The sequence below is a fragment of the Aythya ferina genome (genome assembly GCF_964211825.1).
Source record: "Aythya ferina genome assembly, chromosome: 1".
Lineage (NCBI taxonomy): Eukaryota > Metazoa > Chordata > Aves > Anseriformes > Anatidae > Aythya > Aythya ferina.
This window is the reverse complement of record NC_140296.1, coordinates 203889895-204033604: the sequence shown is the minus strand read 5'-3', so window position 1 is coordinate 204033604 and position 143710 is coordinate 203889895. Positions and strand designations below refer to the sequence as shown.

The window sequence follows — 143710 nt, the reverse complement described above, 5'->3', positions numbered from 1 at the left end:
GGCGAGCAGGTGGGAAGTCCTCATCTCCTCCTGGCGCCGCCGCGGGAGCTGCAGGAGATTTCTCTTGCCATTAAAAAGCCTCAGCCTCATTAATATTGGCACGAAGCAGGAGCTGTTAATGCAGTTTTTCTTGCACCGGCCAGAACGGAGCTGAGTTTAGCTGAATTTGGCTTCTCAGACAGTTTTGTGTTGTTTTTCAGACCTGAGGGCTAAATATGTTCGGACTGGCACAAAACAAGCTTTCGGCTCCAGGACGGTGCCCTCGAAGGAAGGTGGAGGGACCTGTTTCTGTAGCGCTCTCGAGTGATCCTATTACATATTTCTCGGAAATTATTTGATTAAATCCTCCCAAACAGCATTTCCTGCCATAGCTGCTGCTCCGAAGTTTTGAAATAAGCTACTTAGAGGTGGTTTCGTGTTGCTCCCTGGGTGTTGGCACCAGGAATTTCTTCCTCAGGGGTCAAAATAGTCACCCTTAGCTGCTGGGTGTTTTGGCTTGGGCGCTGCGGCTTGGCCAGGATTATGCTGCTGGTCACAGCAGTGCTTATCTGGTATCTGCTGTGATCACCTGAATTGCTCAACCGACAAAGTGCATCATTTCCACCCCCGAAAATAGGAAGAAGTTGGGTTTGTAAATGAAACTGCAAGTTTTTTGGTGTCTTACAACAGTAACTCGGATGGGGCTCATTGCTTGCCTCCCGCCTGCGTGCGTTTGATGTTTCAGTGGGATGTGAAATGGGTGGGTGAGCAGGGAGCTGGGATTTGGGAGGACAGTTTGGGATGTCCTGAAGAAGAAGGTGACAACATCGTGCTAGGGGTAGAGGAGAATCGTGATGGAGTTTCTAAAAGCAGCTACTTGGGGTACAACTGCTTCCCTACAAATACTCATGTCCAGGTTTGTATCTGATTCTGGAGAGATTCCCCCCTGTTTCTCCCGCTGTACATCAGAATAAAATCAGCCTCAGACAAGGCATGGCCAATCCATCCAAGAGATGCAGCGAATACAGCATCGGGTAAATAACGTCTTTAAATCCAGCCAGTTTGCAAGGGGCTCAGAGTTACCCATTCTGGCATGCTCCCAGGCCATTTGATTTTGTTTATTCCTTATTTATTAGATCTTCTAGCCCACTTGGGGGCACGATAGCAGAATTGCATCAGGAAGAGAAAACCGATACGCTTCATTCTCAGAGAGAGGATTAAAAAGAGCCACAGCAAAAACCTGTCCTGGGGGCAAAAGGCAGGAGCAGGTCCTGCCCTTTGTCCAGCTCAAAACATACCACACACCTCCGGATTTTAAGATCTTGTTGCCAAAACAGCCCTTTTCATTCCCAAAAGCTGCCTTGGCTCCCCACTACTCGGGGTTCATGTTTGTCCAAGACAGGCTGTCAAAGACGTGCATTTTTTAAATCTATCTAATCCATCGAATACTAATCCAGCCATGGGCAGGAGCAGGAAATTGGGGCCATGCCAATGCGAGGAAAAAAAGTTGTTAGCCCAAGTGTTACAAAATCAGTGCTGAAGCAGAGCGTATCTTCATGTACTGCTGCTGGAGGAACTTTGACCAGGTTTTTGCATCCCGTTTCCAAACCTCTCCTCGCAAAGGCAGTGCCATGCCTTTGATTCCCCGGTGGCGAAGCAGATACAGTAATGATACCCCGTGGGTCTGTTTAGGCAGCTTAATTAAAGACTTGTTTGTAAAGCACTTGAAGATCCCTGGATGAAAGGAGCTGGAACCATGCAATGCACTGATTTAATTCCAGAGAGTTGCTCGAAAGGCTTATGAGGAGGAGGCTGGTGATCACTCATGTCGGCGGTGACGGGAGACCGGCCGCAAATATCTGCTCTCAGCATTTGTGGGGAGGATTGGGCTGTGCTTTGGTTATTATTCGCCCTATAAATTCTGTGTCTTCTCTCCCCATCTGCACCCTCCAGAAGACATAAGCACAGAAGACATAAGCACTGGCACAGTGCAAGCGAGCTGTGGGCTGTTTTGGGGTGCAGGTTTTTGGGACTAAGCCCTAGTCAGTGAGGATTTCCCAGGCTGTGCAGCAGTCCCGTGTTATTTTGAGTGTTATATCGCTATGCAACAGCAGAGATTTGCTCTCAGGGGTTAGGTGCAGGGCCACATCCATCCCATTTGTTTGCACCTTGAATTTTGCCCCTTCCCCGCAATGCTGAATCACTACGTTACCCCTTTGCCCTATCCCTGAGGACCCACCATGGCACTCAAAAGCCCATCTGCCTTCAGCATCTCCACCTCCAGATGGTCCAAGCAGCAGGACCAAGCACAGTGCAAACAACCCACCCACGGCTGCCCAGAAATTCCCAGCTGAGCATCCCCTGCGCCTTCGCTCCTGAACATCACAGGAGGGCTTGAACTCTGCAGGAATCCAGGTGGCCCAGTTTGGTCCATTCCCCGTGTGCAGGCATGTGAAATCTCACAAGCTCTGCGAAGCGTTTTCACATGTTTCTACCAACTTCCTCCTCAAAAGCCTGTTTACGTGCGCTGCTGGCTGCATAGCTTCTCCTGTAAGCGGCCAAGCTCCACGTAAGGATGTTGTTCCTGAATTCTTGCAATGCCTGCCCTTCCCTTCAGAGAGCTCCTGAGCAAAGTTTGCCTTTTTTTTATTTATTTATTCTAGAGGACGCACAGTCATTTGGCATTTGTTAGTCACAGAACCACAGAATGGTTTGAGTTGGAAAGGTTCCTAAAGCCCATCCAGGTCCAGCCCCCTGGACCAGGTTGCTCAAGGTCCCAGCAGTTGTTCTCCAGCAATCTGTGCTCAGCTTTCCACACCCCCAAGGGCTTCACCCTATAATCCCCAAATTGCAAAGAGCATCGCCTCTGGGTTTGGGATTGCCAAGGAAAGCCACTGAGTCTTTTCCCCTGTGGTAGGTTGGATGTAAGCTGGGGTGTAAGAAGGGGCAAGGTGCACCTTCCTGCCCAATGTACCTAGATGGCTCATGCTCAATAAAATATAAATATCCATAAAATTGAGCTGTTGGGGTTGAAACCACGGGGCGTTTGGGATGTGGTTAGCTGAGCCTGGTTCTTTTTGGGGGTCCCACTGCATGGTGGGCTTTGGGGATGTACCTCCAGTCTCACACAGAAGCCCTTCCATGTGCTGTTGGTGCTTGACCAAAAAATCACTCTTTTCTCCAAACTGACTGGTGTGATGGTGTCCCACATCCCAAGGATCTTTCTCGTGCTGCTTCCTTCATTATTTGGGAGGAGGGAGGCAGCTCATCTTAGCTTCATCAGTTAATGGCTCCAATTGTTTATTTTCCTGTTCTAGCACTGGGCTAAAGCCTCGTGGTGGTTTTCTGGAGGTCCCTGAGGAAGATGTAGCCCCAGTTAGAGCTGGGAGGAGGCAGAAGGGCAGTGCTCTTCCCGTATCCCGTAAAGGGACCACTTTTGAGGTCCCTAAGCTCTGGCTAGCGTAAATCTGAAACCGTGTTACTTTAGAGTCAAACAGCCCTTTCTGAGTGGAAAAAGCTGGAAAGAAAAAGATAAACTTCCCCATCATTGTACAAAAATCATATGTGATCTGCTAATATGCTGCATAAGGACTGGCTGTGCTGTCTTTTTTTTCTGTTTTTTCTTATTTTTTAGAGAGACCCCACTGTGAGTGTTCAGGGACAGGGAGATGCCCTCCCTGGGGTCTCCAGGGCCACTGCAGTACAAATGGCACTGACAAAGTCCTGGTGAGCAGGGGGCTGAAAGGTAACAGCAGCTTTCCATGGCCAGAAGCTACCCCCTGGCAGCATAAGGGGAAGGTGGAGAAGTCTCACGGCACATTTCAAGGGTTTTTATCGTGGCATCTGGTAAATCTGGAGTTCAGCCCAATGATGAAGAGGAGATGTTGACTTTGCTCTGTCAACACTCCTTTACATTGTGACCGTGCTGATGTGCTAATATTTTTCTTCTCTCTGAACTTCCCGGTGGGCAGGATCGGTGGCCTCACCTCTTACCAGAGCCAAGGTGAAGGGATGGGCTCCTTCAAAGGTGACTTAGACCACTTCAGTTTAGCTTCCTGCTTTGAATTGTAAATAGTGCTGGGACCAGTGAGTGCTTTGGGCAGTCCTAGGAAATACCAATAGTAACATTACTGCCTGCTGGGAGTGCAGAGCTCTGGGGTGGGATGTTTGGGATGACCCACATAGGTGTCTGCATGCACAGGTTCTCTTGAATAAAGTCGTTGCATGCCTCAGAGTCAGCCTTGGCTCCTGAATTTTGCTGAGAACCATTGGGAACCAGCAAACACCAGGATGCCTCATCAACCCGAACAAGAAATTTCCCTCTGGCTTTCAAGAGAGAAAATTAAGTTGCTCCAGACCCTGAAGGCACCAAAATCCTCCATTGACCGCTCGCTTATTGAGTCTTGTCACTTAAGTTTTCTGATCACTACGTCTGGCTGCTTTTTTGCAAATCTTTCTGCCTTTGCAGCACGTGCTGCTCCACGTGCTGCAGGCACCTTTCCCGTCCCGTAAATAACGTACGTGTCACGGCTTTCCTGGCCACAAGCCAGGACTGCTCAGTGTTGTGTGCTCTGCTGGTGACAGCTCGGTGACAAAGCATCGCAAGGAGGCAGGGAGAATGCAAACGACTTATTGAAATTAACTCTGTGCAATGCCTCGACGCCCAGCGTAGAGCAGAAGGGCTAATGAATGGGAAAGAGCCCCCAGCGCTGCTGAAGCACCTGATTTTGGATGTGCATATGCAATAAAGAAGTTGCAGGAAGGCAGCCTCTAAACACGCAGCACTCCCTGGGTTGTGATTTGCATCGTTCGTGTGCAAGACACCGCAGCCTGATGAAGCACTGGGGCCACCACCACCCCCAGAGGCACTGCTCAAGTGCACTGGGCCGTGGAGAGGGAATGGGCCCAAATTGCTCTTTTTCTCCATCTGAAGGACCCAGATGAGTTCCAAGTAGGCTCAGATACATAACCAAGGTCTTTAGGGTTGGAGCTGAGTTGTCCTTGAACCCAGATTCTGTTAATGGAAAGAGAGGCATCTTCTGAAGGCAATTCAGGTGTCTCTTGGGATGGTTTGGACACTAGAGATGCTTGTGTCCACACACAGTCCTCTTCAGGGTCTGATGTTACACGAAAAGTGTCCAGGATCCGTCCCTGGAAACCTTTACGTTGCATAACAGTATTTGCTTTAAAATGGCCAGAAAGTTAGGTTTCGTGATTTGGAAGAACTTCTTGGTGGTGTGTTAGGTGTACAACATAAAGGTTGCAACATGGAAGGGGAGATAGGAAGAGCAGTCTTTGGGTTTAAAAGAAGTCTGTGTTTGTGGCCGGGTGCAGGACAGATGCCTCAGAAACGGGCAGACAGGAGCTGTGTTAAAATATTCTCCAAAATTGAAAAGGTAAAGTTTTATTTCTGAGTTGTTCCCATTTTAGAGGTCGCAGACATATTAGCATCTTCAATAAAAGCTGGATTAATCCAGCAGATTTTTCTCTGTATTGCAAAGTCTATGTGCAGGAGTCTTCAGTTTTACAGCACATGGCTCATGAGACTGGTGAAAGAGAGGAGGAAGGTCATTTTGCAGTGTTAGAATAAAGCCATAGTTATTAAAAAATAAAGGCTGAATTTTTCTCTCTCAGCCTTAATTGATTTTAGTAAATTTAACTGGAGGAGAAGGTAGAAATTGGCTTAGAGTTCTTAAGCTGCAGTACTTAAAGATACATTAAATCTCCATGCTGGCTATTGTAAGAAAGGAGGAGACACGCTTGTCAGGCATTTATTCTAAGTGGCTTCTGCTCGACACAGGCAAAGAGAAAATGCCAGATTCCTGACTTCGACAAAGGGGATTTGAAAGGGTTTGCAGAAGGGTTTAGAGAAACTGTTTGAGAAAGCCCTTCTTAGAAGCATAATAGCAAAAATGTTGTTTTTATTTTTCCCCCCGGACTCTAAAGGCAGGAGGATGAGATAAGACATTCCACCACGTACACAAATGAGGAAAAAAAAAAAAGTTAAAGTTTCAGTGATACTGCGGCAGCCTGCAGAAAATGGATAGCTTTCAGGGTGGCTATTACACGTTGCTTATCAAGGCACTGTATTCCTCGACTGTGAGAAAAAGCAGAGTAGTTAAAGCGATGCACTGTGTTCTCCAGCAGAGATGCAATTAGAAGTGGCTATACTGGTGTAACTTTTCCCTGGATAATTGCAAATAGTTGCGGCGGTACCAGCAGCTGAAATGGATCCATGAGTGGCTCCGCCACGATGTGCCTCCTAGAGCTCTGCAATGCTCCACAGGAGGATGTCAGCATGTCTGCTGTGGTCCTCAGCTGTTCTGTACCTTTCTTATGGAGGAACCGTATACATTTGAAGGGTGTGATTAAAAATGTTCAATCGATTGTTTTAGAATTTAAGAAAAAAAATATTTGAATGGGTTCTGTTAAAAGAAGTCACCCTCCCAGCTGAACTGCAGAAAGCTCTTCATTTTGTAATGGAGGGTTCACATGAGGTTAAAGGTCTGTGATCAGTATAAAACATACATTATTTTTCTGCTTATTTCATTCCATCTGAGGTTTAGCATTATTGCTGATCATATGCAAGTATACTTAGAGCTTCAGAAGAGTGTTATTAAATATATATATTCTAAATAAGCAATTAAAATTGCTCATGTTGGACATTTCTAATTTATTAAGCAACACAAGAGTTACTTAAAGCGTGGTTAAGGGAAGCAAGTTTCTAGCAAGTACTAGATAAGCTAATACCGAGCTTCTTCCAATGAGATGGCAATCGCACGATTTCAAACCCAGCCTTTTCTTTCACGCATTTTTTTAGCCATCTTCTCACTCTCTAGCTGCTGGTGACCTGATTTGGTTTCAGAGCCTGCTTCTGTTTTTTTTTTGTTTGTTTGTTTGTTTGTTTTTCCCCCACAGGTTTCTATTGGCAAGGTGAAGAAAGTAATAGCTCTCAGTAAATGCAGGAAATAATCACTCTTTTTTTTTTTTAAATAACATCGGGTTTGTTTTCAGATGGATCAATTCCCTGATCTGGCTTGACACACTGCTGCAAAGTGTTAGTGCTCTCACAGGGGCAAATTCCTCCATCAGAGGGAACATGGATTGATGCCAAATTAAAGCAATGCCATAAGCACACCAAAATCACCAGTGGCAATTAAAAGCTAGATTGCAGCAACACAATGTGCTGCAAATACGATGTGCCCACACCAGCCATGGGGCTTCTGATAAAGCCTGACTTGGCCAAAAGACAACCAGGGCAAAACATGAGCAAAACAGGACATGGCTGTGGATACAGCAAGCAAAAATCACACTCTTGCCCCATTTTTCAGACATGCAGGATTTAATCTCAGCACACCTTGGCGGTTCTCAAGATCATTGGTGCCACTCTCACCCGTGCCTTGGGATAATTCACATGCCAAAAACTCAGTGAGAGATGCTGACCTCTGGTTTAGGTGATAAATTTTCCTGTCTCTAACAGTCATATAGAATATTTTGGGAAAATAAGTTTTGAGCTTCTTACAACACCCTAGTATAGAAAATTACTTTGTTTCCTTAAGATTTTCCTGGGCAGATTAGAAAAACCTCTCCACAATCTCTGCAATTTTGTAGGCTTCTAAGATAGTTCCTCCAGGTAGCAATGAATCCCCATTAACGGCATGCAACAGGAGAACGTCCCTTTTCTCATTAAAGCCTCACACAGGGTTCAAAACCTCATTTTATGGCAGGGTGCTTTGATTTAAATCGATGTGGCTTAAATTATGAATTTTAATCATGATTTAAAATAGGGAAGCATAAAGTCTTAATTTGAATGATTTGATTTTAACCATGCTTTTCATTTCCAATTCATAGCTCTATCCCTTAAGCAAGGTTGATTCCCCTTGGTTGCTCACTGTAAAACATGGAGATTTACAGCCCACTCTTACCTTTCAGCTGTATTTTCCATCCAGGTGGACACACTATTAACATATTTATTTAAGCAAGTATATAGCCTGCCACAGCTCTATTTTGATTTCTAATGTATTCATCTTTGAAGTCTTCCTAGGTAATGATGAATAACACTAATTTTGGGCTTGTTGCAGGCAATCACTCTTTACTCGGGGATGAAATTTCTGTTAAACTGACAGATGCAAAGCAGCATTTAAATTCCTTTAAATACATCAAGCATCCGAGGTCCTGAATACCTAGCATATAAACTTTTCAACGTGCTTTTGAGGTTAAAACCAAGCAGTTTATTGAGCAAATCTCAAGCGTCAATCTTAGATGGAGTTAGTGACTGAAATGAATTGTTTCGTGTCCCTGGAGGGTTTTGAATAAACAGGAGTCATTCTCTTAAATCTCACTTTTACTGTTTAAAATGGGAGAGGAAGCAATTTTATTTTTCAGCTGCCAGTTCCCAATTGCTTTCACAGCTTAGAATTAACCATTGATGGCATGGCTGAGTATGTCTTTCCAGGATATGCAGAGGGATTTTAAATGGCTAGCCAGGGTTTATATGCGCAACATTTGACCACCTAACTGAAGGCAGAAGAACCCCATGCTTGGTGTCTGGATACCCTGGATTTCTGCCTATGGTGAGGGCAAACAGAAACTGAAGGAAAGAAAACCAAGATTTTAGGAGACTTTCTTTAATTTGCTGCCCACTTTGTGACCCAGATCCAAATCCCATCCCATTTAGTGCCGAAAATCCAAATTCCTCAAGTGCCGTGGATATCTCATTTGGGTTTAGACCTAGTACAATATATTTAATCTCCTCGTAGCTGCTAGAAGACAAGTTTGGCCTTTCAGAAATTAAGAAGAGACCTGACTTTGCAAGACTGTGGCCCATGGCAGTGCAGATTCTCCTTCCCCATGGGACAACGCCAGCTTGGAGCAACCTTCCTTGTGTCCAGGAGAGCAATGTAGCCTGGCAGATCCTAGTGGACCTCCATCCTTCCATGCTGCATGCCCATCTTGGGAATCTGGGGAGCAACAAACTCAATTGCCCCCCTTCTTTCTAAAGTAAAACACTGGTAATAGACAATTCTGCAAAACCTGCTGGAGCCTGGATGCCCTCAGCCAGACCATTTAGATACATACCCCTGATGACACTGCATTAGAGAGCACTTTCTCCAGCAGGCCTGACAACTAAAACATTACTGTTTGAGGCAACGATCACACAAAAAGAACAACTTGACGAGCAACACATCCTTGTTGCAGCATCCTCAACCCCTCACTATAGGAGGCTCCTCTCAAAGGATGTTTTCATTAGGCCTGCAGTTGCTGAGCATGGCCATTGCTGCCAAGATGGCTGTGGTTGCTCCTTCTGCTCTCACTGCTCCACATGTACGTGTGGCAGCTTTGGGATATCTCCGCCATGGTGTGGAGGCATCTGTCTCTGCTAAGACACATCAGTTAAGGCTGCTGAAGTTGTCTGATGGACCCAGCTCAAGGTGGAGGATGCACTAACACCATTCAGGCCCTGCCCCAGATCCTGCAGGCCTCGCTCTGTGTTTCCTCAGGCCCATAGGCTGGCTTATAATTCACCATCTCACCCTAAAACCCTTTTTCTGTGAGGTTTTCCAACAAGGAGAAGGCTGACAGCTGCCAGGGTGGTGTTAATAACTCCTGAGGGCCAATATTTCTACCACTGGGGGCTTCGTGACCAAGGACAAAGCATATCACCCATCAGAATCCATGTTCCCTATGTCAGGGTTCCCCCAAACCATAGCTTCAACTGGTGAGGGTAATTTAGGACAGCCAAACTGGGGGAAAAAACTGTTCTTTTGGCTAAGCAAGTGGCACAACGAGAGGAAGGGTGGCCTCGTGGGAAGGGGTCAATGAAAAGTGGGCACCTGAGGTTGGGTTTGTAGCAAGATGTGCTGCCTTACAGGCGGTATATGGTTTGTAGGGTCCAGTAATGTTCTTTATGAGGAGTTGGGGAGAGAAGTGCAGAGATATGATAAAGGGAAGAGCTGTTTTTCTGTTAACTACAACAAAAATCCAGCTCTTTTGTATTAATATGAAGCATGGCCACAGGTAGCTAACAGCTGTGCAGGGTAAAGTTTTGGGGGTGGTTAAAGATTTTTGGTGGCACAGCAGCCCCTGGGGGAGCAGGCTCTCCTTCCCCTGATCCCATTAGAAACGGAGATTACGGCGTCTTGTCCACATCGCTGACAGCAGCACGGAAACTCCATCTCAGGGCCCAGCACAAACAACTTGATAGGTGTTGGGATGGGGGCAGAGTCACAGCACAGTGCTTTTAAGGGGACAAAGCAGGAAGGAACACAGAGAGATGCTTTTTGGACAAAACCCAAAGATGCTAAGCTCTGAAGTGGTGCTTGTTGAGGTCCTGCTGCATTTTGGATGAGAAAAGGAAGGCAAATTTTGATGCTGGGTGATTGCACTCTGCTTTGCCAGCTTCTCTTTCTAATTGCCTGCATTGTGACTGTGGAGATGCTTCCAGCCCTAACCTGCTAACACCTGCAGTGTACTGCCCCAGGAGGAGGGCTGCTGTGGCTCTAAGTATCTCAGCAATACTTTTAGACAGAAAAAAAAAAAAAAAAAAAAAAAAAAAACATAATAACAGTCACAATAAAAACCTGCAAAAATCCCTTGGAAAAATACAGATTTTGTAGCTCACCAAATTCACATGTAGCTTGTGAATTTGATGAGAAATTCTCACTGTACAGCCATGCCAAAGAAATCCCAGCAATTTTGGGGCTGTGTGTGTGTTTGAGCCGGAGGAATTGGGTGACAGCTCTCTGCTTTGTCTTCCAGGAGAGCGTTTTGTGGGGCTGGCAGGGCTGCTCCAATCTGCGGGGACATAAGCTGCTTTCCCAACAAGCAGCGCCGAGGGCTGCCCCCAGCCCAGCTGGCTTTTTGGGGAGGGGTTTCCCACTAATCCAGCTCAGAAGCAGTTTTAGGGGCAGAGCTTTATCTCCATCTCAGCTGGGGAAGGGGAGGGTGAGGAAAGTTCAGCCTGTGAGCTGTTTTTATAGGGACTTCAGCTCAGTCTGAACTGAGGAGAGAGCAAGGGGTAATAAGATTTTGCCTTTGCCCCAATCTGGCAGGAGCAGATGCTCACAGCCTGCCTCTGAAGTAGGTAAAGGTATTCCTGCTGCAGGAATTTATTTCATAGGGGACAGGGACAATATGAAATTCATTTAATATTTTCACAGGGACAACTGCAGCAGATAACAACCTCAGGTATCTCAGCTCTTGTTTTAAGCAGCAAGACTGCCCTTTGCTGCTAAAGGCAGTTGTCTGAGAGGTGCCCATGGGCTGATTTTCCATATTTCTCACCCAAAATGACAAGGAATGGCTTGTTATAGCAGCTTGCCACCTGGGCCTTGCTGCACTTCCTAAAGCCCAAGGGTTGCAAATTGTCCTGGCCATGTTCAAGCCATAGCCACTACCATGAAGCTACCAAGGCTGGGGAAAAGAGGTTCCCTCTCCTCAGTAGCATAAATTAGGACTGATGCATTGGTTTTGTAGCAATAAATACCAGCTTTAGGTCCAGCTGGAGCTGGTCTGGATGTGAGCCAGCTCCCTTGAAGCAAGAGTCTGTGTATGCAGTGAGGTGCCTGGCATCCTGGTGCCAAGCTCATCTCCATCACAGGTGCATTCAGCCCTCTTGTTTCCCCTTCTTGTTTCTCTCCTGTGTGGTTCTTCTCCTGTTTGTGAGAGCTGGTCCAAATTCCATGGCAGCAGACTTGGCCATTCACAAGAGGCAATGGGTACAAATTGGAACACGCTGGCACAGGGTATCCAGGGATGTTTTGGAGTCTCCCTCCTTGGAGATCTTCAAAAACCAGCTGGATGTGGGCATCCTGGGCAGCCTGTTTTGGGTGGCACTGCTTGATCAGGGGTTAGACCAGATGGTTTCCAGAAGTCCTTTCCCACCTCAGCCATTCTGTGATTTTGTGGCCTGCTGTGTCCAACATCTCCAAATGCAATGCCTGGCTTCCAGGGCCCATGTCTCATTTATTCTGTTGCTGTGCTGTGCAACAGCTTGCAGGGTGAAAGACCTGGTGCTTTTATTTCTCGCCTTTCAAGCACTTCAGCCTCTCATCCATGATGCTGTAGCCCACGTAGAAAGGTCTGGGTGATGGAGGGAACAAGCAGGGGTGCCCATGTGCTGAGTGGCCACAGCTAACAGAGGCCAGAAACACACTTGGCCCAGGGAGTGGTGTCTGGAGTACACTTTCTTGCTAGTTGTTAATTATTTAATAACAACAATTCCCAAGCATTGCTAAAAGTCACTGTTTGCTTTTGATTGATGCCTTAACTCTATCTTGCCTCTGTGGTCAGAGGCCTTATCTCTGAGCTGCCCCAGCTGGAGTCAAAGGATATTTTGCCCTGAGAGTAATAACCAGATACATCTGGAGGAGCTGGTGGTGCTTCTCTGAAGGTGGATTTAAAGTCTGGGTGGGAATTTTCAATTGTCTTTTCTGTCTTTCTGTAATCAGAGATGCTGTTTTTCTTGTATCTCATAGGGTAGAATAGTTTCTGCTGTCTCTTGCAAGCACTATGGGGTTGCTCACGTAGAAGCAGTGGAGTAAGTTGGATATTATTATCAAGCCCAGCCCCACGTCCCCCTTCTGTGCCTAGAGCTGCGGGTCCCATCCCTGATCCCCTTCCAAGGTAGGAGCTCAGCGTGGTGCTCGCAGACCTGCCAGCCTGGTTAAGGCGAAAGAGGAGGATGATTAACAGCAGGGAGGGGATGCAGCTCCTTCTTCCTTCCTGCTTCCTTTGCTCCCTTCCCTTGCCCTGCCATGGCCTGCCCTGACGTGTGACCTCCAGACTTGTGCCACTTTGCAGCCAGGAGGGAGAAGGGTTTTGGTGGCAGGGCCATGTCAGCAAAGCCCTGAGCTCTAAATCCAACACGGGTGCAGGTCCTTTCCATCCAGAGCCCCAGGAGTCAGGGTACTGCAAGCTCTCCTTTCTATTAGATAACATTTAGTGTTTTTCTCCCTGACCGGTGAGTCTCTGCATGCTCAAACCCACTACCTAGACCTACCTCTTCAGGGATTTGGGGGAGCTGAATATGGCCACTGTTGCATGCTATACTCGTGTTATACATTATGCTTCTCAGCACACAATAATGCCATTAAAACCCACCACAGCCTGCTTGCACTGCATGCAAAATGCTGGGTCCCTGACCTAGTGACATCCTACAACTTGCTGCGCTCTTCTGCTCAGCTCTAACCACGCAGGAATCCCACTCCTTGCTGGGAGGACAACATTGTTCCCCTATTGAGTCATAACAATGAGGTCACTGGGCTGGAAAGACAATGTCATTCAGCAGCCAAGAACCCAGCTGGCTGGTCCCGGTTGTGTCTCATCTCCTATGACATAGCCACGTCTGATTTGACTCATTAAAGCCGTTGCAGGTTCTGTCTTGGAAGGGGTGACCAAAATGTTCATTGTTCTTCATCAACATTAAGTCAGGACACTTGGCCAACTTATTAGCAAGAGCCTTCTTCCTTTTCCACCTTCACTGCTTGCTGTGTAAGCTCCTGGCAATGGGAAAACCTCCCCGGAGATGTGCCAACATGCTTTTCAGAGCAAGCTAGCTGCTTGGAGGAGGACCCAAGGCCCTCAAGACGTTCCACCCAGAGCCCGTTCTGCTCTAATGTGCACCAGATCAAACCACTTTGGGATGGCCAGTCTGCATTACCAGCCCTGCTTTTGTTGGACACTCAATATTTTGGTGTCCCAGCTTCCCAGTGTGGTATTGCACTTAAACCAACAGCATTGGGGTTTTTCCATGCCCTGTATGCTCTACATGGGACAATTTTCCTGGCCCACATCCCTAGTGGATGGACCAACTTCAGCCCAGGATTGGCTGTGGACAAGGAGAATTTTTCTGCCCATTTTTTATGGGTTTTCTTTCCCTTTATGCACCTTTTGGGTGGTACAGGCACGTAAGCAGAGAAATGCCCAAGCACTCTGCCAGCAAGCTGTACGTCCACCATAAAGCTCTTCTTCCCTTCACTCTGGCGTGGGAACCAGGACTGCAGCCTTCACTGCTCCACGGATGAAGATGTTTTGGGTCCTGAGACCAGTGGGCACTTGTTCTCTTGATGTTTCTAGCTCTCATTGCCATTCTGAACACGATCATCCTGTAAATAGTGAATAAATATGCCCTAAGGGATTTCTCAGGATAAACTCTGTTTAGTGCTGCCAGGTTGCTCTTTCCATTGAACCCCCCAGTTTATTTTTTTTTTCCTGCCCACAATGTGATTGTCTTAAATCAGATTTATCTTTTTTTTTTCACTGCCCAGGCCCAGCTGAGCAGGAACGTTGGGTGTATGTTTACCTCCGCTGGTGTCCCAGCCCTAAAGCACAGCAGCCGCTTCTTTTGAAGAACATACAAAGCAAGGAAGAAAAGCAATTGTTTGGGAGGAAGTTGAACTATAATGTAATAGACTCTCATGGGGATTAGTATTAGTAATTATTTGTATTGCTGTGGCACCTAACCAAGATTGGGGCCCCGGGTAGCAAGGTGCTGGGCCAGCCCCTAAATGAAGACAGCTCCTCCATCCCAAATCTATCCCCTCCTGCATGTAGAGATGGGGAGAACTGAGGAAGGGAGAGGTTAAGAAACGTCACCAGGGTTGTGTTGGAAGGCTGTGGCAGAGCAAGGATGTGAGCCACGGCATCATTCTTAGAAGAGCATCCTTCCTCTTAGAAGGAAATGGTTAGGGCTCCTCTGCTTGTGCTGCTTGCAGCTATATGTAAGGCACCACTGGGTAACAAATATGCTGTCCCGCATTAGGACAGCTCTGAAAAAGATCATCTCTCATTGTCTGCGCATTTCATCCATGATCCCTGTGTTCATGTGTATTATTTTAAGGATGGACAGAGCAGGAGCTGTTGAGTTTGAAGAACAAAACTTCCTCAGATGGAAACTGAGTCCCGATGCTCTTAATATAAAAAAAGCTAAGATGTATATTCCTTTTTTCCCTGTTAAACTGACTGCTGCTGGATAGTTAAATAATGAGGCAATTACGAATTTGCCAACAATAGATGTTGATCTGATTACACGGCTTTAAAGCCAGATCGTCACTGGAGCCATTTGGTGGGAAAGCAGCTCCGTGCCAGACAGTCTTTAAATAGTTTTGAATAGGAGGGAGGGTGAGCTGTGTCCTTCCCTTCCTAGGCTCTCCCCACCTAAAGAATAGCCCTGAGCCTCCTGCCAAGAGCTCCATGTCCAGCCAGCACCCGAAGGCTCAGCTCGCATGCACAGCTATATAAATATATGTCCATGCATGCATATATGCGTGTGTGTGTGTATATATAGAGCGCCGAATTATCCGGGAAGACCCCACCCTGAGGGAGGTGTGGGTGGGGAGCCGAAGAAAAAAGGTGGGACCCAAAATAGCAGCGAGACACAAAGGATCTCAAGGAAATGTGGAGCCCTCCTCGTGGTGCTAACAGGAAATCTCCGGGCTGCTGGCTCCGTAACCCTGGCTAGCCAAGGTCGTGGAGGGGACTGGTCACAGCAGAGGGCTACATCCAGCTGTCTTAAAAGTAAAAAAGTCCAAAAAGTTGTCTTGGAGACACGTCTGGTGGCAGTCTTAACGTCAGTGAAGGTTTGCAGATGCCCCGTGAAGTGTCTGCAGAGCAACATGTCCCCAGGCACAGCCCAAACAAGCAGCAAAAGCAGAAGGCAATGCAGTTTGTATTTAACTAGCAATCGCCCCAAATTTTACTGAGGGAGGCTGGGATGTTTGAGGAGGTCAGCAGTGCTTGTTGGAGGTGTCTCCTTGTGTCCTTGTCTACTTACCACAGCACCCTCCACCACCTTTGAACCTCAGAGGGACAAAGATGAGTCCAGTTCATCATCTCTGCGACCACCTCCGTGCTGGGAATCGTGTGATGGGGCTGGGGAACGCAATGGGATTCACGACCCCGAAAAGGTTAAAAATTAAAGCTGGCTGGCTGGAGCAGGGCAGAGCCGAGGGCGTAAATTTGGGCTGGCAGCGTGACTCACCAAAGGCGCTGGGTGCACAAAGGAGGGCGAGGCCGCGGGTCTTATCACCGCCTCGCCATCGCTTTTCCGTTGGCCCTTTTTGCCCTCAAAATGGGCGAGCATCCTCCAAGGCCTGCCCCCAAACAAGGCTCCAAGAGCCAAAAGCCTCGGTGGTGGGAGCGAGCAGAGCCAAAAGCCTCGGTGGTGGGAGCGAGCAGAGGCTGTCAGGGGAGGGCGATTCCTGCTGTAAATCTTCGGGGAGGAGGGGAGGAAAGGGAGGTGCACCGAAGGGGGGGACAGCACTGCGCAGTGCCACGGCGGTGCCAGCACAAAGTGACCTTCCAGATACCCAGCCACATTATTTTTTCCCTCCGTATTCCTGTAGATTAGGTGTTTCCCCTCTTGCTTTCCCACCCATAGGACCTCCAGCTTGTGCCAGCCTCCAGCAGAGGCTGGTGGCTTTGCTTTTGGTGACTTTTATTTGCAAAACCCTTGTGGCCTTCATCTCTCCTGGAGCAGCGCTAGACACACGGCTGATGCACGCCACCCAGCTTGAGTGACATCAGGTGGGGCAGCTGGGGGAGGTTTGGCCACCAGGGTACCAGGGTTGTGTCCTTCCTCATTTTGCTTGGTATTAACCCAAATCTGAGCCCGGCCAGCTGGAGAGGAAGGCAAGATGATGAGTTCAGTCTCCCTGTGCCACCCAAAAAGGATGCTGTGGACCTGCAAACCCACCTCTTCTGACATGGGACTGGGAATTGGTGCGTGGCACAGCTAGTAGAGGGTCCCATCCACTGCCATCTCATCGCCCTGCCTTTCTCCAGAATAAAAACTGAGCGAGCAGCAAGAGCTGCTGATGGGACACCAAATGCAGAGCTTCCCACCTGCAGGGATCAGGAAAGGCCAGCATCATCTGGGGAGCCAGATGTGCCCCGTCACCGATGTTTTGTTGGCATCAGTGCAAAATATAATATCTGGGGGCTTGTTTGTGTGGGGAGCATCGTCAGATTTCTCCCAAATTAGCACCCTTAAACTGCATGTTCTCCCCCCTCGCCCTGTCTCGCGTTGGCTTTCGGAGCTAAGGAGACTTTAATTTGATTTAACCCACTTCATTTTGGCTAAATTGAATGAGAGCTGACTTAAAGCTGAGCAAGAGTGGCCACCTGGTGGGTTGTGTGCACTTTGACTAATCCACTCTGAAATCATACCTCCTTTTAATTTTAGATTAATTTTCCTGAGTACTCACTCCTGTGCAGACAAGCCATCGGGATGAATGAAAATCAGTTTCCTTCTCACTGGCTCCTGTCCTCACTCCTTCTCCAGCTGTCTGTAGTAGCCCTCCAGGACAAACCAGGCAGGGATGATTCATCTTTTTAGGGCAAAAAGCGCAGGGAAGGACTTCTGCTCCATCCCAGCGAATAAAATCCCCCCCTTTGGGCATTCTCAGGCAGTGAGCATCAGTTCTGTGACAGAGAAAGGTCAGGTCTCCAAGAGGGGAGGCTTTGATGTGGCAGTTCAGCCCTCAAGAGATCCAAGATCCTTCCTTTTGAAGTCCATGTGGGCCAGCCTTCAGCCCTGGTGGTGATGCTGGGCGTTCTCCCAGGGGAGTCAAGTTGACATGGCCAACCTGGGAGCCCTACACAGGCTCTCAGCCCTTCCTGAGATTCCTCTCCAAATTGAGACAAATCTAGGCTTTTTATCTATTTACTTTTTTAAAAGACAGGCTTTTTAGCACAGACAATAAGCTGCAAGGGCATCTTGAAGACTGGCAACCCAAAAATTACACAAGAAGGACCCCGCAAATGGTCTCTGTACAATAAAGTCATGCAGCTTTAGGGCATTCTCGTGATTTTCAGTGTCATTTTGATTCATGGCCGCTGCTTAGGGCCGGAGGTAGCTGGGCTTTACGGAGCAGCTGCTGCTGCCCATTACTCAGTGCAAACCTTGAGTTTCTTCCAAAGTCCCTGGGTGACTTCTGCAGCGACAGAGGGCGAAATGTACCCGGCGTTGTGTCCTTCGGCGGCAGGTTGCAGGAGGAGAGCTCTCGTTTGCACGAGGGAGATTGATGCTCGCCTGATCCAGCAGGACATCGTGCCACCACAAATCTTGCCTCAAAGAAACAAGGACATCGTGGGATAACCCCACACTTGTGGCACGAAGGAGAAGGGCAGGAACGCGGCTCTGCTTGAGCTGGGAGGCTCTGGTCAGGCTGGGACACACAGATTTTTTGGCTGCTGCTCCCAGCGTTTCCGCTCCAGCAGCTCCGCTACCGTTTCCTGAGCGATGTGGGGCGTTTCTGCCTGGTCTGCAGAGAGCCCCTGCTCCGTTCCACAGCCTGGGAAGGTGCTGGGATGGAGCCGGGCCCCTTCCAAACCCCCCCCAGCCCCTAGTGGAAAGAGGATGTTTCCAGGCTCGGTGATAAAAATGCCTGAGCTGAGTGGATAGAGATGTGCTTGTCTGTGTGTCTGTTTGCCTCCTTGACAACCTTGTGTGAAGGATTTTGGAGCCTTCATTTTCCACACGGGTTTTCCTGTCGCTTTTTTCATTGTTTTTTCCTCTTTCCCTTCACTTAGATAGCTACAGACTGTCCGTGGGAAGAGGAGTGGAGACTCCAAAATCGGATGTCCCACGTTTATTCACAAGAGAGGCAGACCGGGGCTAGCCATGCAGTTGGCACTGCCTAGGACGGACGTTTTGGGGCCGTTTGGGTGGAAGATGCCACGTTTTGGGTGGATGATTTCCACGTTAGGGTGGAAGATGGCAATATCTTGGCAGCAACCAGTCCTCATGGGGAAATTCAGGAGAGGTCCAAGTGTGGCATGAAGGACAACTGGATGACAGTGATTTTGAGAAGAGGAGGGCTGAGATACTTCTGCTCACTCAAATCCACTGGCTATTTGTTAATTAACACAGCAAATGAACCCATTTCTGCCTCCCCAAATGCAGCATTTGGAGGGGCCAAGGGAGTGAGGAGAGAGGTCGGGGAAGAGGAGTGTGTCCAACAGGGAGACGTGCCTTGGGATGGTGATTTTTAATATTTGTCATGCTTCCAAATGAAACAGCAGACGAGCTGAGCTGGCTGAAATACTTGCAGAAAGAGCTGATGGGGAATTTGTTAATGAAGCATGTTTCTCATCAGAAAGTGCCAGTTCATCAGAACCTGGGTTTCAGGGACGTGTGTCTCAGTCCTGGCAAAGAAGGTGCCTCAGGACACGGGTGGGTTTCTTGGTCAAAACCAAGGAGGTTTGAAGACCATCATTTGAATAAAATAAGTGAGGTGGATCTCAAAGGAGGGATGGAGCAGCCAAAGCTCACACAAGGCTTGGTTCACATCCTGCTCCCTGAGCTGCTGGGTTACTTCCACTGGATAAAACAGGGACAACTGAAAGTTTCACCTGGTCTGGATTAAAGCAGAACAGCTTTTGGCTACCGCAGGGACATGAGTGGCTGCAAAAACCCTGCAGCTTCATAAGAGCCCCCAGGACGATGCTAAGGTGCTGTGGGGACCTGCTCCAAATCCCAGCTGAAGGGTGGTGGTGCAGCCACCAGCAGGAAGCCCTGCACGGCCTTCTCCGTGTGGACGGGTGTGATAAGAGCAAAAAAACCTTCAGGGCTTGAAGCACAACCACATTTTCCCCCTGTGTGCAGCCAGTAAGGGCTTATTGGGTAGATTTTGTGGCTGTAGGTTCGTTTCATTTGACAGCAGAGAGGATGCTGGTTGGTTTTGCTGCCTTGATTTCACCGTCACTCATGTGCAAGAGCTGAACAGCACCAAACAGCACCAGTAAAGCCTCATCACAGCAGCATCAAGGAGGTTCCCCACAGAAAGCAAGCCCTAAAGTGGCTCTAAATCAAAGCCCAGCCGTGCTCGTTTCCTTCCTGAGCAATGCTGTAGCACGAATTAGCTCCAGCCAGGTCTCATCTTTAATATTTTACAGTGCAATTCTGTCAAGGGCGTTCTGCAGCACTTTTTCTTCTGGCAGGGTTTTGGGCAGGATCAAAATCCCTGCATCGGGTAATTGGGCTGATGGGTTAGAGCCTGCTCTGGTGGACCTTTCCCCACTTTCTCACCTGGGTTGGCCTGGGTGAAGGCATTTCATAATGCTGGCAGTGAGACTGGCAGCAAAGCAGCCAGGAAATGCCAGTTTGGAAATGTATTTGGGGAAGTGGAGGATGCCTCTTTGCCAAGGGGAAGGGTGGTGGGAAGACTATCGGAGTCCTCAGGCCGAATTTCCCTTGCTGAAATCCCAGCAGGGAGCTGGGGAGGACGATGCTGTCGGATCCCATCTCACCCTGAACAAAGGACAGAGCACCTTCACCAGCACAGTTTCGATCTCAGCGAGGTGTCCGCTGGCTCTGGTAGCCCAGCTTAATTCCAGCATAAATAACTCCGCTCTGTGATATTCTGCCAATCTGATTGACCTCACGGTTCGAAAAGGAGGTGACAAATTTCCTGCCCTCTGCAGCAACTGTGCGCTGTTCCTGCCCAGACAGGGCTGCGTTTCAGGGATAAATCCCTCCTTTTGACCAGGAGCATCCTCGCTGGTGCTGGTACACCCCGTCCCCTGGCCAACACCACCCCTGCAGCTTCAGCCCCCGCTTTCCCTTTGGCAAACTCAACCCAATGCCCCTGTTGAATTAGGAAAAGCTGCAAAAAGGGGAGGCAAATAGGAACTTCCTAGGGCCTGGCTCATATCCCCTCCCCTTCCCCGGGTTGCTGGGTCTCCGTAGCTTTCTCATCCCGCCTTGGGAGGAGCAGGAGCCGACCGGCGCGAGGCTTTGAGCTGGGCTCAGCCCCGCCGGCCTGGGGTGTGTCGCCCACCATTTCCTAAGTTATTCTTTTGGGCTTCCTTTTCTCACTATTAATAGATTTTTCAGCCAATCTGAGCTGTTTCAACAAGGTGGTCAGGGCGGGGGGTGCGGAGGGGAGGCATTTCTGAAATAGGAAGCGGGAAGCTCTCGGGCAGGGAATTAATTTAACAAGAGGGGCTGCGAGGGGAGGCGGTGGCGTTGGATGGACGGGACATGTCCTTTCGCTTTGCGTTTTGCACCGCCGTGATTCTTTTTTGGTTTGTGCTCGAAGCTGTGACCTTTCCAAGCAAGCTGTTTCCCTCCAAGCATCCTCCCCAGCTTGCAGAACACGGCGCATCCGCTGCACCGTGGTCAGGACCTCTGCGTCTCTTCGTGGCATGGTTGCTGGTGACCCATCAACTTGTCGTGCAATGAGAACCATCGGCACAAATCACCACATCATTCCCTTTATATTCCGGGTGCATTTTCACATCCTAACCGAGCCCTTCAACACCAACCCCAACCAGGGCTTTGGCACATCCAGCCTCCCAAACCTTGATCCCGTGGGGCCATACAAGCCCATCCTCACAGCTAGCCGTAAGGGAAAGTTCTCACCCCTCTGGGGTTGTCCCCATCACAGAGACACCGTATCACCAGCATAGCCGTGGGATACACACACGAGGAAATGAAATCATGTTTTTGCAGCGCGCTCATTTCCTCCAGGCCATTTGGCCACTGTGCACGCGGATGCATGCGGGGAAGGCTCGAGCTTTGCTCCTGCAGAGAGGTATCAGGCAGATTGCTGTTGCCCAGCACAGAAATGAAAGGTTTTGGGTTGCTTTTATCAGTGCTACCTGCAAGAGGAGAGTGTGCACTGAGTACACTGAAACCCATGGTGTCAAAATACAGCGATAGCTGCTGTGCTATGCTCGTTTTCCTTAAAATGAAGAAGTGACGTTGGTCCAAAAAGTGAAACTAAATAATCAGCCTTGCCCTGCCAAAATGCAGCCAGGAAAGTCAAGGACAGGTAGGGTGTTGTTTTTTTCTGCCTTCTCAAAAACAAGGGTGAGGGAACCTGGCTGAAATTCAGGTGAACTTTCAGGCTTTGGGGAAGGACCTCATGCTGGTAAGGGGCATGATAGCCTACAGGACTTCTTCTCCATCCTCTTTCTCTCTCTTAGCGTGCATTAAATCCTTTTATCTCTGGGGCTCACGGCATGAAAGGGCCTTTCTTTTCCCGCAGAAGGACATACTGTATCTTTTGTGAGTAATCTTCATGCTAAAGTGGCACCGAACATAATCCTGTCCTGTCTGTCCTTTGTTGCTGTCAGCCCGTGATTGCAGGGGTTTTCTCTCTTCTGTTTCAACCAGATCCTATTCATTTCTTCTTTGGAGGACACTCATCAGGCCCCACTGGTCACCAGCCCAGGCAAACGGGGGCTCATTACCAGTTATTACCCCTGGGTCCAACAAGGAGATTTGGAAAGGGCATCTGGGCAAGAGGGAGGGGAGAACAACAGTTAGATATAGCACACGTGGTAGTAAAGCAGTCACCCCTGGACCTGCAGTGCTCTCACTGCTTTTTTTTGTATTTCTTTCTGCTTTGGGATTAAGTATTTGGTAAGCTTCCGAAAAAGAAGAGCCTGCAGTATGAATAAGCCATGCCTTCTGCTGGCGGTGGACCTGTAAGACACCAAAAATGTGATTTGTTTTTCCTCAGTCTAAATAAAATACATTTTATACCAATGCTGCCATGAGGCACAGACCCTGGGCAAACAGCTAATACTAACCCCAGAGCAATAAAACCACAAAAAAAAGCTGTGCAGCCCTGAGACCACAGCAGCATCTGGCACCTCGTGCAAGAGCAGTGAGAAAACAGTTAAATTTTATGCAGCTGCAGAGCAAAGGCAAAGTTCACTGTCAAATGGGTGCCTAAAAATCTGTGGACAGATCTGGGGATAGGTACAGGTGCCAGTCCTCCATGGAAAGAGGGGCTCACCCAGCTGTAGCCATGGAAATTATGGTGGCAGCTCAGCTGAGCTAGGGTGGAGGTTAGGAAAAGAGCATCACCTTCAGGTCAAGTTTGGGATGGGACATCTCTTACAAAGGGCTTCCCAGTGGTCCCATCCAGTCTGTACCAGCAAGCATGGGTCTGTAGGAAGGGAGCAGTGTGATGAAGTGCTTTCTGACTTGCCCTTTGCGTTGCCACTTGCCAAAGGGATGCAGGTCTCCATGAAAGGAAAGAAATTTCCACCGCTGTGGCACTCAGCATCTTCGAACATCGAGTGATAAGACACAAGGAAACGGCCTAAAGTTGTGCCAGGGGAGGTTTAGGTTGGATATTAGGAAAAAATTCTTCACTGGAAGGGTTGTGCAGCATTGGAACAGGCTGCCCAGGGAAGTGACTGAGTCACCATCCCTGGAGGTCATCAAAACATGTGTAGATGTGGTGCTTAGGGACATGGCTTATAGTGGACTTGGCAGTGCTAGATTAATGGTTGGACTGGATGATGTTAGAGCTCTTTTCCAAGATAAATGATTCTATGATTCCGTAATTCTGTGATTCTAATCTTTTAACATCTCTTGACCTTAACAGGAGAGGGACACTGAGGCTGAATGGAAAGATACAAACAGATGAAGTCTGTTTAAGCTTTGTGGACATCAACTCAGGTCTTGGTTCTTCTCCCAGTGCTTTCTCAGGATATATCTTCCTGTGTGAAGGAAGGACCGTGGGGGCAAGCCTGGAAGATCACACAGTTTTTCTCTGTCAGCAGAAAGATGCCTTGCTTTAGGCTTTTTCCCCCATTTTCTGCTGAAAGTGGTAAAAGCACAGCTGCAGCTCCCTGGCTTGGGACCGAGAAGTGATGGGGCAGCTTCACATGGTTCATGGGGTCCCAGCTGGCCACCAAGACTGTCCCAGAGCCAAGGCATGGACCTGCCCCTTTCTCTTTTGGACCGAGTTGAATTGAATTGCCCTTTCTACTTTTTCTTCAACACGTTTGCTTCCTGCCTCTATGGGACAGGGACAGGTTAAGAAAAGGAAGTGACAGCAGTGGGAGATTTCCTCCACCTTCCTTCCGACCCTTTCTTTATTGACATCTCTTCAATACTCTTTCTACCACTAGGGTGTGGGTAGTTTTCCCCTTGACATCAGAACCCCTGTCTGGCTTTTACGTCCCTATTTATGGGGTAGATCCATTTTGTGGCTAACTGGATGCCATCTCTCTAGCTTGCTGCAGCTGTCACCAAGAATTCAAGCCAGGAAAGTTAAGCTAAGAAGGTATCTGGAAGAAAACTCCCTCCTGTCTTTTGCGCCTAGGTCTCCTCTTCTGGGTGCCCACATCTTACACCTGCGTTTTGCTTTCTCTCCTTTTCTTCTCCTGCAGCCAGTGGTCGGTCCAATAATACCTATGACTTCTAGGTATTATAATATTATAAATTATAATTATAAATTATAATAATAAATTATAATTATAAATTATAATTATAATTAAATTATAAATGATCTTTTCCTGTATGTGTAGGGCAGGTGTTTCCTTGCAAGCCCCTAAAATAATTCATGCTGTTATAGTTTGCTCAGCTAACATCTCAGTGGTGTTTGCAGAATGGCTGCTCCTGGTGGCTGATGGGGAAACAGGAATAGGAATGGCATTGTCTACACATCTTTTCTCCTGCCGTTTCCCTGTTCAGATGAGCCCAAACCTGCCACAGCTCCCCAGCCCAGATCCCATTCCCCAGGTGCTGTCTGTGCCTCCAGCCTCCAGGCCTTGACTTGGCAGGGTTGATCCAGGCTAGATTTTCCCAGTGGTACAAATCTCAGAAACTTGAGCTTCCATCAGATCTCTGAAGCACAACCAGTGCTAATAAACAGGCTCTGCAAAAGAAAAAAAACCATAATTGCCAGTAAGCTAGCATAGAGGAATTAACATCTCAAGAGCAGTGCCTGGAAATTGCTAAAAATCCATCCTGGGAAGTTTCACTCCTACTTTGGGCAGTTGGAAACAATATACAAGGGGGGCACAGGGCAAAAATATAGCCCTGTTTTGAGCTGTCATCAAATGTAAGAAACATAGTCCCCCAAAATCGGGTTGGTTTCCTGACTCCGTGCAGCTGCACTGGTGCAGGGCAGTCTGCAGTTTCTGGAGGGTGAAAAATTAGCTGAAATTTTTCCTGGGGTGAATTTGAACAAGTGCCCGGAGCTGGGAGTTACTGTGTGCAATGGGGAAGGTTATCTCCGCGGCGACTGATAGAGCTCCTGCTGTGATTACAAACAGAAAAAAAGGACCCAAATTTTGCATCCAGTCTCGTGGTGTGTATAGCATGTTTGAGTGTTGCAGCACGTTGCTGCTGTTGGAGAGCTCTTTTGCCATGTAACCTGTCCTTCGGCGGTGCCCCTCACTTCAGAAAAGGATTAATAATTTGAGAATTTAAATTATTCTTCAGAAATCAACTGCAGATCTCATTCTGTGTGATAACCGAGCAAAGGGCAATGCTCTTTGCAATGAGACTGAGCTTCATTCCCACTGAGGTAACACCAGCTCTCACAGCTTTCCCAAAAAAGAACGAAGCCACAACACGAGTAGCATTTCTATATCATGCTTTGGGATGTACAAATGTGGGATAGAGACCGCAGGAAAACACGTGGGAATTTCAGGGTTCAGGCTGTGCTTTTGTCATGGTGTTCAGGATTTGCATGGTACGTGTAGATGGAGCCCTTCCTTTCCTGGTTTGCTTTTCCTTTTTCTACCCAAATGAAGCATTTGATTATTTTTTTTAACATTTCCATATGAAACTGAACACTAACTTTTAACTTCTTTTGTGAACTTCTTGGGTTTTTTGGAACAGCAAAAATAAGCTTAACAAGCAAATGATTGTAATTTGGTGATAAAATTTGCAATGGACAACTGAATCGAAAAGCCTTGAAATTAAAATGATGTGGCTCCAAGTAAATGTTTTTTTGCATTTAATTGCAAGCTCAGTCCAGTGTTGACCCATTCTTTCGGAGCAAATAGAATAAATATTCTTTCCATAGTTCACCTAGGTGGGGATTTCTGCCTGTACGAAGTTTGGCTCTGTGAGTAGATGCGTGTGCCTATTTTGTGTTGCTTTTCATAGTAACCATCTGAGTTTAGGAGAAAAATAATTTGAAATGTGAACAATGAAAGAAGCAAATGCTAAGCTTGCAAAAATAATAAAACTTCCAAAGTGGTTGGAAGGCTTCACCTCATTTATCTGCAGCTCCTCGCCACTACAGAGACCTCTGAGACCCTTGGGGTCAGCCAAACAGCACCCGTTGTGTCCCTTAGCTGCTCTCCTAGAATCATTAAGGTTGGAAAAGCCCTCCAAGATCATCTGCCCAACCATCCCCCTACCACCAATGTCACCCACTAAACCATGTCCCTAAGCACCACGTCCAACCTTTCCTTAAAGGAAAGGTTTTTCCTTAAAAACGTCTCCTAGAAGGGCTGGATATTTTTTGTTGCTGGGTGTTTTTTTGTTCAGGAACAACCTGTGTGAGAGGTGATGCACCTTGCCTAAAGGCAGACCTGACTTCTGGGTGCCAGCAGGTCATGCCCTCCTGCTCTGCTGGCTAAATTGATGCCATAACGCAGCACCCTGTGAGAGTTTAGAGAGCGTGAGACAAGCCCCGAGTGGATGACTCATGGTTTCTGTTCAGCTTTTTTTTTTTTTTCTGCAAATACCTGTTTTGGGTGGAAACCGAAGGAAGTTCCCCTAGCCCAAAGTTTATCTTGGCTTTTCTGCTTTTCCCTAGATGTCAGCTCTGACGATGTTGCTGAGACAACCACAGTGATCCCAGGAGGAGATAAGCAGATCACCACCGCCACAACCACCAGCAACGTTCAAGGGACCCTCTCCACGACCAAGCCGAGCACCCAATCTCCCAGCCCCGGGGTGTTGCCCTCCACAGCTCCAGGGACAGCCTCCACAAGCAAAACGGGAAGCCCAACACCCTCTACCGCTACGATGTCACCCACCACTCCTCCAAAGCCCACCACTACAAGCCATCTGACGAGCTCACCCACCACCCAGCAAACAGCAGCCACAACTGCAGCCAAAGACACCACAGACAAGCAGGGTGGCTCTTTGCTTACCACTACCGTGTTGCTCAGTACTCTTCAGCTCAGCACTTTGACCAGCTCCACGACCACCCCTGTGGCATCCACCAGCACCACCCAGCAGAACACCGCCACTACAGCCACCTCGGGAGCCAAGCCCACGGGAAACCCTGTTCCCACCCAGACGACCAGCCCCCCAACCACCTCGAGGGGCTCAGTGGCTACTGTCACAACTTCTCCATGCAGAGTGGGTGATGTGAGCTGCACCTCGGGCCCATTGACCAGCACTGTTGGGAGCACTTCAGACCCACAAGCCAACCTTCCACCCAGCACCAAGAACCACAATGTCTCTTCTCCCCCATCTGTCACCAACCAGTCTGACTCTTCTCCTGCTTCTCCAGTCCACGGGCCGGCCTCTTCTACCCCTTCTGCTGCACCCGTGTCCTCTGCCCCTGGTAAAACATCTCCGTCTTCACCAACTGGCACCACAGGCAAGATCTCAGATGTTGCCACCACAACGACTCCTCGCGCAGGTAACAGAAGACTAGAAGCTTGATTTCTTGGGGAAGGAAGCCTTTATGTGGTCTTTTCCTTTGGCTATCCTATACACCTCCTGTCACAGTGGGGTGCCATCGCCTCGTCTCATTTCAGGACTTTCCAGCATAGTTTTTTCCATGACACCTAGACATTTAGGTCCCTGTTGTTAGTGAGGTCGAGTCACTGTAATTCAAGGCACGGATCATCTGAAAGTGCCTACATCTGCTTTCAGGTGGACCAAACCCCAAGCATCGCTGACTGCGGTGCCTTGATCTTCAGCAACTGCAAAAAGGAGGCAGCAGCGATGAGTTCAGAGGCAGGGCATTGACAAAACTGATCGATGGCACCCCAAATGCTGAACGAAGAGGGTCCCTAACAGGGCTAACAGCTTAGTGAAGGCTGTCTGGGCAGGCACAGAAAATAAGCTTTAGATGATGACTAAGGAGATTTTGTGGCTCAACTCTGAGTCTACAGCCCCAAAAGACTCTCAGCAGTTAGGTAGCATGGCTGCAGGGTTTTGTCTGCTGACTTCTGCCTGAGTAGCATTAGCAGTGCCCACGTGGTGTTTTGGACCTTGCTGAACACCACTGATATGCTTGCTCTAGACCTCTGGAGCTTTGTTAAGTCATGTTAGTTCACTGCCGAGGCACAGCTCCACCTCCCCTGTGGCATTTTGTTGAAACCTTTCATTATCCTTCTCTGGGGAATATCTAGTCAACCCAGTTTCCCGTTATCTGCAATGCAAAAACCACTCAAAAACCCAACTCCTTCCCTCTCAGCCTCCCAGATCCTTTTTACCAGCATCACTAAATGGGCCAAGGTCTTACTGCAACACCAGCTGCACTGGCTTTCTCCAAGCCGTGTTTCAAGCTAGCAGTTAAGGATAGGTGACGTGAGTCTTGAATTGTCAAGAAAGAAGAAGGTTCCATGAACCTTCATAAAGGATTCTGGATAAAGGATAAAGGTTTCTTTCCCCTCATGCTTCACAGGACTATTCTCCAGTAAAGGATGGACTAGGAAATGATTTTGATTCAAATTTGGCTTGAAACAGTGAACATGAAGGGGTTGAGAAATCTTTGCATTCAATAAATAGGTGAGAGAATGAAACAGAAATAAATTTTTTGAAATTAATTCTCCCCTGGAGTCTCCACAAGGTGTCCAAAAGAAAATATCCCTCATCTTTGCTAGGAAAGAGGCAGGAATCCGAAAAGTAAACAGGCTGTAAACAGGATGCAGTTTTCTACTTCTCTTTGTCACCATTTCAGGATCAATTAGGAACCTGGGGATGCAAATCCTTGAAAGGCTCTGTGGAGGCAGGAGGCTACTGTGCTCCTTGCATTACTCCCATTGCACAAGAAACATTGGTCGGGGGTGGCATGCTGACCTCCATTAACTGGAGATCCTGGGTAGCCAGCTCAATCTACCTCTGTTGTAGACTTCTAGATGTTGTACAAGAAAGAAACCCAGATAAGGTGAAATGAGGGCCATCCCATTTGCCCAGCAATACCTCTTTTATCAGTGATTTCCCAGCTATCAATACATGGCCATCAAAGAGTCTGGTGGCTTTCAGCAGTAGAAAATATCATCAACAATGCGATTTTTGTTTTAAAACAGGAGCAACCCAAAGCTTTCCCATGAGTTGCTAGGAGTAGTGAGGAGCTTCAAGTCAGGGCAAGAGTCGGAAACTCATTTTCAGCCTCTCACAAATGGAGCTATGTCAGCTGTATCCTCTCTGCTGTATATCAGTGTCTGTCTTCTTGGGTTTTTTTTGGTGTATGTTGGGGACCCAGACCGCACAAGCCAAGGACGTGTGCCAGACAAAACCAGAGCTACTGAGCAGAGCCCCACCAGTGCCCAGACATCAGCACCAGCCCAGGGGCACCAGACGATCAGCAGCAGTCCTGACCAACAGCACCCTAATATTTCCTTCAAAAATGAGGTAATGACACCCATGGGAAGGTGGGCACTTCGTGGTGGTGTCCAGAACACGGCTAAAAAGGGGGCTCGCTTTTCCTGAACCAGCTCTGTTGAGTAGGGAGCACAATCCCAAACTCAACTTTTATCCCCAAGTCACATTAATTTGTAGCTGGCATCCCATGTAGGTGTAAAACCTGCAGCCCTTCTCACTGTGTGTGCCTGTGTCAGAGAGATCTGCCTCTGGAAAACACGAGGCAGCAAAATAAGAGTGGATAAACTCTCTCACACATCACTTTCCAGAGATGGATGGAGGTGAAGGTGACCATACTTCGGGTGCTGACCAAAGAAAATAAGTGAAATTTGGGAAAAAAGGGGAAATGAAATGAACATGGTGAGAGGGCAAAGACTGCAATTCAGTGTAAACCTTGCAGAAAATGGCTTGGGAGGGTCTAAAAATGTAAGCCAGGATAATGAATGAACCCTGGTGCTAATCAGGAGGGAAGAGGATGTTTCTAGATGTTCTTTTGTGGGGTAGAACTTCATCACAGCCCACTGGCATGGATCTTCCTGCTGCCTGAGCCAATTCCCAATTTGTCCCATACTGCAAATCCTAAGCCAGGTGTGGGAAGTGAATTAGCAAGCATCCCCCAGGCAACCATACGAGTTACCCAGGAGAACTTTTATCACACAGTGGAGGGCTGCTGGGCCTGTCCTGCCCCCAAAAAGCAGATCAGGGCTTTGGTTGGGTTGGCTCATGGTTTGGGGCAGATTGTTGTATCAGTGGTCAATGGTCATTCAACCTATGCCAACAGTTTGACAGTTGCATTTCTTGCGTCTTTCCAGATCGTTTGTAAAGACCAGATCCAAGACACGTGGCCCATCATAAATCTGAAAGAAGCTAAAACCTGTGTAAGTAGCATCCTTTGGGATTTTTCTGTAGGATTAGCTGCTGGGCTGCTGTTAGTGATCAGCTGGCAAGCCGTGGCACTCTGAGCATGTGAGCCTACAAGAGATCACAGTAATTCGCTCAAAATAAGAGGGAAACACTTTTGGAATGTAAAATGGTAAATGCAAATCCAGACTCATCAGTATCACCCAGTGGGGGACATGGCAGGAACAGGAGAAACCCATGAGGACTTCATGTGGAGGGACCCACTCAGCCAGCCTAGGTCTCAGAACAGAGGCAATGGAAAGTTTTAGAGGGTGAAACCATCTTTCTTTAAAGCTAATGGGGAAGCATTGCCTTTGACTTCAGAGAGGCCTGAAGTTCACCCCAAAACTCAAAAAATAAATAAAAAAAAAATGTGAGGTCAACATCCAGCTACAGCGTGACAAAGAAGCACAGTAGGTGGGAGTCTGTTGTGTTTGATTTTTTTTTTGTGCTCCTTGATGCTAAATCAGCTCATAAATCCCTAAAGTAAGAGCAAAAACCTTTATTGCATTTGTTTCAAACCCTCTGTAGGATGAGTGAGTGGTAAGATGTATTTCCAAGGTAAGGGAAAGTCAAAAACCAACCCAAGAGTGTAGACCAAGACCCCTTTTCCTGGTGGGTACCCAAATTCTTGGTGTTTTTTTCTGAGGGATACCCACCTTCAGAAACATTAGTATGGAAACTATGGGTTTCCTGCAATAGGGAAGATGGAATTTATTAATAATTTATAAATAGGTTGAGTTTTTAGCTTTATGGCCAGGAGCAAGAGCCAATACCACACGGCTGGTGAGATCTTAAACGCTGGTGAGATCCTGACTGCTGTGCATTTGGGGTGTTTTAATGGTTTGGGGGTTATAATGGTCTGGGTTTTGGACCTCAGCACTGCCAGGGCAATGTAAGCACTGGGAAATTGTCACCCCAGGGCTGTTCTCATAGCTGATGCTTCACAGCATCAAGTAGCTGCTCAGGTTCATGAACCTCAGCAGGCCCCAGAGGGACTAGCGCTGACTTCACCGTATGGTGGCAAGATGCAAAGAGCAGTTTTATGAACCATAGTCCTAAAAACACTTGAGATACATACTGAGAGCAGCACAGTGGCTCCTACTGACCACAGCAGCTTTGAAATTCCCTGTGGCTTTTTGGTGGCCCTGCCTGGCAGCCCTGGAGAAGGTTTGTATCATCTCCCTCTAGCACCCGCTGAGCTCCTGGAAGATGGAAAGCCCCTGTGCTGCCATCTGATGGCCATCACCTTCCTGCTTCTGACACCAGAGGAAGCAATGATTTTTTTGGCCATGTTGCCCTGAATGATGAGGATGAGGATGCTCATGGCCTGGATGCTACAGCAGGAGAGCCCTTCCTGAAAGCATCCCCTTACCAGCCCCACGCAGTGCCCAAACCCACTGCCATGTCTGCCCTGGGAAAACATCTCACCAAATTTTTTATGGAATATATAAAAAATATGACATCAGATTGACCAAATCTAATTTTGGAGCCTAAAGCATCAAGGTGGCCGATGGTGTTTAAGGCTTTATTCCTCCTCCTGGGTGCAGTCTCACTGCGTGGAGCTGCTCCCCATCCCATGGCTTAGCTCGAGCTGTGCCACAGGGCTTTGTGGAAATGGGGCTGTAAGGCTGTGAAACGATGGTGCACGGGGATGCATCAGCAAGCTACAGGGTGAGCAGACATCACGGCTTGGCATCATCTGTGGTCCTCTCCAGGTATTCACTCCCTGGAGCTGGTGAGCCAGCACATCTCTCCCACTCTTTTCCTTGGATTCCCTTAGGCATGATAGTGATCAGCAGCCTCATTAGTGCTAAATGCCAATTGCATCCCGAAATGGCCACAGAAAGGGTGCATCCTCCCGTAGCATCAGTCCCCTCTTGCTTTCAGAACACCTCCCAGCCATTAACTTCCCGTTCGGTAAATTCCCAAAATCACATTAAATGTTATGCCTCCCTAGCTGAGCAACTAGCAGAGAAGTGGCACTATCTGGCTTCCCTGCTTTGTAGGTCCCATAAACAAGTCTCTAGCCAAAGCTTGACAGCAAAGTGAAAAAAAAAAAAAAAAAAAACTTTGCATTTTGCAGACCGTGGGAAAACAGGAAAGTGTGCGCTATAAGGAGAAGTGTTCCAGAAAGGGCTCGGATCCTGGGCCATGAAACGAGCCAGGATTGGGGCTGCATTGTGCTGAAAGCTCAGCCCCAGCTGGGTGAAGCATGGTGACGGTGATGCAGGGGTTGGGGGACGTGCCCATGTCCCACCTGGCAGAGGAGGGGGCAATGCGGGCATCCTCCCTGCTGCTGCGTTCTCCTGGAGCATCCTGTGCAGTGTGGGGACCCTGGCAAAAAAGGTTGGGGCTGAGCCTGAGAGCCATGGGTTCTGCACCTCAGTTTCTTAGCTTCAGTGAAGTCAAAAATTCAAAAGAAAATAGTTTATAAACTCTTAAAAAGAAAAAAAAATCTAGTTAGACGTCAGGTACCATGCAGGTGAGTGAAGGTCCTTTACAGGCTGCTCGGTTCCAACACCCTTCATTTTGGGGTGATGCTTTTAACTAGTGCTGAGGTCTTTGGTCCAGGTTGCCCCTTCTCCTTCCTTTGATTACAGCAGCATCTTAATGAGTTTCTTAATGAGGTTCGTTAGCTCGATGCTTTGCGTTATATAGGGTGACTTTCCTAAGGTCTAGCTCCTGTATCCTCAGCTGGGTTTTTGGTTGCTGCTTGGGGTGCTCCACCCCAAAACCCATTTGGTGCCATGGGAGGTGAGGATGCCAGGGGTGACCAAAGTCCCTGTGAGTTCCATCAGGGCCACAACGACCCCACGGCCACCTCCCAGGGCTCCTCCACCACATCCCCAGCTGGGACATGGGTATTCCCAGCTCGGAGGATACCAGGGGGGCACCACCACCTGCTCCAGCCAGCAAAACGCACGGCGAGACCCCCGTACCCCAACCTCTCTGACCTCTCCGGGCTCAGGACGGTCCCCAAGGGGCCACGGGACCCCGTGCCGAGCAGGGTCGTGCCCCCCACTCGCCCCACCCGGCTGTTTGTTGACTCAAGTGCCGTTACCTCACCCGGGGATGTTGGTTTTAGGTCCCCGCCAGTGTGGGAACCGGATCCGCGCCGCTCGGCAGCGCCTCTCAACTCCGGCCAAGGAATGCGAGCGGCTCCGGCGGGGAGAGGGCGCGAGGCCGGGGCACCACCGGGGCATCCCCCTGGTCCCCTTGCTGGGAAAGGGCAAATCCCTCCTGATCAGCACGTTATGGGGTGTAGGCATCGCTGGACAGCCAGCAGCAAAGCGGTTCGGGGCTCATCATCCTTAAAATGCAAGGGTTTATGCTCTCCGCCCACAAAAAAAAAAGAGTTTTAAAGGTTTTTGCTTCTTCATGGGGTGCCAGGAGGAGGAACAGTGCTGGGAACTGTAAGGGAAACCCCAGAGAAGGCTTTGCAGGGAGGCAGCAGAGAGGCTTTTAAGGCTGCTGCCAAACAGAAAGTGCTGTGCGTGCTCAGGGACCAAGAGCTGCAGGACGTGCAAAGCGTAGGAGCACAGCCCAGTGTCCGAGCAGGCTAAAAGCAGCACCCCGAGCCAGCCAAGGCCTCTCTGCCCTCCCCTGCTGCCTCATCCTGCTGCCTGCAGCTTTTTTTCCTGATGCTGCTGGGGATGCAGCCAGGACAGCTCGAAGGGAGAAGCTTTTTCCCCTTGTAAATGGAAAGGGAAAAATTCCCAGTGCCGAGCTCGCCCTCACGCTGCACCCAGGACCAGCCTTCCGCCCCACCACGTGCATCCTGGCTCTGCCGCCGCTTCCAGGGCTGCCTCCCAAATATTTTGATAATATGGGGTGAGATTCAGGGCTTTCCTTGACCAAGGGGACACTGGTGGCCGTCAGCACAAGCAGGACCTGGAGGGTTGCAGAGGGAGGAAGGTTGGAGGTGCTGGAACAGGCGGGAGCTGGGCTCTTCCCAGCCAGGGCAGCTCATTTCCAAAGGGTGTGCGTGGAAGATTTTTGCCTGCAGGATCTGTGCATGCAGGATCTGTGCACGTAGGACCTGGGCATGCAGCTCCCATGCACACAAGACTTGCACGTGCAGGATTTGTGCACACAGGTCTGTGCATGCAGCATCTCGGTGCAGGAGCCATGCGTGCAGCTCTCGTGGATGCAAGATTGTACCCACAGGATCCGTGCATGCACAGGAGCTCTGCGTGCAGCATCCCTGCAAACCAGACCTTGTGCATGCAGGAGCTGCCCGTGCAGGATTTGTGCATGCTGCTGTGCAGGATCTGAGCACACAACATCTCTGCATGCAGGCTGCAGAGCCATCAGATGTATTTTAGTGATCTCCCAGCTGCTGGAGAGCATCAGGCAGATGCAGAGGGTCTCAGGAGCACCCCAGAGGGGCCGAGGGCCCCATGCACCCCTTTGCAGTCATCCCTCCAGTCCCACCCAGCCTCACCCCTCCAGCGATGCTCCTGTTTATACAGAAGCCAACCCCTTTTTTAACTGTCTCCAGAACCCCAGGGAATGCCCAGGGGGTAGGAATGCAGCTGGTGGGAGGGATGCAGATGCCCCTGGGGCACCACAGCCCTGTCCTGTTCCCGCTGTGGCCTCAGTTCCCCACCCCGCTTCCCTCAGGGACCTGCTATTCCTGGAACACCAAAAGCTGCAGCTCGCAGATAAGACCAGCGCAGGGCCCCGGTGAGGAACGGCAGCCAAGAGCTCGGCTTTTCCTAAAGAAATGACTTTTGAACTTTTCCTGTTCCCTGGGAGGGCCAGCAGCAGCCGGACATGGAGGAGGAGGAGGAGGGATGGCTCCAGCTGCAACATCTGAAATCGCGGTCCCACGTTGTGCCAGGGGAGGCTTAGATTGGATTTCTTCACGGAGAGGGTGCTCAAGCAGCAGGATGGGCAGGAAATATTTAGGAGATGAGCAGAGGTGGCACCAAGGGATGTGGTTTAGCGATGGGACGTGGTGGGTCGGGGTGGTGGCTGGTGATCTCGAAGGTCCTCTCCATCCCCAGCCGTGCCATGACCCCGCCACTCTGGGGAAGGGGCTTGATGCTGCGGGTCTCTGGGTGCATGGGCGGCGGTGCCAAGCCCCTCTTTGTCCCCACAGACCGACTGGATGGCTGCCAGCAGAAATGAGTCCTTCTTCGAGCTCTTCTGCTCCATAGGGCGGCAGGCGTTCGACGTCCACAGGGACAAGTGCACTGTGACGCTGGCCTCCTCCACGCCCCAGCGCTGGGCCGTGCACGCGGTGGTGCACCGTGAGTGTGGCCCAAAACCCTGCTGTGGGGAGGGTTTGGGGGGGGGACACGGGTGTGGGGAGGCTCAGGGGGGTCTACCAGAGCCCGGTCAGGGTCTGCTTTCCTTGGGTTGCCCTTTCTCATGGGCTTGGGAGAGGCACAACAGATGAGTTTTGGTCATCAGTGCAGCCTTGAGCCCACCAGATCCCTCTCCTTGTCCACGGTAAATCAAAGTGGGGACCAGTCTCCAGCAGAAAAACACCTCCCACATCCTCAAAACCCAGTGCCCAGCTCCAATCCTTCCCCAAAAGACCACGGAGGGGATCTTCTTGGCCATGTCTGAGCCCTTGGGGTAAATCCAGCTCTGCCCATGGGTGTTTGCACAGGGGACAGTGGGGACAAGCCACCAGCCCTCCCCATGTGGGCTTTGACCCATCCCCAAAATGACACCCGAGGGAGGGAAGCCTGGACCTTTCCCCCATAGCTCCCTTGATGAGACTTCCAGGAGCGATTTGGGTCTTTTTGGCTGGCTTTAGAGGGACCCTCAAGGTCCCTCCATGGGGCTCCTCCCCTGAGCAGGAGGTGGTGGCACAACCCATCCCCTCTCCATCCCCGTGCTCACTGCAGCTTCTGCCTTCCCCCAGGCCTTTTACACCCCGAAGACGTCTTCGAGGAGCTGAAGGAGAAGAGGAACGAGCTCGAGAAGGTAAGCAGCTCCCCAGGCACGGTGTGGGGACGTCCCCGAAGGAGGCTGGCACGGGGTGGCCACCCCACTTGGGATCCTGACCCCGTCCTTCCCTCCACAGCTGGGTATCGTCAACGTCACCTACCTCAACCAGGAGATGGAGGAGGAGGTGAAGGACCAGTTCAGCACGCCCCTCATCATCACCATCATCACCCTGGCCTGCTCCCTGCTGCTGGTGGCGGCCATCTACGGCTGCTGCCACCAGCGCTTCTCCCAAAAGAAGAACCAGGTGAGGTGGGAGGAGGGATGGGACGGGCACCCCGAGACAAATCCCTGCCCCAGGGGCACCTCGGGGAGGCGAGGAGCACCCAAGCTGCTCCTCTGCTGGTGGAGACCTCCCTGCTGGTGCCGCTCGAGGGGCTGCCATCCAAAATCTCAATGCAAGGTGCCCAGATGCCACAGGTGCTTTTGGGATGGGGACCAAGGGCAACCACCAGGGCAGCTGAGCAGCGTCCTCAGGTCCAGGCATAATTTTGATGAGGCTTTCTCAACCCAAATCCGTCCCCTCCAAACCCATCCCCTCCTCCTCTTCACCTTCCCACCCCAAAAAGTAAAAAAAGATCGATCACGAAAAATAAATATGGCACCAAAGGAGAAGGGAAGCATGGGGACAGGTTTTTTTTCCAACTGCTTGCTTAGGAAGTCAAAAGCATTTCTCCTTTTTTTTTTGCATTTGTTTTTTTTTGGACGCTTTTTCCATTTTTATTTTTTTTAAATTTCGCTCCTGCTGCTTTTCAAAAATGACTTGAAAGTTTTGTTGTGTTGTGTTTTTTTTTTTTTCCCTTTTATTTTTCTCCCTTCCCTCCCCCCCTTTTCAAACCCTGCTGTTGTTTCACCTTGGAAATAAGCAGCACATCCACCCTGACCTCCCCGGGTTTGATGATGGACGTGCCATCCTGATCTTTAATGTGAGTTAAATTCAACGCAGGGGTGGGTGCTGCATCTGTAACCCCCCCAGCTCCCCAGCTTTCGCCCCCCCGTGATGGTTGGCAGCTTTTAACAAGACTAAAGCCTACTAAAGCCCAGCTTGGAAGCCCCCTGCCCCTCGCTGTGGGTGCCAACACCACGGTGGGGAGAGAGCACTGCCTGAGCATCCCTCAACCTGGGGGGTTTTTACCAGCATCCCTCAACCTGGGAGGGTTTTACCAGCATCCCTGGACCTAGGGGGGGTTTACCAGCATCCCCCCCAAACCTTGAGGGCTCAGGGTCCCCCCCCTGCTTCCAAGCATCCCCTCCAGCTCCGCCGCCCGCTCCTGCAGTGCCTGCTCGCGCCGAGCCCTCTGGTTTCGCTTCTCCACCCTTTTCCCTTCCCAGTGTTTGTTAGGAGCAATGCAGCAGCTGTATGGCCAGGAGGACACACACAGAAAACCCTAAAAAAATAAGAGAGGGAACGCAGGAGTCTGTAAACACAGCCCCTGTAAATCCCCAGGGGTTGGGATGGGGCTGAAGGAGCCACCCGTGGTGAATTGAGATTGGGATGAGGTGGGGATGCTGCTGGCAGTGGAGATGAAAGGAAAGCACCCACAGGGCTGGGATTAGTGTGGATCCGAGCACCAGGTGATTCAGTGCCTGATTCATCCCTGAATCAGCCCTTTCTGAGGAGGGGGAGATGATGCCCCAGCCAAAATTGTGCATAGGCACAGGGAAGGAGAGGGGGCTTCTCCACCAGGAGCTCTCCAGGACAGGGCACGGGAGTGATGCTGATACAGGGAGAGATGGACTGGTGGCATCTGCAAGCTGGGAGATGTCAGGGGGGTGAAAGGAGAATAAAAATAAAGGGACAAAGCAGGCAGAAAGGGGAGCTGGGGAGGCAGGAGCAGGGATGCAGGGTTGGGGTGAGCTGAGGATGCTCAGCCTTCGGTGCTGGCCTCCTCCCAAGGTTGTGTGACGTGGGGACACAGCCACATCACCCCAGCTGCCCTCGGGGAGGTTTTCTGCAGGTCTCTGGCTGCTCTCGCCCCCCCTTCCACCACCGGCAGCCTCTGCCTCCAGCCCTGTGCTCCCCCCTCGCTGCGCCAGCGCTGCCTGCAGCCCCCAGCCCCTGCTGCCCCATGGAGCCTCCCTCCACGAGCAGCAGCCTCGTCGGGCTGGGAGGCTGCAAATACTGCCAGGGGAGGACCTGAAGGGGCATGTAGGGCACGGACGAGCTCTTCCTCACCTTTTTTTTTTATTATTTTTATTTTTTCTGGGTTTTCTCTTCCTCGCAGCAGCGCCTGACGGAGGAGCTGCAGACGATGGAGAACGGCTACCACGACAACCCCACGCTGGAGGTGATGGAGACCTGCTCGGAGATGCAGGAGAAGAAGGTGAACCTCAACGGGGAGCTGGGCGACAGCTGGATCGTCCCTCTCGACACCATCATGAAGGAAGACCTGGAGGAAGAGGAGGACACGCATCTATAGGATACGGAACTTGATCCCGCAAGAAACAACCCCCCAGAAACCCCCAACTCCCCTTAAAAAAAAAAATAACCACAACCCCCCCATACACACGCACAATTCCAAAACAAGGCAAAATTCCCAGAAAATCCCTCGTGAGCTCATCACAGCCACCAGGTGGGGTGCAGGATGGCAGGGGGAGGGATGCGAGCAAAGAGCTCCATGGTTACCACAGCACCCGCATCGGGACGAGCGGCTCCGTCACCCATGGGTGCTCCTCGGGACCAACCCCACGGGACGGCTTTGCTGCCCTGCTCTCCTCCAAGCAGGGATGCCCGAGGTTTTTTTTCCCAGCAGGGATGCTGCGTTCCCTCCCATCCATCCAAAAGCAGCCTCCAGCTACTGAGTGACCCCAAAAATAAAAAGAAACACCACGAGGATGGGAACCGGAGCGCAGCCCCCGACAGCAAACCTGGAAACCAGAGCTCCAAAATTCCTCCAGCCCATGGTGTTTAATCATCACCCTGCCCTCCCCTACACCCTTCCCTTGCAGAACGCCCAGGTATGGAGCAGGAGGAGCCAAACCAGCCCCTTTGCTCCCTTTCCAGCCAGTTCCCATCCCTGCCGAGCTGATGGATGAAAACGCGCCACGGCCGCGCTTTGGGGCACAAGCAAATGCCCGGGGATGCCAAATCCCACCCTGCCTTCAGCTGCCCCACAACGGGCTCCAGGGCTGGGGCAATTTCTTGTTTCAGACCAGGAGAGGTGACGGGAAGGATGCAGCAGATTTTGCTTTAATGTTAAAGGGAGAGGAAAAGGAATCACTCCTTGATTTCATCCTTCCGAGGAAGAGTTTAACGAGACCTGGAGCGGTGCCCGATCGCCAGCCCAGGCACACAGTTATGAGTTGTGTTGGTTTTATTTTGCTGAAAAGGAGCCCAGCCCAGCTCTGCGGCTGGATTTACCTCTGGAAGCATCTGCTCACCTGCCAGGAACGCTGCAGCAGCACCACACATCCTCTGCCAGGGCTGGTGGCAACGTGCACGGCGATTTTTGGGGGGTCACGGTGTCCTGCGTGAGCTGCAGAAGAGAGAAAAGAGCAGCAGAAGCGTGAGCCAGGTGGCTCGGGGGCAGCTTTCCACCCCCCCAGCCCTTGGTGTTTCCTCCCCACGAGGCTGATCAGTTCAATCCACATCCTCAAGCTTCTCCTTTCTTCTTGAGCAAGCGGCCGAAGGAGCAGCGATGCGCAGAGCAGCCTCCAGCTCAGCTCACCAAGCCTCATCCCACAGCCCTCAGTCTCCTCTCAAGGGCTCCTTTCGAAATAAATCTTTAGAGGGGGGCAAAAATCTGAGCAGAAAGTGGCTGGACTGAGGCATTCCTGGTTTTCCCAGCTCCTCGCTGGGTCTGGAGGGATGGGGAGGTTGCAGAGCTCAGGATGGAGCACAGCACCCATGCAGGGTCCTCCTGCCTTGCTCCCATCACGGCCTGGAGGTTTCCTTCGGGTTAACACCACGGGGACCCCTTCCCGTGGCTGTCCCCGAAGCTGGGTAAAGCAGAAGGGATGGCAGATGCCTCGTGTCCTCTGGGCCAGCTCTTCTCCCTTCGCTCCTGCACTGACGGACAGTTGGAAGCGTTCGAGCCTGTTTTTGTATCTGTTTTTGTCTGTAAATAACTCCTGCTGCCCATTAGCGATGTACTCAGCGCACTTCACTTATCACCTGTGCACCGCACTACGGGGAAGTGATTTTGGAGGGGGGGGAAAAAAAAAATCAGAGAAAAAAAAAAAAAAAAGAGGAAAAAAAAAAAAAAAGCTAAAGGCCAATCTGGGAGGGGACCAAAAACTCGCCACGAAGCAGGAAAACGCCTCCCTGCAGGAGCTGGACAGCCCAGGGCCGGTGCCTCCGCACGGGTGGCAGCGAGCTCGGCTCCTTAACATCCCAACAAGCCTTAACGAACCCTTAATGAAGCTCGCAGCTGCTTCCCGGATCGAGTGCCCAAAATCAACGACCTCGTGGCTCGGTCCTCGGCGGCCAGCAGAAGCCCAGGATCCCCTTCCCGGGGCAGAGATGCCAAAGTGCTTTAAGGAGTCAGGTCCAAAGACTTTCCAAGAGAACCCTACAAAGGCTTGAGGTCAAGCAACCTTAAAATCTTTCAGAGCAGAGACCGGTGGAGATATCGACTGCTCGGCAAGTGCTTATAGTGATTTATATTTGAATAGGAATTGTACATTTATTTATTTTTCCAGACACCATATTTTTAAACCACTAATATTTTATAGTAGATCTTCCTTCCCCTATTTAAAGAACTATTTCCTTGGAAAAAGAAAGAAAAAAAAAAAAGAAGAAAAAAAAAACAGTAAGTTTTTATGTTGGTAACATTCTTTTTTTTGCAAAAACAAATAAAATAAATCAGGTAGGAAATGCAGCGACGAGCATCTTTGGCCTTAATACTTCCCTTCGTAGACCGTAGCCATAACTGTTAGACCAAAAAAAAAAAAAAAAGAAGAAAAAAAAAATAATAATCTCCCCAGGCATTTCCTCCCTCCCTGCCCCTCTCCCCTCTTCCCCTGGCTTCTCTCCTCTTCCCCTACCACAGCTTTAAGGTGGGAGCCGCCGTGCGAAGCGATGGGGACTCGTTGCCTCCTGGCGAGCCTTTGGGATGCTCTCGCAAGGAGACGTCTCCACTCGCAGACCCTCCGGGAGGGTGGATATAGGTTTAGGATCAGTTTTCTCCCGCTCACGGCGCCGTGGCCCCGCCGAGGAGGACGCAGCCACCGAGCCCCGCACGCCTCCCGCGGCTCTCGCCGTTGCCTCCGGCGGGGACAGGAGTCTGACGTACACTGGAATTTAACCGAGGATTTAACTGGATCGCGGAGATTCTTCTGGCATTTTCCTACAAATATATATATTTTGAGAGCATCATGTATTTCTGTCAATAAAGGTTCGTATGGAACAGGCTGGTTTCTTGGCTGGGGGAACGGCGGGTGCTGGGTGGGGGGCTGGTGCAGGGTTTGGGCTCCAGGACCAGCAGGGCTGCTACAGTTTTGAGCTCGTTTGGAGACCCAGCGCAGGTTTTGGACGGTCCCACCAGCAGGAAGATGTTAAAACATTGGGATGAGCAGGAGGAAAATCAGCCCAGGCCTTCAGGGATGCCCAGCTTGCATTTCTGCTGTGCCAAAAAAAAAAAAAAAAAAAAAAGCAGGATAGTGATGAAGACCTGCCCTTAATTAAGGGGAAGAAACCCAAAAGGGAGGGATGCTCAGCTGGTGGGGGTGAGGCAGCCCCATCGCAGCCTGTTGGAGTCCCCAGTGCCTTTAAAAGACCCCAGAAGGCCAGCCAAATCTATGCTAAGCACCGCAGTGCCAGCATGTGCATGGTGTGCAACTATCTGAGGTCGAGATGCCCAGGTAGCCAAAGCAGCTACAGCATTCATGGGTACCTCTGAGCAAGGAGGAAAGGGGGAGACGCCCAATTAGTGCCCCTAATTCTGCATTTTGCCCACCTCACAGCTGGGTCAGGCTGCGAAAGCAAAGCTGGTGACCCCGTGCCAAGCATCCTCCAAAGGAGGGACAGCCCGCAGCGTTTCCATTTGCCTCCAGGTGCCCAAAATAAAACACTTTGGTTTTGTTCTAGGTTGGATGGAGCAAGTTTCCAATTATGCAAGGGGGAGAGGAAAAAAAAAAAAAAAAAAAAGAATTTAAGTATTAAAAGCCAGTGTTTTGCATCAGCCTCTGTTCCAGCTGCCCGTTCATCCCCGGTTTCACAGCTCCGGCACTGCTCGTACGAGGTGCTCGCGGCTCCTTTTCCACCCTTGGAAGCAAGCGCTGTTAGAACAGATCTAAGATAAACACCCCTGCTAGCATATACATTTTTATTAAGAAAAATGAACAAAATACATTCTCTCCGTATGTACATTACATACAACGTAACTACAGTAGGTGTTCCTCGCAGTGCTCGTCCACTCGGGTACAGCATGAGGCTCGCACGTCAACCCAGCAAGGACCAAAGGTGACTTAATTACGCCAAGGAAGCAAATGAACAGCCCAGGCTGGACAGAAATAACCCATTTAGCTGGAAGGGGCAGGATGGGGAATCACCATAGCCCAGGAATTAAGTTTGCACCCACCAGGTGCATTTGTTTAACCGAGCTCTTTGCTCTGGCTGAAGGTATCCCCAGCATCCCATCACTTCTCGCTGGAAAATACAGCTTTGGTGGTTAGGAACAGCTCCTACTTGCTAGGTTTTTTTGTTTTCCAGCACCACAGCTTCAGAAGTGAAGGTGCTTGGCCTGTCAAAACATCAACGGGAAGGAGAGAGAGGGAGGAAGGCTAAGGAGGAGGAGGAAGCGAGGAAATTCAGCATCCCCTGCTGGTGTCCCTTTCCACTTACCAGGGCAGACAAGAGGGGAAATTAAGTCAAGCCACTGCCTTGCAGCTGAGGAAGCAGAGATTGATAAAAAGACACTTGCCTCTTAAGAGCTGAGATTGGTGTTGTGTTGTTTTGTTTTCTAGGCTTCAAAAAAAGTCACTTTTCAGCCTCAAAGTAGGTTCTTCAGTGAACAGACCCGGTCACACGCTGCAGCACTTTTCTACGCCATGAAATATGAATTGATTCAATCCCTTGGGCAGCTTGTCACAAAGTCAGGTTATTTAAAGTTTATTTTCTCATCACTGGGGAGAAAAACCTGCCCACTGGTATTTGGGAAGTTGAGATGACTGCAACCACTGGGGTCACCGTTTTGGTCTGGCCTTCCCACTATCACATTAATTAAAAATGTAGCTGAAATTCCCTTAATCACCCCACAAGAAAGCTGAGAGCATTTTTAGGTTCTAACAAGCTTTTAAGGCCAGGAGATGTGGTCTGATAGTTGATCGTGCTGCACAGCCCCGATATATTTAGGAGTTTGAGCCCAGTTGGCTTCTCCTTCAAATTGCTGCAGAGGGACTTGGGGGGGACAGGGGATGGGGACGGGACCTTAGGAAAGTTTATTCAACGCTTTTCTCTCTCTGATGCTGGTGGGGCTAAAGCCCAGGGTGAAGCTCCAGGACTACAAGATGTGGTACAAGACCAGGATCTATTTGAAAGGGAACCAGAGGATCCAAGTCACGTGAAAAAAAACTTGCACAAAATATCAGAGCTGCCCAAGAACCTTCAATTTCTTCCACAAAAGAGAAATCATGCCCTAAACATGCGCTCTCACGAGCTACTACTGCATTATCCAAGTCCACTTCCCCCTCTATCCTGCTACACAGGGAAATAAAAGACTCCCCAGCTACCTGCTGCTTGTCTACAGCGGTAAAAGATTCAGGATTATGCAAGTGGGAGGTAGAAACCCTACAACAAGGACTGGGGTGAAGCTGGGAGGGCTGGTATCATCGCCTTCTCTTTGCTAAGATGCTAAGACAAGAGGGCAGGCTCACCACAGCCCTGCACACCGGCATGGCAAAGGGGACAAAAAATTAGGAGCATGCTGGAGCTCAGCACCCTGTGTTCCCCCTGTGGAGGAGGATCCTTGAACCCTTCAGGAGATGCTGCATCCACTTTAACCACGGACCTTAGGGGAATCTGGAGGCACAAACTGTTTGGGTTGCAGTGAATAATCACGTGGGGGGAAAAAGAGTGAATAGGGGAACACCCAGAGGGGACCACGCTGGACAGCAAACGCATGAGTGAGATTTTCCTTTAAATCAGCAGCAAAACCCAAAAGCTAACCGGGTAGAGCCAGTCTTAGAGCAAACAGCTGGAGGCCAAGACAACACAACCCTTCGCCTCCACCAAGTATAAATTCAGATTTCAAGGTGCTGGAGTGAAATGCTGACAGCTGCTGCAAGTCCATGGCTATATTGGGAAGGAAAGCGCTGAATTTGGGTCACAGCAAGCATTCGGAGCCCATCACACCAACAAATTGAGTGCAGGTATGTGAAAGCAAAAGAGGACAGCAGCAATATGCTGCCTTCATGAACCGATGCTGCCCTGCAGACCTCCAGTCCCAAGCCATACAGCTGGCATTACATACAGCCCCATGACCACTATTCCCCTTGTCAGAGGTTTCCGTATATAACCAAGGCATTCATAAATAACCCCAAAACTCCATCCAGCTCTCGGAGCTCTGCCAGAACACCAAGAGATGCCCGCCTCCTGGCATCAACCGTGACATTTTCTGGTGCAACCCTTTCAAATGGCAACAAACAAGTCGTTAACTGGCTCCAAAGCCACTCTGAAACTGGGTTTAGATGCTTTACCTACAGATAAAAGCACGTGGAGTCAGTTTATCTAAGCACTGAGCCACGTACTATCGTACCAGTCCCAGTACAGTACGCTACTCATTCCACTCTGACATCTCACTACAATAAAAGTTTTCAGTAAATCAGGGGTTTTGCCCAGAAGTCACGACCACAACTTGAGTTTCTAGCATGTTTTCCACGTCACAATACGATCAGGGCTACCATCCCCAGAGGCATTTAAATACACTAACGAGCTTCCAAAAGTACATTGATATTTTAACAATATTTACACTTATGTACTACTAAATTTTCCTAAGAGCAAGTCACATCGCTGTTGTTCTTAAACTCTCACAAAAATAAGACATCTCCAAGCTGTCACGTACACTTACTAGGATGGCCAAGCTCAGTTTTTGTCATTGCTAATTTTTCCTTATCACAGCAGCAAGAATTTATTTCAAAGTGGGCCCACCTCTGTTTGCGACAGCTCCAGCTACAAAACAGCACGAGCACTGCCAGAGACGTACAGGAATTAGTTTTACCGTTAGGGCATCTCTTGACAACAGGCAAATATTCTTCAACCCCAAGACAATCCTCACGAATAAGCTAAAATTCAAAGCATACACCGGGACTCAAGGTTTCACGACGTCTTCCCACTTCTAAATACAAAGGTACTGAATGGAAACGTATCTGGGAACGTAGATATAACATTTTTTGCCATTTTTCTTAAAAGCATCACAGCATTACATCAACAGAATTACTGCACGAAGGGAGATGTACGAGCATCCAAGCCCAAGGTTGCTCAGAGCTAATCCACACTAAAAGTTTAACTCAAGGAGCTCTATGAAGTCAGTCCTTCTCCATCCTGAAAGGCACAGTGTTACAGGCACCTGCCACCTCCCTGCCTTCAAAACAAGTGGCATTAATGCTTTTCTTAGAGGAAGAGCCAACAGAGACAAGATGATTCGAGTGTTTTCCAGAACCCACCTCTGAATTTACCACCCGTTGCCTGCAGCGTTCCCTGGTGTGAGCTTCCACAGCAGGGCGAGATGGGCGCAGAGCGCTGCGACAAAGAAAACTCCCTTCTAAAAATGTGCAGGCATCAGGAAAACGATTCAGAAAGCAGCTGTTCCACAAAGCCCTGCGGAAAACACTCGTGCAGAGTAATTACCCTGCCGTGGAAGGAGCCTGTTCTGGAAGAAGCAGCTAACGGAGACCCTGGCACTTGTGGCTGCTTATTAAGGAGAAACAGAGATAAAGCTATCACCACCCCTTGCCACTAGCCCCACACCTCCGAAATTCCCTGCACGGCTGCAGGTAAGGTGGGTGTGAGGCATTTACTAACAGACTCCCCCGTCATTAATTTTTCAGGCTGGATTGTTCTAATTAGTGAGCAAAAAAAGAAAAAGAAATCAGCAATCTAATTTAGGCTCCTCACTGCAACCTTATTTCAGTACACACTCGATGCAGGTAAGCTGCAGTAAGTTCTTTAGGCAAGTTCCCCTGTTTCAGTCTAGTTGCTACAGCACAAGGCACCAATACCCTCAAGAGAAAAACCTTTTAAATTGGGACTTCACAGCTCGGTTGGCCAAACCCTGCCCTTATTTTGAAAAGGGCAGAAAGTCCAAGCTCGGTCCTTGAGCTAGCACGTGCCTGTGTGCGCCCAGGGCAATCCTGGGCAAACAGAATCAGACCCCGATGATTATTTACATGGCTGGGTATCACTGCCTAAATACGCCTCCGGGATGCTGCCTGGAGAAAGGGCAAGCTGGACTTGTCCAGGACAAAATTTCTCCTTCCTCATAATGCTCAGAAAAAAAAAAAAAAAAGGAAGAATAATTACGTTACAAACATTGCATTTAAAACAGCCAGAAAACTACAACTCATGTTATGATAGAAGTGCTCACTCCTGCAAGTCACTGTGGAAGAACCCTGAAGGACTTCTGCCTTGGGACGACCATGAGGAGCTGTATAAATATTAAGAAACTCATTTTTTTTCCTAATTAAAGTGGCCAAAACCAAACCCGACGGGCTTTATTTCTCAAGGACAACATCACTTCGCAGGTACAGAAGTGAAGAATAAAGAATTCTTCCCGTAAAGTGTTTTAAGTGTTTTCCAAAGAGCTGATCCACAAAATAATAAGTTAATATATAATTTAAACTACTGAAATGCAAAGATTATGCAGTGTTAGATCTATAGACAACGTCACCTCTTTATATAAGCTAAAGGCAAGCAGTGTGCTTGTCTTTATGCTAAGCAGCAGCCCCTGCTACAGTGCACTGTGCTGGGAAACATTTTCAGGCGTCTCTTTTCAGATCGAGGAGATTTCTGTTCTGTTTTTACTTCAGCATTTCCCTAATGGTCACATCTAACACTTTCCTGAATCGCCACCAAGATCTGAGTGTATTTCAAGTCGAACTCTCTGTTCCTGCTCATTAATAACTGGCTTATTTTGAAAGGAAATTTACACTTCCCTGCTCAGAATTTTTTTAATTGGTTTTAAAATCAGGTAGCGTAGCACATAGCAATGCAACGAAATAATTCAATTTAAGGACAGGGAACCAGGAAATACCCTTGGCAAAGCCACAAGCAGCCTTCGCTTGGGATTAACTTCCCCGGCCACAGGGTGCCTCTGCTGCTCCACGAATACTCTGAAGCCGAGCAAATCGTTCCTGTTGGTTAATGACCAGCTGCAATCCATAAACTGTGCTCATGTGAGATGAAATCGATCGGCTCGGGATAAAGGTAGGTCAATATTTGATCATCCTGAAGTGCTCTCGTTTGCTAGGATTGCCTGTCCTACAAAAAGCAAGGCTCGCCTAGCTGAGACTACGCTGCAGCACGGTGACTGAGCCAGGCTCTGCATGCACCCTGATAAAGTGAGTTTTGATCGAGTTTCTCCAACACCAACCAGCTCAGCAGCCACTCTGTTCACACAGCCTTTAGCATTTCTCAACTCCCACCACCTACTTGCCACAGCTTCTCAGCCCAGCTATTTTTTATAGGCTCGGAGGTGCGTGAATATAAGTACGGGCTGCAGCTTTTTGGCTGGTTGTGTCAGGTGGGCTCGGTTCAACCTCGGTGGAAAACTCAATTTGGAAAACTCCCCCAGGGTTAGCACCACTGGTTACTACATTCATATCCCAAACTGTAACTAGTTGATAACAAAACATCTGCAAACCTAGCATGCTGGAAAACCTTGCAGTGACCTAAAACTTTCCATGTCACTGGAAAAAAAAAATCCCGTGTTTCAAATAAACCATTTAATCAGATTTCACTTTATGCGCTACGTATAGAGCGGATTCTTCCACAGACATCTGATTTGCCATCCACCGAAGTATACAATTTCTAAACATCCTCAAGTTACAGGTTACTTAAAAGCATTGCATCTGGATAGCCCTCCCTGCAGACAAAGCCAAGCCCAACCTCTATTTGCGTTGTTCCTTTCTGGGCGATTAATCACTGGTATGGGGGGTTTACAATTTATTTCTAATGCGCCAGACCTACGGAAGTCACACAAAGAACATGATAAAGAGGCAGTACAATGCAATCAAAGCAAGCAGACACTCGAGCTCTGAAAAAGACACTTCACTAACTCTTTATTTCAAGAGTCCAAATCGTCTTTGCACACACAAGACTTCCATCAAGTTCAACAGGAGCCGTGTAGCCATAGTGAGGGCAGCAGTGACACCCTACCGGCATGAACATTTCTGGACATCAAGCTTTGCAGTCACACAAATATTTACATCAGCCAGTTTGTACTGAATGCTTACTGACACTGAATGCAAGAAGTTGCTAATGCTGGGTACGCGCATCCTTCGTTCCACTTCACAGTGCAGCACCGAGCCCTTACCTTATTCATAAAGAAGGCTTTCAGCGAGGAGGAATATATTTTCTATACATATGCATCAGCTGGCTTTTGAAGAGGTTTATGCTAGAAAGGCCTCCCTCGTGCTCAGACTGAGGTCTAAAATGCGTTTAAACGTGAGTAAGCTGCACTACACAGAGAGGAGACAAGCTGTTTGGAGCAGACCTCTTCACATTTACACATTGACAAACGCACACAGAAGCGTAAAGGTGGATGTAAACGAAGACAACCTGCTTCAGAAATCCTACACCCAACCCGGGGTCAGGTTGCAGAGGTTGGGTGTGCGCGTGGAAGACCCAGTTCTGCAGAGCTCTGCAAGGACCTGCACGGTTTCTCAGCAGGAGAGCACGGCAGCAAGAACAGAGCGATCCCTGAAACGGAGCCTGTGCAGACAAACCCCAGCACTCCCATTTTCTGACAGTTCCTCCAGAGTTTCTCCCCCTTGTCTGTCAGGTCTAAGTGGAAGGCTCCAGAGAGTGGAAGCTAGGCGTTCAGGTATTTAGGTTTGAAATGGTTATCAAATGCGATTTGACATTGCTGCCAGCCAGGATCTCATACAAGGAGACAGACAATTTGTAACACATGCTCCCTTCACATGACACGCTGCGATTACAAGACTGGAGACACATACATTACTATTACCTCAACACACGCCAGTGTCCTGCTGCCAAGTTATTCAGCTGCTGAGAATGAAGTTGTAGGACAAAACAATACATCATGGCTAGCTACATGAGCGAAGAACCACCACCCCCTCTCCCACGAAACCCAAAATAAAACCCATCATCTTTAATTCCAGACAGCCCATGAATCTCAATTTTTCCCGACAGGCAAAAAACAATCACCGCGTGACGGGGTTTTATTTTCTTCTCTTTCCCCCCCTCTTTTCTCCTTACATTTGCTAACTCAAAAATTCAAAGTCAGAAAAAATATATGTATTTAGTCAGAAGTACGTCAGTTACATTTTTATTAACCTACTCCAAGGGAAAAGCTTCAGGGATTCACCATACAAGTATAAAACCCCTCTCAAACACCTAGGGGTTACTATATTACTTCATCCCAGCAGTCAATCAATGCAGTAAAAAAATTAAAATACTGAAAATGGATGCTTTTCCCCCTCTTCCACGTGTCCAGTGATTGCTCCGTTACAGCGTGATGAGGTCTACCAGGTTGCCTTTCGGAGGGGTCATGTTGTCTGGAAAGAAGTTGACTAGTGTATCAAACAGCTGAGTTCTCTGCGCGTAAGTGTGATCGACGTCTGAAAATCCTGGGGGAGGAAGAGAAGGGAAAGCTCGTCAGCACTGACTGCTTTAAATGGTTTAGCTGCAGAATACATCAGTTTCTGATTCTGGATGGCTGTTGGCTATCTGCTGCTTCTGCTTTAACCCCTTTGCCCACGAACATGTTGCTGTAGCCAGTGCTGAGTGTTAATTAACAGCTTGATTCCCCATTGCAGCCCAGCTCACATCTGTAGTGTCGTACCAACAAGGCTGCCAGCTCCCCATCCCACCTACTACAGGCCTGCACACACAGAGCTCGTGTCACCCCAAGCCAACACCGAAATTAAAACTCCATAAAAAGCAATAAGCAAACGGCTGTCAAGCCCGTGGACGTCCCTAAAGAAATTGGGGAAGTGACAGTCCTCAGGGGACCGTTCTGATGTCCCAGAAAACAAGATCTCAGCAGCTATTTTTGTTTGGTGCCTTGTTTCTTCTGTCCTCAGGCTCTCCTCATTATCTCACGGCTGTCTTAGCCAGAACTGGTACTTGTGCTGCTTGCAGTTTTTTTCTCGAGACAAGCTCTGCTGATGGTAGGAGTCCCAAGTTAAGAGCTGTTATTTAATCCCTGGACTGCACTGAGGTCCCAGCCTGAGTCTTGGCACAGGGTCTTCGCCAACTCGATTTGTGAAGTGCCTCCTCCCGACAGGGGAGGGTTTAGTCTACCGCAGCAGCATTGTTTATCCAAATCCCCATACTTAAACCATCAACAGCAAGAACAATAGAGCGGGCATGCAACGATTTCCTCTGCTTTGTATTTACTTAAATCACTGGTATCTCAAAAAGAATGCTTTTTAATTCACTCTTCAGTTAATCAAAGCCAACCAAGTTAATCAAATCAAGGAGGGCTTGGTTGTTTTATTTCAGCAGCACTACTTGATGTATGATGTCCTCCTATCTGTAAAGCCAATCTCTTAATACAGCATTGTACTGTAAAACACAGCAGTGTTACTGCAGGATAAACTAATTAATCTTTTAGAGCACTTAGACCTTGAGAGGGGAGGGCAAGCATTCCTGAATCAAGTGCTGTCTTTCTTCAAAAACCCGTATTTTAAGAAATAGCATGAACTGGGTAACATCCTCCAAAGCAAACAAGCTCACCAGAGCTTCCTCATCCAGCAGGGCAGACAGAGCAGTGGCCTTTTCCTTCCCTCAGTTCCTTAGATTGGGAATTACACATTTGTCAAAAAAGTGAAGTCATCCATGCTCCCAAGAAGAGCTCGGTAACAGGATGGCAACACAATCACAGGAATGTGAATTATGCCAATGGTCTTCCTATAGCTCGCCCAGGATTAACAGCTGAACCCTGGAGAAGAGTTAACTGGATAGAATAGCAAAACAAATTATGGCTTTGGCTCAGGCCTCCTGTTTTCAGACCTACACGCCACTGCTGTCTTCAGTCTTGACATCCTGCCCAAAGAACTCGTTTTGCAAAGAACAGAGCGAACCAAACTACTCCAGGAATTGCAGCTATCCCAGCAAACAGAGCCGTAGCCATGCTGTGAGATTCCAAAGTGACATGATGGGAGTTACTTTATTCTGACCAAGGCTTCTGTTTATTTGGGTAACAGTAAAGCTTCAGATGTAATAAGAGACACAAAATACTCCCCAGAGGCATGGATTTAAAACCACTGGTGACAGATGTTTTAAATATGGGCTTGAGGCATTGGACACTGGTCATTATACTCCCTATCAAATGCCTGTAATGTGGCACTTTGTGTATTCAAACCTAAAAGGGCTCACAATACTCCTAAGAATTTTAAGCTTTTGATATATATATATTAAAAAAAAAAGACCAGAAATGAACAGTAATGATCTTTGCAAGAGGGAACATACTTAGTATGATTTTTCTGCTGCACAATACTCACCAAGAGTGGTGAAATCCGAGCCAGACTTAAATAATGCTGAGGCGAGAAGCTGAAACTGCAGAAGAGGAGGTGGGAGAAGAAACAAGTGTTATTAACTGCGTGGGGAAAAAAAAAAAAAAAAAAAAAAAAACACACCAAAAGATTCATAGTGGCACAGGTGGCTTTACAGTTGCTGGGTTTTCTTTGCACAACCCTCAGAATTACTGCGATATGCATACAAATAACAGCAGTGCTTTCATATGAGCAACACCGTTTGTCACCTTGGCAGCATAAGATGGATATTTTTTTCAAGAGATATTTTTTCCAAGAGGTCTTGGTTAGACCAACATCAGTACAATGATCAGTACTTGACCAGGAGAGCGTGAACATTTAATTTTATATGTGTTTTTAACTTTTTTTTGCCTCTTTGGTAGATATCAGAGCACAAAAGTCAGGTAAACCCTCTTTCAAGCAACATTCGTAGAGATGAGTGTGGTACAGCCTCTGCAAGGGAAGATTAGATGGCACAAAAACAGGTTAACTGCTCAAGTGCAGCATCAACTTCTTGAACACAGGGAAAGCTCTTAAATGGTGATAACCTTTCAGAATTGCCAGAGCAGCTCCCATCACAAGCTTGTTCGAAGCAAGGTCTTTTTAAGTTAAAAAAAAGAAGAAAAAGTCCCTTGCTTGGGAACATCAGAATCAAGAGTGAAAGTGGTTGAAGTAGTACATTCACAGCTTTATTCTCCCCTAATGCCTCCCCGATAGACAGTCAGCACTAGCTTCCCTCTGCCCCCAGCTGCTGTTTGCAGTTCCTGGTGTCACAGCAAAGCCGTTTTGTCATGTTTCTTCCAAGAATTAGCCAACCCCTTAAAGGTTTGCAATCTTTCGTCTCCTGCCTGTGTGTCTTTACAGCATACAGCCCAAGCAAAGGAGGTTAAAAACAGTGGAGAAGCAAATATGTTGAGGGAAAGGGCGGGGAGAACAGCCAGGAATTACATATCCATCAGTGTAACTTCAATTTAAAGAAGAAATGGAACAGAGTATGGAGAAGGTGACAAGTAGCAGCCAAAGCAGATTTGGCAACTACAGGTTGCATCACTTCAATCTAGTTTATTCTGGAGCAGGGCAGCAGGCCCTAGGGATGGGACTCGGACATTTTCCATCTTGACTTCCATAGCACTTTGTATGTTTTTATATGTTATTTATGGTAAATTAGTGAGGATTTGCAAAGATTAAGCGAGCAGGGAGTGGCAAATAGGTCAAATAACTTCACTGGGGGTTGCCATCAATCCTCTGACACCGAAACAGTGCCATGAATGGGAAAGGGACAGCTCTCTAATGAGGACCCCAGGGCTTGCAAGGGTTACCTGGCTTGACAGGACACCTTTGCTCAGTCTGCAGAGCTCTCACTGTGCCCAGACAGGCTGCCAGCAGGGTAGCAGGCAGCCTTCAGCCTGTTCTTCCATTTCATCCAGGTTACAATGATGGATCAAAATGCAATTCACTAGGGCCAAGCACAAACCAACAAAACCAGGAATAATCAGACAAAGCAGGACACGTTCTGTTGGATCACCCTATTGCAAAAGTGACAAATGCAGTAGGAAATGCATGAGAAGGAGTAGGTCTTCAAGTAAATCAAGTGCTCCTTCTGTTATCAAGGCTCCTAATTCTCATCCACAATAAGGCAACCACTTTCGGATGCCCTTTATCAATTAGCAGCGCGCAGGGAAAGCACTAGAAAAATCAAGTGGTTTGAAAATCAAACTCTATTAATCAGGTTAAAAGGAGTCAGGGTTGCACAGCCTCCACAGAAGAATGTCCAAGAATGAAACAACAACAAGTCACAAACGTGAAAGGCCCCTACAAAAAGGTAAATCTACAACTAAGTGCAAGAAGACACAAAAATCAGTAAGATCAACTTCAGTATGACATCAAGAAAAAGAACAGCCTAAAGTAAGGCCTTCTTACTGGTGTGCTGGAATAAATTTGCAGGTTTTTGTGGAGACTATTATCGCAGAAAGCAATCAATAGAGGCATTTAAGAGCAAGTTAGGAAGATACAGAATTGACAGACTGCAGAATAGGGGGAAGAGGTTGATTAAATACCTTCTTCAGTGAGGTCTGATTACATGAAATCAAAAGGGACTGCAACGCTACACGAGTATTTGCTGCTAGAGTGACTTGGCTCCACGTCAGTACCGTATGTAAACAGAAGCCCAGCCTAAACAGCTCCAAAATTCCTATAAAACCAGTGGCTGAACCCGTGCTCTTTCTGACTGCGAGTGCCATGTCCTGGCCACCTTCCCCTGAGCACACAACTGCCTTCGGGGCCTGCTGCCAGCTGCCTGGTGATATGCTAAGCCAGCTCGGCAGGGACAGGGCAGATGCCACGTGCTTCGAGGGGCTCCTTCCTCCCCCAGCAACCGCAACCATCCTGCTGGAAACAGAAGTGAAAACAGAAGTGAGCCCTGCTTGGGGCCAGGCCTCAGGATGCCCAGCTCTAAGAGACCAAACAGCCGGATCCAGGTAGGAACTCGCTGAACTGAGACCGAAAATCAAACCCTCTGCCAAGTATTCCTGTCTCTTCACGCCATGCGTGACGAATTTCCACTGCTACGAGTTCCTCTCCAGCTTTTTGGGGAAGGAGTATCTTGTCTCCTTCCCCTAATGCCGCTGCACTTCAGTTAACCTTGAGTGTTGTGTTTTCATTGCCTTTAAAAGGATGTTTTATGCATCATCTCACGCTTTCAAAGCACTTTCTGATAGAAGAGTCAAGCACACAAGTTATGAACATCAATTACGGACAGCACTGATGCTTAAGCTGGCTCACTCTGCATTTGCATTACAATGTCAGCTAGCCCTGTGATGTTTTCCCAAAGGGCCCTTTCTTTTTTCTTCCCCCATGCATAGCATGGCTGTGGCTTACTCAAGACCAGGTCTCCTGCGCACTCTTATAGCGCGTATCTGATGCAGTTGTTTGTTTTCTTTTCCCCATGCAGCTCAAACTGTGCTCTAAAGCAATTAATTTCTTCACCAGTTTTTCTACCGTCTTACCTGCTATCCTGTCAGACAGCACTTTAAGTTCTGATTCTTTTGGGGTCTGCTATATGAAACTACCAGCATTTGATTTTTCAAAACATTTGGTATCAAACACCTTCCCCTGAAATCAGTTAGAGCCAGAAGAGCAAAGCCCTCAGCAACCCACCCATCAGATGCCTCCCACTGGGTACCGGAATGAAAGACCCGATTAGTGACCATCTAGGAAAAGCCATTTGCTTAACGTCACAAAGCATCTCTCTAGAGAATTCAATTAGAATTAGAACTCAATTATCCAGCAGAAGCATCCAACTGCTTTCGTCACAACTCCACCTATTTTCTTCTGACATCCTCTTTGCTCACTGGCTGCAGCTACTCCAAATTAAGCCTCCACTCACAAGACAAGTTTCCTTCGTTACTCAATTAACTTCTCTATCCGAGATCCAACGCATCTTCTGAGCTGGGATTAGGGTTCCTTGGAGATAAACAGATCTGGTTAACTAGCGGAAGGTGCATCAACCACGTTAAAGACAAATTAAGACAACACCAGTAATATTAATTCCAGCATTTTCTGACTTCCAGCCTTCGTGTTTCCATTGTTATCGCTCTTTTAGTACTGCACATACATAACCTTGGTTTCTACCTGAAGCAAAAAACAAAAAACAATTCCACTGTGTGGTAACCCATGCAGGTTTTAGCCTATTTGCTCAGCTGTTTGCACCAACAGACCCATTAACACCAAGTAACTCCCGGCTGGGATACCTGGCGGGTTGCATGAATCAGACCTAATTCCTCCTCCCCGTGCTCTGAGCGCTCAGATCACAGCAGAAAGCAATTTTGCTCCGCTTTGACCCATTTTGTTGGGACGGTGCCTCGCAGTGCAGGCACAAAGAAGAAGCAAGAGGCTCAAATTCTTTGAGGATGGAGCTGTCACAAGCTGAAGTCTGGGAGGGCTGAACACTTTTTTCAAAGGCTCCTTGGCTCCAAAACCTCTGTTCCTGCAGCACTCAGGCCCTGAGGCTTTACAAAGAATCACAGCAGGACACGAAGAACAGAAGCGTGCTTTTCTTAGCTCCTTCCTAGAACTATTTTTCCTATTTGGGCTTAAATTTTCCCAGAAATTTCAGTTTAACGCAGACCCAAACAATACTTTTGGGCTCCGCTGGCTTTATCTGGCAAGTTTATTAAAGAAAAGGTCTCAAGAATGGAAAGTATGAAGCAGCCTCGAACAGGGGCCTCCAGCCCAGACTACGAGCTAGTCAGGCCTCAAATTGGCCTCCAGGTCCTTGCTCCTTCTCCTCCTGTTCTCCAAGAAAAACAGAAAGCAGCTTTTACTTGCACTTTGTAGGCAATCACAGGGTCCAGCTGAAATCTTCTCTCCACCAAACGCAGAATTCTCTACGCAAATCTCGATCTCGTTGTACAAAATCATCTCACTCCCCTTTAATTGGGCAGCACTGGTCATTTTTTTTCCAGCACTACTGGTCATTTTTTCCAGCACCTTCATTTCTTCTGCAGACCGCTAAGCAGCAGCAGTGTTCTGGGTGTGATCGCTCCAGCATTCGAGGAACATGTTGTTCTTAGCCTCATATGTGATTGACTGATGTTTTCCTGCTTTACTAGCACATGTTTGTAAGTTAAAAACTTGGGAATTCACTATAAATTCCCATTTTGATCTTCCTTATGTCTTTAAAAGCTTCTTCTTCTGAATATCTAAACCATCACTGAAGGTACATCTATTTGTATATGAACTAGAAGAACACACCCATGCTGGCAGATTTATTTTTTTTTAATCAAGAACTACCAATGCCAGCTTTTTGTACAACTTTCATCTTTCCATGAACTATAATGCAGACAAACTTCCATGTGCCCTGGGGATCTACACTCCTTACATAAAGCATCAGAGCTATTAATCCACAGCCAGTAAATGACAAAGATCTGGAAGCACTGAAGAGATTTAAGTGATTTCAAGCAGAAATACAGTTAAAGAGAACTGGATCTGCATTCATGGGCAACAGCCGAGCTGGAGCTGGCATCCAGCCTGTGGCCACTAAAGCAAGCACCCATGAGACACCTATTGCTCACAGGCATCTATGACTTCCTTTTATAAAAATTAAAAAGGAAGCAAAACTGCCATCCCGTTAACATTGCTAAAATTCACAACAAAGAAAGGAAAATCTGGGGGTATGTTCCTCCTGTCAATCATTCATGCTACTTTAAACAAAATTGGTTACTAACGCCAAAGTTAGCTTCAAGAACAGTCTGTTTATTTTCTTTGGCATCCAACTCAAAACAGCTGAAGAGACTTGCCTAACAAAGTTAGAAGAAATTACTTGTATTATAAAACAAGCAAGCCTTACCCTGCAGTGAAATTCTGCTTGTAATATCATACCCCACAGACCAGTCTCTAAGAGAACTGTAACACAAAGTCAAGGATGAACTCATAGTTTTGTCCTTTCCAGATTTAACAGCAGGCCTGGAGAGAGGGAGAAGAACACGCAGAAAGGAAGGTGATTTCTTTTAAAAACTTGCCACGCTGAGAAGCCACACGGTGTTTGATGGTTGCACAGAGCAGGACAATTAGATATTAATCTGGTATTAATTACGACCATCTCAGCTACAAATAAAGACAGAGCATGTAGGTGTCTGCGCCGAGATGCACAATCAAATTGCTGCTTGAAATCTGATATGGAATCCAAAAAGCCTGCGTCAGTCCTCTGGAAAGCACACGAGCTATTTGAAGATGTAATGCCAGAGCAAAAAGCCAACCCGATGTGATAACCGGAAGGTAAATTGACGTCAACTGGAAATACACCCAGTCGCTACCAGTGCGGCGGCTGGCCCCGTGCCACTGACCAGGCAGATCTGTTCCAAGGCAAAAAGCTCCAGAAGTCCAAGCTTTTTCGACCAGCAACTTTTTTGCAAAATAAACAAACAAGAAAGACTCCCAGAAATTGTTAAATGATTTTAGGAGACTGCTGGAACCGAGCTCTAAATTCTGCCGAACAGCAAGTGTAGATCTGGCAGACCCACGGGACAGACAGAAGCTATTGAATTTTCCTTGGGTCGGGCATTAGGATTGCAGAGGAAGGGGTCACCATATTCACCCAGCTGGTTTGAGCTACCTCGGCTCGTATGTTAGATCATTAATGTGCAGAACACCAGTAAGTCCTGTGAAAAGGAGTAATTAGTTTTCAACTTTTTATTCTGTTTAAACCCTGCATGATAAAGCTACTTTTACCCCAAATCTCGACTCCACGCAGTCAGGAAATTCATTCTGACAAGGTGGACAAATTCAGTACTACAGACTGAACTGGGAACATCAAACACGAAGAATGAAGGGACTCCCTATTCCTTACGTACACAAGGTACAGCCTTAATGGCAGTTCCTTTGGGCTGCTGGGTACAGTACTCAAGGCAGAGGAGCTTGTTGGTCATACCACAAACATTTTCTGTTCCAGCAACAGAAAGGCACAAGCAGCCAAGAGATGTAGGATATCTTTGGGAGTAGCTGGCCAACGATACCCATGGCCTTCACAGGCACGAGGAGGCTACCAGAACACATGCCACAGAGAGAAACGGAAAGCACTGAACACAGAACATCATCTTATGTCCCAGGTGGCAGAGGAGAAGATAAGAGAGCACCAGAATCATTGTCGTGTGTTATAGGTTATTACAGGTCCAAATTGGAAGAAGTGCTATGACACTGGGAAGATTGGGCAGAATTAGGCTGAGCCTCCTCGAAGTGTGCTGCATGGGAAAAATCTCTTTTTCCAGCTGAAGAAAATGAGGAATAATTATGTCTTTCCTATGCTAGAAATAGCTAGAAAAGGTGTGAAAGTACTTGAGATATGGGACAGGCTCAGCGAGAAAGCACCGAACAGAAAACTTGCAGGCACAGCAATTGCACGTTTTATTGGACCAGAAATTCATGAAGCCTAACCAGAATTTACAACAGTCAAACGTGATCAGTAATGTTTGTAAATTTTTTTTCCTTAATTTCAGTAACTTTACAATTTTATGCTGTGCTTATGCAAGAAGGCTATTCCCCTTAAAATAACCCTTAAAATTCCCCTTAAAATAGCTTTTTGTGCCTGTATAAAGATCGTTTCTCTTGATCTGCACTCTCTTCCTCCTCATCTACCCAACCACAGCGCCGAATGCTTGTGTATTCTAGCTGGCTGCCCCAAGTTCCACGTGGAAATTAATGGCAGAGTCAAGTCAACCACCTTATCTGACACTTTACACTACTTCTTTAATTCCTGCTGTAAAGTGACACGTACTGCGGTACTGGAATCAAAACAGGAAGTGGGAGCAAATTCCTGGAACAAATCAAAGAACATGCCTACAGGATAATATTCAAAACAGAGGAAATAAGAGTTTTAAGGTTTAGCGAGCAGCTTGCATTACAACCTACTTCCAGAAATGGATATAATCGAGAAAAAAAGTTCCTTGCCTCCCCCAGAACTATTTGATATTGACAAGCCAAAATGCAGCGTGAATAGCAGTTTCTATTCACTTTCTACCACACAACCAACCACAGACTCCTGACATTTCAGCAAGTTTATGTTTCAATTAAAGCTCCCAAAATACACACCAGCACGCTGGAATTAAAACAAAGGTCTAGTCTTCGCTATTAAGAGCGCAAAACCTATTTTATCTGGATGTGTAGCTGCAAAATGCCTGTTTCTAAAGCAGTGCGATCCTTAGCATGGAGGAAATGATAGAGCAAAGTATCGTGCGCTGTTTGAGCTTTTCACACTGAATAAAAACAAAATGTAACAGGCTTAAAATCTGTGCTAGAACGTGAGAACACAGTTTACATTTCTTTATGAGACAAGGATCGTTCCTTGTTACCTCTTTTGTCTCCTCAGGGTCTGAGTGATCCACAGTTACGTACAAATCATTCTGTAGGTACTTCAGTGCACTGAGAGGATCAGTCTGAGCTTTCTCTTCAAACCTGCAACGAAGAGACACAAAACTTGAGCACAACTATTTCCTTTAGGGCTAAACACAGCTATTCCTACACGGAGCAAAACCCACCCTACAAAACGTTCAGCCAAATATTTCCAAACAAAACAGTATTAAGGGCAGCTCAGCCTCATATTTGCTAGAATGCGTGCTGTCGAGCCAGCCTGAAACACAGAGGAGTGGTTTTAGGGGCTTTAAGAGAGTTACTAAGTATTGTACTCTTACTTAAAACACCCAAAAGCGTGTGTATTAAGAAGGTGCTGTATATAAGCATAAAATATTTAGCATAGTTAATTTTCCCATGAGTAGAAGTATGCATAGCACCTCACATGAGGAGCACGGATCAGACAGACAAGCCTCGAGCACTGCAGCCCCAGGGATATTTACATTCCTGACCGCACAGGAACCTGGCTACAAGGAAAAGGATGGAGAACGCTCCCCGCTTCTGCCAGGCAACAAAATAGAGAAGAATGGGGGTGAAAAATAAGTACTGTACTTTGATATTCCACCTTTCAAATGAGCACACACATGTAAATATTGGGTATGCATCATCAGTATTATTTTCTCACTTTCTTTGAATAAGGGGAAACATTAACTGCTGTGAACTCCCAAAGAAACACGCGCAGCCATCTACACTCAGAAAAGGACTCTGGGCTCAGCATCCTCAGCAAGCAGAGCTGCTTCCCTAGAGCACTGAGCTGGGTGAATAATCCTAAAAAGGATGAGAGTTAAAATTATCTATTTTTCCTCCTATCACCTATCTGCTGAGTACAGGATTAAACTCCGTGTTGTCATCTTCGGAGAATCACCAATGTGCCTTTCCTTGAAAATAACTTTGACAATTTTGAATTCCAGCAACAAGGACCTTAAAAATCACGTTCTTGGTGGCTTAACTGCCGTATATCAATTGTCTGACAAGAATGCAATATATTCATAATATACTTTAACTACCTTTACCAGATTGACAAGGTATTTCAAGTAAAAATGGGCCACATTGAATAGATTAAAGCTACCCAACTGATAATACAGTGTACATCTGTAGCTGACACCCCAAAATCATCTCAAAATTCAAGTCGCTTTGTCCACAGAATGCAAAGACTATGTGTGTTACCTGATGCATATAACATTTGGGTAATTAAACACTACTTCCTCCAAACATTGATATAGATTTTTTTAGATGATATTGTCACAATGCAGAGAGCTCCAGCAATGCAGCCGTCATACCAGCTCTAAATTGGCATGTTTGGCTCCCTCACATACCCCAAGAAATGGGAAAATGGTGCATTAAACCTCAACTTCTGCCAGACAATATGTAACAATATTTACTCTGAGCGCAATTTATGCAAGTGAAAACAAGTAATTCAGAGCTGTCTCTGGAGGCAGTACAGCTGCATTTGCATACTACCACGGGAGTTAATAAATCTCACAGATTACTGGCAAGACTTGGATTTGTTTTTGTAGGTATTCTTATCTAATGCATCGCTAACTTGGAAAAAGCCTCATCCAGCCGCAGCAACTGAGAGTTGAGTATAGCAATTTGCTTGCTGCCTCAGAAGATACCATTAGTAAAAACTGACCTTCAACTCTTGGCAGGACCTGATAACGAAGTACTCTCACCAAGAATGCAGAAAAGAAGAATTTATTGGTTTCAAATCGTTTGCTGAATCCTGAAAGGTCCTAACTGCTAGAGTTTCTTGCTTAAGGTAACCGCAAGAGCTTGATTTTAAAAGCTGTTGCCCCTTAGCAAATATAAGGCACCTCTGAGACATCCAGAGTGCAAGCACCACAGTGCAGCTGAATTCTGCATAAGTGAGATCTTTCAAGAGGTTCTGAAAGAGAAACACTGATGACCTCACCGTGGAGGAGTCTCAGATGTGCAAAGGAATTCAGCCCCCAGACTTCATTAGCATCCCTGGGAGCTGTTACTATCTCCTAGCACACTGCTTCGGAAGCACTTCCTTTTTTTGGGAGGTGACAGTACCAAAGCACATGTTGATGAGCAGCAGAGTGAAAATGGAATCTAAAAATTCTCCATTACTCCCCACACAATAGGCAGACTTGGTTTTTCAGTTTTAGAACAACATAGTAAAACCAGAGTGAAGTCAATGATTCCAATTTTGTTGTTTAGCCCTGCTCTACTGCTTTTAATGTTGAACTGTTCTGGTTTTTAATTTTTTTTCTTAACTGAAAATAATCAGCAAAGTTGCAGATCACCATTTAATCGGTGAAGTGATATTCACCAAAACAATTTACAAGGTATTTAAGTTTTAGAAACTTGAAGGAAAAAAAATTAAAAGGACTTCTGAAAAGAAAAATGTGAAACATTTTTTTTCTATACCTGTGCTTTCTTATGAGGTATTTGCAGTGTCTTAGCAGGTATTCCTTTGAAGGTCGACAGAGCTTCAGAGACCAGAAGTCATCTAATCTCATCTTTGGAGAGCAGGACTTGCCGGGATTCCCTCCAAACAAGTAATGAACCTACGCAAACGAGAGGCAGATGAAGAAACTGGCTGTTTATGTACATCCATTAAACAACGACTGTGTCAACATATTTGGAGAGGTTTATTCTGGAAGAACTCTCCCTTTTAGATAAGCTGCTCCATCTTATTATGAACCTCATTAGGTTTACTTTATCCCTTAGGAAATAAAATTCTCTGAAGTGCTTATATTTTAAGATAATAAAACATCCACAAACAAGGCAATCTCTTTCTTTAGGAAAAAATTATAAGCATAAATACTCAAGTACATAACATGAGTCGAAAAGGATCTGATTCAAATCTTGTTGCCCTGTTCCAAATCCCTGATGCAAACACCACAAACTGGTGGGTGACCAACTTCTTTTCCAATCTGGTCCTCAAAGAAGCCAAACTACCATCATCATGAGACCGTAAAAATTAAGGCACCTGCATTAAGGCCTTTCACCACTTAGGGTGAAATGGATTGTATACATATAATTGTGAGGTGACTCCAGCAATCAAGACTCTCTCTTTGAAGAAGAAAATATTAAGCTTGTTAGGTAGACTGAGAAAAAGGGATTTTGTAGACTAATGCACTGAGTCCAGTCAGAGCACTGTCAGTGAAGGTACAATACTGAAGCACCAAGTCCAGGCAAGCAGCATTTTCCTTGAGTCAAAGAAGACCACGATGTTCCCCAAAAACAAGATCCACTGGCGAAGTGAGTGGGAAGTCTTAAAGATGCTCAAAGTAAAGTGACAAATCCAGTCCTGCAAACCATAATCTTGGGAGATGACAATAGGCCTGCATCCCCCTCAAGTCCTGTAAGCTCCAGACAACCTTAATCTGTCTTGCAGACAAATATTTTCTTCTTCTCTGGAAGGACAGATTTATTTCACCTTAATACAGCAGCCTAGCTGCAAGATGTCTGATATAATTACTACCTGAGTAACACAAGGGAAAGATCTACCTGAATAAAGAGTAAAACAAAAAAAAAAGGAAAACTATAATGCTAAGAAGAGCTGAGAAAAAGGAAAACCTCAAATCTCATTTGGAGTCAGTCCCAACCATTGCTGTGACTGATCATCTAGCAATCCAGAGACACCAATCATGGAAAGACTGACTACAACTGTATGCAGAGTTCATTAGTTTGAAGGTAGCTCAAATGAAGTAGTCTTTAACAGCCCATCCGATAGCTTCAGATGCAACATCTTTGAAATGCAAAGCTATATTTGCAGAACGAGGCAAATCTCAAGGAATGTGGAAGCGTTAAAAAAAAAAAAAAGTTTCTACACTTTTTTTTCTTCATTTCGTATTTCAGGCTCTGAACTGTTGATATTAAACAGACACAAAGGGTCTTCAAATTCTGAGGTTCAAGAAGCTTAACAAGCTACCTTTCTACACAGCTTTAAAAATAATCACTCAAAACAATGTATTCTACATCCCACTGATGTAGGCTCTCCTTATTTATATCAGAGGAGTTTAGAAAGGTCATTTGAACAGAGGTTTCTAAAAATAAGACTCTTCAAAACAAGCACATCAAACAGCTCTTCAGATAAAGCTGGGCAACTGCCACGATTTAGAAACCTTCACAATAATTTACAGAATTCTGCTCTCCATCTCATGGTACTTTACACTTCAAGGATGGAATAGTATTTACAGCCTATCATTAATGCATGCAATGAAGACAAACAACGCAAGGTCTCCATACAGAAGTTGCACCTCTTCTTCCTCAAACTTCCCCCCTTCACCTCCAAACTTTCCCGTATTTAATTAACATCCTACAGAATGATAACTACATTTGTCTTTTTCAGTTTAGGCTGTTTCAAACTGAGTTAAACAAATTATGATGTTTAATCACATAATATCCCTGAAATTTGAAGTAAATTTGTCACTAATTTAAATTCATAGATAACTGAATTACAGAAACATAATCCTTGGGTTTAGGTTTTATCGGTTAACTTGCACAATGCCCTAAGTTTGCTCATCAGTCATGCATACACTATAAACAATTTAAAGCATAATTAAGCAGGTATTTGTCCATTAAAATCAGATAGTTCTAAAGAATGATCCTTGCTTCTGACATGCAGGGGAAGGTAATGCACTTGCTGCAGCAGATTCTTAACAGAATGAAAACAGTGTTCAAACACGCTTTCTCATAGAAATTTAGAGTATTTGGAAGGATGAATGCAACAGTTTTTGTTTAATTTAAAGAAAACTCCAGTTGCTAGCAAGTTTTTAAATCCAGCCCTGGAAGACAATGCACAAAGCTTCAGGTGTTTTCAAGTACGAGAACAGTCAGTAGCTGGCTGCTGGACAACATCTGCAGGTTTAGTAAAATTCACTGCCTACATTTTGATTGCGTGTAGGAGATATCACAGTTACTTTGCATTCATGGAGAAAGTATCTTAACTGGTTATATCAAAACACAATAATGAGTTAACCGAAATTTACCCATCAGATTAATCCAAACACGAACATGAGACGAAAAACTGTATTAAAATGTACCACCTGTGAAGAATCAACCATGCTGGATGAGCAACAAAACTGAAATCATTGTGTATGTATCTAAACCCACATACCTTGTGCAACTCATCGTATACCAGTTGATGGGCAAACCTTGGGCAAGGCTCCTCCTCCTGAAGGCTTTTACCTGGATTCTCTTTTGCTGCTTGGTCATTTTTATAGACACAAGACCTGTAATATACAACAATAAGTAATGATTAATAAGTAATGATTAGTACCTCGGTAGTATCTTCAGATGTTGCATTACTTGGGAGCAGAATGGTCACTATGAAATATTTTTCATTATGGAGAATAGCATCTTGGACACATTACAGATACGGGAAACCTAGGCCACAAACTTTAACAAAACTATGATTTCAATCACTGATTTCCATGCAAGCTTAAGGTTTTTTTTTTCCAACTGAAGACCCATTTTTAAAAAAAAAGGCACATGTGCCTTCAGAGTGACTGGCCTCATGTTAGAAGAGAACTTAAATACAACAATGCTGCCAGCTCCAGAAAGGGGCAGTGGCGACCAACTACCATACAGCAAATAGATGGAGGTGTTTTCTCAGAATACCAAATCTAGCAGCCACCTGATTTAATACTGAATCCAGACAGGAAAGAGCTGATAGCTCTAGCATGAACTTTTCTCCATCCCCATTCATAAAGAGTAGAACAGTTTCCTTCACTTCTAATAAACAGTACCACATACGCTGGAATTAACAACTTCCATTTTGACTGAATTTGTTGCACTGACAATGAACCCTGGCCTTGAGCATTTCCTACAGGAAAAACTTAATATAAGGACTTCTCCTCCATCCTCCGGTAAAGGAAGAACTCACACAGCTTCCCCATTTCATGCATCTTTTTTTCTAAAGACTCTGGGAGAGGTGCCTGAAAGGAATTCAGTTGTCTTTAAGATTACCAACCGCTGCATGGTTATAAGTAGTTACTGAGTTACTTGGGAGGAATGATTGTGTAGGATTGCTTTCTAAAGAAATCTGCGTGGAGGTTAGAAATAGTACTCCTTTCATCGACTTACCAGCTGTTCCTGACAATGTCATAAATCCAGAAAGAATTCCTTACATTCTCTTCCCGCTTCTCCTTGTCTTTACTGAGCCCTGACAAGACATGGATTTCATTCAGTTCCGGATCAATGGTAGCCCTTTGAGTGAAACCTGTCATTGGAACTGACAAAAAAAAAAGAAGTTACACACTAAAAATGCAGGAGGACACAAGAAGGGATCCGAGCACCAGACAAAAGCATTTCCCTCCCTCTGAACTTCAGCAGATTTTCCAATATCCAAGGTACAAGCACGAGATTTCATTTAACTAACTTCTGGGGTAAAGAGCATCTCAAGTCCAACCTCACTACTTAGTTTCCCTATTTTCCTTTTATGTACTTCCACCTCTTCATCTTTCATATAAAACCAATACCAATGGACTGAGTGAAGCCAAGCCAGTATTTTTTCTCTCCTTCAGGGTTCTTATTAATTGCCACAACTTAAAACTGTTACAGCACATTTCTAAAGAGGAGCTGTAGAAGTCACCAAGCAAACCATTTACTTCTCACACGTGCCCTCCAAAACCACGTGAGAGGAAGAAACATCCAGAGGCTGATTCCTTCCTTCCCCCATAAGGACAAGTCCTGGGCAACTTCTCTGATTCCCTTCCTATTTGTGATGCCTGGAGGCATAGAAAAAAACATCCAGAGCTGCTGTTTCCTAGGGCAAGATTTCGGGAAACTGCTGTGTCCAAAATTAGAATAAAACTGCATTGCAACAGAGCTAGGCAATCCCTGCAAGATATGAATGGAATAATTATTATTAGCTCATCTGTAAAAGGAAGCATTGATTCCCACATAAATGAAGAAGCTGGAAACTCAAAAAAAATTCAAGACGAACTCACAACTGCATAGCTCACAGCTTTGTGTTGCTTCTTTTAGGAAGAATATTTCAAGGAAGGGGTTGTTCTGTTTTGTTTCTTGTATTTTCTGAATAGTCGTGGTATAATTACCAGGCTATTCTTCTGCTCCACCTTCATGTTTGGAAGTATGGTGAAATACTGAGGATTCCAGCAGTTTTCATCATAATTCCCCGAAAAAAGGTCAGCAAATTTGTTTGGCAGTCCTTTTTGTTTGTTGTATAATTCCCATTTCCTGTTTCCCTAGGCAACCATCCTTCCAAAATGTATTTGTGAAGAGCACGTGATCTTTGTTTACAGATCCTGTTTGTCTCATTTCTCTTTCTGGGTCAGTTTACAAAGGCTGGTAAAGGGTCCTGGCCTCCGATCAAGATTTTGGCATGAAAAATTCTCAGAACTCTTGTATTTTGCAAATTCTTCCCTGCAATTAACTGTGAACGACACACACGGCCTAGCAAACAAGCCCTGTGCTAATAAAGCCATTTAATATCGCTGTTTAAGAATACACAAACCGGTGTTTTTGTAAGCCTCTTCTGTAATAGGTTTTGGTCTCATGCTTCTCTGTTTTCATTCGGTGCGCCAGGAAAGTAATAAATGTCAATGTAAAAATTCTGGGCAGCATTTGGTTTTCTCCAGCGTAAGCCCTTACCGAAATCTTTAGTAAAGCCAAAAAATAAACATTTCTTAAAATGCTTAATTCTTATGTAAACGCAAGTAGAAACTGAAATATATTGGGGTATTTCGTTTTCAGAGCCCTGTTCGCAAACTCCTTGCTCATTGCTTTTATGGAAAAGCCTTCAGAACCCTCATCAGCCTCCCTATTTTGACCTTCAATTTTGCCATGAAGTTTAAAGGAAAATTCATCCAGTTTACAAGCAAATTGGTACAGAGCAGAGGAAAATAAAGCAGGGAACAATGCTGGCACGAGAACATCTACGTACCTTGTTTGAGCTGCAAAACCACAAGGAAGTTTTTTAAATCGGACTAAAGAGTACTGTGAAAGTCACCCAATAAAGAAATCGAGAGCAAGAAGACAATCAAAGACCAAAGATTATTAATTTTTGGTAAGTATCACGTAACATGTTTCTTTGCATAGTCAGGGAGTGAATCGTTGACCCAAAAGGATTAAATCCGAGGCATATTTGAGATATTTCTGGCAGGAGAGCCATCTAAATTTGATCAGCAATGCTAATGCAGATGGCAAATGTCTACGCAACCCTATCTGCTGCTTTGAACATTCGAGACCACGCCGTGTTTTTAGAAAAAAAGCATGCAAATCTTCAGAGCATTAATACCTCAGGCTCACTGAAATGAAAATTATTATAATCACAAAGAATCTGGTTAGCACATTACCATTGATACAGAAAGCATATGAAACCCGTCTACGGAAGTCTCATCCCTCCTCCTGAAATATTGTTAAATAAATGCATTTTGTACGTAGCTTTCGCTTGATTTTTCTGAAGCTGAAATTATTATTTAAATAACGAAGGAGGGAAAAGTCTCCAAAGTTCAGTGCCTCTGTTTTTTCAATCTTGGTAATAAAATATGATTCATCTGCAGTAACTGCAATCAAAACCAAATTCAAGTCGAGTAATTCCGAGCTTCCCTAAGCAGTACATTAATCTCCTCTTGAGACTGTTCCAAATGCAGGAAGTCTAGAAAAAATACATCCAAAATTATATATAATATGCATTTAGTAGGGGCCTAAGATAAGGAACAACTTGCATAAACTCTGACCTAAGTAACTGCGTAAAGCCCTACTGAAACAGTGCCTTAGCCCACACAAAGCTGGAATCCAGTCTTTTGTAGAAGCCTACCAAAAGTTTGATGCAATACAATTAAACAAAAACCCCACAAATTTGGTGAACAAGTCCCTAAATATAAATCAAAGGAAATAAGGCAAACTACTACACAGTAGGAGGGAGATGCTACGGTATTTTAAAGACAAGAGAAACATTAAAAAGACGTTTGCCAATGAATTCCGAGCCTTGATAGAGCAAAAGGGCTACAGAAAATCATGAGTGACAAACACTTCCACTAGGGGGTAAGAGAGCTTCATCGTTTGCAAGTGCAGCTGACTTGCAGTCGATGCTGGATGGAATTCAAATGATTGAGGTCAGCATATTCGAGAGGGACAAGGGCTGTAAACTTGCGAGAAGTCCCCGTGATATTTAGCTAATAAAACGTATGCCGGGATGGAAATTCCGTTTCGCATGCGAGACGTTCAATTGAACCTGTAACGGATTGCTTAGGCTGTTTGGCTTTTGTGTTTGTTTTTGGCGTTGGTTTTTGTTTATTTTAAATCTTAAGGCTCTATAAGAAGTCATACCACAGGATGAGAATCAGACCCAGTAATGCCAGGGGACTGCAGGAACTGCTGTTTGCAAGGTATTGAGTCCAAGAGCAGTACGAAGGACTGCGTGGCAGTGCCCTCACTCTTCCACTTCTCTATCTGCCAAAATAAGTCAGATTTGGAGCAAATCTCCCCAATTTCACGCTGTTCGGAGTGCCTCTCAGGCCCCGCTATCACTCAGATCAGCTGCGGGCAGACGGCTCCAAGGACATAAAACAGCAACCGAGGACTTAGCCCTGGCTGCTCTGACCACGACGCTGGCCCGTCGCAGAGCGCTATCAACTTGGCTCCAGTGACAATACATCACTGATTGAAGAGGAAAAGCTGTACCAAGGGATTGCTCAACAGAAAGCAAGCCCAAAAGCAAGTCTAAAAGATGGAGAACGTTTTTCATGTGCTGCTGCATCTTTTTCCCCCACGATCCCATTAACCGGGCCAGTATAGGAAGGCAATAGCTAAATGAAATTAAGGGGTCTGAATCCTCTTTCCAAAACTTAACATTTCCTTTTATTTTTATGTAAGAAAAATGAAGAGCTTGTGGCCTCCGTATGTGAAAATAACAAGCAGCTACGCAGGCCCTGAGTTTTGAACACAGCCAGTTACATAAACAAGTAATAATTCCAGAAAAAGCTTTGATAAGATGCTGTGTAACCGTGTACAGTATAATTTCTATTTAAATAATAATGCACGGGAAATGCTTTTCTAAAAGAGTGACACCTAATCATCCGACAGGTATGTTCCCTCTACTACAATCCCTACTTACAGGCATTTATTTGATCATAGTGATCATTTCAGCAAGCTGAATATTTTTTGGCTTGTATGTGCAAACAGCCACAGTTGTTTCGAGCGCAGCGTTGGCTGCTGCCAGCATCTAAGCAAAAAAAAAAAAAAAAAAAGAGCTTTTACAGAGAGGCAGAATTTGCAAAGCAATAAATTGGAGTTCACGCAGAGGTGGTGCTCATAATACCAGGCAGAGGTTTGGAAATTAAATCTCGTCTCTCTCATTGGAGGAGGAATTATGGCATGTTTTTCAACACGCTCCGAACACAGAGCGATGGCAAAACAGTAATATAAACCCCGTAGTCTGCAGAGCACTTCTGCAGGATTCACAAAGAATAGTTGAGGGAAGCAAGTTCATCGACAGAGCCCTTCAGTGCCACCTAAATTATGATCGCCTCCAAACACGTTGCTGCTAATCTCGCTGCAAGTGACTCGCCAGCATCCTCCTCCTTGTGATGCCTCATGATTAGAAGAGCAGGAGAAAGCTACATCACGTGGACAGCGCTGCTCACCAGCACCTGACACCTCCCTGATGGATTAATTGGAAAGGGAAAAAAAAAAAAAGCAGTAGGTCAGCAAGTTACTGCATACCTCCACTTGTAATTCACAAAGCTGAAGCAGCACCCCTCCTGGATTTTAATGGAGCAGCCCCTGATGAGTGATAGGGAGAGCGTACGGGCCAGCTGTTGACACAGCAAGATAATGATTATCCTCTTGGATTTTTCATGATGAGACTGTGCTTGGAAGTCGGCCAAGGAGCAGCCAAGGAGACCATTTGGAGCTGTTTGGTCGTCGTGTTGAAAAAGCAACAACACGGTGTTCAGCGCACAAGTTCTCTCCCAGGCTAGATGGGATTTTGGAGAAAACAGGTCATTTGGTAAATTTCAGTGGAGTTCTGCTGCTGTGCCTTCCCTGTAAGGTACCTTTAGGGTTTGGCGTCTGCCTGGTCTCCTCTTCACCTCCATAGACAGAGCAAAATATTTTGAGATGGGTTCAGCAAAACACCCCGTGTTAAACGAGCATATAAGGTCCCTCACACACACACCAAAAAAAAGAAGCTTTCCCTGGCAAAATTCACCATGGCCACTGGCAATGCAGACCTTAAATTGAACACAGGGCAAGACAGGTCAGGTGTCAGAAACAGAAACAAAATGGGATATTCAGACCACTTGTCTGAATTGGCTCCTAGCTGTGTTTTCTAACTTGATTAATGTTTTTCTGACACTGTCTTACTTTAAATCAGGATTTCCTAGACTGGGCAGTGTCGTCTCTGTCCGTGGTACTTATGCACGAAGCCTCAGCTCTGTTGGCTGCATGGCTTCATGTCTGGAAGGAGCATCTGCTCCAGCAGGAGAGCTGGGAACTTCCCAGGTTGATAAAACAGGGGCAGTTTGTCCACGAGAACTACTTCACCATTAAAAGGAGCTGGAAGGACACATAGGGCTTGATCTCATTTGACTGCGGAGGTCGCTCAGTGCCAAGGGATAGGAGGTGATCCTGGGTCTCCAGCAGGAAATTCTCCTTCCAACCAAGGGCTCGGACATCATCTGAGTCGGGGCCAAGCTGGATTATCACAGGAACCTTGCCCACAAGTGTTCCCATTAGCTCCGTTGGACCCGAAACGACTGCCCGCGATTAGTCACGGGTTGCATGCTGAGCGAGTCAGGCAAGCTGTCAGTGCGGCCTTCAGAAGACATCTGACACCGGTGACATCTCCAAACCACGCATATGCCTCGTAGATCTGCTCTGGCGTATACACAACGGGCTTTTTGTTGTTGTTCAGGGCTTTTCTTTTGGTTGGCTCTTTTGGTTTTCCCCATATCTAAAAGGGTATGTTCCCTGCCACACGTTTCAGTCTCTTCTCCAACCACAGGCTCTACTCTTCCACCACGCATCCTCCAACTTGTAACAGCACAGCCTTTCTGCATATCAGACTCTTTATCGCTGTTGCAGTCTTTTCCTCAGTCCCATTTTGGCCATTTGTCCAGCTGACCTGACAAATTCCTTGCTCCTAACACCTATCACAGGAGGAAGATAATCACCACCAGTGGCCTAAATCCATTTTGGTGCCCTCCTCTGGCAGCAGAGAGAAGGCACCAGGGTGTTTTTTTTTTTTTGATGCAGTGAGGAGGAGAAAGCACCAGTGCTTACTCTGCAGAGAAGGCAGACACCAGGAGCTGCAAGGATTGCCCACGCTCAAAGCAGACTGAGCCACGAGAGATTTGCATTTGGGGATGGGACCAAATGATGTTTCGAGGTCCCTTCCAATCCCTAATACTCCGTGATTCTGTGATTTTTAGTAGCAAACAGAGCTTGTCAAAATTTGTTTATGTGCAAATCTATCTTTCAGAAGCTGTACCTTGGTCAAATTTGAACCTTTTTCCAAGGAATGAAAAAAATATGGCTAAACTTGCTGTAGTTCTTGCCCTGTATTCCAGAGAAAAGGAGAATTTTGGTGAGATGTATCACCCAGTAAGTGATAAGCTCCTCTCTCAAGCACATCACCTACACTAGAGACCTGCCAGGTTCAACACTTAGAGCACAACTAAGAGCAGAAAATCACTAAATAGCATAAATACCTCATCCAGAAGGTCAGACAGCAGCAAAACCAACATACCACCATAGTTTTCTAGTGCTGTAACCACTCCATATCACCGATATGCCTTAACATTTACTACATTTTTTCATGTTCTCACTACTCTAATGGAAATTTTTAACAAACGACCAATTAAGTTTTCAAAAAGAGTAAAAATCAAAATAGCTCAACTAAGAATAGAACTGAATGCCACGCGCGAGCCAGGAACAAAATGTAATCACAGGACTTTATCGGAACATTTAGGTCAGGCATCCTCAGCTCCACTCATCGCACCGAGCGACGCGGGGCTCTGCAGCAGGCAGGCAGGGAATCACTTTGTTCAGGCAGATCAAACCTTTATATATCATCACCTAACAAGAAGATGCTAAAGACTTGCTCTTTGGGGGTGAAAATAACGCTGTCAGCATTTACTCTCTTGTGTGTAACAGGCATTTTGTTCTCTTCCTGTGAAAATGCAAATAATCTCAGCGTTTTCTTTCAAGGGCTAGGGAAACATTCAAATCCGTTTGTTTAACTTTCCGCACACAGGAGAACAGTGAACTGAAAATCTACTCGTGAATTATTTCCAATGAGTCATTTTCTTACAGAGTGTACTCTTCACCATCCTGGGGCCCGTGGGAATTTGGAGGAGAGCTAAATTTTCCATATATTTTCTCTATATTCTCATTTGCTTAACCGAACCTTGCTGTTGGTGCTTAGAAGAAGAGCTTGATGTCTTCACTAGCCATAAGGCAAGCTTAATGTATCTTTAAATCTGAAGCAAACACAGGGGCCACCTGAAAGTCACATATTTTTAAAGCTTCTGGCTACCAAGAAAAGGTCGTTTTTGTAAAGCAAAAATGGCAGAATGCTAGCAATTCCAGGTGGGGAAAAAAATAACCAATTCTTTAAATGCTCTAAGGACCACAAGCAGTGTGTGGGCGTGTGCAGAGCAGCATCAGGAAAAATGCAGGCACCTTATTAAGTAAGACTGTCAACAATACAAGCTGTTTCTTTCTTGGAAGCACTCAAGTAAATAAGTCACTCCAGAGAAAAAAATGTTTGGGTACTCTTCTCCCTCATTGGCATACCTAAATTAAATGAGCAAACAACTCATAACCATCAATAATTCACTTCAGAAGTTCAGCAAAATTACTTGTTCAAATTAAGCCTGATCAAAATGAGGAGGGAAGCCTACATTTCAAGGGAAATTGGCTTCCTGGGATTTTGGTAGCTGGAAGAACAGCAAACATGATCAGGCCTAAATATACATAATTTGAAAAACATTAATAGCTTGTCTCATAGCAGTACACAGTGCAACACAAGTTTCAGCTTCGGAGGCACAGCCTCAAAATCAGGATATCTGCAAGGGAGGAAAACGTGTGCTAACATATGCAGAGATCCTTTTTGGGAAAAGTTACTGTGCTTCTATGTCATATTTTAAAGAGAAGAGGTATAAAATCAATTCTTCATGCTTGTGTTACAAGGCCTTTTGGGTGTTTCTAGAGGGTTCTGGTGCATACAACTCTGGCATCCATTAGTTCCAGCAGTGTGAACCAAGCAGGACTGACGCTTAGCTCCAGCCTCCTACTGTTGTTTAGCCCCAGTTTAGCACAGGAACATCAGCACAACGAGCAGCAGCAGCCTCATCTTTCTCGTCAGCTGTCCAGGCAAAATAACCTCTGCCCCTCTGCTCCAGTTCTCTGTCTCCAGCCATCCTATCTGCCTTTCTGCATCTCAAACTGAGCCAATTACTTCTGTTTTACAGCATCTTTCACATAGAGATCATTTATTTTATTTTTTTTTAATTTTTGCTTCTGTTTTAGGACAGTTATTTTCCAGCTTTTTTCTTGTCTTTGCTGAAATTGCAAATAAAATACACTGTTTTTAACCATGCTGACTTTTTTTTTGTTTGTTTTCATTTGACGGGCATATGGTTTCACGCATCAATTATTTGTACTGTGCTAAAGATGGCGAATATCAAATGTCACGGAGGACAAAAGAGCTGGCATAAGTTTAACCTATATACCAGGGAGTTCACTTGGGTACACGGGGCTAGTTAAGGATGCTAACCTGATACCACAGGACACTGCAGCTGGCAGCTCACCTACTTAACAACACGTTTCTCAGATGTACCAGTAAGAGGAAATTACTACGTAGTCATAGACTTACCCATCCCTGAATCCTTCTTAGTACCATCTGATATGATGTCCACGTGGTCGCTGTCTACATCGTAACTGAAGAAATCATTCAAATAAGTCTTCGATCTCTGGCCACCAAATACATATAGGCAGCGATTTTTCTAGAAAGGAAAAAAAGTATTTCTTTACTAAGTACTTATTTTTGTTTCACAGAAACATTGATGAATCAATGAGTAACAATTCTTTTTCTTCTAAGTTGAAAATCATGCCTGAGCTACCTGAGTTCCATTGATGTTCATTTGCTAAGTATTTTTTATTTCCATCTCTGCAAAGATTTGCAGTGGAACAATTGTGCGGAACAGTTTATTGTTCTCAAACTCAGTAAAAACTTTGTAATTCTTAATTGAATTATTGATCTTTCCATGAAGCCAGTCTGAGGGAGCTGGGAGTGCTCAGCCTGGAGAAGAGAAGGCTCTGGGGAGACCTTCCAGCATCCTGCCCATGCCTGAAGGGGCTGCAGGAGAGCTGGGGAGGGACTCTGTGTCGGGGGGTGTAGGGATAGGACATGAGGGAATGGCTTTCAAGTAAAAGAGGGGAGATTTAGATTAGATATAAGAAAAAATCTTCACTGTGAGAATGGTGAGGCCCTGGCCCAGGCTGCCCAGAGGAGCTGTGGCTGCCCCATCCCTGGCAGTGCCCAAGGCCAGGCTGGATGGGGCTGGGGGCAGCCTGGGCTGGTGGGAGGTGTCCCTGCCTTAGGGTCCCTAAGGGTCTTTTCTACCCTTAACGATTGTATAATGTCAGAAATCCACTAGATGGTAATTTCTCTGTTTAAACCAGGAACAAAGAAGAACTGTAAGAGAAACCATCCAGATAACCAACACACTTAGAACATAAAAATAAACAGCAAGTCAGGTTTATTACTTCTTTCAAGCTTGCCAGGTGGAAAGTCCTTAAGAAACTGATTATTTTTCTTTCAAATGGTTGTGAAAACAGTGAAGACGATCAATTGCCATCAACCATGCTTATAAAAACCTACATTCTTACATTTACTGTGGACGTTACTTTGCAAATCCTCTGGTTCTACACATTAGTTTGTGTGGCAGTGGTTTTTGAGAGCCATTAAAAACAGAAATGAAGTTGAAAGCTGCGAAAGCATAGCTTTCAGTATGAAAATTCTGATCTCTTATTTGGAAGGGACAGAGGAAAAAACTCTGTAAGCTGTTCACACTGGTAGTTTTTAATTGGTGCTATCAGCACACATGTGAATGCCACACTGTTCGTTTCAGCTCTCTTCCTCGCCGTTCTCAAGTTGGAATTCAACATCAGCACAACTCTGCAAACTCTACTTGCTGCCACTAAGAAACCTGCATGTAAATTCAGTGCAGAAGAGCCACTGCACTGCATCTGCCTGTGTAAGCAGGCAGTCGATGCAATTCCCCTCTGCAAGGTAGCTTTCAATAAAATAACACGTGGAAAGATAACGCAGAGCATACAAGATCCTGACCATCCCTCCTTTATCACCCTGATCCTGCAACTCCCATCCTGCACTTAAACATATGGCTGATAAGCCCAAGTTGAAAAGGAATGGAAGATTTTTATTTTTATTTTAGTATACCCAATAATAATAAAGTGCCACACAACTCCCACCCCCCAAACCTCTGCTTTTCCCCCATCAGGTTCTGGATGAAGAGCCAATAATGCTGTCTGTAGCGAACTTACCAGCTGCTCAGGAGAACAAGCAGCAGCAGGGTGCCTGCACTTCTGAAAGCATAACAGGTAAGCCCTGCGCTAGCCAAGTTTACCATTCCTGTAACTACACGGGGTATTTTCTAGACCAGAAGATTCTAAGACATTTTACCCATTTCAAAAGGAAAACACTTTAGATTAAATTGAATCGGTGGCCTCTGGTTCAATTGCCACTATTAAATTAAAATCAACTACTTAGAATTCACCTTGCTTTTACTTGAAATTATATTCAGTTGAAGTCATGAAAGCTCTGCCTAAGACTTGAATTAATACCACCTGCACTTACCAAAAAAGCATCAGACTGTCAGTGAACATAAAATCAAGCGAGACAACACACCACTTGGGAGATTAAAGAGCTTCAGCCTCGCAAAAAAATCAAAACCAGATGTTCTCCTTAAGGTCAGGCATAATGAATCAAAGTATTGCGTGGATACTTACAGAATGGAACAACATACAGTGTCCTATTCGAGACTGGATATCCTCAGGTCCAGCGTTACAGGAATCCTCTCTCAAAAGCTTCCATGTCTGACACTGGCAGTCAAAAGCAAACAGCCCGCTGAACTGCGGTTCACTGGCTCTGCTGTCATCGACGCTGCCGTTGCAGGTCAGAATTCTGCCTCCAAAGGTATATATCATGTGTTTTTCAGAATCCATGCACATCTGGAAGGACAAGAGAAGTAGTTTTAAGCCAGTACATTAAGAGTTAAACACACGGGTTTAAGCATCCCTCCCTGTAAGTGCTATCTAGTTAGACAGTACTCTGCACATCTGAACCTCTAACAGAGGAAAAGAGCGAGAACATCTTCATGGTTGACAGGTATTAATCTCAGAAAACAGCTTCTTAGTTTAAAGTATGAGTCTAATTTCAATTTGACCATTTAATGAGCAGAAGAGGGCTATATGTACACTATGTCATCTAAAAAATTTGCCTCTAGTCTCCAGGATCCACAGCCAATTCTGCCCCAAAGTTATCACCTTTGACAATGACTATGCAAGAGCAAAAAAAATCAAAGTCAAAAATCAAAGTCACTGCTAATTTACTGAATACCACACAATTGATCAAAACCCAACCTGTGATTTGTTGCTTGGATTTCATCCCAAGCATATATTTACTGTTATCCTCATTGCTTTAACATAATGAGGGGCAGGACCATAACTTGGCCGAAGATCCTTGATGAGACAGCAGCAGCAAAATATTTATCCCCAAAGCCCCAATTCAGGTTATGACACACACAAGATGCACCACGGTACAAATCAAACAAAACTCCAGGTGATGTTTTTGGATGTGGTGCAACAGAGAGGGTTATAAAACACCAAGGGAAAAAAAAGAGCCAGGACTGCAGCAAGTCAGAGATGCTACTCAGAAACGCCTACATAAAACACTTCTTGGGCAGCACATTTTTTGAAGGTTAAACAAAAACGGCTATCGCAGTAGGTACTGAGGGAAGGAAAAGGAAGAGCCCTAGACTGATAAAGAATTCAGGGAGTACATTCTTTCCTAGGAGACAGCAGGGAAAAAAGAAACAATTTCAGAAGCAGGCAAATGGTACGCAAAGCAGCCTTGCCAGCTGATCATTTACTTTTGCCTTTTGCCCAACACCTGGGAGACTGATATTTGTTATTAATAGAACAGAAAGACTGATTGGCTTTTGTTCTGCATACAACACACCTTATTTTTGGTGTCAGCAAAAATGCATATTGTGCTGGCAGACAGCAGCTTCGGTTATAAAACTGCTAGTACCAATAAAAAGTTCTTGGGACACTTTAAAAATGAATACTGATGTGCTATCTCTTGGCCACGATTTATAAAAACAATTAAGAACAAAATACCTTTTTCAAGGACAAAAAAGCCATTGAGCATCAAATCAAATATTTTTTTACTCATGTTTTAACACAAGGAGAGGTGCAGCTTTTCAAAAGGTTAGCAGCTACTCCTGTAAGATTTCAGTCTCTACAAAGCAAGCACATTCTACAAAATTTAAGAGAACTTTTAAGAGAACTGCTTTTGAAAGAATCTTAATCCTGTTGGCCTCATGTCAGTATCTTGCTTCCAGTATTCTCCTGAAGGTAGCACACCCAGCTTTGCAAGTTGTTCCCCAATGTCTACTCAGGAGGCTGGATCTGCAAAGCCAGCTCAGCAAGTCTGATTAAAACCAGATGAACTGTGCTTTGAGCTTTAATAAAATATGCCTTAATAAATAAAATGAATTACTTTGCAAGGGTTTTTATGGTTCTTCTGACTCAATTTGATTGGAATACCGGTAGTCAATGGCATCAGACAACGATGCTATTAAAATTTAACTGAGTGCAGCCCACAGCTTCCCCCATATCACTGTAATGTTACCTGGTATAACAATCTTAAATTTTAGGAGTCTACAATCAAAATCATGATCCATCAACACTGAGAAGGTGGTGCATAAACAGGAACTTATGCTTAAATAGTGCCGCTGACCTGATGATCAAACACCAGCTTTGGACCTCCATCTGCTGCAGTGTCTTCACTTAGTAGCATCCATGTGTTCGTATCGATATCGTAGCGATAGAAGTCACTTTTCAGGGACTTGCTGTTCCTCACGGAGGAATCCAGGTAGCGTCCCAGCGTGTAGATCTGCCTTCGCTGAATGTCAATGCACATTTTGTGACAAGATCTGGCGCTGGGACCACTCTAATAAAGAAAAGAACCACAAAAATAAACAGTATAATACATTTAATACTGCTCCGGGTAGGTCTCTGCCCACCCACTCAGGGTGAATCAACATTAACAGCAACTGGAAATCCTCTGAGCACTCCAGAAAATGTGTATCAGGCAAATGCAGCATTAATATATAAATAGTGATATAACAGGACGTTCTGTAGCTTCTGTGCTTCAGAAAGGCAACGGCAAAATAAATAAATGTTTACAAAAAGGTTTTATGTTAAAAGTTTATTGTAAGATTCCTCGGAGATCAGACCGTTTCCTCCAGAAGCGATTCTCAGAGGTACGCGAAAGCTACTTGATCTTTTAAAATAACAGAAGTTGATGCACATGAGAGGCAAATTAAGATGTCACAGCCTATAAATAACTGCCTAGGAAGAAGATTAAGAAGTGCTCTCTTGCATGAAGCTCTGTTTTATTAATAGGCTGTTTTCTAACAGATCATAACCAGGCACTCCCCCAAGCAACCAGATCCGGTAATGGGGCTGTGAAGGTAACAAAAGCACTCCCTGTCCTTCACCAGCAGATACAGCCACTCCAGCCTCCAGCTACAAGGAAGTTTCCCACGGTAAGCAAAATAGCCGTGAATTATGATCTTCAGAGGAGCACAGGGGGACACTGTCAAATTATTATGCACTTAACCACGCAGGGGTGCTCAACTTAAATGACAGAGTAATTTACTCGGTGACATGAAGACATGAAGAGTGCCTTCGTACACTCATCTTAAAGCACATAAGTGATGTTGTTGTGCTCCAAAACCCCAGAAATCACAATGTTTATTTACAAAAGATCGGATAAAAGAAGATAAATGGTGTCACACTTATGGATAAATCGTATTTGTTATATATTTCATCTTAGATTATGTAATTTCAGCGCATGTTTAAATGAGTGCCAGAACAAGGCTGGGCAGCTAACCTTGAAAATATTCAGAAGAGTCTGGAGGAGAAGAAATAGAAACTGCATGGAAAGTGACCAGAAAGTTTCAAAGGTCAGTACTGGGAATCTGAACAGGCAGCCTGGAAACCAACGTGAAAAGTGAGAAGATTTCATGTGCCAAATCAAAGTGGTAAGATCTACATACAGAGCCCAAAGTACGAGAGACTGAAAATCAACTACTACAAATCTATTGAAAAATAAAGACTGCCCAGCTATTCAAAGATGCAACATAAATTACCATTTGTTAGAAGCTGTACGGTTAATTAGTCGTGCCATACCAAATGATCACAGTATTTGCTCCACATGCTACCAAATAGCGCCTCACTTAAAAAATCGTCCTAATTGTACATTTCATGTAAAAATCTACTGAACCTATTACTGAAATTAAAATATACTGATGGGATACACTTAACTAAGTTAAATAGAAATACAGGAAACGTTACATTTTTGTAATCAAATAGCTTTAACGTTGATGTTAGGGAATTCAATTTCTTGATTAAAGGATATTTACAGGAAACTGTTGTTTGAGTTAACTGTAAACAATCTGAAGAGGTGAACTAAATTGTTCATATTTGGTAAATATGAAAAATTATGTCAGTAACAATTACAGCTTTGAGGATTAGTTACTTCATGGTAATTAAGATAATTTTCTTTTCTGAAAAAAAGTCTAATAGAAGTGAAGCATTAGCATGAAATCCTGAAATGCAGCAAAAGTTCATTCATTGCCGTTGTTCACGTGGAAGAAGCTGCCAGAAGACTGCAACGTGCTTCACCTTGTTCCTAGAAAATACAGATTAGCATCTTCCACAGAACCCTGTTCAGAACACATGGGATGGTTTCTTTCCTTGCAGGAGCAGCACTGACATGTGTATTCACAAAGGTTCTCTCTGATTCCCAAGAGAGGAACCCCTGCAGACAAAGTCCATCCATCTCCTGTTATGCAACCGGGACACTTAAGGATACCCCACTGTCCCTCTGCCAAGGAGCACGTTATTGCCTTGGCACAGCCAGCACGTAGATGAAATATTAAGACCTGCCCGTCTGATATTGGGCCTTTCCAACTTTCGTCTCTGTCGTGTCACTGCATTTTTTTAATTGAAGCTGCTGATTTAGGATCTTTCCACACTCCTGCAACGCTGTATGGTCTCTGTGGGCTAAAGTAAATCCTACCAAATTTGCTCAATCATGTCTTAGGCGCTTTGAGGAATAAGTCTCAAAATTGTTCATTTCCAAACCTGTCTTGCCTTGAAGAAGAGTTTCAACTGAAATTTGTCTGAGCACAGGCATAAGGCTTAGACACATAGCCCCTGCAGCACCAGCTGCAAGATACTGGAAACCACAGCCCAGGTACTGCATTGGGGAAGTAGAGAAAAAAAGTTCAAATCCTAAGACTATGTTCAAATGAGAAGAGAATTCAGGAAAACTGTGTTATTCATAAGGGTAAGAGTTATGTATCGGTCACGTCTCTTATAATAATAACAACTAAAAAAAACCTGTAAGTCTGACCGTTTGATCTATACAGAATACAGGCAGAAAACCTTCACCTCAAGTTAATTACTTTGAGCTTCAACTTGCAGAACCTCCCATAGCATGGACTGTCCCTTGTTGGATAGAAAGCTTCCTCCAATTCATCATCTGTTCTCAAAGAAAACTCAAGTTATTCTTCTATACTACTTACAAGGTCACATGGAACCTGCCAACAGCTTCCAACTGAGCCTGCAGGATTACCAATAATAAGTAAATGAGTAAATAATGAGTAAATAACTCCCTTAAGCAATGCAGTTCACATGAAGGCTTCTTGATTTGCCTACAGAAGCCACTGTAGTACGAACATACTCCAATGGGAGACACAAAGTCCATTTACAAAGACAGAGATGGGCAGCCACTGAGAAATGAATAAAAACTTCAAGGCACATGTGGTTAAATGAATCAAGAGCCCGTGGGCGGTTGCAAATGTTCATCCAAAGCGTACTTGACGCAGCTACAATAGGGAGCCTGTTGCTCGAACAAAGAACACACTGCTACAACTTGTCATGGAGAAAGTGACCCACCAAATTCAAACGGGAACGAGTTTGTTGATGCCAGAAGTGTTCAAGGAATTTGACCCCTTATTAAGTAAGAAGTGAGAAAAATGGACTGTAATAGCCACGACTCTCTTTATTTATGGTTGAAGAGATCAAGTACGGTTAGAGAGCAGAACAACCTTTTTCCACTCCTACCAGGATGCAAACTGGTCTGTGATCCACCAGTTAATACCCCCCCAAGGTGAGTGCGTTGTGCTAGGCATCTCTACATCCTTGCTAAAATCTGGGGCCTTATTATCAAAAATAAACTGGCAACATATGAAGTGTTTATTGTGGGACCTGTTACTCCACAAGACATACTAGCTACCATTCCCGAACATCTGGGGTGCTAAAGACAGTTTCACCTGCACGCTGATAAACAACAAGAGAAGATTAAACAAGCTCAAGTCATCTTGAGCAGAGCAGAAGGGAAATAATTTCGACTAGTTTGTGTTTACCTGGTTATCCCAAGCAACAACAGGTCAACGCAAGACTTTTTATTAAGTAATTTGTCTTTAAACGTAGTTTCACTGAACTCTATTCAGAAGTTGCTAGCACACAGGATCTACATCTTTTGCAAACAAAGCTTCAGGAACTGATGGGCTGATTTAGCAGAGGTCTTACTTTCCCAGCAGAGCACATCCAGTTACAACAGGCTCTAGTAAGTCACATCCAGGAACAGCGCCGAAACGCAATCTGAACAAATACTGCCTTTAGGAACTCTTCCCAGTTCTCATCATGAAGCTCCTGGCATGCACACTGCAGAAACCACACGTGAAAGAAGCTTGTGACTAGGCTAAGTCCTTATTCAGAGGGCAAACAATGAGTTACGCCGCTTCGGCCGGTCCCTCCATTTCTGCCAAGGCTGTGGGGGCAATAATAAAGCATTAGCATATCACATTTCCAACCTACGGGACACCGAGCAACACCAAGCTCGGGCACTTTGGTCTCTGTGCGGCTCAATAAGCGCCCGCTCGGAGCTAGGACTAACCTGAACAAAGTGGCTCGCTGCCACCCAGCACCAGCACAATTAGCGCAGCATAATGACAGCGAGGACAAATTAAACGCTAGGCACCATTCTGAAGGGGTGCCAAGCTCCTGTTCCCTACTCTAATGCTCCTCCTCTAGCAGGCTGGGCTCAACTGCAACTCCTCCAGCCTCTAAAATAAGAGATAAACCACCTGGAGGAGGATTTGGGTAGGGAAGGGAACAGTATGTCTAGCTAGGAGGCCCTAAGACAGCCTGGCAATCCTTTAAGTGCCCAGGTTACAACCGAGGCCAAATAGGATTTTTGGGTTTCGTCAGCCCTCCGCGAAATTCAATTGTGCAACGCCAAGCGCATACACAGTATACTTTATGAAAAGCCTTCTCAACATGCTAAGCCACTTTATAAAATCTAATTAGAGCTTTCTTCATTTAACTTGCAAATGCTGAAAGCAATTATCCCACTTAAGGACTAACTTACAAAACGTTTTCAAAAAGCAACACAACGGCACGGAGAAACAACACTGCCTCCTTAGAATAATTGATTTGTTCCTATGCAGGAGAGAAAGGCTTGGGACTCCTCAGGGTAGGGCCTGCTCAAATAACTATTTATGCCAGAACCACCATGCATCATCTTAGCAACAGCATCCTGGCATGCTCTGCTAAGGCACAACCATGATAGCTTTTATTTGTCTGTTTCGTGTTTTAAATAAATGTCCTACAAACCCGCCTGAACGTGAAGAGGACTGCGGGAAGCCACCTCCACTGCCCACCCCCCGAACAAAAAAAACTCGGGGAGTTTGGCTTCTCTCGGTTATCATAACCTTTTGCAAATAAAGGGTTTTCGGTTGCAAGGAAATCTGTTTTATTCAGACCGATCCAGATGAAAAACCTCAGGAGCGAGCCTGGACCCCGTTCAAGAGTCAGGGAAATAAAAACAAAGAACAGCTGACTAATTCTCCCTTCTTGGTGCTTTAGAAGACTGAATGGAATGTGAACATTGCCTCCAGTATAAAGTTCAAAAATAAGCGTCATGAGGTAAATGCTCTTGTCCTAAAGCAAACTGGGACGAGGACATATAAAGACACAAACAACCTACTTTGTTTCCCGTTCTGAGAGCAGGCTGTCATGCAACAAATAGTCCCTCCTGCCTACACACAACTGCAGAGATTAATTGGGCTCATTTTCCAGCTTCAGCGTGCATCTCGGCAGATGCAGAGGATAAGCCATTTCCTCCTCCCCCTGCACCACCCCGAAAAAAGGAGCAAGTTCTCCACGATGGTGAAAATAAAAGGAATTGCATGTTAGCCCTGGCATTCAACCAAGTCTATACGCTTCTTCAGATGCTTCTTAGTGCTTTAACGATGCCGGCGTTCAGGTGACACGTACTCCCCAAATGTTTAATCGAAGCAGTAGCTCAAAAGGATTTGCTTTACTTCAGATGAGCGCTGAATTCAGCGAGAGAAACAGCTACAGCCATACAAAAGAAATGCAAAACAAAAAGAAACCCTCACCCTTTAGTCGCTCACAGAAGGCATTTTAAGTCCCTCATAACTTCAGATGCCAGAAACCTATCAAAAGAATAAATCCAGTGCTTTTTATGGAAACACAGGGCATCTGCGTTGCCCATCAGCCCAAAACACGAGATAAAAGTGAGTGGAGGCTGACGCATTGCTCTGAACGCCCGTACCATGACCGAGCACATGCCACCAGTGCCAAGGCACGCAGCAGAGCCCGGCACATGAGCACCCCACGGGTGGGTGCTGTCTGCGATGGTTCCTATAGGGTGCGAGAGCCTCCCACGAACAGCACACCCCAGCCACCCATCCCCACCCCATACGGTAGCAGAAATCAGTGCTGGGTCTCATTTCACGTCCATGGCTTGACAGCTCCACCACTAGACTCCAAATCCAACCTTCAAACTTTGCTTCAAACGAAGAAAGGGATTCAACTGGGATCTCAAATGTTTAGGAGCACAAGAGAGCTCCAAAAAAAAAAAAAAAAAAATCCTGGACGTTCAACATGCACTCCATTCATTCAATTATTCTGTGAGTTTGCCTTAAGCAAAAACTTTAAGGAGCAATGAAGCTAACAGCTACGCTAGGTTGGCAGCCACTCGTCTTCACTTTAACCTTAAGCTACTCTTGCCCCTATTTATAGGGGATAAGGGATATTCCAATTTGATTTTATAGTTGCTGTGCCAGCCATAAAGAAGATTCTTTGAGAGTACACGAGTTACATATGTTCTGCCAATAAATATTTTGGGAAATCTATTAAGTGGATCAGAACCTGGCTAAGAAGCACAACACTTAAAAACTCTGACCAGTGTTGGGAAGACAAGGATCTACATCACGCTTCACACAAAGTGAAGTTTGTTATGACAAATATTAGGCTTGGATATCAGGAAGATTCTGACAAGTATTTGCAAATAGCTGGCTATTAATAAATGGAGTCTCAGTTAAGACAAGGAAGCTCTCCGTCAGTCAGACAGTTGACATAGTATTTGAGCTATGGCTAATCTGCTTACGAGCACCCTCCTATAGCAATGCAACTAAATAGATTTAGTTGCAAAGTCCTTTCTGGGCATCTGACTCAGACATGATGGAGCAGATTAAAGTCAGAGGCAGCTTTTAGCACACCGTTTTGATTCATCTGTTCCGCTCACTTTAAACGGGGGAAAAAAAATTAAACAGGATTAAGCTTTTTTTTCCCGAAGCATGTACACATTTGGGATAGTCAGTGCTGAGACTACACAGCCTCAAGCTAAACGTTCCCTAAAGAGACTTTCTTCGCTTAAAGCGCAATTAAACGCTCCTGTGTGCTATTTTTGAAAGGCGGTTCAATGAGCTTATAAATCAAATGATTAAGCTCAGAGATGCGCGGCGTGACCCTTAAAACAGGGGTGAGTGGGATTTGGTGACCCGTGGGCAGGCCAACCCCTCCTGCCCTGCGGAAGAATTGACTCAGGCTGCCTGCTCCATCCCGCGGGGATCAGCGCAGGTTCATTACAGCACGGATGAGCACAGAGGCTCAGTGCAGCACAGGAACGTGGCTATGAAAATGAGCAGAACCTCATGTTCTCCTCCCATGAAATTACCTGTTAAAAATTAGTCTCCTGGCAGGCCTGCTTAAAGAAATAACCAAGGGCAGGGTGTTTGCAGAAAGCGAACGAACTGGCATGCGACCTATCGTCTTCCGATGAACCCCGATTAATCCAACTCCGAAGAAATAAAACATGCCCTATAAATTGGCTCATGGATTATCCGAAGCACGGATATCCTGTTTTGACAGCTGTGTGGCATGGGTTTAGCTATTGTGCAGAACACCTTTGGCAACCTGTAGCTGCGACACTGCCCATGCAGGGAGCCACGGTCCTGGGTCAGTGTGAGCAGCGTGCTCTCACCTGGCTCGCTCACATGCCCAGCTATCATCAAGGACTTCCAGCACTGCATAACTTCACGTTACAGCAGACCACATCGTCTTATGACCAAGAGAATTTCTAGGAAAGTTAAAAAGCAAAAAAAGAAACAAATTCAAGCACGCAAAGAACAAGCAATAATAATTCATTCATTTCTATGAAGCAGGTTGCAAGAACACGTATGAAAGTCTTGCTTAAGCTCCAGTTTACAGTCAAAAATGTCATCCAGCCTACATGATTCAGCTCCCAAGTGCTAACAGGTGAAGGAAGCAATACCTTTCTACAAAACAACCTTGCAATGGAAGGACATTACTGTGCTACTCCTAACAAAAGCCACAATTTACCTGCAAACCAAGCGCTACTCACAGTGGTGAAATGTGAGTAGTAAAAACTGCAGTTTATTAAATTTTAACAAGCAAACTGTAGGTTTGTTACACATTATCTGCTCAGCTTTGCTTTCAGTAACACTGCTGAAATAAAACAGACGACCTACCAGAGAAGCAGAGCTTTCACCAGCTCCGAGAGCCGGGCCCTCAGGACAACATCCCTCGTGTGCTGAATTTCACTAACCATTAACAATTGCAGGATGTTGAATGAGGTCATGTTCAAACGCATCCTAAGTTCACGCTGTCCTCTCATTACCCGTAACAAAGGTTCGCAAAAAGAAAGTCCAGCCAAGGGAGGGATTCTTCTATGGATGCAAATTATTCAGCTGAGCTGCAGACCCACAGGCAGGGAGGCTGAAGATCCTTTAACTAGTCATTTACCGACTGTTTAACCAAAAACGTGAGACATGTTAACAGTTTCCCCCTGTTCACAAGGACATAGCAGGGCTAGAAATAAGAGTTTTGTTCTTTTATTATAATTATCTTTGAAAAGCTGGCGATAGATCAATATGAACTTGTCAGCCTAAGCAGTTTATGACAGCCACAGGCTCTCAAGACTTTTCTGAGAAAGTGAAGACAGTCTTAAGGAGAGGACAAAAGAGTAGTTCGTACCTAGATGTGTTAAAACATCACTAAAGTGGCTGTATCATTTTCCCCTCGAGCTAACTCATGGCTGAGAGATTGCCATCCAAGGGTACAGGTACTAAGTAGAGTTTAACAGCGAACAGATGAAGTCTGTATAACAACATGTAAAGAAAAATACATATAAATAGTCTGCTTTATGTTAAAAAACAGCACTGTGGAGATGGCCGTGCCTTCTTTCAAAGTAAGTGACAGCTGAGGAAAGATGCAGCTTGGGAAATTTTTGTTCATATCACCTTTCAGCTCCTCTCAGAACACAATTTGGTTTTCCAGCTGCAGGAATGCATCAGTTACCACTGAGGGCAGCACACCGCTAGTCTCTGCTCTGTCACGGCTTCAGGAACAAGGTGTCTTCAATTTCTTCTACTAAACATACTGAACGCTTTCAAGTCCAAAAGCTCAACATATCCATGTGCTATCCATCCTTTCAGCCAGTATTTGCTGTACATACAGTCCAGAAAGTTTAAGTCCTAATCAGCTTTGGAACCTGGTGGCAGAACCATAAAAACCAACCAGATTTTCAAATACATAATTATCCAGATGATTTAGCTAAGGATGCATCTGTGATGCTACTTGAGAACGTTTCCCGTGTTACCACACTGGGATAAAAACTGATATTTCTTTAGAGATTCCCGTGTTTGTACAGCTTGAGGAGTGTTAATGTAACAGAAGCCTTTCCCAGGCTGCTAGCTGAAATAAGAGTACTCCCAAGGCAAAGTTGACTGGTGTATGAAGTTACTTTCACCTTGTTGGCAAGAGATCACGCTTACCTCCCACCTTTCTCTATTTAAAATCATTGTTTAAATCATTTTTTCCCCATGCAGTCAATGGGGAACACGGGGTTCAAGCTGGCTTTTGTCTTACAGCTGCATATTTTAGTGTCATTAAAACCCAAAAGGATGTAAATCAACATTTCTTAAGATCAATATCCTTCGCTTTACTAAGTCCTTACCTGAAAGTTCTGTAATACTTAAAGCAGTTTGAAAACGTGTAATCTTCCCCCAGATACATTCCCTAGCACATCTCTGCATTGTGCCTCATCGGTAATTCACAAGGGACTGGATGATGCAACACCTTCCTAACACAGCCATAAAAGTGAAATTCCAGATAAGGGAATCAGCCCAGTAAGCCCATTGTAGTAGTCACCGTGGTGGGCTTTGTTTTGTTTTGAACCACAGCACAAATGCCACAGATCAGCTATTCAGGAGACGTTACTCCAAGGTTTAGAAGTAGTTCTTCGCTTTGCAAGCCACAAACTTTGCAACTGAAGGCTTCACGATGCTTTGGAAGTCCACGTATAATCTGAAGACTGGCACAGGCAAGCCCCAAGACTGCCAAAATTTCGCAGCCTTCAGAACCCCGTGCATAATGCATTTATTTAAGTACTCCCTTCTCTACAAGGCTGGCTTCAAAATCCGAAAGGGACCTCCACACATGAAACATCTGGTGTTAGGAATAACTCAAGTTTGGCCGGTTTTCTGCACTTTTTGCATGCTGGAAGCAAGAACTACAGGCACTTAGCAATGGAACTGAATACCTTAAGGCTCTGAGCTGTTTTAAAATAAGGATTATCTTTTCTTTTTATAAAAATGCCAGTTAAAAGACAAATAAACAAGAGCTAAGAGGACAGAGCTCTTAGTCACACATGCTAGCATAAACAAAAAGTCACCTTTAAAAGTGGAAAACATTTAAAAATTCTGAAAATAAGAAACTCTTGAATAGGGTCTTTTTGTTTTAAGCTACCTATGTGGAAAGCAGTGGAGAAGCCAGTCAGACGTATCTAAAAGTTTCTCTGACGTTTAGGAGAATAAATACAGGCTAGAACATTTTTATATCATTATCTTTCTATGCAGGGGGGAAGAAATAAAACAGGAATATTTAGGATCAGCCTAGAACATGTTTCATTGGGTTCACTTCGGCATCTGCCTTCTTTGTCCCTAATTTTGTAGGCATTTACACTATTTAGGAAGTTGGCTCAGAGGTATACCCGCAGGATCCAAGTTTCTATTGCAGGCTTTTTGGGACAGCTGCTTTCTCCCTATGTGCTCCTGCGGTACCAGGCATCTCGTACAACCGAGCATCTGTACAACTGGAACTACTCGGATATGGCAGATTCAGTGCATTAGATCTCAAGCCCGTAAACATTAGAGTATTCAAAACAGAAAATCCTCAAGTTGCTCAAAGCATCTTCCAAACTACATCACCATCTGCAAGAAGGAGTCAATATTTGAGACTAATTCAAGTTCTACACTTCAAAACAGCAGAGAGTAAAGCTTTACATGGATGAGCTGATGTATTTGAGCATCACGCCACTCCACAAAAAAAAATAAATCAGGTGTCAGAAACATTTCCAAATGCATCAAATGCTTGTGTGGTAATATGACATCGGAAACTTTGGGTAAATGCAACTACGTCAACAAACGTAAAGCAGTGCATCCATACACCATAAAAAATTTAACTGGAAATACAATAGCAGATGAAATTTGCCCTGGCTCTCACTACCCTAAGATCTTTCTACCTTTGTCAGCTTTTATTGTCAGTATCCTGGAAAAGCATTTGATGTCAGCAGCAAATTGTCACCTTAGCATATGCCGATTTTCTGGATCACTTTGAACCTCCTGAACAGCAGGCACTTGTTGACCTACGCTTTCCTTCATTGTGAGAAATGATTTCTTCTCTTAACCAATTAACCCCTGAAAAGACCTTGTCTGCTACCTAAGAGTCTTAGACAAGAAACACTTAAAAGTTTGGGAAATACAGTGTCACCTAAACCATCTATGCAATTTCCACGTCCTTCACAGAGCTTGTGTGCGAGCCTAAGAAAGCCAAAATGCGGATGAGTCAACATATCATGCACAACAAGCTACTACTCTGCACAACAAAAATGTTTGAAGGAAGATCCTTCATCTCTTCTGTTATCTAGGAAGTACTGAAACAAGGCACAAGAATAACAGTGACATACAAAATGCCTACTATCGTGCTTCTAGATTCTCATTTATCAAATCTCCAAAGCCATAAATATGTCTCAGCATTTTGATCCTGTAAGTCCACGCAACTAGTAATTTACTCCAAATTAAGTTTTTCCTACAGTCACCTATCCACTTCAACTGTGCTCCTGTACTGACTTTCACTGAATTACCCTTTCCAAAAGCAAGCTACTGCTTGGAAATTAGAAATATTAGACACCAAAACATGCACATTAAGTTTCTCTATTAATTGACACTGGCCTAGGACCAAAATGCCCAAAGAATGACAACGTTTGTTTTCTCAAAGCTATTTATTCCCAAATCCTGAAAAGGTCTACTAATCTGCAACCACTAACAAACCCTGGAGACAACAGTATTTGTCAGAACATTCCACTCAGTTCAGAGTACAAACTCTTAGAGGCTCTTAGGCTTCATGTATTTTGGCCATGCCTCGTGCCAACTGATTTGTAGAGCTGTTGCATGCCCAAGCACTCCGAGGAGGAAACAGAAGTTGTAGGGCCTGCTAAAAGGTCACGGTGTACCTCCCTTGGAAGGATGCAGTCATAGAGGAGGACTTGACAAGGGCTGCAGAAGCCTTGCTGGCTCCATACACTGGAGGGATGGTGGGGAAGGTCAAATTCAGGTCCGTTTGTCCATCGGCAGCTGCGATGTGCATACTGGTGGTTCAACCCAACACCACGCTCGAGTCCTTAACACTTATTTAAAAATAAAAAAGAACGTGGGTGATCAGTTCTTCCAGTAGTGCTGTGAGCATTTTTCCAATAGAACGGCTATGGAAAATCAGCATTGGTAGTTGAACTGTTAAAAATCACAAATGCAATTTAAGGTGACAAAGAAACATTTCTCCAACTCGCTAGCAAATTCCGAAAAACAGCAACAACACGGTTTACTAAAAGGTCACCACAAGCTTCGTAACGCAATGCCAAGGGGAAGACGATGATAATCTGGCATCGCAACAGAAGCTATCAGTCCCTTTAGCCCAGAATGTTGCTCTGTGTTACCCTTAAGACGACGCTGGATAAGATGCAACTTCTACCGTATTATGCTCTTGTCCAAGCTTAATTATTCAGTGGCTAATTTCACCAGTGTCACTGATTAATTAGAACAAAAAAAAAAAAAAAAAGCAAGAAGTAGAACAAACACAATATAACACAAAAACAAGACGAAGTTCTACTGGAATCTACTTCGAATATTTTCAGAAATTCCATGTCAACAGACATTTCCTTTTAGCAAATTGTTTGTGAACAGTTGATGTTCCTATTAGAGAAACATCTGGAGTCTTTGTTTTTGAATTTACTTCTCCATTTGAGATTGACCTTTTCATTTCTAAATCAAGTTTTATCCAGATCTAATTAAAACAAAAAATACTGCTGGACTGCTCTAAGTGCTAGCAGCAGCCATTTCACAGTACCTCAGTAAGTCGCCAAAATCCTGGACTATGCCTCAGTAGTCTGCCTTCTGACATCTACCAAAGACTATATCCACACCTAAAACCTTTCTGGAACTCCGTTTCTAAATCTACACGCTTTCTTCCCACTTTCCTCTAGGAAGTCCATCAATTTTTCAAAGTTACCCATGCATTTAATTCAATCTTCGTGTTTTTTTTTTTAATTCTCCTACCTTGCTTCCTCTCAGTCCAAGACCCTTCCATCTTCCACTTGAGTTTCTGGACCTGCCATCGCACTTTTTAATTTTTTTTCCTTCCAAAATCTGTGTCTCCTCCATAGCCGTCCTTTTTTGTATTCCTTCGTTCCCATCCCAACATTACCCTGCTAGAGTCAGGCATGAGGAACTTGGAGAAAACATACGCTGTTTCTGGCACTGCTTGATGCCTTGCATCCCAGCCAGGCCTCCCAAGCTCTACAGAAGCTCAACCGGATAAGAAAGGATCCCAGCAAAAAAAAAGAAAATGAATCCCTTAAAGAAAAGCCAGAACTACCCACCCTGGTGCAGGCAGGGAGAAAGCACGGCCATCCTTTTACACAGGAAGGCCCTATTACGTTGCACCCTAAGACAAACGTACACGCTAGGTAGGTACACAAAGCAAGAAGGAAAGAAAAAGAAGAGACAGTTAAAATTGGTTTTGTTCATTTTTAATATTGCTAGTTCTTTACTTTCTGGAGTGAAGGAAGGTCTAGCTTTATCTTAATCTCTTTTGTCAACATGTGGTAAAATCCCAATTTCCTCGTAATTATGTCGCACACAGCCTTTGTTATCCTAGGGATGTTACCCATTAGGTGACAACTTCTCGTCAAGTGAAACCCACAGCTCCAGATGTAAACAGAGGCAACACAAGCCCAGCCTACACAGCTGGACCCTGAAAGACCAAATCCAACTTGAGTATCTTATCACTAAACAAGCGAGGAGCCACGAGAATGACAAAGCTGTGAGCAGTGATGAAAAGAGTAAAAAAAAATTTACGCACAAGGATATGAAACATAAGGACAATTTTACCTTTATGTAGCAATATGAAGATAGATACTAGAATATCACATTCAGTTTTGTTATAGCCCATTTTTTAAAGGATGTTGAAAACAGTATGTGCATGACAAACAGGTTTAAAGGCTAGGGAAGTGCCTTACTGCGAGATTTTCAGCTCATGCTATTTGTCCTACTTGATTACAACCTCTAAACACCTTTGCCAGGAAAAAAAATGGCAATATTCAAGTGTTATTTAATCTAGCACAGAAGCTCATAAAATAAGCTAGTGACGAGAACGTGGAAAAATTCAAATGGGAAGACATGTTTATGCCTTTTTCAAATAGTTGGGGAAATCAACTCCTGAATTTATCTGTCAAAAAGCAGTGGAATCTCAAACTTCTCAGACCTTCAGGAGGAGTCTGCAGGAATTTCCTTAAGTTATGCTCTGACAAACAAGTAACGAACTTGGAACACAATAACCACAGGAAATTTTAACATTTCACAGTATATAGTAATGTGAATTACATGAGCCAAAGGTTCTGGACTTTTTTTGTTACCTTCTATAACCCAAGCTACATTAATTTCAGAGGTTTCATACATCAAATAGCAAGCGAAAGAGGCCAAGGAAAACTGCTTGAATGCCACAAAAACTCTTAGGATTGTGTGGCCTCTGGCAGTTACCCTCTGTTCTCTTCATTTCTAACTCTTAGCTGTCTATTTCTACTCTCATTTTTGACAGAAGCTAAAAAATAATTTGTTTCTGAAGCTCAGCACCAGCATCAGGTCTGAAATGTTTATTCAGCAGTCTGGTTGTTCAGTCCTATCAAATTATTAAACTCATGTTTTAATCACTGAGCTGATTTTGGTTGATCAGTCTGCTCTTGAGAAATAATGATTACCGGAGGGGAAAGGCTTAACACTTCAAATTCACATCCATTTCACATTTTCCCAGGGTGAGCATTTCAAAAGTCTTCAAAATTTTATGGTCTGAATTTTGTGGTTCTTTCAGCACACTATATATCAATACGAGCACCTAGAAGCATGACATTTTTCTGTACAATAACACATATATTATCATCAGAATGGATGTAGAACTTGCCTCTTTCTCGGTATCTCTGGATATACAAGTCCACTGGTTTTCCTTCACGCTATACGCCCAAAAGTCAGCCAGGTCTTGAGTTCCATCCCAGCCACCAAACAAATAAACAGTTTCTAATTAAAAGAAAAAAAAAAAGAACACGTTAATTTTTTCTTTATTTTAAATAGAGAATGCCTCTAAACAGGTTAATACCTAAAAAACAATTTAGACAAATAGACTGTAGGTCTTAATGACCATCGGAAAAGAAAGCGAAACCAATTCTTACAAAGTACTGTTCCTCTTTGACTGGAACCAGTCACCAGGACAGAAAGAAGTGTTGATTTTCAGTATTTGAAGTTTTCAGGACTTTTCAGGATTGATATACTACCAACTCTTGAAGAATCATTTTCTATTTCTACTTTTACTTACAAGGCAATCAAATCCACAGCTTTCTGATTAAAAAATCAAGACAGGCAAATTAACAGCATTTAACATTTTGGATGCCATGCGTTATTAGTCCTTGTCAGTGAAATCGCAGTTTGGTCCCTGATTGATGCAAAACCTACAGCCCAAGACAACTTCTGAGAGAGCAGCCACAAAGCTTTCCTGTTTAGTCAATCCCTTATAAAGGAAAATTTACTTCGACTATAAAATCCTCTTCAAGGGGAATAGCTTGCATAATGTAATTTACCTGATGCCACAAAAGCCTGCCAGTAGAACAGTAACAGACGTAATTCAGCAGTACAGGCCTATCCCTAGAGCATGTTACCTTAAACTCATAACCACTCCAAGCATGCCAAGTTCAAAGGCTTCCCTGACTTGCTGATCAAACTAGATGAAGCCCCGAACATGGGAAGCATCTAAGGAAGAAGTCTCTGTTCTGACATCGAGAGATGACTAAGCCACTTCCATTATTGAAACTTCACTATCTGGTCTCGAATATTGAAAATACTGCGTCTTCTGACTGCATTAAAACCCAACATACAACCAAGTCCAAGAAGAACAAGCCACTGGAGACTTGCAGAGCTTTGAAAAACTCCTTTAAAAATCCACAAGCCAGTTCTATTATGAAGGTAACGGCCAATTTTTAATCCAACCCCAATTAAAGAGCAGAGCTACAAGTGCGATTATAAAACGGGAATGGTCCCTGACCCTCACCTACCATCAGGATAGTGGTCATCACCATGGAAAGGTTACCCTGGTTCATTAACTTTAATTACCCTTCCTCCTGGACTCAGGGCTCCCAGTGTTCCCTGCAAAGAGCAGGTCCCTTTGTGCGCATAAATTCTCACAGCTCACAAAACCCACATTACCACAACAGCTTCATTGATAGCCGAGGAAAATAAAAGATTTGGCACCAGCTAAGTATCCTACTGGGGCCTTGCCAAAACGTCATGCCTGCCTGCAAGGCTTTGTCGTCTCAGATGAAATTTAATAGCAAACCTGAATGAATTTCATGAAAACTCAGATTTTAAGTTACCTAAACCAAGCTGGCTGAACTAAGTGGCATGTAAGCACCGAAAAAGGAGAAGAATCATATATTTATAGGGTGAACCATGAGCATCACCAGAGTCCAAGAGCAACACATGAGGGTACATGGACTGCGTACCAAATTTATTTTTAATCTTGATATCAAAACACAGTCTAGATGAACAAAGGCTCCACCACTACCTAGATCCAGAATGACTATCATTGTGAATCTTATTACAGAGTTGCATACAGTTTTATGGCAAGTTTCTGTATTTTTACAGGAACATTTCTTAATATATTAATTCATCTGCTGCTGGTAATGCCAGGTAAATAGCTTCTCCAGAGTTCTTCTGAAGTTCATAACTCTTCTCCCAAAGTATAAGGAAAAATTCGTGGTTTCTTCTTTTCCCTCCAAAACCAGATTTGAACTTTGCTCTGTTCCACTACCAGCATCATACCTCCCACTGTTTTTCAACAGATTTTGTGGAAAGGGTAATCTGTTCGCTCTTCAAGCAAATCACCCAGCAGGATGGACCCAGAGTACACGTCCAGTATTCCCATGCATTTCCACAACATCTCAACAACATTATCAGCACATGCTCAAAGAGGAGGACGGGCAGAGAGAGGGAACAGAGCACAAACTCAGAGGCAGCTGGAGTGTGAAGCTTGAGGGGAAACATCAGTCTCCCATCGATGTAATTATTTCTACTTCGGTAGCACTAGGGAACTCGAGATGCAAGCACGGCATCCCTCTCTTCAAAGAAGAGATTCTTCCTTGTACCCAAGTGCTATGTAACACAGAAATATTGATATTGCTTTATTAAAGCAAGCCTCTCTTCTGCTTTAAGGACAGACTGGAAGAATTTTCAGATCTACCTGCAAGGCAACAAGAAAAACATGAAAGCAGTTATGTCTACCCAAAGCTGTTACCAGTTCTCCTCCAGCATCGTAGCCTTATCTCCTGCACATTCCTTGTTGAGCAAAAAATCCAACACTTTGAATTAAATACGTTGGAAGAAAATTTCTCAACTGCTTGTTCAGCCAGAAATGTTTCTGGAGTGTCTGAATTCTTCTCTTTCCTTACTCCCCAAAAGACTGGAAGGGTACTGGAGCAACCCTCAAAGTATCAGAGAAAAAAATTAACCTATTTCCTGATGGCCTCCCTGCAAGTTCCATTTTTCAGAAGAGTAGATTAAGAAGCCTTCCTCCAATCCCTGTTAAATCCCCCAGACCACATGGTATTTCCATGTGCGTGCCAAACAGTCCTCTGCAGGTTCAAAATTACTTCATATGCGAAGACCTCTGGAAGCCATCTAGTCCAAGAGTCCTCTCCCCAACCCCTTGGAGTAGAGCAGGATGCACAGACACATTCAGCTATGCTCCAAGGATGGATATTTCAGAATATCTGGAGCCCTGCTCCAATTACTGACCATCTTCATTATGGTATTTTTTTGGTACTATCTAACTGGAATTTCTCTTGCTGCGATTTGTGTCCATTGCCCCTCATCCAATCCCTGCACACCCCCAAAATGAACGTCCATCTTCTTCACCCTCTTCCAGCACCTGTTTGAAGACAAAACATAAATTCTCCCCTAAGCCTTTTCTTCCACAAGCAGAACTAAATCAGCTCCCTGAGCATCTCCTTATACATCAGGTGCTCCAGCTCCAGCCATCATTTCACTGGACTGAGTTTCAGGAGGTCACCTTTATTGTACCACAGCACTACATAGGCAGCCAGACAAGTACCACGTAGAGGGACATCAATGTGTCCCAGCCTCCTGGCCCTGCTTCTGCTAAGCCTCCCACAGAAGCTCTCTCCTCCAGCCCCTGATTATAGTCCCATCCTCCAGTTTATTATCAGCTCCCTCCGTGGTTTGCTATCACCCCAAACTTGCCAAGGGTGCACTTGAGAATCAGCGTTCTCAGCGTTCCTAGATCTGGAGGACTTGTCCCGGGAAAGCTGGGTGCAAGGCACCTGAAAAGCCTTCCACTAAAGGATGGCACCTCCTGTAGTGAGCACAGCTTTAGTTATCTGCAAGCTGCACACGTAAGGGAACACTCAGAACAAGTGCACAGCCAGACAGGCACTGGGACGGGTTGCCAGGGAGGTGGTGGAGTCACCATCCCTGGGGGTGTTCAAGGAAAGGTTGGACGTGGTGCTTGGGGACATGGTTTAGTGGGTGACATTGGTGGTAGGGGGATGGTTGGACCAGATCTTGGAGGGCTTTTCCAACCTTTGTCACTCAGTTTCTGAATCACTGTTCAGTGCAGATGCTGGCTGGATGCATTTTTTTTCAGGCTCAGGCTGGTCTGGGTAGGCACACAACGCAGACAAAGTCTTCCCAAATGCAAAAGCCCCATGAAGTTGAGTAACCTCCAGGATGCAGCAGCTGTTTGTGTTTCAGAGCTTAGAAGCCATCTGTGTTTTGTTTCGGAGATCTCTTCATCTTGTACACAAGCCCTGTCTTTAAATAAAATATCTTATGGATAGCAGTGTTTTCCTCAGGCAAAACAGCATCTTTTTCTCGTGTCTGCTGCTCTCACTTTGGCTTTTTTTATCTCTCTGTGCTTCTTTTGGGCCAGTCTCACCATCTCCACGTAGACCACGGGCATACCGTGCCCACCGTTTTCAATCTCCCACTGTTTCCAGCCTACAGATTTCTTTTCACTTATCTAACATAATGAAGCGAGCAGAATTCCTCACAAAAGGGAAAGGGGAAATAATGTACATCTGAAATCACAAATTAGTTTCACTTCAGAGACCGAACAGAGGTAGCACAAACACTGATAAAGATCGCTTCGCTAATATTTTGCTTCAGAAAATGTTTCAGTTGCCATAGCTAGGAGAAATGCAGACAAAAGTCATACTGGTTGCTTAGCTATTACTTCTAACGGGCTAGTCAGAAAACATACGGAGGCTTTATCTAAATGAAATAAAGATGAACCTTGAAAAATAATTAGAATATATCACGGAAGAGTCTCTTTTAAATAGAATAACTTTCATACTAGTTTGTTTTCTTTTCAAATCCTAAAAACATCGTTCTGTTACCCAAACAAATTATGTGGCCTTAGGGACTACACTATCATTCATATAAAATTATACTTACTCTACAAGAGAGGAGGAAAAAAACCACTTTACTATGGAATTATAAACCAGACATCTGAAATCCAGTATGGATATTCCTCTGAAATACAGATGGTATTCCTTAAAGCCTGAATGGGGCAGTCTGCTTACCCATTCCCACCTTCTTCCAGGGTAAGGCTTGGCATTTCATAACACGTCATATCTGAACTGCAGAAAGGCCTGAGGGGGCATAATCAGCGTTGTGATAATCAAGGTTCAATGCTAGACAGACACCTAGACCTTTCTCCAAAACTGCATTTGGGCAATCATTCTATCAGCACTTAATGCATCCGTAAAGCACTGTGCTATACCAGCCTGCCCTTTAGTGCTTGGGTATTTCACCAGGACCTACATAAATTGGAGGTTTTCATGACAGACATCCAGCTCACTTAACGCAGAACGCACTTGTACAGCTTTAGGGTTGTTTTCACTTTGGGTGTTTTGGGGATGCTTTTTTGTTTAGTGCTGTGACTACCCTAACACATCTCCTTCCTCGTAAAAGAGTGCAGGAAACTCCCCGGCCTCCTATAGAGAGCTACACGAGGCATGCGCCTTGCAGGCAAAGCAGAAGCATAAATCTTCTAAATCTTCTGTTTTCATTTACAGCCCAGAGCCTTAATGTACACACCAGCGGTTTCCAACTGTAAGTAGGAATGCCTCTTTGTAAACGTTTCTCTATAGGCATACCAAGAACAGCTTCCTAATTCCGCCACCCAGGGTCATTCCAGTCTGAGCGCTAATGCAAACAAAAGCCTGGAAAAAATTGTGAGAATTAATGATTACCACATTTTTGACGTGGGACAACAACAAGCTGCCTTCTCAGTTCCGCATCCGAAAATGCCTGTGCCCTCGTTTCCATATGCTACGGAGGTTTTTCAAAGCACAAAGAGCACTGTGCTTATTCCAAGACAGCTGCAGCAAGTATTAAGTGCGTGAACATCAGACAGAAACCAGCTACACCACCACAAGTCACTGTTTGCCAGCAGAGATGCCTTAACTGCTCTTTTAGTTACTTTCAGCCTCCCCTAACGGGAAGATAAGACATGCTTAAAAGGCAGTTAAGGCGAAATTAAACTATATTCTGCCTGAAACTTAGAGCATAAACAAGAGATGTGGTGACTCAACTGGCTATCAGTAACCTGAGATGTAACTCAACTACTTACCAACCCATATCCCTATCCTGACACTAACACATGCATCTGGCAGGCTCGGTTCTATACAAAACCTAGTAAAAATAAACGTTTGTCATTGTAATCAGTAACAACTGGCTCATATTTCTTTGAGGTTAATCAAAAAGCAGAACCTTCTGCAGTTATATCCAGAGCTACAGCAGGGCTTGACATCGGAGATTAAAGTTTGCTTCCAGAATCTGTTCTGTGTGATATGAAACATCAGAGCCTCCTTATGAGTCTGATTTTGTTGCGTTTGCTTACAGAGGATTAAAGTTGAGGAAAAGAGTAATTTCTGAAAAGGACTTCCCCGATCTAATGAGGAATACAAAGTGAACTACTACTTCACCTCCTCCGAGAATACAGCTCAACAAGCGTGTGGGTAAGGAAGGGATGATTTCTTTGAGCGTGCTGCTGCTCCTTTTTCCATTAAAACTAGATTTACTCGAGACTGGCCAGGGAGACCAGCTCCAGTCTGCAAAACACATCCTGACATAGCTGGCCAAATCCCATGGTCTCGTTTAACGCTACCTATGTTCAAAAGGAAAACTCAAGCAGTCAGCAGCAGCTGGGTTTAAGGATTCAAACAGCACCAAGAATTCCCCTTGGTCTGTCCGTAAGCTGCATTACACTGCAAACCTTTTAATTTCAATAACATACGAGCTTTTACAAGCCTCAGTGGGCCTGGAAGCAAAACTAAGGGCAACATCCCAAATATCCCACTGCAAAACTTCCTGAAGGAAGGTATCCTGCCCCCACTGGAGAGAGCTGCAGCAGGAGAGGATTGATGTCAGAGGGAGATCCAGTTCTGAAGCGTTGGGACTCCTTCTGCGCGTACTCTCCAGCCAGTTTCAAGTCAAAAAAAATAATTAATTATCAATGTATTTTTACTGCCTTATTTGAGCAGAGTAAAAAACTAAGTCTAAGGCAGAGATGATATGCTTGTTAAGACTTAAACAAACCAATTTGAAATGAAGACACAGTATCACAGCTGTATTGCTTTCAGCAGGTCTAAAGGACTGCCCCTTGCCAAGTTCACATGCCTCCTCTTACTTCAGCACGCCCGTCAAACACTGCTACTTATTCATCAGGACCACTAGGGAGCGTTCACAGCTTCTTTTGCAGGCAAACACCAGCAGTCCTCCAGCAGCATTTTATTCTAATGAATCTCTTCCACCGAAAAAGTTTGATTTCATCTACAAAATAACTCGGGTGCTTTCTCTAGCCTGGTAACTACATTCTGAGTAAAAGCCAAAGACTGCAGCTACTGCTGCATTTTTGCTTGTTCACTATGACTTAGCAAATTACTCTTGAAGGTGCTGTTCTGTCACATGCTTCAATCCCTTTCCATATGACCACAACAGATACGGCCACAGCAGTGCTTGTGCCAGCTCCCCCAGTGACACGTTTTTATTCTGACGACCCTGATCTTGTTTCTCCTTACCTAAGGAAAGTTGCTTTACTCATGCAAATCCTTTGCTTAGAAAAGATGCAAGCAGGGCTGCATAACTGAAAGATTACTTTAGTACGGTATAATGTACCAAAAATCTGATTAAATAAAAGCAAGACAAAGCTATGGAAAATTATGGGATACAATATCCAGCAGAATTGTTACCAATACCCCCCTTTCTTCTCTTTGTGGGCTCTTTGAAACAGAAGCTGAACCATTCTTTAAACTGCTATAGAAAGCATTTCCATAAAAAGCCTCAAATAATTTATATTTAAATGGTTTCTTGCACAAAAATAGCGGAAGGTAGAAGCCACCCTAACCAAAACAGAATGAATGTTTCAACACATCAGTTCTATTGCTTGAGTGCTATTCCAAAGCACGCAATATGTAATAGATAAGGGAAACAATCATCCCTAATTTCTTTTCTCTTGTCTAAGCATCTGCTCAAAAAGAAGAGGAAGAACAACAAGAATTAAAACCAATTGTTCTTGGTTTCTTAGCGAAACAGGCCTAAAGGAGAACGAGCAGGAAGAAGTGGGTGGGAAAAGCAGCTGGAGTAGAAATGAAAGCACAGTATTTAATATAACTACTAAAAAGTGCAATTTTACCTCAGAAATTTAAATTAAGACATTCCCTGAAGAACACTTTTGCACATTTACATGAAGAATATCTCATTAAGTAATTAAGTTAGTTAAGAAACCCAGCAACTACTCACCGGTCTGAACATCTATAACCATCTGATGGCCTCCTCTCATCCCTGGTCGGCTGTCTTCCCCATCACCTTGTAAAAAAAAAAAAAAAAAAAAAAAAAAAAAAAAGAGGAAGGAGAGGGTGTTGGTCCATAATAAGACTCTACATTAAAAATATACAGCTTAATATATAATAACTTAAGTACTATAAAAAAGCCGAGCAACTTAACAACATGCCATTTAAACACTAACAAAGCTTTCTCCAGGTAGCATTCTTCCATGCAATATAAAAATACTCAGTTTGGCTTGTATCAGAGAGAGCTAAATTGAATACAGTGCCACACTGCAATTCTGCGAGCCTTGCATCAGAGCTCGGGAGCTCCTGAAGCATGCAGGTCCCCACAAATGAGGTCTGAGCTCTCTCTGAAGCTCTCCAGTGCCAGGGACACGGAATCTTTTGCTCCCCTTTCTTCTCTCACCCAGAGCTGCCTGAAGGCAGATGAGTGAGAACAAATACTCAAATGACACGGCCCCGTACCCAAGGGATGGAAGCAAAGAGCTAATGGTATGGATACAGACAAGTTGTTAGCTTTGCACCAATTATTTATTCTCACATAAGGGAATTCCAACTGTCCAATTAAAGCAGCTTCCCAAGCACTTCAGATTTCTTAAACATTCAGGACAGGCATCACCCGTGGGAAGCAACATTAGAAAGACAACCCGCGTTCTGCTGCAAGAGAAATCTACTTGTAGTCATAGATAACCCTTCCCAAGAGGTTTGGGTACGGGCCTCCACGTTTGGTGATTGTCACTTTGAATACGAGGGTTGATATATGACAGTGATTTTTGTATTTTGTAGTCAAGGCTGCTGTTACGAGACGCTTTTTCAAGGCAGAGAACACCGGAGATAAACCTAAATTGCAGAATTTACTGAATGACAGGCAAAGATTTCATAAGATGTCTCAAGTTTAAAGTACTCCATGTTAAGATAAAGCATTTATTTACCACTCTTAGCTGTACGTTGCCCTTTAAGATGACTCCATGCATTAAATCCAGTCTCACAGCTAACTGTTCTTATGCTTAACCTACATTCTTAGTTTCGTTTTTGAACTGATTAGCTATGCTTAAAGTTACAGCTAGTGTTCCTGTTGCATTGCTTGCTCAGCCTGAGACCAGGCTGCTTTTCACCGACTTCACAGATGGCAAAACTTTCCCCTGAACAGCTGTCAGACAGGAGGCTTTCTTGCTCTGTATCCAAAAAGGAACACGATAGAACTAGCAGTATGAGCCTTATATCTTAAGAAATATCCTTACCTTTGGTGCTTTTGGGGATAATCTGCCCCCAGCGAGGTTTGTATTCCTGTTGACTGATGTACTGATTGAATAAACCATCTGCAAAACAAAATTTCCGCTGTATAAAACATTCATGCTTCCAGTATAGCAAAAATTCACTTTTAAAGCAGGTTATTTCAGCCACACTCAATCCAGTATGCTTCTCCAAAGTCTTCATTTTAAATAAATTCTCTACAGACATCATTTAGTTTGTTAAACTCGATAATGAACTAAATGTGTAAGCACTATAATAAAAAGAATACATATTACTAGATCGATCAAGAATTACCCTGTTTGCCTGTCAGGTGACGCCAATTATCCATAAATCTCCAGTGTGGTGTATTTAATTCAGATTAGAATCCCACCCCCTCACTTAAGGGAAAGAGAAGTTGCCAGTGCATGTAAAATTCAACCTTTCTAGTACGCGTCAAGTTGAAACTAGGTGAGGCACTATCTCTGGAGCTTCATCCAAGAAGAAAAGGGAAGAAAAGCAGGTTGTTTAAATGCTACAACATGAGACAACCAAGCAGCAGATGAAAAACAAAATATTAGTTTACATTCTTTTCAGAGATTTAAGCAATTAAACCAAAGCACCATTAGGTCACTGGCCAGATATGCCAACTGCAGCATTTCTGTAAGAAGCATTAATTGCAGCACTCTATCCACATTCCCCATGTGCCTTCCTCTCCCTCTGTATACCTACCACACATTTTTTTCCCAGCATCCAGAGGTCAGTTCTTAATTCTGATCTGTGTATGTCATCGGTCTACTATACAAACGTTTAATTTTTTTTGAAGAGGGGATTCACAACACCCACGTTCTCCAGGACTGCCCTTCAGTTTGGAAAGAGCTGAGCAGGAGCTTGGGGAACCTGTTGCTAGCAGCCTTCAGATGACTCCAAGAAGACAAACTTCCTAACTTTCTGCATGCATAACAAACCCTTAGCCTCCTAAGGGCCAGTCCCTCAATCACAGCTTTCCTTGAGCCCTCATTTGCCTATATTCCACCATATCAAGACACGAGCTCTTTATAAATGCACTACAAACACTTGTCATACAGTAATCAAATAAAAAAGTGAGTTCAGACAGCCAGTTTTACACCAGTATGCTATGGTAACTAACACAGACCAATTCAGAACTCCAATGTCAGATTTGCACAGCTCTGTAGTAAAAAAGCACATTGCACGTCGGCTGCTCACTCAGATATAGGATGAGTTCAAAAGCCCTAAATCATGTAATGATTCAATGATTTAAATCACGTAATGATGTAATAATATTCACAATTCAGCAGGATGGGACCCAGCAAACTAGTTCAGGAATCAGTTGTATGTTCCACAAAAAAAAGAATCACAGAATCACTGAATTCTGTGATTCTGTGAAGAAATGGAAAACGTAGGAAGGAAAAATGAAATTATTTAGTTGTATATGATATTTCTCAGTTCTTCCAATCCCAGTAATTGCGGCTTTGAGGTAAGAATGTAACAGATCACGAATGCCTCCATTTATTTACACAAAATCCCTTGGTAAGCACACAGATAAAGAAAGAAAATTCCTTAGTGCCTTTGTACCTATTTATTTACCAAAAGGTAAGAATCTTTTCCAAGCATGACACAACATTCAGAGAATGTTTTAAAGCATTTCCTGCTATCCTGTAGTTTGTCATGATGGTTATTCATGATGGTTATAGGTGTTTGGGTCCCTGCCCATGGCGCGGTTGTGGAATTGGATGATTTTTAAGGTCCCTTCTATTCTGTGATTCTGTGACTGAAATCCAGGTTTTAATTAAACCCAGGCCTGCAAGGATTTCCTGGGAGAAGATGAATACTCTATTTAAAGACCATCTAATAGCAAAGTAAAGGCACTCAGGAGCTCCTGAAAGGTATTGAATTCGGTCTCAAAATACAAAAGTGCTTTCAACTTTCATCAACTCAGCTCTGCAAGTTGTTCAGATCCAATACGCTGTGAAAGCAGGGCAGACTTACTTTCACCTGCCTTGCAGCCAAAAACAGCAGCTCTCCCCTAGCATTAGGTAATTGAGGAAAGCCAAAAGTTTGCTCAGCACATGTAGGAGGGCTTGTTTTGGTTTTAAGACTAGGGCTCTTACTCCGACTTCTTCAGGACTTGCAGAGCTGGGACAGGACTCGAGAGGCTTTAAACTTGAGGTTTCGTGAGTTCTGATTCACGAGAGCCAACTTCCAACAGAACAAATGTATGCACTGTAAGAAACCCCACACTGACTCAGATTTTTCTAGCCACAAACCTAGATAGAAATTCAGCCTTTTGGTTATCATTAGCGTTGGGTCTTCAAGACGGAACGCAAAGCTGTATTCATCCCCACGGCAGCCAATGGATAATTGGACATAAATAGCTCAAGAGGATGAATTACACCACATAGGATCCGAAAGGGTGATTTAACCTCCCTCCCATGCTCAACACCCACAGGCTGCACTTGTCAAGATATGACACTTCTCCCCTACTGTGCCTTCAGCCTCTTTTAATAATGCTTCTTGTCTTCCATGGGACGTTGGTTTGGAAGCACTCCAGCTTGCTTCCCAGAAATGTTTCTTTCTGCTGGGAGCCGTTCCACGTTCATTCCACTTGCACCGCAAACCAGAGGCGGCTTGTTTTGGAAGCTGAATCACCACCTGTCCGACACCACAGGGGGAAAAAAAAGGAGGATTTCGAGGTGGATTCTGTGTCTGATGCCAAACCTATTCGAGTGCACTCCTTCTGCTTCTTGCCAGGATAGTACTGCTGACCGAAAAGTCTCCAAAGCTTCTGCAAGGCACTGAAGATCAGAACTAAGCCCGCTCACGTCTGTCAGCTGTTTCCAATGAATCGGCAGTTTAAAATAAATTTCAACTCCACTGTAGAAAATGTGGTAAGCTCCAGTCTTTAAAGGAAGTCGCTTCCTTAGCCTCTGAGGTCTCTCATTTCAATGTCCATGTTTACTCTGTAAAATTGCAGCCAGACAACTTTTATTTTGTACTATTTTCAAACACTTCGCAGCGAGTTGTGACGCATTTTGCTTGTGACAACATCAAGTTCACAGTAGTTAAGGCCTAGTAAATTCCACCTCCCTGATAAGTGAAGGTTTTATTTTGTCAGCCAATTACACGTTACCTAGAAAGGATTAAAGCAAACACTGCAGACAAAAATATTTGACTTGGTGAAGCTGATCTGGAACAGGTAGAAGCTGTATTAGGTTTCACTTCAGACAACACATGCCTCCAGAGGGGGTTACTGAATTCTGTTCACTTTATGGCTAATGGTGTGAAAAACTTCAGAGTAACATTTAGCCCATGACTTCTGGTTTGGTGTTTTCTGTTTGTTTTGTTGATGCTTCCAAACAAAATCTGAAGCAGAAAACAAAGAGGATGCCAGGTAAGAGTCCAGCCTCTAGGTAACTTTCACAAGACATGGGCACAACAAGGAAATACATGAATTTTTCAAGCCTCAAAAGCTGTCACATCACCTTGTGTTTACCTCTTAGAGAAAATGAAGCAGGATCCAGGTTCATTCTCCTAAAAGATACACTTCTTCTAAGCAAACCCTACCATCTACCTACACAGGCTTCAGATTCCTAGCAAGCTTCTCCCTTCCATATAACCCATTACTATAAAAGCAGCAATCAGTGTCTATACTTTCTCAGACGTGAATCCAGAAGTATTTGAAGGTAAAAATTAAAGTGTCAATGTCAATAACTTCCAGGAGAATACAGCTGTTCCCATATATCCCAAGCCTGGGGAGACATTTGAGCCTGCAGGTTTCACCTCACATCTCCTGGTTCGTCGCTCTATCTGTTGAGAAGTCAGCCCCGTACACATCTCATGCGGACATGAGAACTGCCAGAAAGAACACCTCGGTCCCTGGAATACTAATAGGCAGCAAACCTACCCGATCTTCAATCCATTTCAGGCAGCTTTCTGTGTTTACAGTAGTTGCAAACAGTCCACCAAGTGATTTGCACGCCGCATGCTCTCTGTAGGAATATTAAGCAGATTTTTTTTCCCTTCAATAATATAGGCTGCTTGAAAGCTATAGGAATGAATCCAAATTTTAAGCATTTGAACCAAGTCTGTGAACCAGCTGAGGTTTAGGGAACCTTTTTATTTTTGAGAGGAAGTCAGGCAGCTGCCAGAGTTTCCATTTGCCCATTTTCTAAGTGTAATGCACAAGTCAAAAGAATCTGCGGGAAAAGTGTGGCTGCCTGCCACTGAGCTCTCAAAAGAAATCATCTGGTGACGTGAGGTGGAAGACAGCGTTCATCATTAGCAATGCAAAAGAACAAGAGTTTAGCTCTGCTAGCGCTAATTCTTGACCACCTACACTTTTTCTACATGACTAAGCCTATGGAAATAGCCTGCAAGAGATGCATCACTTCTCACTTCTTAAATACCTACCGCAGCAAATATCGGCCTCTACAATCGGGATTTTAGGCTGCGCGGAGCAAGCAGCATCTCCGTCAACCTCAGGGCACTGCTGTTTGTTCCTTTAAGGCTACGAGCTCTCAGAACAGTGGGAGGTCAGGAGTTCACATATTCACATCCAGCCCGTCACAGAACAGTTTGCTCTTCGAACCATTTCAGGGATAATTTAAGGATCTGTGTGCCTCAATTAACCCTACACTTGAACTCCACTGCACTTGCCCTACACAGGACTGAAGTTAACCTGCTTTTATTTGAGAGAACACCGCGCCGGAGAGGAGTTCAGCCACGAGAACACCCCGCATCCTCCAGATTCAGCTGCAAGCTCCGGAGATTTCACAACGAAGCTGATAAAAAAATGCAAAACACTGGGTGCAGACAAGCTTCTTTCAAACTGAGCTTCAGAGACGTGCAGGATGGAGCAAGGACAGGTAACCACGGAGGGCCACAGGGAGCAGATGGCAGTGATGCTGTAGGAGAAAGAGCTGGAGACTGAAAACACCTATTCCATCCTACCAAGGAGAAGAAGGACCCAGCTGTTAGGTACCAAATACATCCAGTTACTTGATTTACAGTCATCTGGTACAACTCAGGACAAACTTAGCTGCAGTTTCAGGTTCTTTTTGTGGCAAACAGAGGGGTTTTCCTGCCCTCTCCCCCATCCTAGCTGGATCAGCTCCCTGACCTGGTTCGCCACGTGGCAGCATGAGCACCAGCGCCAGGGGACACACTGTCCTGAGCAGGGGCTGGATTGACCCAGTTAGGCAAAGTTCTGTCAGCTTACAGCATGAACGGGATGCAGCCTCGGTGTCTCGGGATAGATAGCACTTCTCTCCAAAGGGTGCTTGCTGGGAGGTGATAGAGCTTTAAACGGGTACAAAAGCTGAAGACAGCAAAAAGAATCGCAAAAGGATAGGGGAAGGAAGGTTAATGTATTCAAAGTCAAGCAAAATCATTAAGGATAAACAACAGAGCAATGGGAGATGCACAAGCTGACATTTAACTTCAGGTAGCCCAGTGCTAGATTAAAAGAAAGCAATATAAATATGCCAATGCATATTATTCTGTCACTCAGAAGCGGTGAGGAAACTTAACCGTGCTACTTGAAGACTCTCCTGCTAAGTTACCCATAGCCTGTTACCAAAAATACTTGCTTCTGTACTTGCTGGGACAAAAAAAGGACTGAAAAAACAAACTACAGCATTTCTCTAGGTTGCTTAAGAGATGCAGAGCTCTCCAACCTCCAAGAAGGGACATGATTACAAGAACCAGGATTATTCACATCAAATCTGACAAGGAGAAAGCGTCCACCTGCCAGCCAGCGCAACACAAGACAGATTTTTCTACCAGGCACGTCTACTGCCAGTACTTCCACACCTGGAAAAGCTGAGCACTGCAGACAGCAACCCCGCTCTCAACGAACCAGGGAGACACAGAAGCACCACCTCGATGCAAGCCCTAGGGAAAAACTGCTGGAGGGAATAAATGCAGCATGCTCGGGAGTGAAAGAAATGAACATGTGACAGACAGCAGAGAAAATAAAGCCACAAACATTCAATTCATTAGCGCCCGTGGAAAAAAAAAAAAAAAGTCAATTTTTGAGGGACCTTATTCAGCACATTCTGGACCTCTAGTGAAATTCCATTCAAGAAACAGTTTCTACTACAGCCTGCGATGAAGTGGAAAGAGGATGGCCTCTAGGCACTGATGAGATTAAGCCGCCAAGGCAGCAGACCGATGCGTTGGCAAAACCATCCCCGTTAGCATATAGCACCCCTCGGGCTCTCAGCAGATCCTGACTCAATTCGGTGGGCTCATCAGCTGCCCCTGACGCTCGTGTGCTTAACACAGCAGCAGCCAGTCACAGCTCCCTGCTGCTTTCTCCTCCTGTAACCCTAGCATGCCCTTAGACTCAGGAGAAAACTGCCGGTTGCAAAATGCCCCTGCATTGCAGGAAGCTGTTTATGCTCCCTTCCCAGCCAACAACACTGTGTAGTCTCAGGAGGGCAAGCAGCACTCCGAAGGACAAGGATGAACGTAGTCTCAATGCTTGCAGCTGCTCAGCGAGCTCAGCACAGGGCAGAGCTGAGCTGTTTTGCTTCTACGGTTGAGAAACCTGGAGCCAAAACTCACAGAAAGCCACTTACTGCAGTTTTTGACAACCTGTTGCAATAAACTCCTTAACACCATGCTCTGCTGAATGGCTTCCTCATGAAAACATTGTGGTTTTCATGGAATACAGACCTTAAAGCTATCATTTCTATCACATCCCAAGAACCACTCGCAACTTCAGTGGTACAAAACGCACGGAGGTGGCCAGGCAGGCAGACTGCCATCTATCCAAGAGAGATTCCAAAATGATTGATTAGCCCAGAATTAAAAAACAAAACTCTGGTGCCAGACACCCATTAAATTGGTGCACTAAGTCTGTAAGTCCGTAGGCACAAGGAGCTCTCATGCCAGCACAGATTTCCCAGGAATAGCAATCGCACGTCATCAAAACGCTCGACACCCGCAGGCATGAGGACCTCTGTTTATCCAGCTGCAATCCAAATGCTGCACTGGCCTTTGGAGACACCTCACCGCAGTAGCTCAATTCGTGCATCCCATGCCATCAACAGAAAGTAAATCTCACCCATCTTAGGGGTTGAAAGCTGTTTGCACGCAGTGCTTTTCTAAGATGAAAAGTTCCAAGTAAAAAATTAATAGTAGTTAGAATGAAACCGGTAAGCAAAGCCAGCCTCTGCTTCCAAGCACTATGACTTCGCCTAAGTTCTCCTCCAGGGAGCATTGCTCCCAAAGAAAGCGTTCACAATCTCAAGTTCTGCTGAAATACCAAGCAGGTGGAAAGCCCTGACTGGAGATCACGATGCAGATCCTTGCTGAACACCTTCCTGATAGCTGTGCCCACCTTCAGCTTTCCAAATACTTACATGCAGGACCTATCTTCACCCATTAAGTGCACCACGTTGTCATTTTAGGGGAAAAGAGAGATTCAAAAGTAGCAGAGATAAATGATTTCATAATTTTAAGCCTACATCATGCACGTACAAGTCCAGAAATGGATAGGACACCACACGCTAAATATGAATAGAACATGGACTAGACGATCCCACTGCTGTGTACGTTAACATGTAAAGCAGTAACATTTCAATGCCTTTTTTTTTTTTTTAATTAATATACGCGACTGCCTCCGCTTTCCCTTACCATTCACAGCTTTTTCTATCAGCTCCTCACAAGCGTCGAAGTCTCCCTTCAACACCAGCTTGTCATGCAGGTCTGTCAACATGGGGTGCTCCAGCGCAATCTTGGTTTTCTTCTGCAGCGACTCGAAAGCTTCGGTGTAGTTGTGCTGACGGAAATGCTTTAGGCAAAGGCGAATGGCTTCCTGTTCACGGTACTACTGGAACACAAGAAAACCTATGAGACATGTAGATTTGCCTTTGACTGGCCCTGCTGGGGACTACCTGTGAACCTGTCTGGAGGCAGAACAGGCTCTTAAATGCTGCACGTAAACCGTGCGTGAGCTTACAGAGGAACGCTGTATGAAAGGCATTAGAAGCTGTGCAGACATTTCCTTTCCAGCAGCACAGAAATTATACAGCCTCATGCCACCCAGGTTAACAGGCACACAAGAGGAGGCTGCCCAGCGTCCTGGATCTCTGAAGCAACCATTATCTCCCCCCCCATCCACCCGGTCCTGCTGTTTGAGGCCTCCATGAGGCAGAGCAGGAAAAAGCCTTCGCTATCAGCGTTACATAATTTGATTGTATGACTCTTATGTAACAAAATAATTTAGAAGAGTAAGTAGGTCACAGCTTTTCTAGAAGCAGACGAGAAAAAAAAAAAAAAACACACATTGGAATAGAAATACCGGCGGTGACCGCTGCTCCTGCCATGGAGCAGCAGAACGTATGGCTGACCACAAAGCTCGCAAGGGTTTTGAATCCACGACAGCAAGAATTTACAGTCAGGCCAAAATTTTACCTTCAGAACAGTTCCAAGTGCCTTAAAGCAGAGCCCCTGCTTTCATGCTACGGATCAGTCAAAGCTGTCCGTGTCCCACTCGATTGGGGCAATGAGGATGGCTAGAAAAAACCCTCACTAGATCTCAAAAATCAAGGTACAGAAGGAGGAGAAAATAGTAAATTCTGTTTAAGAACTACAGCTTGTGCAGTTAACCTACCAAATCCTCCACTGCATATTCAAAGCTGCCAACAATATGCACAAGCAACAGATTTTTATGTTAAGCAGCTCAGACCTTCAGAACCACTTTTTTTTTTTTATGTAGACCCTTCAAACCCAAGTTCCAAGGCACTAAAGAAAAACTTTCAATTTCCATCTTTAAGACACATCATGGAGTGCAGTCAAAAACAAATCCAAGTTAAGAACCTCTAAGACTGATCAAACTACAGATAAAAAGATTTTATTCTTCAGTGGAAGCCACTGCTGAAAGTTCAGTTTACATTTAAATGAGCAGAATCCTTCGGAAACCCTGAAACTAATACCAACATTCAAAACACATTAGTGCTCCTGAAGTAATGGCTCTATAGCAAGAATCTCAAACTGAAACAGCTAACGAGAGCACGGCCACGAGCTGTATTTTTAGTTCTTAATCCATCAGTATTTCACAGCTGCAAATAGCCAGAACCATGCATTTTTAGAAAGTCGGTTCCCAGCCCACACGAGAAAGGCCAAGGACATGTACCAATAAAAAACGTGGGATACGCTGGCAAAGGAATAGTAAAGCTAAAACATGGCTTTACAGCACGAATTAAAAAAAAAAAAAAATGGGTTTCTTGATTTTTTTTTTCCTCCTTTCTAAGAGATACCTAAGACACTGACTTTAAGCAAATGTTCACTTGAATGAGTCAAGGCCAAAAGCACCTTGGATTCTTTGTTGGGCCAAGGGAGCAGAAGGATAGCTGCACATCAGTAATAACCACCTTAGCACGTTCAGCTCCTCTAGTTCAGCCATCAGACAAATTTGAGACTGTGTGTATTTCCGCTGAGCCTCTCGTGATTGATGGATTTGGCTCCCGAAACATCAAATGACTGTTGGATGCAGGCTGGCCACTCGATGTAATGTAGAAGTTTGCATGTGATTGGCATCACAGTAGTACTACAGAAGCTAAATGTAAAAATATTGTACGCAAATGGTGTCTAAAAAGTATATAAAAGGCTCCTTTTTTACATGCTGTCATGCAGCTTTAAAGAGATGACAAACCAAAGAATGGCTTTGATCTGAATTTGTAAATAATTCCTTTGGTTAAAATCTTAATGAGAGCATGAGACTAAGACATTCACGCTGTCAAACACACAGGTAGAATTAAAAATATTTCAATGCTCATTATCAAAACCAAAAATGATAGTCATCACTGAACTGCCAAAGCCTGCTTGCTCTTCAGTAAAACCAGAGTAGGAAGGCTTTCAGGAGGCTGTCGGCTGAGCCAGGCTGTAAGGAGGCAGGAGCAGGGAGCCAACTGAGGAGCGTGCCTGCTGCTTCCCTGTCCTCATCTCCTGCACCTAATTCCTATTCCTGGAGGGAGTGGAATATGTTGCTGGTTGAAGCACACACCACAAAACGGATGGGCAGCTTCACGTAGAGCTTTCTTGTCCAAGGCCTCAGACAATAGAGGATAATTATTCGATTTGCAAAGTTTTCAGGCTTCCAGGAACACACGAGGTAATACCCACACTACCTCAAAGGAATGGAAGGAAGAGCTCAATCCTGGCTTTTCCCTACCTAAGGGTCAGCACGTACCCTCCGACACGGCTCTGGCAACAGTGGCCTGAGGACCGTGAGAGAAGAAAACATCAGTGACACACGCTGATCACCCAAAGCTTGGCAACTCATCCAGACAGTCATGACTAAGTCCCTGCCTCGCTGCTTTAGGGCTCGGAGCTTTAGAAGAACAATGCTGGCACCCCTTGAAGAAGCTGTCACTGCAGACACGCTGACCGTGAAATGTGTTGATTCCATGGGGTGAGAGAACAAAACAGATGTTGACATCATCATCAAAGAAAAGAAAAAAAAAAGAAAACCCATAGCTTCCTACTTGCAGCAGCTAGTCAAAAATGACGGAGACGCCCCCATCGGGAAGCAGCAGCACAGAAAACCATCAGCAGCTTCTGTCAGCTGGGCTTTTTGGAACTGGACATGAGTAAGGAGCAGGGTAATGACCACGATGTCACATTACGATTAAAGCTGCTATTGACAGCTTCTATTGTGACTGTTAGTGCTGCTTTTAAATCCTCCACGAAGTCACTTGTGATGTTGGTGCAAACGTTTATGAGCCAGATAGCGGGGTAAAGAACCTTGGGGCCATGCTAACGGCTCTGATAGAGTCAGCAGCATCACATCTACCACCAGTCTTTACCCCCTTTTTGACTTTTTCGTTCTGGAAGCAGAGAGATGCTGCTCCACCACTCAGTCATATTTAAAAGGGAAGGATGTCTTCTCTGTAACGCACCACATGACTTGCATGAATTGTTCCAGAAGATCTAGGCATTAAAAAAACAGCACCAAACTGATTTCTCATTGTGAGAGTGCGCTTCCCGCCCACAGAACAGGCGTCTGCTGTGCTCAATTAAAGACAGCTTTTACAAATAATGTTTAGAGCCCTTTAAACTTGCTATCCATCAAAGTGACAAATGGCATAAATCATCTCATCTCAGTCCAGCGGCGTCAGCTCCCCTCCGTTTCAGGATTTTCAAGAAAAAGCCAATGAGAGGTAAACATCAGATGTGCAAAGATCTGCAATAGGTTAAGACTCTGAAGTGGGATCTCTACAAACAACCTCACCCCTGTTGCATAAAAGCTGCATATATAAACCAGAAGCCTCTAGACTTGCATACGCAGCTCTGCAGAAGGACTAGCATGGTAAAAGAATGATTATTTAAAAGGCAACAAGAGGGAGAAATGGGATCTTTAATATTTATTTCCCTTCCACGACAAATTATTTTAATAACATCGTCCCCTTTTGACTCCATGTTCCTTCGTGTTTTCCTTGCAACGTCTACCTAGCAGGTTTTTGTTTGTTTCTTTTGCAAAACCTACAGGCGCAAGGCTCAGAGTCCAAGCCAGCCATGAGGTTTGAGTTTTAACTACGCGTGTTTGTTGTTTCAATTGCAGATATTCAAGGAATGAAAAGGTCACATAATTCCAGCACGAGAAGTTTCACCAGATTCCGAGACGACAAATCCTCACGCAAACAGGCACCTAAAATGCAGGGCCTACCTTGCTGTACCAGTTGAGGCACGGCTGGACCACATCTGGATCATCAATGCCATTAAGTTCAACATACCAGATACTAAAATTGAAGCTAGGTCCCCAGGATAAGAGTGGAACTGGAGGAGAAAGGAAAAGGAGAAAAAGGAGGCATCAACATCAAACAAGCATTGCATTCGTCTTATCAGGCTATACACAGTGCTATTTCAACAGAATGCTTTTGAAGGTTAAATAAGATTCAGTACTTATGATTTTACATAAGTTTAGGTTTAGGAAAGCTTAGGAAAAAAATCACCACGCATCACAGTAAAGCTGTCATTTAAAGCAACCTGTACTAAGCAACATTAACGCAGCAGATCATGGCAAAGCAGCAGCTCGCTTTAAGCAAAAGAGCAAAAATCCTATCATTTAAAACAGCTCGGAGAGGCAACAAGCTTTGACATGGATGGGAATCATGAGCATACCAGAGACAGTATTTGCTCCTCGCAGTACATTTATTTTCACATTTGTCAGCAACAATTATTTTCCCTAATGGTGAAGACAAGAAGCTTTGGGTATTTTAAATTTTACAAAATTAGGAACGTCTGCAAGTTGTGGAGGAGGGAAGGAGGGAAAACTGTCAGTCTCCAATTTAAAAACTGTATCTAATTTTTATTATTTTTTTAAAATCTCAAACATGAGCAGCTTTTTGGCTAATCCTGTTTCATCTGGCTATCGGAACAAACATTTAAAACACTAAGTGACCTGTGAAACACACCGCAGCCTCTCACTTAAGGCCTCTCTGTGGTAACATCCACTGTCTTGCATCGATCTATCGATTAGCCTGCAGATTAAGAGTTTGTTCTGCTTCTCAGAGCACTGCCAGCCCCCGCACTGCTTTTACGTGAGCGCTCGCTCCTGAAAACTGCAGTGAAATCAAGTGGCTTCTCTCAAACACTTCTGTTTCCTCTCTATTTGACCGTAACTGATAAACAGGAAAAGATAGCACTGGAGATGAATGAGTAGTAACCAGCAGCAGCGTGGAGTCCACTGCTTCCTCCCTTCCACAGAAGCTGTTCTTCCCACGGAGAAGCTGCTTGTTACCCCTCAAACCGCCACGAAATGCCATTGAGACTGCTGACTTGTTCAACTAGGGGCTTTCTGACCCACCCCCGGAAAAAATCGAAGCCAAGATTTGTCTTAAAGTTGTTCCTGTTAAAGGTTCAGAAGTATTTATGCTTCCCCAAGCTACACCCCTTATTTGCCACAATGCATGTGGGCACAAAGCATATGCTCAAACGCACAATACCCTAAAATTTTAAAGGGTGTTTCTACAAAACTCTTGCTAAAGACTTGTGACAACTTCTAGGAACAGTCATCAGGAGAACAGATTTTCAGAAAAGATCCAAACAGACTCTGCATATGCAGTTCTTAACAGGTTTTAAAATCAGTACGTAGGTACTTCGTATGTTAACATCTCTCAAATCACCCCAAATAATTCCTTTCTACTTGATCCTTCAACCTTTCGGGTGAGATGCTCTCAGAGCAGCCCCTAGTAGGTTCATCTCAGTGGAGACAGACAAGAGAATTGGTAAAGAAAACCAAGCCTGTCTTCCATGGGACAAAGCTAAGCAAGGTATTTTATCTCAATGCCATAAAACCTTACTACTTTTAACTCCAAGTGCATCAGCTTAAAGTTGTTACCAGCGAGATATGGGAACTGATGCAATAACTGATGCGTGTTCTGTATGAAAAAATGCTACCCTCCTTGCACAGAGACACAAAAAGGCATCAGCAGCAACCACACGAGTCTTTTCTCATGTTCCTTTGTAGGACAGCGAACTGCCAAACCCTAGAGCTCATGGACAACCAGGGCATCCCACCTATTAGGATGACAGACCAAGAAAATACCACGAGTACAGGCAACCCCTTTAATTTGTCCTCAAACCGGAATGCACAGCCCAAACTGAAGTTAAATCTGGTGCTCATTCAGCCATAAGGAATCCCAATCTGTTCACCAGCTCCTTGCACTCAAACACTGAACCAAACCACAGACCACCTCAAATGGGCTGAGGCCATCGATTTCCTGACGGTGAACCTGAGGCCAATCTCGTGGTGTTGACTTTACTGGGTGGGAAAAAAAAAAATCAAAAAAAAAAAAATCAAGCATTACCCCTTTACCACCTCTTTCCGGGAAAAAAAAATAAAATAAAATAAAGCAGAGGTGTCCACCTCGATTTCCTTCCAGCAGAGCCTCTGGTATAAATTCAGAGAACTTATGCCAACTTCTACCAGCTTGAGTAATCAACAATTCATCAGAAACAGGGATTTTTACATCACGATTTCTGTGGTACAGAGGTAAAAGTAGCCTAAAGATGCTGGAGGAAGCCCTCCTAAGTGCAACTCCATTTCTCTGCTCATGTCTCCCAGTGGCTGCTTTTTTATTTGTCCCCCTCAAAAAAAAAAAAATATAGTGGAAACTCTACCCTACAATACAGTTGTAGGGGCCAAACCTTATTCTTCACATTCTTTGCCATATTGCTTTTTTCCCTCCACAGACACACACCCTTAAGGGAGAAAGATGCTCCCATTAAAATTGTTGAATCTGAAACCTACCGCTCCAGTATTTCTCCAGTTTTTAACCAAAAAGCGACCTCAGCTTGGTTTATTTTGCTATATCTGTCCTGAAATGCAAACGACTGTTCAGCCCACCGTGCTACCACACGGTGAGAGGTGCCCAGCAGAGAGGAAAAATAATAATAAAAAAAAAAAATCAATAGCCCTTTAACAGAAACAAAAGGTATTTAGGTCACTTAAACAGTTTTTTTTTTTTTATTTTATTTTTTTTTTTACCCGCACAAGACTGATTTTAGGGGATATTTCTCAATAATTGTAAGCTATGCCTGGGCAAGGATTACAACCCCGTATAATACAGAAAACAACAGAGGCACTGAACAGTCCATTTCAAATACACCTCTCAAGATAATTTCTGTATCCCTCATCTACCAGCAGCAGTCACACAAACAGGGCATGTTTGGAAAAATGCAGGTATGGATGTAGTCAATCCAACTAATACTGGAAACATCCATAAAGGAGCACTGCTCTTTTTTAATACAAAAAAGCTCAAAAGCCTCAAAGCAGAGTTAGTAATTCCCTAACTGAAACCAGGACACCATGCTAGTAACAAACTGGCATGGGAACTGCACTCAGAATCTCTTCGAGCTCCTTCATGGCAATCAGTCTTCACAACACCTTCTGCTTTCAATGGCACGATATAAAAATCTCTGCTTGGAGGGACCACACAAGCAAACAGCCAGAAACGAAGCTCACAGCATTATAAAATTGTTCTTCACTGTTTTGTCCAGATAAACATCTTTTCCCCTCCCAAGCTCTTTAACGAGGTGCTACATGAAACACAAAATTACTTGTCAAGTAGGTCAGGAGCCTGTACAACTGGGCATTTCAGTGCTGAGGAACTGAGGTTGAACTAATTAAACTGCAAGAAGTGCAAGCCTCATCTTGACAAAAGTTGTGAGAAGCAACTTACTTCTGCTTCCTACCAGCCAAACGTCACGTGGGCAATGGAAGTTTTAGGAAGTTTTTCTCCCACTTTCCATAGATCTACCCATCATATTCCTCCTGTTTCCCCCCCAAAAACTATATTATCCTCCCTGTTGCGCTGTTAAAAGCAGCGTACAGATCTGTTTATCTGCAGAATTATAAAGAAAATGCCTTTTGCAAGCGGCTGCCGAACTAAACAATGCCTCCTCCAAACACGCAAGCTTCGCTGATAACAGTAACTCGTGTGGTGTCAGCCTCTCCGAGTCCAAAAGGGCAGATTTTGGCCTCATGTTTACTGGCAGCATTACAAGGAACACAGCACGGTATTTCAAATTTTGAGTTACTTTGGCTAGCAGCTTGGAAATTTTAACAAACTGAAAACATCTTCACGCTGCGAATCTGAAAAATAACAATTTCATAACATCATTTTACAGTTGTTTCACAGTAGAAAAACACTCGCAACTTTATAAACAAAACGATGCTAGGAACCAACTAGAAATTAACAGGGTTTGGTCAAAAAAGCATTTCAATTTTTCTCCTAGCACAGGAATTTCCTTTGCAGAAAATAGCTTAAAGAAATGAGAGGCCGTAGATAGAGCTAAAATGGAAAACTCAAAACATAACTGGTGAAAAAAGGACAAATATATATGTATTTGTCACACAAGAATACTTAATTTTACGTTCCTTACGTAAGAAACCCATCCCAACAAAACGAGCCATGTAACTTAATACCCACTCACGTCATGTCAGAGAAAAAATGCTGGTAGTAGAAGTAATCAACATTTCACTTTCCTAACAAGTTCCAACTTCATGCTACGCTTCGTAACATCTGAACGTATCTGCAACATACTCTGCAGGAACATAACTTAAAACATCCAGAGCAGTAGCTAGGAATCTTTCCATTCAACCCCTTAGCCCTACAGTAACCATTTGCTGCTTGTTAGCCCTTAAAAAAAAAAAATATCATGCCCCCAGAAAGCTAGCACAGAAAGCTTCAGAATACATTCAAAATCGATTTAACTTCCATGACCTCAGCCTTAAACCATTCATTTGCTCCACTTCAGGATTCCTCAAGCTAAGTGCTACAGATGCTTCCAAAAGTAGCAAAAAAAACAACCAACAACTCACTTCTCCACTTGCCTAAACATGGGAAACACCATGGTTTATGACATACAATTACTTGATTCCTAAACAAACTTTCACGCACAGCCCCTACACAGCCACTGTCATCCACATCTTGGCAAAGGAATTACCCAAGTCTTCAAAACACTCCTAAATTCCTCTAAGTCAACGAGATCTCATTTCATTTTTCAGCAACTATCTCCTTGCTCTTAAAAAAACAAAAAGAATTAAAGAGCATAAAAACAGTAGTTCTTTTACTGTCTCAGCAGGTAGGAAGGGGAAGATAAATCTACTCAGCCATGTAGAGATGAAAGGCTCTAAACTATTGGATTAAAACCAACCAGCATCAATAATGGCAAGTGTAAGACACTTTTTCTCTCTAGCCCATGCAAAGCAAGAAAAGAGCAGCCACCCCAGCTCCCATCACAAGTCATAGTAATTACTAATTAGTACCCTTTCTAGCATGCCCCACCAGAGAAATTACACTGGTGGACATCACGGAGCATAATTCTTCTCTGCTCCTGGACAGCATCTTTAGCCACAAGTGAGACTTCGTGATTAGAGCAGCAAGAAGGCAAAAGGAAAGGCTTCTGCTATTGCTTTATGTTGCAAGCGTGTTTGGAGGAAAAAAAAGAGGAAACTTCTTCAAACTCCAAGGTTACCAATGCTGGAACTTTTACTAGTATTTAACTTAATTATTATCTTTTTTAAAGTTCGATATAGCAAGTTATAGTAGGACAGCAAGCAGCTTCTCCAGTAATTAGTTGGCTCAACAACTGCGTTTCTGAAAAGTACAGTATTTTGCTTTCGGTCCCTAGGAATTCTATTATTTCTTAGTAACAGGACTTCACTGTGTTCCAGTCTAACCAACCTAAGAGATCATGAAATGGAACAGCTATTTTGGATACTTTGCCTGAGTACAATGAAGTCACAAGTGCCAAGACTGGCACAAGTATCAGAAAAGATTATTTTCTACTCAGAATGCCGAAAAAATGCATTTACCTATCTTAATGAATCGACAGGGGAACATCTGTTCATCAATTTTATGCTTCAAGGTGAATGTTTCTTTGTTATAATCATTCTTTAAGCCACTGTGGGAAAAAATAAATAAGGTTACTAAATCTTACCTTGTATTTTAGGACTAGCTAATAAATGCAATCTAGGTCATGCCTGAAATGCGACGCTTGTTTCATATTGCTATAAATCATCAGTACCCATGCTGGACCAATGCCTGGACTGCTATCCACCATCTTATCTCCCTGGGAGGCAGCACTGGCTAGTGGTTTCAGGGGGAACTGACATCAGACCAATGCTGCTGGTCTGTGCTAGCGTCCCTGCGACTTCAGCAAGCGATCTGAATCACGTTTTCCTGGGTAGGTTGGAGGCAGACTAATCACACTGCCAAAGCGTTTTGTGATCCATTTATGAGCAATACTTTATAAAATACCAAATACTTGCTATAACTTATCAAAACTCCTAAGTCCATTTCTACTGAAGATGCAGCTACAGGTCCCAAAACAAGGATTTTTGTTGAATTTGTGACATTAGGTATCGGTAGTTACTGTGCTACTAAAATCTCTTCCCCCAAAATTTGAGCAGCAGTAAAGTGAAGCTGCTAGATTGGTCTACCTAAAGAGAGGGAAGGGACAGGGAAGGTTGTGACTAGTCTCTGTATGGCTTTGAAGGATACCTACAATGAGATCATCCCATGTTTCCCCCTGGCTGTTCTAATTGAGTAAAGATCACGTACCCCAGTACATTCCCCAGAGGTGGAGCTTCCTTCTGTAGGCCTCCAAAACTAGTTCTTGCTCCTCATTGCTCTTGTACTCCTAGATAGTTAAGCATCACTTCCCTTTCTAAAACAGAAAACCCCTTAAAAGGCCCGTGAAAATTTCTGTTAGCAACTACTCGGAAGCTCACGATCAGCCTCGAATATCCGAAAAGCTCCTTCATTTAAAAAAAAAAAAAAAAAAAAGGAATACAAAGGTTTTCTATTTTCTTATCCTATTTATTTACCCATTTGAAGCGAGGCAGAGCAGCTGACCAGCCAGAGCTTTACAGCTGCAAGGAGGTTCTCAACATAGGCAGGTTACTTGTGCTTTTAAAAGCTTCTTGAAGTTACCCACACCTGGGGAATCATTTCTACTGCGCCTCAGGCACAAGGAAGAAAGAAATCGCAAACACAGCAGTGTTGAACCTTGCTCTCAGCTCTTTCAGACCTCCAGGAGTTCACTCTCCACAAATCCTCTGTGGTTAGGGCAGGATAAGGAAGGCTTCCTGGAGCGAGCACAGAGATTTGTTGCTCACTGACCTGACCACAAACACAGGGGCAGCTAATTGTAGGATCACAACAACAGCTCTGTTACACTGCCTGCTCGGGAGTGAAGGGGAAGAGCTTTTTGGTCCAGCCTTTCTGCTTCCCACAGCTGACGAAATCACGTCTTACCTCGATAAGAGATCTGTCATGTTTTCCTCATTCATCCCACCAAAGACTTTAAACTTCTTTAAGTTGCAGACATGCGTTTTCTCGTACTTGCCAAACGTGATGCTCTGGACTATGGCAGGTCTTTCAAGTTTCAGAATCAAATACTGTGGAAGAGAGAACAGTGAATTTCAATATTAAAGCCAAGGCTGCACAACACACCAAGGGAGAAGCAACACAGCCTTCAAATATTCAGTTATAAAGCCAAAAAAAATGAAAATTAAGACGATTCCTCCTCCCCCCCCCCAATTATCATATTTTCTCCCTAGTTCTTGGAACTAACCAAAGACTTTTTAGGAATATTAGTTTTTTAAAAACCTATCCAGGAAAAAGACTGGGTTGAAGGGCCTATTCCTAGCATTGCTATTCAAGGCTTACATACATTCCTTCAAGTTGGACGCAAGACTTCCTGAAATCTGGCAAATAGGATCGAGCTAAGGAGGACGATGATTCAAACGCCCACTCCAGCCTGAAAGAAAACCTAAACTGAATGCACAATTAGATAAATACAGCATGTTCCACATGCTAAGAGAACATCAAATTACTTTTCCTCTCTAGAAGAGACTATTTAACCACTGAACACAGACTACGTTTGATTTGTGGCTAACGCAGGGGCCAACTGCTTAATAACCATCCCAAATAAAACCCAACCACTTCGCTGACAATAAAGGGCTTTACACATATAATGATGAAAATGTTCTCACTTCGAACGTTTTCTCCCCTGTGCACAGATGTCCCCCCACAGCACACAAACCTAAGTCAAATAATTTATTTTCAGGCCCCAGCTACCAGCTTCCCCAGCGCTGCTGGAGGAAAAGATCTATTCCCCTTGAAAACCACTCGCAGAGAAACGTTTGCACCATCCATCAGGGACCATCGAGCACAATGTTTATTTAACCTTCCCCTACAAAGCAAGCCTTGAGGGAGCCTGGAGACACCTGCTTTGCAGGATACACTAAAACTCATACCTAAAAAACAAGGTGGTTAATTGTCTTTTTTAATTTCTCAGAAATAAGCAGCACACAGCAGAGAAATGAGACGGAAAGCAGAATCCCAATTACTCATCGCCCTGGATTTTGTTACAAAACCTTAGGATCGAGGCTACGTTCCCAGCAGACAGCTACGGCGCTGTGGAACACCTCCCACTGCAGGCACTCCTGGTGGCCCCTGCCTCCGAAAAGGGGCACTGCCAAAGCAGCCAAGATGCGGTATTTTGGGTCTTTCATCAGCATTTAGCAGTTATCTGCATGCTTCTGTAGGTCCTCGGGAGATACAAAAATCATTGCACCACTCTGCTTGTGCTGAGCAGCTCCATCAGTGGGGCAAGCTTACCCTCCAAGTGCATCTTTGGGGTGAGCAATGGAAGAAGCTTTCCCTGCTGTTTATTTCTTGGTCCTTCTGCCACGGCCCTATAAAGTAAGCAATTCTGAACCCAAGGAGCAGTACTGATAATGTTTGAGAGCATCAGGATAAATGCAGGATCTCAAGGAATGGTTCTCACTATGTTTACAAAGAGCTTATCTTAAGAGGAATACTCCCCCAAACAGCATTTACCCCCAAATAATGCAGATAAGTCAGGTACCTAGTTAGAATAAGGAGGAATTGCTGCCAAGGATCTCTCCAGCAATTCATTTTTTTTTTTCCAGATTGAAGAAAACAAGCCAGTATCAGCAGCGTTAGGATGCAATGGAAGAATGTTTTGGTGCTCTTCCAGATATTTTTTTAAGTATTTCTGTGACCACTTTTTAGTGTTGTGCTACCCATCCAAGTGTCAGAACCCAATGTCTGTTAAACTAGCAGTAAGCCACGCTTCCATCTCAAAGTAATCACCAATCTTCTTAAAGAAAAAAACAACAGTTCTATGTAAAAAAGCTGCTGAAACAGAAAAAAGGAAGGGATGAGCAAGTGGATGGTCCTGGAAGAGGGCAACAGCAGATCCATGGCACAGCCCACGGCCAAAATTCCTGTGCAGAACAGCCAGTACGCCCCGATGTCTACGAACTCCTCCTCCACCACCGTAGCCTCCCTGCAGCTTTCTCCTGGTGATGAAGAAGTGACGCCAGCACCACCGGCAGCAGCGACTGCAGTGCTTTAATCTTGTTGGAGTCGCAGCCCTCACGCCTGGGTCACAGAGACAGACTTTCTCAGCCACCCTGCAGAAGCTTGGCACGCTCTTCATCCTGCGTTACTCAATTCTTACCCTAAATCAAGGGAGAGAACTCCAGGGCTGCAGTTAAATCCTCTACCTTGGCATGCAGGTCTGAAACGGAGCAGGGCATGGCAATTATTCCCCACGGCCAGCAATTAGTTCCCGAGCCTACGGACAGAGGGGGGGAAATTCTGCAGCCGTCCCCAGGCTCCCACGCAGCCCAGTGCTGCTGAGTCACACGGGCATTAGGCACAGAAGCTCCAGACAACCTCTTTGTGAATTTATCTCACTGACAGGGAACCAAAAGAGAGGTTTGCTTCAAAACCTGCGGCCTGACACCTGAAACAATCTGTGCTTTTTGTATTTTAATAGATCTGGGGGTGTACGCACCTGTATGCTTACACAACATATATTAAAATACATCCACACGTGCACGGTTTCATGGATGTGTCTATACGCACACGCCACTCTGGCTGCGGGCTGCACGTCTCACAGATGCCCAAAAATGCGAAGTGCTGCCTCGAGTGCTGCAAACAGCTGGCTGCAGGGATGTTTTGGACTCTTACCAGGATTTCAGACGCGACAGACTATTCTCTCCAGCTTTGAGAGATGCGACAGAAGAGCACGTAAGTTCAAATTATTTATTAAGCCCGGGGAGAACAAGTTATATATATATTTGTCTGAAACCTCACAGACTTAACCTCGTAACCTCCGAGTTATATAACACTTTCCAGTCCTGCTGCTCTAAGCGACGTCAGTGCATTTAACACCCAAGCATTCAGGAAGCAGTCCAGCAATCCAAATTGGAAGCTCAAGTGTTTGTTCATTAGAGGCACGGCGCACTGACATTAATTGGAGCAACAGCACAAAAAAAAAAAAAAAACCTCAGCCTAATTGTCGAGCCTCAAATTACCGCCCTTGCAAACAAGATGCTACAAAGCATCAGAAGAGCAAGACTTCTGCTCGGTGATTAAACACATTTGCAAGCGGAGATGCACAAAGAGCAGAGCACGGCGAGTCACGTACGGCCCTTCAGCACCTCGGCAGCCACTTACAGGCCCCCAGAAAAGCGAATCCAGCCCCGTGGCACCGGGAGCTGCAACCCCTTCCAAGCTTTCCCGAAGCTCTGGTCTGCGCTACCATTTGATGACAACCATATGCATCGCTTCTGCATCACACAACCGAGTGTAAATTTTATTAATGGATTTTAAATTAGTTCCTGATATGATCTACACAGCAGGATGGAAATCAAGAGGGGGAAACTGCTCTTCTCAGATACAAATCCGGCGCTGCTACAGCATGTGTAGGATGTTAGCGGCTCTCCCCGAACAATTGGTTTCAGTTTTCCATCTCCGAATCAAATAAGCTCGACCGGATTCCAAAGCGTACTGTGCAAGCTGCCTGGGCAATTAGACACGCATCACATTATAGTAACTTATTTCTCTTTAGCATTTTCTGCTCATCAACCTTTGCAATGCAGCCCTGCAAACTTGTTTTGTGTGTGTTTTTTTTTTTAAATTAGGGAGCAATGACATTTGTGAAAATAAAAGCAGAAAATAACCCAGATCCTCGGCAGGGGCTGTCAGCAGCCACTAGGCAAACCTACCCAATGTTTTTGCAATTAAGCTTCTGTCTTTTAAAACAAAAATCCCACCCTTTTGTTCTGCACGTTATTCATCAAGCCACTATGGGTAATTAGAGGTTCTCCTGCACGCAGCCTCCCAGTTAGACCATGGCTGCAGCCGTCGGGACGTGCACGGATGGCAGGGCCGTGCTCTTTGGCATTACCAGCCCTGCTGCTTCACACTTCCCATGTAAGAACTCCTTCAAAAATAGAACTACCAGCCCTCTTCTGCCCGAATAGGTTACTACATAACAGGTTTGTTATTGAATATGTAATTTCTGGGTCATTCTATTTCAAGGCTGAAGATAGATATCTAGTTTAATAAACAGAAAAACAGCTGTCCTGCTTCCTTCCACTGGCACTCATTCATAACTCGTGGCTTTCATGGCCTCAGGAATGATTTAACTCTACCATACCCACAAACTAGGCAGACCCTTTACTAAATATAGCCATGGGGCAGTACTTCAAATATCCGGACTTCCACTTTCATTTTCTTTTCCCTTTTCAGAAAGTTTTAGCGTGGGCTTCACCACGCTTGCTGCAAAGCACAGATCTTCCCTGAGCCACGGGACAAACTCGGAGCTTTACAGACTCATGTTTAGCAAGGGGAATGCTCCCAAAGCAAGGTGCCTAGAGGTGTTACGGCTTCAGTCAACACGGAAAAGGGATCACTTAATATCAGGCAGTGCTTTTTACCTCTCAGGCAGCACAGAATATCACCTGGGCAGGGAGTTAGCAAGCCCTCACATTCCAGTGAGGCACACGGAGGAGACAGACACCAGCGATTGGGGCTGCAGCGTATTAAAATATCTCACAGCGTGTGCCAGCAAGCATGAATGGCATTAGTCCTCACGCTGAGTCCTCGCCTTAGCTTCAGCTAATAAAGTTTTGAGACAAGGCAAGCTTTATGGCGCTGAGTTTTTGTGCACTTCCCGTCCCAGACGATTACGGCCGCCCACGCGCTGTAACAAGTGCGTCACTGTAAAAGCGACCAGTTTTGAAACGGAGCGGTGCCAACACAAAAGCCATAAAACGCTTCGCAGCTTCATTTCCCATAGGATGCTCCCTGTTTATCTTGGGGATTAAAAAAATAACGTGCGTGTGTACTTATTAGTGCTGGAATCTGAAATACCCATTTGCTAGCGTAAAGCGATTAATCTCACCCCAGCCTCTCTGCCCACCACGACTATAATTCAGTCAATTATTATTTCAGCTGACGCTTCCCAAGCTGAGATTCTGCCTTTAGAGCTTTTGTGAAAACAAGGAAGCAGAACGCTTGCATAAAAGTTTTACCTGCATTATAGTGTGGCAATCTTTCACTGCTCAGAGAAGAACAACTTAAGATTTCACTGTTTAGAGGTGCAAAAACTCAAGATGAGCAAAATCTTACCAAATGTGAAGTTCTTTGGTCACCTATGAGACAACGTAACTTGGAACAGTTTCTCCACGTGCACAGGAACAGCAGAAACTGCATTCTTTGCACGAAGGCTTCTGCAAATTTCAATTCCCTGTTCCCTCCTCCCAGCTGTTTTTACAACAGGTAAGTTACACTGGCAAATTTGCTTTAAACGAGTGATGAAACACTCAGGTGAGAAGCATGAGAATTCACTAAAATACATATTAGGAGGCACTGCAAATACATCTTCTTTCTCAGCACTCAAGATTGGGCTTGCTGAATACACGGACAACTAAGCAGTGTTTTATATTCTCGCTGCTGGATACAGAGAGTCAAATAAGAGGAATCCAACAGGACCATCTTTTCCTCTTAGGCAGCTGGGTTTTTTGTTGTTTTTGTCTTTAAAGAAGATAAAATACAACACGGACACTGCCTTATCTCAGCTGTCGCTATCTGGATATCCCCCATACATCTAAATATATATATTTCATTCGTAACTCTTCAATCAAAAGCTTGGTTTGCATTACTTGCTTAGCATGCAGGGCAGTGCCCAGCTCTGCAGGGCTGGCTTCAGTAGATCTGCAATAGCATCTTCATTCATGCCATGTTCGATGAACAAACTTGCTGGAAGATCTCTCCTGAACAAGTTTATGTAGTTTGTATTTAAGTGATTCTGATTATTCCTCACTTAATCTACATGCTTGAAACAACCTGGATCACTGCTTGGCAGCTTTAAGCATAGGACAGGAATATGTTAAAGCATCCAGCCACAAGAGATGTATTCCCGGTCCAGAATCAGTTTAAGAACAGAACAAAACATTTAAGATCCCTCAAAAAAACAAAAGGCAGACCTATGCGCACCTTGGGTCAGTCTAAAGCTACACCACATCCAACCTTGCCTTGAGAACACAAGAAAAAACCCTAAGAAACACGTGTTTTCTGCACAAAAACTAAAAGGATGGCTCAGTGAGATGCAACACATGCTCAAAACCCATTACCCTGCAATCAATAGTTCCTAGACAGATTAATCCATAGCTTGAAGCAGTTTTAAACTCCCTGGCTGTTTAACAAAATATTTATATTAAAAAAAAAAAATCAAATTAAAAGAGCAGTAGATGCACACAGGCATCAAGGGGATCAAAGCATGTGAAAAATTATCAGCCTTGACAAGCGGGTTTATGAAACATGCCAACAGTATAGACAAGATAGTTCTCTTCCCATATTAAAAAAACCCTCACTTTCACAAACAGCAGTATAGAAAACAATCATGAAAATTCGGGAGGAAGCCTTTCAGCTGGATGGGATGACCCCGCTGTGATCTGCAGCTTCCAGTGAAGAGTACAGATTTTTAGCACATCTTCAGAGCAAAAGCAAGATTTACCTAGAGGAAAATTCCCAGGGCTAAACTCATGAAGAATACTTGAATTAAACGTGCTTATGTTCTGTGCACAGCAACTCAGTGTGAGAGGTACCCCCAACACATTCTGCTGTGCATCGGTACTTCAACAAAAAAATTTAAAACACCCAGCGTAACAGATACAGGAGAAGCTAAGCAAACAGGACCAGGGTGATAAGACACAGATCTGCCATAATGAGAAGGGTAACACATTTATTGGGGGGGAAAAAATTAAGTGAAAGGGTAAATATATTTTTCTGGATAATCTAACAATGTAATTATAATGAGAAGGCAAATTAGAAGCTAAAAATCAATGCAGATTCTGTTTTAATAATCACCGATTAACCATCGGCAGAGGTGACATTCATGTCTCTTTTTAACAGAGGCTACATTTCTAAGCGTGCTATTAGGGGAAACAAATACAAGCTCCTTAGATCTAGGACTCAAGGCCAGCAGCCTCCAACAGTCTCCAATAGCACGAACAAAGGGGGACCTGCACGCCTCATTAGCAGCTTAATCTAACCGTAAGGTTGGATTATTTCCAGCGTGACTGTGATTTTCAAGGATGAAACACGAAGCTCTTCCCCTGCAAAAATCTTTCCTTGACAGATCGTGAAGAGATTGCTGGAAAAGTAAATACCTAACATACCAACACCGTGTATTGAAGTGAGAGAACGTAACTTATCAAGGAATCCAGTACAAGTAGTAGCAGACTGCATTTAAAATAAAAAATCCATTGTACCTGAAGTTGCACAAGGCAGCTGTACAGGAGCAGAGATTCGGGTGCTTACCTGGGGAGGATAATTGCTTTCAGAAGACCATCTCGAGGACTGATCATTAGGCTTGTCCACCAAAATATTCCTAAAAAGGAGAAGCCAGAAGTAATTTAAAGTAGCTGCCACACTGTATTTACATCGCCAGTAAGAGCTGTCAAACACTGAGATCAATAACACTCCCATGCAACTCCCCAAAATGCTGGGCAGAGACTACGCTGCTCCCAGACCCATTAAAACAAAGTCTCCAAGCCATGTGGTTGGGAAATGGAATCTCACGTTGCGAAACAAAAATCTAAATTGTGAAATAAATGTGAAACAGATGAATTTACGTAGGCCCAAGCCTGCAGTGAAGTGGAAAAAACGGTCTCATTCACCTCGACGGGGTAGGAACTTTTCAATGAGGTTAAAACCGATGAGCAGCAAGGCGGTGAGCGAGCCAAAATCCGTCCCTTACTAGACGGGCAATACTGGAACAGGGAGAGCGAGCTGCTAACCTACTTAAGTTTTGTTGGGAGTGTGGAAGATGACCGTCTAACTCATGCCAAATTCAAACATGTATTTTTCATGAGCTACAAGCCTAGAGCAACACACAGGAAAGCTGAAGTTTAACTCTTCACCTAGCGAAGTAAATCCCTTAATTGCCCGCGTACAGCTTGAAATAGCACAGCGCTGGGGTAATTAACCAACTCCAAATAGTGTTTGGGCCAAAACAAAACACATTCATCAGGATAATCCTTACGAAGGACCTCCCTTCCTCTTTCCTGTAACAGTACAGTAAGGCTCTTCGAGTTCACCTCCAAAAGAAGTTAAAAGCTGAAAACTAAATTAAAAAACTAAAAATATGTAATTATTCTGTTCCCTGCTGGCAAGGTAACAACGCACCACCTGCTGGACAGGGCTTACAAAGCCCTACCAAGTCCAACTAACGAACTTGCCAGCTCGTAAAACTTATGTAAAAAGAAGGACGCAGTCATCAAAAGGCTTATGCCATCTCCATCTGCTGTGTAGGAGGAAAAGAACACAAGCATCTGGATTACTACAAAGGACCGGGGGAAAAGAAAATGCTCGTATGAAAGCTAGGAAGGGAAAGAGGTTAAGTCAGAGGTTGAGCGTTACCAGGCAGAAATTAGCTCGCTCTTTCCACATCAGGCAGCCCAAAATCACCACACCAGCAGCGGGATCCAGGCAGTCCCACACCACAGGCTCACCACTGAGCATCGACCCAGCGGCTGCCTTCTGCAGGACATGAGCCACGACTTCTTTTTTTTACAGCACTGGAAGAAAACCCAACCTCCCTTCTGCTTTAGCTAGCTGCCATCACAGCGGGGCACTTCCTACCAGCAATGCCAGCTGATTGAGTCGTGTATGCACAGAGCGTGCACGGGAGCAGCTACGGCCACGCGCTGCCCTCTTGCTCAAACCCCAGAACAGGGAAGGTCAGGCCGTTACACTGCCAGCTGGGAACATCCAGTTTGCAACACAAAGAGCTTGTCTCCTAAAGAAAACACAGCTCCTGTCTGTCTTAATTCCAGCAGGGACAAATTCTCCCAGGAGAGAAGTTGGAAGCTGCTAAGGCGCGCTGATTTCGACCAGAAGTTGCCAGCCGCAGTGCTGTCACCTCCAGAAACCAAAAAGCGCTTGGAAGAAGAATCAAACCCACGGCCATGCCATGCCACAGGCAAGGTGAAATGATACTTTGAAGGGTTTTAATGCCTTTTAATAGCTAGAGAGAGAGAAAAAGCTGTATTTGAAGGAGATGTGAATCTCATACTGATACTTAATGGACGTGAAGGCAGACAAAAACACGACGCTGTCCGGCTTTCTCCTCTTTGAAACTTCAGCTCAGCATGCAAATGCCAATTCACCCTATAGGATATGTTTTATTTATATTGCATCTGTTTAAACATCACGGGATAGGCCCTTCATACATTGAGCAACATTTGCAGGAGCTGGCACCGTCACGCGGTCAGATAACGCCCTGCTGGAAAGAGGCATTTTCTAACTGGGCCAGATCCCAAAGATCGTATTTTTAGAAGTGGATTTGTTTGCTTCTCCGGGTCAAAGATCAGTTTGCCACAATCAACGAGGAGCTCATTGAGGACAACCAGACAAAATAAAAAAAATCCTGCAGAGAGAAGAAAGCGTAGCTCTCACAAAATTAAGGCTAAAAAGAAATTGAAATCAGAAAAGCCAGCAGCATCGAGAAAGTTATAAATATGTTTAAAAATACATGGGTTGTTAGTTTATTAGGATTAAACAAACATCGAAGACAGAATTTGGTATGCACAAAGTTAATCTACCATCGTGGTTCGGGAAAATTTATGGGCTCAAATACTTGGAGGAGTTCAGGCATTCCTGAGACAGCAAGAAACGAACGTCTCCTAGGGACAGATGCCTCTCGCCACGTAAAGCCTTCACTCCAGACACCGCAGAAATCCTACACGGCACCTAGAGGCAGGCTTCCCAGATGTGACACCTCAATTAAAACCTCTGAGAAACTTCAGAAGTGAGAACTCCACCAACTCTGCGACCGTCCACGCCATTTTTAGGAGACGTTAAAAAAAGGTATTTGTAAGCCCTTGAGCTACTCCACGCACCGGTACCGTTGTGCCGGCTTTCTCCATGGAAAAAAAGGGAACTCATTAAATGTGGTTTGAGATAATTCATAATCAGAAGCTGTAGATACAAGAGCTAGTCTAGCATAAATCCACAACGCTGCCAAGAGGGACTAGTCCACCCACTCGTGCTTGATCCTCCCCCTCCCTCCACCAGCAGCCGTCATAAAAAAAGACTGGCAGAAATAACTTCTTCAGTCACATCAGCTCTCCAGTTCTGCTTACTGTTAGCGCCAGCATAAAATAGGGAAAAAAAAAGAGGATAGGATCTGCTGGCATAAATTCCCAATGCCACTCCCCCATAGAGGAGTGAGTTCTGGAGAAACTGGCTGGCCCGGCACGTCAGCTACTCCGTGGCTACTCCTACCCCAAACCAAAAGCTACGCAGAGGGAGAAGCTTTATTTGCACACCACCAGCGAGAACACGTGAGGAGGCATTAGGGTGTGCCTTAAATCCCTGAGCCAGCTTCCTTCAAGGCTATTCGCGTCTCAGGTTTTACTGCAAGCGCTCCCATCCCCAGTAACAGAAGAGGATGGTTGAGGCCATGCTGAAAAACGCTTCTGGAAGAACCGAGGGGAAGTTTCTTTTTATTACCCATGCACACACTGCTCTCACAGCTGCTGGAAGCAGATAAATTCTCCGTTTACCAACCGCTGCACCAACCACGGGCTGATCTCTGCCGGGATTATGTCGATGTCCCCGCAGTTGGTGCTTCCAGAGGACTTTGCTGGGCAAAGCTCGGTGGTTTCTGACGTGGCAATCACCAGGGGTGAGCTCGCCTTTGAGGAAGGGGGGTGAGAAGGGAGGTGACTTTGCAAAACGTGCAGCAAATTAGGCTTTAGGCTGATATAATTTGCACCCAGCCTGAGTATTTTCATGAAGCTTCTATTAAAGAAGCCGATGACTTTTGAAAGAAGTCCTTAAGAATAAACAACTTCAAAATGTTAGCTTTGCTTGGCACGGCCAGAGAGCAGCTGGGCAGAAAAGGGCACACACATCCTGATGAGGATGTGGAAGGCGGACGTAGCGCTGCTGGAAAACCACGAGGCACCACGCCGGTACATGGCAAAAAGGGGTGGGAGCGCTGAGCAAGGAGCAGCTGACCGGAATCCGACTTAGTACTTTCGTCAGGGTTGCCTGCGTCTTTTTTATGTTATTTTTTCCTAGAACCATCCCAGGGCAGAGTAGCAAGAGTGCAACAACTAAGAACAGGGACTAAAATTTCCACCCGGTCCATGGAGGACTGAGATGTGCAAGGCCAACCACGTAGAACATGAGCCCTGCCAACACAACGCAACAACAGAGACAATCTTGCCCAGCCCAGACACTAGAACTGTCTTAACCAAGAGGAAGAACCCCCCCACATACACAAAAACCACCACCAGAAGCCCTAAACCCTATTCCATAGAGCTGGAAACAACTTGAGAAATTTTTCTCCCTACAGCTCACTGCAGCTCCCACAAACTTTTAATTAACACTGATTTCAAACTGCCCTGCTGCGATATTTTAAGAGCAACGTGCACCTACAAGCTCCCCCCTAAAGCATTTCAAGAAGCTTCCTAGATTTCACTGCAAAGTTTCTTTCCTTCTGTTGTGAAAGTTCCCTGCCTCACATGGCAGAAGGGCGTGAGGATGTGGAAATTTCTGCGTTGGAACACAGTAAATCATGCACAATTGCTAGGTAGTACATGGATACAGTGAAGAAATGGTATTTTCTGTTTGAGGCTTTGTTTAAACAGTTAACAGAGGATTTCTTAGCCCCAGCACAAAGAGCTGAGGAAGGACCTCTTGCTTAGTAAGTCAAAGGAAGCTCGAGACAATAGTGCACTTAAGCACGCACCCTGAGATACTATGTTGTTGTGAGGTTTGCCAACTTAATGCTCAAATTTATTTCCATCTTCTCAGCAGCCGTTACACAAACGCGTGCAATTTATTACAAATGCACTTCTGTCAAAAAGAAAAGCAGCTAAGCAAGTACAGCGTATAAAGACTTGCATTTAGCACCCACCTTACAGAAACGCACTCGTCAGATCACAACTGGCTGTGCTGGACAGCCAAACAGGCACCGCTGTGCCCTGGTGTGATAGTCATGAAAATCAGCTTCTCAGTTATATCTTTCAAGGATCAGTTGGTTTAGTGTTTTTTTAAACTTCTGATACCTTTATAATTGCCATACAAAGACAGGCGAAGGCCTTTGGTACAAATTAACCTCTCCTTAAGTGCAAAATGATGTGGGCACAGAAATCCCCATCGTTCCTCCTCGCCCCGCATCCCCTCGTGGCTTCGTCCTGCTGTGATGGTTCTTCCTCCTGGCACGCCAGGAGCTGAGCATTTTAACAACTGTATTGGCACAGCGAGTGCCCCAGTAATTAATTTCTGTTCCAGTTGTGCTCAAGAACCCTACAGCACAGCCTGAACTTCTGACTGCAGCAAGGCACCGAGCAACCCAACTCCTGAGCAGCGAGAGGCCCCGGCTCCAGGTTGGGAATGTCAGAATTGGTCTTTTCCTACCTCAGCGACTCTATGATGAAGTGCTGGTTTCATGAGGATTTTATTTGCAGCTGACCAGGCAGCGAATTGATGTAGTTAGCACACGAGACTAGCTGGAACCATTTCTTCTCATACTCAGGTGCTCGTTTCTACACACCTAAGACTCAAGGACGTTTGAAATCCGGCTTCCTAAGTGATCTACACACTACGAATAAAAGCATCACAGCGTGCAAGCAGCTTCAGTGACGTTCCTGGAGGGTTCCAGAACAGAAATAAATCCCAGGCCTGATAAGAAGACTAAGAATAGCACAAACTCTACCCTTCAATATTCAGCAAAGATGAGGAGATTATGCTCTGCAGCTCATTGGATTTGTAGTCGATAGAGGAAACACTGCAGTAAAAATTTGCTGGAGTTCAGGATATCAACAGCCACTGCTGCTTAATTACAAAGTTTAGTTTTAATTTAAAAAAAACTTGCACCCTGCTAAGAAAATGCAGTTTAGCTGGTATTTGAACATGGAGATTGCTACTGATGGCATTTAACAGAGAAGTCCCTGACCTTGCACTTTCCAAATCTTGCTGAAATACCGGTAGCAAAGCCCACTAACGCTACACAAGGAGGTTGGAGGACAGCAGCATCAGGCACGCGTCCGGGTGAATCCCCTGTGCTGTCCCTGTGCTGTCTTCTGAAAGCAACACAGCCTTGTTGGGAGCGGTGCTGCTTAAACTAACACACGTATGGAAAAATCTGACCAAGGCCAAGAAGCAAGCTCAGGACTCCCATGATTTCACAGCACCGCAGCCATGTTTTTACGTGCCACTTTGCTTTTTCACCCAAAGGAGGAATCCACAGAAACCAGACTGACTGCATGTAAAGATGTAAAGCCACGAAAGAAGCCATAAATGCTTCTCTAATACTCCTTAGTGCTGTAACTTCACACTCAGTAAAATGTTCACCCAAAACACTGATGCCTGTAAAAGAAGTTAAAGAAGGCTACGTTCAACAGAACAGACTGAAGCCCCTCACGTCCAAACTGAGGTCAACCACAGAACTTTTTTTTTTTTTTTTTAATCTAACTTGGATAAAAAATTCCTCCTGGTTCCTGGCAGAAACACCTCCACTGGGTGAGCTTCCCTTTCAAAATTAAAATTTTGACATTTTAATTCAAACTCGGGGAGTTCAGAAAACAAAATCCAGGCCCAGGAAAACAACAAACCACAGAGTGATCTCAAGAACTGGCTGGTCAGGGAGCCGTGCTACAAGTCAGAACCATTTGCCCATGGAGCTGCATTATGGAATAACTCCTTATTCTGCAGCACGATACATGAATCCATGCTCCAGCACACGACAGCTCCCAAAGCAGCCTTCCTTTCACGTTTGGCAGTCTCAAAATCCTGTAGCAGACGGCAGGTTTTTTTAGAAGACAAACCGAAAGTCAGCAACAGCACTCCATCATGAGAGAGGAGAGCGGGCACTCAGTCAGCAATTCCTTACTCATGGGTCACATTTACCTAATCCAGCTTTTTTTCCTTCCACCTCGGGCTGCCTCCCAGGGCTTGACAGCAACACCAAACACAGGCTGGGGAGGAAAATCAGTTCGGAGAGCACACCCAAACCCAAAACGACAGGCACAGTTTTTACCCCCCACCAATTTCAGGCCATTTTCCAGGCACAGCGAGCCTTCTCAACCCACCTGGAACACAGGCTGCTGTCCTCAACTCACACTCCTGGTTGTGTTCCTCGACCTAAATCAATCCAGGAAATAATTTCTCCAAGATTATGCGTGCTGAGTGTCAAGTAATGGCTAAAAGAGCGACTAAGTAAGGTGACAAACCACTCAATGTCTTCACTGCTCCTTCCTTTTCCTCCCAGCAGCTGTATTATTGAATTCAGACCAAGCTACACTTAAAAGCCATTGCTCCTACAAATTTCTACAGGCTGTAGTCAAAATATATACATTTATCATTAGAGGTTTATATTAACATGCAATTAAAATAAATCAAGCACTGGCTTGCTTTGGAAGCTGACAAAATTTGACCTCCAGCTAAGTACTGAATACACCACTTAGCCTCAACAGAAAGATCTTGATCACATCATAAAAATCAATCGTGGTGATAAAGTTAACAGCGCATTTCAACAGCGATTTGCTAAAAAGATGAATGTGCAGAATACAAAGCTATATTCCTTGCCACAAAAAAAAAAGAATCAGACTGTACATGCTGTCTCAGCAGTAACAACAGTCACCACGAGGAAAATGCGCTCTGCTCCAACTAGTTTTAGTCCTTAAGCAACTAATTAGTAATCACCATCTAGCCAGCTTCCATTAAGCTTGAGGGATATAAGCCATACACAGAACGAATGATCCATAATCCGGCAATGTTAACACCTCCTATGAAAATCTTACAACCTTAATGATTCCCCAAAAATGCCAGGGTTGGACGTTAGAGATCCTGCCAGCTTCGTCACACCGTGGGACCACGGCAATTAGCAGTTTACCTTCAGCCTTCTGCCAGCGAATAAAACTGCCCAGCCTCCTAAATAATGGCTGTGTTTCAACAAAAATTTCTTCACCTGACACAGCATTTGTGCCTTCACCTGGGAAGAAACTTCCACGAAGAGCTATCAGACTCCTGACACCAATGTAAGGCATGAACTTGATCATTTTGTGCTATTTTTCACTTTCACCCTTCTGATCTTCTTTTCTCATCACGTTTTCACTGAGCTGTCAGACAGAAAATCACCCAATATTTGTGCACTCAGCCTGGAGTTAACTATTTCCTGCAGAAATATTTTGTATCTGAAGTGCTCTATTTCAGCTCGCAGAGGAGAATTCTAGGCTACAGACGTGATGCAAGCAAGGAGGAAAACGCCTGGAAGGAAAAGAAAACTTGTAGAAACATCCAAAAAAAAGCTACACAAGTGAAAAAACTTTTCAAATAGATGCTGAAGGGAAGCAGATCTGGGGATGTTTCTAGACATGGGGGCCACTCAGCTCTCTTCATTAGTCAGTGTTTGCATCCCCAGCCTGTTTTAGCAACTGGTAAAAGCATCGATTAACTGCAAATACTGCATGAGCACGTAACTCCAGACAGAAATGCTGACAAATTAAGTTGAAAAAATGACATGCAGGCTTAAAGGTGCAAAAGTTGTGGTTCTACAGCTGATGTGGAAGTCCTCGGGGCTACGTAACCAGAGGTACTTCAGAAACAAGCTGCAGCATTAAGGCGTTCAGCAAACGGACGAGGAGCAGTTTGCCCTGCCAGGAAAGCTGGACCCAGCACTCGGCAAGCAGAAAACAGAACAGAAAAGCCAACCTTTGTGTTAGACATTTCCCACCTCAGCTCAAGGGCGAGATCCTTCAAGAACTGGATCTGTAACAAGATCTGTACAAGATTTATGAAGCCACGAGATACAGACCTGACTCACCGCTGTCACCTGCTTGGAGTGAGGACTCGCAATCCCCTCCCACTAGCCTCAAACTCACATTTTGTCCTGCCACAGCTAGCTGGAATTCAGGATATTTTCAGGTTTTGATTGTTTGTTTTAAAATCCTACAGACCTTTCCCAAAAAGCAGCTTATTAGACACATTCTCAGCACCTGCTCGCTAATGCTCTGTAATATTCTCAATTTGGAAACACAAGGGAGTCCATCCTTGGTTCAGGGTAAACCAGCAGTGGATGGTTGGTTTGTCTGAGCTGGAACTTTCTGCCATCACTTAGTGAAAAAGAAAAAAAATGCATTCTCACTTTGGAAGGCTCCCAGTCACTCCTCATTTGACAAGCAAAGTATCTTTTGCTTGCTTTACTTTCCCCTTATTTCTCCAGTGAGCCTTTTAGGAAAGAAACAAGAGTTATCTAGGCTTCAGCACTCGATATAGCACCTCGTGAAGTGTCACACTGGAAAAGACTGGAATTGCTGGAATAGCTGAAGTCCAGAGGGAAATAAATAACAAGGGGTTGCAACAAAAAAGTGGCTGACTTTTAGGAGAGGGCCAGTGATGGATTGAAACATCAGCTGAGAAATTGAATCATCAGCTTCGAAACCCATCTTACAGTCTTAGGAGTACAAGAAATAACTTAGAGAAGTGTCAATAAAAAAAAAAAAAAAAGTCTGAAAATAGAAAAATAAATAAATATATAGATGTTTTGACCTTCTTCTACAGAAGTATCACACAGGAAGACCCAAACGACTGGAGATCTGAGCAACGGCAATGGGATGAAAGCTCCTAGCAAAGCTGCATGACCGGAATAATGCAGTTTGTTTTTTTTTTTAAAAAAAAAAACTCTTGTTAGTCCGTGTGAAAGTGCCAGAAGGACCTGGACGCATTTGCCAGCTGCAAGATGCCATGAGTCAGGAATCTGATGCAACCACTGGAAAGCCGTGGTCCTAGGACAGAGCACTGAGGCACTTTCCAGCAGAGAAGGGCACATGATTGCCACTGCAGGGAGCACGGCACCGCTCCTTGTAGTCACCAGCAGCGAGTTTGAAGTGGAGCAAGTACAAAAAAGCATCTTTTTCTATTTCAAGTACAAAATCTTTTGTATTGGAAAGATCGGGATACAGAGTGCTTCTCCCCAAAAACAAAGAGAGAGCTTTTGGTCCTCTCCCTTACCAAAAAAAGGAAGATTGAACGGGGGTTATATTACCTTCTATAAATTGTTTATTCCCTCCCTGTCCAAAAAAAGAAGCGCCTGAGCTCATCACTTTCTGCAGACAGCCAGAGGAGGGAGAAGGGAATAAAGTCCAGGTCTGCCTCTCTCAGGGCACGTGGAGCTACACCAGAATTTTGCGTGGCTTGCACCAAGTGACCACACTGCTGGTGGCTGGGAAATCCTCAGGGTGGTCCCTTGTGGGATATAAAGGAGCTGTCTCCCACGTGGCTCCTTTATTTTGGGGAGAAACCATGAAGAAGCAAGGCAAGATCCGATGAGGAAGTGTCAGCGACTGGCTGGGCTGAACGGTTTCCAAGCTGGACAGGCTGAAGCCTCTCGCTACGGAGTGCTCCCTGGAAACACCACGTTTGAAGAGCAAATTTGCTCTTGGACAAGTTTTCTTCCTAAAGGAACAACTTGCCCCAAAACTCAGGCTAAATTAGACATCAGACCAACTCATTCAGATCAGCACACATAGTTTTAAGTGCTTTCTCCAAGCCGGTGTAGCTGCTGGTAGCTACAAGGTAGCAGAGGACAACTCCAGCCATCTGTGAACCCCTAGGGCTGTCCTTCTGCAGACTGGAGAAGGACAATCCTCACCTGACGTGTGGAAAGGGCTGTGCAGATGAACGTGGCACTGCTAACGTGGCCAGAAATTGGTTGGGCACTTACCAGTCCCCTTGTACCAACCAAGCACAACAGAAAAATTAATGCTCACTGCGAGAAAATGCTCGGCTGCTTACAGAAAACCGGCGGTTATCAACAGATTGCTGATCCTAAACGAGACAGGTGTCTGAAAAACAGGGTGGGTTTTTTGTTTGTTGGCTTTTTAGTGAGGAATTGCAGTTATTGGGTGACTTTGGGTGTTCTGAAAAGTTTCAGTGTCACCCCAGCATCCCATACGCAGAAGACAGACACTGGATATCCAGTTCCTTCTACGGACAGCAGCACTGAAAATTTTTCTATCTCAGCTTTGGGTTTTACATTTAAAAGCACCAAACTGTTTAAGACACGTGTTTAAATCACACTTGGCTGACATAGGGAATGCACTCCACTCCCAACACCACGGCAGCAAGCTCCCAATGCAGGCCACACACTGAACAGAGTCGCGTGTTCCTACGTATGGGACCACCAGAGAGCCTTTAGGGTTAGAGTAGAAACCCTAAATTCTTAGTGAAAACCCCATAACTCCTTAGTAGGCTTTCCCCTTCAAGCCACATTCAAGCTTTCTCCCAGAGAGAGCTGGAAAACAGCCCCAGCATCGCCGGGACTGCACGGCAGGTGCCACGAGGGCATTAAATCCTCGCAAGAAGGTGGCAAAAAGGGCTAAGGGGAGCCTCAGAGAGGAGCATCGAGGAGAAGCAGAGTTATCTTTGCGTGTTGCATCAGGGAGATCGATACTGGACTGTCACCCTTCCTTCAGCAGCCAACAATTTCTAACTACAAGCAGGATCGCAGAGCTGGAAAAAAAAATGCTTTAACAGCTTTTTAACCAAAAAAAAAAAAAAGGCCAGGAGGATTACTTCATTATCGCCAAAAAGAATTAATTAGAAAGGAGCTCGGGTCGTTTTCATATCTAAAGAAGCAAAGGTACGGGAAGATAAAACCACTGCGGGTTGAGGCAGCAAAACTTTTGTTAAAGTTTCACCTCCTTTTGGCAAAGGGAGATAATCCGTGAAATTAACAATTAACAGCTAAATTACCCGCTGCTTGGGGAGCCCGGGTGGCAGAGCGACCTCAACCCCAGGTTATTGAACTCGGTGAGCCGAGGCTCCGCGGCCCGCAGCGAGCACGGTGCCCAAACGAAGTATTCCCAAAAATCCCCCAAGACCTAAAGGGCTGCGGGAAGGGGCAGCAAAACCCAAACGGCCAGACCGCGTTGTTTTCATCCCAAATTTTGGTTTCAGTAAGCAGGGAAAGTTAACAGGCCCTGCCAGGAGGCCGAGGATCCCACTGAGGGTGGGCACACGGCCGCAGTGCAGCACTGAGCCATCGACCCGAAGCACAACCCCGGGCTGCCCCTAAATCCCCCAAAATCGCAGCAAGCGGGGCGCCAGGTGGCCCCTTTCCCCCAAAACCCCTCATAAATCACAGCTCCCCCCCAAATTTCTCACCACACTGCCCCAACCCCACCACTGACCCCAAACACAGCCCCCCCCAAGCTGCCCATCACCCCACAGACCCCCAAATCCTACTAAACACTCTCCCCATTCACACAATCTCCCCCAAAGCCTCCTACTTCCCCCCACGTAACCCCCCAAAACCTTTTCATCACCCCCCCCAAACTTTCATAGCCCCCAAAACCCCTCCCCACACACAGCCCCCCAAACTCTTCTACCACCCCTCACTCTCACACATATTCCCGTGTCCCTACTGAGCCATACACAGCACCCCAAAACCTTTCCAGCTCCTCTCCCAATCTCACACAACCCCCCAAAACCCTTCTGGACACCCCCTTCCCCACACACAGCCCCCCAAAACCCTGTTGAACACCTCCTTTCAAAGTCCCCCAAAACCTTATTGAACACCCCCCTTTCCCACACACAGCCCCCCCAAAACCTTTTTACCCCCCCTTCCCACCCACAACCCCAAAACCCTACAGAACAGCCCCTCCTTCACACACAGCCCCCCAAAAACCTTCCCACCCCCTTTCTCCCACACACAGCCCCCCAAAACCCTACTGAACACCCCTTTTTCCCACATAGAGGCCCCCCAAATCCCTCCCCACACAAAGCCTTCCAAAAACCTTCCCGCACCCCTCCCCTCACACAAAGCCCCCCCAAAACCTTTTTACCCCCTTTTCTCTCACACACACACCCAAAACCCTACTGAACACCCCCTCCCTGTCACACAGCCCCCCAAAATCCTTTTTATCCCCCTCTCTCTCACCCACAACCCCAAAACCCCACAGAACACCCCCATTCCCCACACACTACCCCCAAAACCCTACTGAACTCCCCTTCCCTGTCACACAGCCCCCCAAAAAACTTTTTATCCCCTTTCTCTCACCCACAACCCCAAAACCCTACAAAACACCCCTCCCTGCCACACACCCCCCCCAAATCCCACAGAACACCCCCATCCCCCACAAAACACCCCCTATCCCTCTCCCACACAGCCCCCAAACCCCTTTTTATCCCCCTTTCTCTCACCCACAGCCCAAAACCCTACAAAACACCCCCTCCCTCTCACACAGCCCCCCAAACCCCACAGAATGCCCCTATTTCCCTCACGCGCATCCCCAAAACCCCACAGAACACCCCCTTCCCTCACAAACAACTCCCAAAAAACATTTCTACCCCCGTTTCTCTCACGCACAACCCCAAAACCCTACAAAACACCCCCATTTCCCTCACCCACACCCCCCAAAACCCCTTTTCACCCCCCTCCCTCTCACCCACCACCCCAAACCCCTACAAAACACCCCCATCCCCCCCAGAAACCCCCCCAAACCCCACAGACCACCCCTTTCCCTCACACACAGCCCCACAAACCCCTTTTTATCCCCCTCTCACCCACAGCCCCAAAACCCTACAAAACACCCCTTCCTTCACACACAGCCCCCCAAACCCCACAGAACACCCCCATTTCCCTCACACACAACCCCAAACCTCGTCAGAGCACTCCCATCCCCCCTAAAACCCCCCCAAACCCCACATACCACCCCTATTTCCCTCACAACCCCCCCCAAACCCCACAGACCACCCATATTCCCCTCACAAACCCCCTCAAACCCCTTCCACCCCCCCTCCCTTCACCCCCATCCCCCCTCACCCCCTTTCTCCCCTCAGCGCCCCTTTTCCCCCCTCAGAGCCCCCAAACTCCCCTCAGCGCCCCCCCCCCCGCCAGGCCGCAGCCCCCCGGGGCAGGCCGTACCCTACTCCCCGGATCCCTCCGGATCCCCCCGACCCTTCCCCGTCCCCCCACAGCTCCCGGGCTCCCTCCCGGGCTCACTCGGGCAGGTATGAGGAGGAGAAGCTGCTCCAGCGGTGCAGGCCGTAGCCCAGCACCCGGCTCTCCGGGCCCGCCGGCCCCGCCGCCGCCATCTTGGAGTCGGCGCCCGCGGCCCGGCAGAGAGCGCGGAGGGGAGGGGAGGAGGCGGGGCTAAAGGGGGGAAAGGGGGAGGGGCTTGATCTTAAAGGGGCCGCGGCTCTGATTGGGGTTATGGGTTGGGGGATATGGGGTTGGGGGATGTGGGGTTGAGGTTGGGTATAGGGAATGGGGTTAGGGGGAGGTTTGGTGTTGTGAAGGGGATATGGGGCTGATGGAGTTGTGGGGGGAATGGCTCGTGGGGTTGTAGGGGGATATGGGGCTCAAGGGGTGTATGGGGCTGTAAGGGAATGTCCTATGGGGCTGCAGGGGTATATGGGGCTGCGGGGGTATATGGGGCTGTAGGGGAATGTCCCATGAAGCTGTAGGGGTGTATGGGGCCCAAGGGGTGTATGGGGCTATAAGGGAATGTCTTATAGGGCTCAAGGGGTATATAGGTCTGTGGGGGAATTGCCAATGGGGCCCAAGGGGAATGTCCTATAGGGCTGTAGGGGAATGTCCCATGAAGCTATAGGGGAATATGGGGCCCAAGGGCTAGAAAGGAATGTCCTATGGGGCCCAAGGGGTATATAGGGCTGAAGGGGAATGTTCTATGGGGCCCAAGGGGGATGTAGAGCCCAAGGGGTATATGGGGCTGTAGGGGAATGTCCCATGAAGCTATA

The 143710-nt window shown here is 45.3% G+C and overlaps 2 protein-coding genes and 3 long non-coding RNA genes across 15 annotated transcripts in view; 1 reads left to right on the top strand and 4 right to left on the bottom strand.

Moving 5' to 3' along the window:
- The window catches only part of PODXL (podocalyxin like), a 43042-nt gene extending 1540 nt beyond the window's left edge, over window positions 1-41502 (top strand). Inside the window, exons 2-9 of one of the 6 annotated variants that reach the window (XM_084512703.1) lie at window positions 26502-27338; window positions 29133-29281; window positions 30103-30168; window positions 35298-35448; window positions 36072-36133; window positions 36234-36401; window positions 37024-37080; window positions 38383-41502. In XM_084512703.1, coding sequence (XP_084368829.1) covers window positions 26502-27338; window positions 29133-29281; window positions 30103-30168; window positions 35298-35448; window positions 36072-36133; window positions 36234-36401; window positions 37024-37080; window positions 38383-38574 — 1682 coding nt within the window. In that variant the 3' untranslated portion in view covers window positions 38575-41502. Of the gene's footprint in view, window positions 1-26501; window positions 27339-29132; window positions 29282-30102; window positions 30169-35297; window positions 35449-36071; window positions 36134-36233; window positions 36402-37020; window positions 37081-38379 lie in introns of all 6 variants that reach the window. The other 5 variants (XM_084512701.1, XM_084512702.1, XM_084512700.1 and 2 more) reach the window with 5 other exon arrangements.
- Window positions 40719-42194, bottom strand: LOC311433535. The gene is made up of 2 exons (XR_014690809.1): window positions 42052-42194; window positions 40719-41718 (listed from the first exon to the last, which is right to left on the bottom strand). It is a non-coding gene; the product is annotated as an uncharacterized lncRNA (long non-coding RNA).
- A 7392-nt stretch (window positions 42195-49586) lies between these two features.
- On the bottom strand, window positions 49587-143075 carry MKLN1 (muskelin 1). Of its 5 annotated transcripts, XM_084512647.1 has the most exons (18): window positions 142953-143075; window positions 129254-129323; window positions 121862-122004; window positions 120418-120506; window positions 114763-114872; window positions 110730-110922; window positions 103079-103156; window positions 101791-101856; window positions 93884-93996; window positions 78705-78917; window positions 76691-76912; window positions 74535-74664; window positions 65774-65921; window positions 64806-64920; window positions 62108-62247; window positions 59656-59758; window positions 51782-51836; window positions 49587-49903 (listed from the first exon to the last, which is right to left on the bottom strand). In XM_084512647.1, the coding sequence occupies exons 1-18, from the start codon at window positions 143042-143044 to the stop codon at window positions 49782-49784; spliced, it is 2202 nt and encodes a 733-aa protein (XP_084368773.1). In that variant the 5' UTR covers window positions 143045-143075; the 3' UTR covers window positions 49587-49781. The 5 variants fall into 5 exon arrangements, with proteins under 5 accessions (XP_084368773.1, XP_084368774.1, XP_084368775.1 ...); XM_084512648.1 differs by lacking the exon at window positions 51782-51836; XM_084512649.1 differs by lacking the exon at window positions 129254-129323 and having other exon boundaries at window positions 142953-143061.
- Window positions 95456-101796, bottom strand: LOC311433501. 2 transcript variants are annotated; one of them, XR_014690788.1, is made up of 3 exons: window positions 101705-101796; window positions 97567-98063; window positions 95456-96895 (listed from the first exon to the last, which is right to left on the bottom strand). It is a non-coding gene; the product is annotated as an uncharacterized lncRNA (long non-coding RNA). The 2 variants fall into 2 exon arrangements; XR_014690787.1 differs by having other exon boundaries at window positions 95456-98063.
- Window positions 104216-107078, bottom strand: LOC311433506. Its single transcript, XR_014690789.1, has 2 exons — window positions 106989-107078; window positions 104216-106451 (listed from the first exon to the last, which is right to left on the bottom strand). It is a non-coding gene; the product is annotated as an uncharacterized lncRNA (long non-coding RNA).
- Window positions 143076-143710: the final 635 nt, after the last annotated feature.

What these genes read in the sequence shown, in the direction of transcription:
- MKLN1 (XM_084512647.1), bottom strand. Translation starts at nt 143,044, where the DNA reads ATGGCGGCGGCGGGGCCGGCGGGCCCGGAGAGCCGGGTGCTGGGCTAC. An exon ending in ATGACAGATCTCTTATCGAG is followed by an intron (nt 120,507 to 121,861) that starts GTAAGACGTGAT and finishes TTTTTCCCACAG; the next exon opens with TGGCTTAAAGAATGATTATA. An exon ending in GGTTATAGATGTTCAGACCG is followed by an intron (nt 93,997 to 101,790) that starts GTGAGTAGTTGC and finishes TCTTTTAATTAG; the next exon opens with AAACTGTTTATTTGTTTGGT.